Source organism: Ipomoea nil, unplaced genomic scaffold (genome assembly GCF_001879475.1).
Source record: "Ipomoea nil cultivar Tokyo-kokei standard unplaced genomic scaffold, Asagao_1.1 scaffold0805, whole genome shotgun sequence".
Classification (NCBI taxonomy): domain Eukaryota; kingdom Viridiplantae; phylum Streptophyta; class Magnoliopsida; order Solanales; family Convolvulaceae; genus Ipomoea; species Ipomoea nil.
Window position 1 is genome coordinate 3,112,404 of NW_017617233.1, and position 144,179 is coordinate 3,256,582.

A 144,179-nucleotide genomic window follows, 5' to 3' on the forward strand; every position below is an offset into this window, starting at 1 on the left:
GAAATTACAACTTACAAAATTATAAATTTTTTATGTGTATATGATTGAGACCTTAATTGTCATGTGTGAACTATTCTTCTTGCAAACTCTCATTGATTTTTTGAAATATTAATTATTTTCTCAATAATATTGATTAGACAATAAAATTTGTATTTTTAAATTCTTAAAAAAATGTCTCATACTTAGTAGATCTACTTATATATAATAAAATGTACACTTTAATTAAAGCAATATATATATATATATATATATATATATATATATATATATATATATATATATATATATATATATATATATATATATATATATATATATATATGGAATATAAAAAATAAATTTTTTTCTACAATAAATATGATTTGATTAATGCAAAGTGTAATCTTAGAATTCTAGGATAACATTTATATTCTTTTAGAATGAAGATTCAAAAAATAATATTTTCTACTTTTTTTATTTGTTGAAGAAACAAATCAAATTTAATAAACCTTAATTATTATAAATTAATTCTTACCACAAGGAAGCTAGAAAAGGGTTGCAAAAAGAATAGAAAAAATTTAAAAAGATGTCACAAGTTCGTTTTTGTGTATACTAATTTAATTGTTATAATAATAATAATAATAATAATAATAATAATAATAATAATAATATTATTATTATTATTATTATTATTATTATTATTAAAAAATTATTGATGCACATATATTATTATATTAATTATCGACATATAAATGTACCTATGATATTATCTTTTTATGAAATCTACTTCAAAAATATTGTGTAAATATAATTTGTTGAAAAGAATATATACAATATTTTTTTAAAATACAAAATTTTAATTTTATTATTAATATATTGACAGTGAAAATCACTTCAATTCATCATTTATATATTTTAAATATAAAATTATATAAAACATTGTAGAGAATGAATGAATATTGGAGATGCTCTAAGGAATACAGAAATTTAACATGAAAATCATACATTTTTGGGTCAAATCAAATCAGATTTTTACTATAAAAAGTGATTTACATGTACCGAACATGATGACAGCCATGATCATGAAAAGAAAGGGAAAGAAATTGTATTTACTAACTATAGAAACAAGTCTGTTTTCTAGAAAAATAGCAAATCTACTTTTAAAACTTGTTAATAAAAACTTGTTAAAGTAGTTCTCTATTTTTATTTTTAGTCTTTTTCCATTTTCTAAGTTGGAAAAATAGCTGAGAAGAAATATTCTCTATTTCCTTTTTTTTTTTCTTTGAGAAGAAAAAAAAAAAAGGAAATAGAGAATATTTCTTCTCAGCTATTTTTCCAACTTAGAAAATGGAAAAAGACTAAAAATAAAAATAGAGAACTACTTTAACAAGTTTTAAAAATAGAGAACTACTTTAACAAGTTTAGCAGCAGAAATTTATTTCTTGGTTTTGGCCAACAATATTTTATGCTTACTTGTTTTTCTTTTTTCTTTCTTTCTTTCTTCTTTTATCCCTACTTTCCTCCATCTTTTCTTTATTTCATTTCGTTTTTATTTCCAAGTGTAGGTTCAATTCTATTAGGGGGTGTTTTTGGTTGCCTGGTTAGATGGAAAACAATTTACATGAAAAATGTTTTCATAAAAGGAGAGGAAATTGTTGATTTCTGTTCTTTGGTTCATGGAATTCAATTTCCTTTAGAAAAGAAATTCTTAAAAGTGGAGGAAAACAAATTCTTTGTACAAGGGTGGTATTTTGTTTTGATATAACATGATTGGACTATTATACCCTTATGAAATTTTCTTAATTACATAGGTATAATTTAATATCATTATTATTGTTAGGGGCACCCCTTAATCTTTATATTTATATATAATTCCTTACCATTCCAAACCCAACCAAATAAAGGAATTCATATTATCAATAATTTATTTTCCACCAACAAAACGATGGAACTCATATTCCTAAATCCTAATACTTTATTTTTCATGGAATTTCAATTCTATTTCCCCTCAAATATTTTTCGTGAAACAAACAGACCGTTAGAGATGGACCAACATGGACCCTAATAATAATATATGAACAAATTAAATATAATAACAAATAAATAAATTGAAACAAACAATTTTTTTCGTGAAAACCACTGGCTATTTTTTTATTTTTTATTTTTTTGTAATTCTATTTTTTTTTTCTCTTGAGAACTTACAAGTACACAAGATTTATAATCCAAAATAACATAAAAATACACTAATAATTTGTAAACATGCATAATGGAAATAGAGAGAAAGGAAATACAACTTTATCATTAAAATGAAAATAACATCTTAAGGGTTGGGGTTCAGCCTTTTGGAAGAATGAAAATAACATCTTAAAATTCAAAGATTTACAAGCTTCCAAAATATTAAAGGGATCCTTTTTTTTTTTTTTTTTTTTTTTAATGCTACTAACTCTATTACACCAAAGAGTCAATAACGCTTCTACTAAGGCTTGAATTCAAAATCTCCAATATGAAAGTCCAATCCAAGTGCCATTAAACCACAAGGTCTTAGCAAATATTAAAGGAATCTAAATCTAAGCACAATCTAAACTAATAATATGTAAATGGCGAGGGTTCATTTAAGGATTGAAACCACTAAAAAAAAATGTTGTATAGAGTACGTGTGGATTGGCATAGAAATGGCCTAGTACGCGGAAGTTCCAATCTAACACAAAACCTAGTCTCTACTTTATGCTTTTTTTTGCCACTAAATTTCACATCAGCCACAATTGCAAGAGTTGCATGTGTAGTTGTCCCCGCATTTACACACATACTCAAATGTGGCCTCACTCATCACAGATCCCTCGAACTCGCTGCAAAACACAAACAATTCATTAACCACTGAAATCATTAATCCCTACTAAAAAAAATATATTTGTAAATTTATCTTCAATTTCCACTTTATCATTGGATCATCCAGAAAAGAGAATGAAATCATGGTAAAGAAGGCAAAAGAGCACACACAGATCAAAGAAGAGGAAAATGACGGAAAATGAAGCAGAGGAAAATGTAGAATTATGATTGGGATCACCCAAAAAAAAAATGAATGAGAACACACAGATCGAAGAAGAGGAAAATGAAGAATTAAGATTGGGATCACCCAAAAAAGCGAACAAAACCAATATAAAGAAGGTAAAAGAACACACAGATTGAAAAAAAAAAAAAAGGAAATGAACAGAAAATGAAGAAGAGGAAAATGAAGAATTATGATTTCTTTAGTCACCAATCCATTGTATTTATATGTGAAAAATGTGAAAATTATAAATTTGTATAATTTTTCAAAATGAAAGTGTGATCATTTATTTAAGGTCTTTAAATACTAATCCTAAATAAGCTTTTGTCCAATGATGCTGATATTACTAAATTGTCCATGAATTTGGACGGAAAAATCTTATAAACACTTAAGTTATTATATAGATATAGATATAGATGGACTTGACGCTTTGATACTCCAAACAATATTTGACCCTACATTCATCTAAAATTATAATAACTGAAATAATAACCATACATCAATAAAATATTCATAACAATATAAACATTATATTATTCCCTTTGTTTGTTAAAATGGTTCAATTGGTGGTCCAAAAAAACAATAGCTTTGTTACCTAGAGTCCTACAGTACCCTTTAAATACAATATAAAAATAATAAAATATTTATTACTTATTTAATGAAAAAAAATTGAAAATACATCACTTAATTAATATTAAATAAAGGCCCTGTTTGGTAAAAAATTGGCTTATAGGTCAATTTTAGCTTATTTGACCACTATTAATTGTTTGATTTATTGATTTAGTTAAAACATTAATATAAATGTTTGGTTAATTAACTTTTTGCAACTCCAAAAGGTTAAAATTCAAAATGCTACTCCAAGCAACTTTTTCAATTAGCTTTTTGAAAAAAGAAATTATACTAAACAACTATCAGCTAACAGCTAATTTACCAAACATTTTTCTACAATCAACTAATGTTATCAACTATTTATACCCTCTAATTAACACAATCAGCTAACAACTAACAGCTATCAGTTAACAGCCATTTTACGGCCAAACACTGATAAGTTTCTACGGTCTCTAAAAGCTGACATTTTCTTTAGCCAGCCATTATTGTTTTGTAGCATGCACAATTTTCTAATCATACTTACTCCGTATTTTTTATATGGAGTAATATTTTGAACTACAATGTTAATTGCTCTCATAGCTCAGTTGGTTAGAGCACCTGTTTAGTAAGCAGGAGGTCTTGAGTTCAACTCTCAACGAGCATATCCATTACTGTTGCTGACTAATCCGTGTTATCCTTCAAATACAATAAATTTTTAAATCATTAAATAGTGTTATATATCTATTTAATATCAAAAGACAATACATCAAATAATAATTGATGGATAAAGTTGTCTTTATATCAAATTTCATTTAAAAACAACACATCAATAATAATTAATGAATACAAATTGTTGTATTTGAATAAAAATGTTTTCTTAAAGACAACGATTTTCTTATAAAATATTACTTTTTTATGTTAAAAGATAACACTTTTAACTAAAACTATTGTCAATTTAGGACATCTCCAATGCAAGGAGATAAAGGAGGATAAATAATAAATTATAATTATAATTATAAAGTTAAAATTATTAATTATAGAACAGTGAATACCAAGTCCACAACATATATGCAAATTTCACTCTTCACTAAGTGTTGTTCGACAGGCACTCCGTACTGTTGTAGTTGTTTTCCATCCAAGCATTGAGCGGAGCATGAGCATTCTTGTAGAAGCCCCTTCAACATAAGCAATGTCTCTAGAATGTACGAGCAACTCGATCACTTGAACACGTTTAAATCTATATTTTCATAATTATTTAAACTAATAAAGAATCATGAGTATTTAAAAAAAATTAAACTAATAAAAATTTGGCACATAAAAAATTATAACATCCCATAGTAATGCGATTATTTACTTTCTCAAAATGAAGTAATGAACAATATTAGTCATCTTTTGCAACTAAACACCAAAGTTAAAAAAAAACACACGCAAATTTAAATGATCATTGTGCCTAAAAAAATAAAAATTGGAATTAATTCATTACTCTACTCCTAAGATTGAAATGAAGTGTTAAATCATAATAAATAAACAAATCAAATCTCGACAATACAAAACTATTTTGATTATAATTATTTTAAAATATAATACTATCCAAGTGGATAATATTAATATAAAAAAATAATAAACCTAAATAAAATAAACATTTGGCAATCAAATCGGCAAAAACCTGGAGTTAACCTGTAGAAAATGTTAATTGCTCTTTTTTTCAGGGTTCAATGGCTTATTTGCTCTTTTTTTCCGGATTCAATGGCTTATTTGAGGGTTATTTGAGTTCGATGGCTTAATTGTTGTTTCCCAAATAGTTCAGTGGCTTATTTGTACTTTATCCCTTATAAGTTTCATATGATAACAAAATTGAGTAATAAGAAGTTAATTATAATTACTCATCAATCGTTATAAATCCAGTCAATGAATTATTAATAGTCAAATTGAAAATCGATGATAAAAATTGATAAATTTTAATAGTCAATTAACTATTTATGGTCCAATTAAAAGTCGAGAAGAAAAACTGATAAATGTCAACAACGAAAGACCATTCATGAAATCAACTCATTGATATATAGTAAGCTTACACATAATTATTCTTAAAATTGTCATATAAGTTCATAAAATAGTAAGGGTACAAATGAAATTCTTTTAATGTTTTTTTGAAAACAAAATTATTTTAATGTTAAAATGATTTAACTAGCAAACCAAGCTTTATAGTTAAGTTGAGTCTGCATCAACCATGTCAACAAGATGGACACTTTTGTATCATTAGAATCCCCAACCTAACAAATAAGGATCTAAGAGTCAACCCAACACTTTTTAGACAATGAAAGTTGAGTTCTTTGATTATATTTTTATAAAGGATAAATAAATTAAAATAAAAAATAAGTAGTGGGCAAAAATATCACAACATAAAACAAAAACGAAGGCAAACAAATTGACAAATGTATCTTATTATTTATTTAGAAATTTTAACACTTTTGACCCTTAAACTGTTTTACTTTTAGAAATTTGGTCTATATTAATTGATTTGAACATATTTAATTGTCCATTATGTTATAATTTCAGTCCATAATGTTATATAATTATCAAAATTCCTTTAACAAATTTTTTTCTATGATGTTATTTTTGTCCTTTAAAATCAATATATACTAATGGATTGTTCCTCGTCCCTCTTAAAGAATTGCAGGCTGCTTATGAACCAAATGGATAGTATTGCCTTCCAACACACGCTTCGGGAGGGAAATCGATGCGCTGACCATCTGGCTAATCTAGGTCAGACAACTGACTGGGGCACCTCCTAGCTCGAGGTTCTGCCCATGAGTCTGATTCCTCTCCTCTCGGCTGATGCTTTCGGAGCTAGCGCCGCTCGGGTCTGGTAGTTGGCTCCTTCCCCCGTTGTAAACGGGTCTTAATTCACCAAAAACAAAAAAAAAAAAAAAAAAAAAAAAAAGACTACAAGTATAATATTATGAACAATTACGGGGATTAATTTGTTTAAATTAACTTACATGAACTAAATTTTCAAAAGTGAAACAATTCAGGAGCTAAAAGCGTCGTTTTCGACATTTATTTATTTAGACCAAATTTATAATGAACAGTGGAGGATTTGACTTTATTAACCGTTGGATTGATTATGCAATGTTAGATGTTGCCACTTTTGGAAAGAGCAGACACTGTGGCGTGATCTCACACGTCCATCATACTCTTTCTTATAGTTCACAACATCATCGGCACATATATTAAACCCTGTTTGGACATCACCCACCAGCAGCCGACTTTTCCTTTCGATTTTGGCGTGCTGAGGTCCAAATCGGTTGGAATTTTCGGGCACGCAACCAAACAGTACCTTATTTAAACACACTTAACCCCAGTCTCCTCCGGTGAGTGAGCCACACCTGTAAAAACGCACGTGCCGTTTTGACTCCCTCACGACTCGAAGCCGAAGCTTCGAAAAAGCCAGCGCTTAAACAAGCCCTAATCCATCTCTCTCGCTCCTCGCTTTCTCTCTCTAAAACCTCGATCACCTGTTGTTCCGAAGCTCGTTGTTCCGAAATTGAGCCCTAATTTGTTGGAATTCGAAGCTGGTTCGATTGAGGTTCGTGCTTATTTCTGGGTTTGCGGGTTATTTCCCCCGTTTTTGGGTGCTCATTGAGCGTATTGGGGTTTTTTTAATTGTTAGATCAAGATTCCGCGTGAACTGTCGATTTTGAAGTCCTGATTGTCACTTGGGGTTGATTAAAATTTGTTCTTTAGCATTGTCAAGGGTTTTTTCTTTGATTCTATTTTCTTTATAAAATTGGGTGTTAATTTTGCATCGTGTGTGGTTGCTTTACTGATTTGCTTCTGGATTGACGAATCGATAAGTTAATTGTATTATTGGAGTGGCTAGGAGTTTAATTGAGCTTATTTTCTATGTGGGTTTTGCTCATTTTCTTGCAGAATTGGGTCATCTTTTTGTGCCAGTGCAGAAGCCGTTGAGTGTTTATAAGTGGGATTTCCGCTGGTAATGGAGACAAATAGGGGCTAGGGCTTTGGTTCCTTAGAATTCTTTTGAGTAATTCAGTTGGAAATCTGTAAAGATTTTGGGAATCAGAATGCCAGGAACTCGGCATTGCCCCCGGATCAATACTTCTGAGCTGAAGCTTCGCATTGAAAGGAAGATTGGCCGACAAAAAACAGAGCAGTATCTTCATCTATTGGGCAGATATTTGAACTTAAAGCTTAGCAAATCTGAGTTTGATAAGCTTTGCATTAATTTGTTGGGGAGAGAGAATATCTGTCTTCATAATGGGCTTATCCGAGCAATTATTAAAAATGCAAATGTTGCTGAGACTGCTCCGCCTAAAGATGAAAAGGTGAGACCTTCTTTAAATGTCAAAGTGCCGAATGGATATGAAAGATGCAGTCTTCAGTCACTATGCAGGGATGTGTTTCCTCAGTCTCCTAGAAAGGGCAGAACACCTACACTTCGTGATCGCAAGTTCAAAGACCGGCCAAGTCCTCTGGGGCCGAATGGGAAAACCCACACTGCTATTTATGAAGACTCTGCACCCAAAGTTCTAGAACAGCAAAGTGCTACTGAGCTGCTATCCTTGGGTAGCAGGCCACCTGTTGAAGTCAATTCTGTGGAAGAGGGAGAAGAGGTTGAGCAGGCAGGCAGACCTGCAATTTACAGTAGGATCCCTGTCACAGCTCCACTAGGTGTCTCTCTAAATACAAGGGCAACAAGGAAAGTGTTACATCATGGAGCATCGTCTTTCCTTCCCCCAGAAACTTGTCACAGCACTGGTGAGTTGCCTGATTCCAGCACCCTCAGGAAAAGGTTGGAACAGAAGTTGGAGGCGGAGGGATTGAAGATCTCAACTGATTGTGCTAATCTCTTAAACAATGGATTGGATTCTTATCTGAAGAGATTACTAAAGCCATGCTTGTCATTAGCTGCCCCAAAGTCAAGACAGAAGATTGTTCAGCAACAAGCTCTACCCACTTTAAATGGGATGAGGGCTGTGAGATATATTCAAAAGCCAAGTGAATATTCTCATGTTTCATTGTTAGATTTCCGTGTTGCTATGGAGTCAAATCCTAGGATGCTCGGAGAAGATTGGCCCTTGCAGCTTGAGAAGGTTTGCTTGCGTGCATCAGAAGAACCTATGATTAATTAATCAAGATTTGTGTGGTTGTGACTTATGTCCATCAAAGGGTGTTGATATGGATCACAAGTTCATCATCTGATCTAGTAGTGATGCTGACACAGAAGGTTATTATACGCAAGCAGTAACTCATTACTCATCTACGTGGTTCCAAGCTAGAGAAAATTTTGGATCAAGGTTGTTAGGTTGTATATACATCTCAGAGCTGATTATTTCTGGATTGGGGGTCGTGGCCTCATAAAGTATGGAGATATTAATACCTGTAAGATTGTAGCAATTACAAATAGTTCAGTGCGCATCACCATCTAATATCAGTAGCTTGTTCATCTTTCTTCTGTTAATAAAGGTCATTTTTTGAGTATCCAGACTCTATTTATTTATGTTCTCCCCTTCTCTACTCCCTTTAATTCCAATGAAAGAACACAGATAGGTGCAAGTTCATTTTTGTTCACTGCAAGCCTCATTCATTTAGTTGGTCAATTTTACTTGATAAGATCTCAGTAAGTATGCTAACCTTTTTTAATCCTTGGCGTTCCGTTCTATTTATAAATAGTCAAGTGTACAGTTGTATGTCCTTTGGATGGCTCAAAATGATATTCAAGCAAAGGTGTGTCCATGTCTTTAGTTGTTTTCAGCTATATCAGATTCTATCCTTTAATTGTTTTTGGAGTAAAAAGCATGGTTATAGTCTAATGTAATTATACAATCAATAGCAAGTCTACTTCTTTCATGTATTCCATGTGCACATTTTGTTGGAATTTTCTAACTTCATCCATGGTTGAGCTATATATTAAGTCGATTACTCAAATAAGAATGGGCTGCATAAGATTTCTGTACTATTTAGGATATAGGGATGGAAGATGTATAGAATTGTGACTTTCTTTCTTGTGCCGATGAGATAGTAGTCAACTAATGAGGAAATGGCGGGTTCCTACCCCTCCCCTAGCCTACCGAAGAAGAAGTTAAATTTGTTCATACTTAAAGGAAGTCCATTTAGCATTCTACAAAGAACGTGGAAGGTATGGGAGATAATGATCAATTAAGGTATGCAGACTGATTTTTCTACTCATATTAGCACTTCAAGTAATGGTTGTTTATTGCTCATTGTGATTCTTCTCTCAATTTATTTCTAGGAACGTAAATGAGTTAGGTTGCAATCAAAGTCTTGAATTGCTCCATTCCAAGTTGCTTTAACAGTCGGTCGTTTTTACCATGCAAAAGTACAGAAAATGACAGATTTGCTTCAAGTTGGTGAGCTTTTACTTTTTCATCTTTCTTTAATCTGTGTACTTCTTATTTGACGGCTCCTTGTGCAAAGTGTGAAAAAACAATAGCGAAAATAAAACAGGCATCCTGAAGTGCATATCTTTTATGTGCTGTTCATTGCTAAGATAATTTATCAGGAATTAATAATTTTATCATGCTTTCATGTCATTCATTTATTTTTTTCTTTTATTTGAATATGTTTCAAAACAAAATCATCTTTCAAGGATTGTGTGTTCTTTTTAAAACTTTCATTGTTTGTATGATTTTCTTATATACTGCCTACTTCCACAAATATCTGTCACTTTTACCATTCAATTCCATTAAACCTTAAGTTTGGATGCACGTAAGTTTATGTTTTCAAAATAAATATTAGACATTAAGAAACTAAAGTTCTAGTAGTTGTAAAAGTTACAACTCAATTTTCTAAAGAATGTGTTTTCAAATATTAGTTACTACTCTGTATTAGATTGTGTTGACCCTTGGGAAGTGAACATGACAGTTTTTGAGTAATTAATAAGAGATAGCAGGCTACATAGATTACTTAAAGACTATTTGGTGGCAAATAGCGTTTTCACTTTTGGGTGCTCCTGAACTTTAGTAAACACCAAAATGGATCCAAGGTTAGGCATTAGACGAGATTGCAATATAAGATGGAAGGTGAATGTTGAAGATGATTAGTGGAAGTGAGCAGTCTTTTTGAGCACCATTCTGTACATTTAAGAAGAAAATATTAGTTGGGGCCAACCCCAGCCAAGTTGGTCAGGTTGTTGATTTGGTAACCACAAGGTTACAAGTTCGACTCCTAGCGGGAACAGCTTATTGGCCTTTTTGGTTTGAGCCGGTTAGCTATGGGCAACCTAGGCTGGTTGGTTTATCTCATTATGATCTTTTAATTGTTACAAGTTCGACTCCTAGCGGGAGCGGCCTATTGGCCTTTTTGGTTTGAGCCGGTCAGATATGGGCAACCTAGGTTGGTTGGTTTACCTCGTTGTAATCTTTTAGTTGTGTTTGAGGTACCAAAAACAGAAGCCGAAGGTTTGCATAAGGAAGAGGAGACAAGTGGCCCTGATAAGAGCCACACTTATGTCACAAAAGGAGGCATGAATTAAATGTATGCTTTTTTGCTTTGACATTTTTGCCCTTCTGGCCGAAGGGGAACCTGGCACACTGGCAGCTGTTTCTCTACTTCTAGTGACTATTCATTTACTTGCATGCATTTTAAGAACTGTGCCTAATTGGCTATTGATTTTGCATATTTCTAGTTAAAGTATGAGAAGGTGCAATATGCAGGTTCATGATCATCTCAGTTTTTTCCATACCCGGCCCGAATTTGGATACACTCACCTGACTGGCATCTTGGATATCTGAAACTGAATTATTCCCAGAAGCCAAGAGTCCCAAGACTCGTGGCAAAGCTATTTGCTAATACACTGCACAACGAAACTGTTGGGCGGTGGCTTGGAGAGCCGAGCCCAGCATCCTACATTCCTGCCATCGAAACGTGACACAAGTATAAGAAAATAGAGTTGCGCCTTCGCTCTGCAGCTCGGAGAGCCTAGTCCCCTTGGCTACTAGTTTTAGCTTTTGGTGTAGTGGTTTGATCCTGACAGAAACCTATCAAGATAATGCAGGTACCGAGTGGAATTTGATGTGATTCATTATTGGATTCTTTATAGCTTGGCTACGCATTTATCTATGTCACATAATTATCACTGTCCAGTTCTCCAACTGCACCAGTGAGAGAGAAAGCCTTCAGATTGAAATATTGAAGTGCTGATGGTTTCATTAATATGTGAAGTTGCCCTTTGTGCAGAATGTGGATACCATCATCTCACCCTCAGGCCTTTAGATTCTGAGATACCGGGACAGGTCCCGAGACACAATTCAGTTGGTCGACCAATCCAAAATACGGGTTCAAATCGTACCAATGGGAGCGGTATAGATTTGTCCCACTGAGGCAACATGCAAACCAGTCAACAGTGCCACATATCAACACGGCCCGGCCTGTTCATCCAGAATTAGGTATGTGCTAATCTCCCTTCTCTTGTGTACTTGGAGGGATAAGTACTACTTTGTGATTGTCTGCCTTGCTTAAAGAAAGGTTGTGGCCAGGTTAAATCATCCCTCACATCTCCCCATGGCCCATGAACATTCTTTGTTTTGTTAGGCTAAAATCATTCACAGTAGTCTCAACTGTGGCGTCATCTTTTTGGAATTCTAGACAAAAACAAATACACAAAAGGAATGTGATTAAAAGATTTTTGTTGAGTATACTCAGATTTCCACCGTTGGACACTATGACTAATCCCCTCGCTGAATTGTAAGAACCCAAAACACCTCTTTTGGGTGAGTGGGACAGCTGGTATGAAAATTTAAAGCTGCTCTATATCCAAAGTTAAAGATCGAACCTTTAACCTTTGATTAAGGATGGATAAGTTCCTTCCACTCAACCATACTACAGGTTGTAATTAAAAGATGTTATTACTCTAAATGCATTATGGTGTCAATGACATTGTGGGGCAGGCAGCACATGTTGATTAGAAGTTACCAATTTTATTATTTTCCACCATGAAATACAAACAACTTTATATTTCAATTAAGCCCCAAAAGGTGACCCGACTGGCTGAGTAGGTGGAGCATGGTTCACATATTCAGAATTTTTTGAGTTTGATTCTTGTCGTCAACACCATCTTGGTCGAGTCCATTTGCCCAAAGTCTTCGTAATATTGTTTGTGAGTTATTATATAAGAGTGAGATTTTCCTCGTCACTCAAAAGAATTTATAACTTATAAATTAAAAGATTCTTTCCATTATCGCTTTCCATTAAACCACCCAATAATGCTACATTGTTTGTACGTCAATGTCAAAACGTAGGATAATTTGCTAGGTCATCACCACGTGCTTAGCTTGCCAAACTTGAATATTCTTCACTTTTTTATCATTCATTTTTCAATTAAATTTGATACTCATTATTAAAAATATTTCAAAACTAAAATTAACTTAACCAATAAACCATGTCCAATTGTCCATGAGATTTGCATGGGATCGGAAGAGCTCCCTCAGTCAAAAGCAACTCAAGCAAGTGGCAAAAAGACAGCAAGCTAAGCTATACTAATACAACTTGTAATTCAAGAAAATTATTGGATCTAATTATTCAAATCATGAAATTTATCATGTACGAGAATGATGATTCTGAGTGATCAAAACAAATATCAACTTCCAATCTCATCAAAGGGATGAACGACTGAGATTCGGCCCAAATCTTATTTCCGACCTCAGTTTATTTCACCAAACTTACACAAATACAGACTCACCTACATTTATCCATCTATTTCAGCAAGTAATAGAAATCAGAAATTTTTTATTCTTTTTTAAAAAAAATTTCTTTTGGAACGGATAATAACTAATAACTTAGTTAAACCTTCCACAATCAAAACGGATATTCCCATTCCGACCCGTCTTGACACCAACCCGACCCAGTTTAGTAATAGCAGCTTTGAAAGCATTTTGAAAAGCTTTAGGGTTGTTTGCCCACAAGTCTACAGTGGACTTGGAACGTGAATCTGTGTACAAAACTTGATCAGAAGTGAATAAACCCATTCCCTTTTGCAGATTCTTGAAATAAACATTGTCGAATGTTCTGGGCGTGACCGGGTCCATATTGATGGCTATCAATGGGTTAACATTTCTAGGGCACATTGCTTGTAACTGAGACGCATATTGCTTGTTCAGAGTTGGGTCCACCGGGCTTTTCGGGCTAAAATTATAAATCCGATTGGAGAATCTGTTGCAGTGAGAAAATCCTAGCGTATGGGCAGCTGCACAAATCATAATATATATCATCAATATCAATATCAATATAATATAAATATACAGATTTTCTATGGTGTCGACTGTCGATTAAACCACATATATACAATACGAGCATATTAAAAAAGTTCATCATCAAACCATAGAATAAGTGAAATACAACTTGCACCACATTATAAGTTTCTTGTAAAAGCATAAAAGGCCAAATACTAGTGGACATACATTTGCCATTGCCAATGCATTTATATCTGGTTTGAAAGATTCCAATCTCAATACACATAGCACAAATGCAGAAAGTTGTCCACTTATAATTTTTTTTACCCTTTTTTTTTTTTTTTTAACCTTTACTAGTTCTCAAAATTTTATTGTTACACTATAAGATGTTATAAACGTTGCACGTATATAAGCTCAACTGGTTAGACTAATACCTGAAAGAGCGATCATGTCAGTTTGAGAAAGACCATGAGAAGCAAACATGGTGTTCAGTTGAACCAAATTGAAGGTTGGCTTTGGTAGTTTCCCTTCAACGTTGGCCGCCTTTGATGTTAAACCGTCAAGTCTTCCCAACTCAATCGGGTACCATGGACCCCCAGCCTGCATTAATACAATAATAATATCATCATTTATATGTACATTTATTTTATTATCATCATATATTATACAAGTTACTCGTTAATTTAAAACAGATAGGGTCCGTGTCTCTTTTATTTTTATTTTACTAGTTGACTTATAAATAGGATGGGCCAACTAAAATTAAATATGGTACAAAGTATGATAGGAGCTGTCGGACTAACCAGAGAGATAACGTCACGGGTGGCAATGGCAAGAATATCGGCACAGGAGACTTTGTTTTTGCATCTGGGGATTGCATCAACCGCCGCCTTTGCCTTGATAACCGTATCAAAACCATCTCCGGCGAGCGACAGATTATCCGGGTGGTCCTTCTCCGCCGTGTTTCCCGCCGTCGACGCCACCACCACCGACGCATCACATCCCTGTTACATTTTCATAACAACACCACCATTAAAACTCGAGATTGAAACAAGCACTACTGAAAATTATGGAATTTCCGACCACCTAAAAGTGATCTTAAATCAAGTCGAAAGCCTTGTTCCGACCACTTTTGGTAACCTCCGTCGCTATTTCCGACCACTTTTTACTTTCGACTTGATTTAATATTACTTTCAGGTGGTCGGAAATTTTATAATTTCCAGTTGTGACGTACTCCGACAGAGACTGACTGAGAAGCTATTTGGGTAACTGACGATTTACCTCTTCTAGCAACTCTGTGACACGGAAGATTAGTTTATCGTAAACTGAGAAAAAAAAAGTACCTCGACGAAGCAATCATGGAAGAAGAGACGGAGAGTGGCGGGGACGGTGACGAAAGTCTGCTGAAATTTCTGGGTGACAACGTTTTTGACGATGTTTTCGACATTGGGGCAGACGTTGGCGTAATAGTTCTGTCGGAGCTGAGCAGAGGCACAGAAGAGGCAAAGAGAGAGTGAAAGAACAGACACGACGAGATTTAATTGACCCATGGTGTATGCTTTGATATATGCAGTTCAAACTCGGTGATGATGAACAATTAAGTAGCAAGTAATGTTGAGCAGAGGGATTATATATATTTAAGGATCAGACGCCCAATCGCTATATTAGCCAGCTGGCTTAGAATCTTTAATTTCTTAACCATAGATAATAATCCTATAGCAACAAAACAAAAAGAAAGAGGAAACCATTAGTTAGAATTGATAATGGCTTCATTACTACTTCAACTCATAACATTATATGTGACTTGCAATGTTTATTTTATTTTGCAGACAGGGCCAAATATGGTTGTTACTGTTAAGGTTTGAACCTTAGTCTCTTCTCTTAAATACTGTCTACTGAACCAGTGAGTTAAGCATATACGGGCTCACTTCTACAGTTATAACTCGCCAAAAGTTGTCTGGTAAAATTGAAAAGAGTCGCATTCAAAATATAATTTACTGACAAATTATATCATTTTCAAAATAAATTTGTATTTAAATCTCATTTGGGTTCTTTATTTGATAGATGTCGTATGTGAATGGACAAAAATTTTAAAAAGATGTGATCGCGGATAGACAAATGTGCTGGCCGCCATATATTTTAATACTTAAATTTAGAACTGCTCTCCTCGTAGCCATGTTGTGTTGTGTTTAGAAATTATTAATAAATCCATAAGCTTTGGTCCAAGAGAGAGAAACACCTTGAGGTGGCTAATTTTATTCACAAATAATATTGTACTTTTAAATATTTATTTTATTCAAATACACCACATAAATCTATTAATTGATTTTTAAAAAATATAAATTTAACTGGGGCCCATCGTAAGATTTTAAACAAATCACTAACAATAGGTTTAGTTTGCTGAAGAATATTTGAAAGAAAATGAAATTAAAATTTTATGAAAAATTGATTTTATTGTTTGGTTGGTGGAAAAGAAATTACTGAGAATATGAATTTCATTGTTCGTTTGGTTGGATTTGAAATTGTAAAAAATAATGAGTATAAAGACAATTATACCCCTATACAATAATAATAATAATAATAATAATAATAATAATAATAATAATAATAATAATAATAATAATAATAATAATGGTAATTAAGAAAAATTGATAAGAGCATAATTATCCTATTTATTTTCCATGACAAACAAAATACCAATAAGGACCATGAAAAATGTTTTTCATGAACCAAACAAAGAAAATTTTAATTTTCTTCAAATTCAAATAAACATTTTCCAGCAAACCAAATATACCCCTTAATTGAATTGGATATATTTGTGCTGTACTAATCAAGGCAATTCAAGCCAAAACAGAGAAAAAGATGTTTGCCAACCTAGACATCAATTTGGAAATTAAAATATACGTAAATTTTCAAACTCACAATTAAAAGTGGGTATTTTTATTATATTTAATAATTTAATAATTACATACAAAAAAAAAAAAGATTGGTCAATATTTATACACAGGATAAAAATTATATATATATATATATATATATATATATATATATATATATATATATATATATATATATATATATATATAAAATAATGGAAGAGGTGTTGCATGTGGTTGAGAAGCTACATTTAAAACTAAGAAGTTGGGTTAAGTTCTTTGTGCATAAAAGTGTACAATTTGATAGGAATAAGGTTCAAATTGGCTACTGAACGTAACCTGAAAATGCAATTAGGCCACTGGACGAAAAAAAAGTGCAATTAGGCCACTGAACACTCCAAAAATGTGCAATTTCACCTGATAGCAGGTTACCCTCAATTTTAGCAGGTTATCTTCTTACGTGGCAGCTGAGTTGGCATTTTTAATAAATTTTAATTAATTTTTAATAAATTTTAATAATAAATTTTTATTAAAAATTTTTTTTAAAAAATAAAAACAACTTTATTTTATTTTTTATTTAATTTTTTCCAATTTTTTATAAAATTTATTATTAAAATTAATTATTAAAAATTATTTAAAAATTATTAAAAATGCCAACTAAGCTGCCACGTAAGCAGGTAACTTGCTAAAATTGATGGTAACCTGCTATTCGGTGAAATTGCATACGTTTGGAGAGTTCAGTGGCCTAATTGCACGTTTTTGGAGTATTCAATGACCTAATTGCACTTTTTTTTTCGTTCAGTGGCCAATTTGAACCTTATTCCCAATTTGATATTATGTCTTAAAGTTATACATGCTTGATTTACCTTCTCATAGATCTTGACCGTGATTCCATAACATCCAAAATTAGCCTGACAAAGTTGGAATACGTAAGTTATAAAAAAATAAAAATAAATAATGATGATGATGAAATATCTTGAAGTAGTATTCACGTTGTACATAGACTTCAAACTCAAAAGTCTAGCTAGCAGTGCATATCCATACGTTATATTTGGCTATTAGCTACTGCAACCCCCTCCGCCCCCCCCCCCCCCCCCCCCCCCCAAAAAAAAAAAAAAAAAAAAAAAAAAAAAAAAAAAAAAACCAACCAGAGAGACAACTAATCTTGAATTCTTTTGCCATAAACTCATAGTTTAACGAAAAACCCATTGGATCTGATACATTGTGGATTAGATTCCTGTATAAACATTGACTTTAGACCATGTGATTTGCAATGTTTGAATTGCATCATTGCATGTGCCAACCACACACTTACAAAGATTAGATAAAGCATATATATTTTTTTTTGAATGCTTAGATAAAGCATATTTATTTTGTCTTAATTGAAAGTATATGCATATTAAATTGAAAGATATATTTTCTCTTTAATTAACGAAAAGATTAACATAATAATTAGATTATATATTTATATTTTATATATTTCAGTTAATAAATTAATATCAATAAATTATATTTTTGTTAAAATCCATCAATTTCTTTTAAATAACATTTTAAGTTTAAGTTTTATAAATAATATAACGACTCTATAACTTATTAGAACGTATAACTTATTTTAAGCTACCAATAAATTATAAATTTTATTTGATAAAATTTTACAAACTTAAAATCACTCTTATTTGAGCTTATTTTCAAACGCTATAAAACATAGTGTTTGAATAATAAGTCATAATTTTTTCATTATTTCATTCATTTTCATCACTATCAGTGTTGCAAAAATCGCGTCTAGACACCACCCGGCCGCGACGAAGAAGGCCGGAATCGGCCTCCTCCGCGGCCGGGCGGCTGCCTAGCCGGCTGTACCCTCGTTTTTTTTTTTTTTTTTTTTTTTTTTTGGATTGTTGAAAAGTATAAAAAATTTGTCAAGGCATAACTTTTAACTCAGTTATCTATTTTAGACAATTTTTTTTTTTTGAAATCGGCGCCAGGGCGCCTAACATATTTTGCAACCTTGATCAGTATACATTTACAAAAATTGAATACACTACCATTATGTAATTAAAATCCACCCGTCCCCCTCCTTTTCTCATTTTAGCATGGTTTTCTCTCTCTCCTCCCTCCCCCCCCCCCCCCCCCCCCACCCCCCACCCTCACCTTTTTTTTTCCCTATTTTTCTTTTGTGTTTCCTTCTTCTCTCCTTTGTAAAATTTGTATTTGGTCTCATTATTCATAAGCTCATCAACCCTTTATTATTATTACTCCATCATATTTTGTGCATTTGATTCAATTAACAAGACTTCAGTGAAGTTATTTATAATTCAATTTTTGATATATTAAATTTAGTATATATTATTGTATTAGTATATAAAATTTATATATTTAGAAACCAAATTAAAAGTATTACTAAACACACACACACAAAATTAAAAATAATAAGAAAATAAGCAAAGAACAAAGAATTAATTTGATCAATATATATATAGTATACATGACAAGTAAAATTAGACAGATATTAACATGTACCTAAGAATTGGCTACTTTAATAACTAATTGTAATATGTGCATATGTTCTTTTTTGTCCATTCTAACATTTATTAACTTCACGAACATCTAATTTTACCAAACACATACTTCTACCTCCAATCAACTAGTTTAAAATCTATCATCAGCTTCTAGACTGCTATCCTCTACTAGCTTTTCAGCTAGATATGCCAAACAAAGTCAACGGACAAATATTGAGAAACCTTTTCAAATAAAATTTTATATTATTCGATTTTAAATTAGTTAAAATTCGATATAAAAGTTAGATATCAAAACTCTTAATCAAATTATTATATAAAAAAATAAAAAAAAAAATAATGAAATTACCTAATATGAAGGTGAGGGAATAAGAAATAGAAGACAGATGGGTATAGCGAGGAACAGTGGTCAATTATACCACCTAATTAGATCTGGACAATATATATATTATTATTAACAGTTAAGACTTAAGAGGTAATCATGTACGGATGGGAGTGTTTGATACAAGCAAGACAGCTTAAGCTCACTATTATATTCTATCTGTTTAGGTAGCTCTATTCTGTTGTTTTCCTCTCTGTGTTACACTTGTTTATTATTAAATTTTTGTCATGATTACTATAGACTATAGTGACAGTTTTAATTCGTTACTTTTATTTTATTTTGACAAATTTCATACTCGATTATTTCGAAATGGACATAATATATTCCACTAAGATTTCGTTAACAAATGATAAATACTATCCATTTTGAGATAACTTTAATTAACGGAAAATTAAAGCCTGTAGCCACTACTTTATATTGCATTTTAGATGAAACTTGCATTGTAATTTTAGTTGGTAAAGAACCATAAAGAAATAACCTGACTAAAAGGGGACCTTAAACCTTAAACCCTAAACCTATGACCAATTCAAATTAAGAATGTCAATAAATAGCTCCCATGGAGTGTTGAACTTGAAACTTTGTGGTTACACATCCAACTTGGATGGGTGGTCCATTTATAGGTCATTGAATTAATATGTATTGAGAAAGGATAATATGAAAACAATGTTTTTTACATTAAAAAAAATGTAAAATAATGATAGTCATCGATTCGACATGATCAACATCTCTAAAATAAGAAAAGAAGGGAAAAGACGTGACCTGGTGACGTTATTTGGTAATTATTACAAACTTTGGATAAAAACTGGACAGAATTTTTAGTGTCCATCCACTAATATGGTAAGATGCATCATGCTTGAGTGCACTTATATATGTTATGAGTGCACTATTACATATTAGCGAATGTACTCTAAAACTTTGCTCAACATGCATTTGAAATTTGCAATAATTACAAAAATATTATAGTATTTTCCTTAATTTTGCGTCACTAATTATCCCAAATCAACAACTAACATTATTCTTCATTTTTTACTATATATTCCAATTTTAAGTACGTATGTATAGTATAAATTTTGAAATTTAATTGGGATCAAATAAAATGTTCCAATTAAAATTATATGTTAGTTAATATTATCACTATACTCAATGGAAAGTTTTTTTTTTTTCTTTTTTTAAATTAAACCATTTCGTGGATGTGTGTTTTTTTTTAGTACTACTAGTATTTTCACCCGTGCGATACACGGAATGGAATTGTTATACTATATTAAGAATATTTAAATCGATATATAATTATTTAAGAGTTAATTTCACCAGGAGGTCGTTTATCTTTCCTGACAATTCCAAATTTAATCATAGACTATAGTTATTAATTATTACAATTTATTCTATGTTACAACTCTTACGTTAATATTCTTACTATTATTATTAACACTTAATTACTTTTAGATATTACTAGTATTTTCACCCGTGCGATGCACGGAATGGAATTGTTGTAATATATTAAGAATATTTAAATCGATATATAATTATTTAAGAATTAATTTCACCAGAGGTCGTTTATCTTTCCTGACAATTCCATATTTAATCCTAGACTATAGTTATTAATTATTACAATTTATTCTATGTTACAACTCTTACGTTAATATTCTTACTATTATTATTAACACTTAATTACTTTTAGATATTATTATTACCACTTATATTATTATTATTGGTTTCTTTTCAAGTACTGTTAGAATATAATGGTCGTGAGGCACAATAATAATATAACCATAATTAAATATTCTTGTATTGTATTTCGGAGTTAATGCCATTTTTGGTCCTAGACTTATTGAGGCATTGACACTTTTCATCCTCCATAATAAAAATTGCCACTTAGTAGACACTGTTATTGGTCGTTGGACAGTTTTGATCCTCCGTCAATGAAGCCGTTTGTTGACCGTGAATTAGAAGGACTTTTCTGTCTTTTTATGTCTTATTCTTCTAATCTTGTTTAGACCAGTGCTGTTGTGACTCCTGTGAGGCGAGATGGCGAGACTTGGCGGCTAAGTAGTAACCGTCGGTAGTGAGTAGCAGCGATGTTCTTCTCCGGCGAGTTGTGGGTACGGCGGCGAGCATACGAGGCAGTAACTCCTTCCGGCGACGGACCAGTAAGGCAGATCTGGCGGTGCAGCAACAGATCCGGCGAGATTGGGGCCTTCACCGGTGGTTTTTGGTTCCGGCGAAGCAGAGAGGGCAGCAGGTCGGCGAACCCTCCTATGGTAAATAGCAGTTGTAGTTGTAGATGGCGTGATGTAGAATTTGCACCTGTAAGTCCTCCCTTCCATATTGACCACAAATATCCTTCCCATCTCTCTCTCTCTCTCTGACCACAACTACTTGGTGCACAACCTCAAAAACTCTGTTATTCTACTTGAAATTCATTGAAGTTTCAAGCTGAAAATGTGGAATCCGTCGCTCCCCAAAAATCGCATTGTCTGAGGTGTTGGAATGACCGGTGTTGACTTCCTGGCTGCTGTAGCTTCATTCCCCAACCCGGATGATAAAATTCTGAGCACCAGCTTTGAGGTTCAAGGAGGTGGTAACACTGGCAATGCTTTGATAAAACCCGGATGATAAAATTCGTCTTGGTCTTAAACTCTTAATCCAAGGATCATATCTAAGGTTGTTGATGACTCGCATGGCGAAAGAATACTTGATGAGCTTGAAAGGGATGGTGTTGATAAAACCCGGATGATAAAATTTCCACAGGCATGGACTAACGCCCTTTTCTATTCCAACTGCACTTGTTTCCATTATCTTGAGATTGATGCCAAATGTAAAATTCGTGATTGTTAGTTGGGTGAAGATGGTTTCTTAATGTTAGAAAGGACTGAAGCGGATAACCTCAGTTTGAAGAAATTGATGTAGCAGTGACTAATGGATGGAGAAATACAAGGTTTAGAACATAAAAAGACAGAAAAACCCTTATAATTCACGGTCAACAAACGACGTCATTGACGGAGGATCAAAATTGTCCAATGATCAATAATAGTGACTACTAAGTGGCAATTTTTATTATGGAGGATGAAAAGTATCAATGCCCCAATAAGTCTAGGACCAAAAATGGCATTAACTCTTGTATTCCGTGAGTCACAATAATAATAAAACAATAATTAAATATTGTTCAATTCTATATTCTTCTAGGATTTCTATTACCATCATTAATTATTCCCAAATTTACCATAATTAAATAATTTGACCAATTATAAAGAAAGATTATAAAATAATGCACGGGACAATTGTTTAATTAAAAATTTTAAATTTTTTTTAATAAAACATAAGGTTCTCATAGTTTTTTCTTAGAAACTCTTTAATAAAGTATTTTTTTTAGAAATTGGTTGGCCAAACCGCCTACGGCAGTTTGCGATGGATAGATCTCGAAAAAATACGCGATTTTAAAAAAACATTTGTCCAAAACGGACAACAGAGTCAAAAGTTATGCCTTGCCGAACTTTTGACACTTTACAACTTAAAAAAATAAAAATAAAAATTAAAGGCCGGTTCAGCCGGCGAGGCGGCCGCGGAGGAGGCCGATTATGGCCTTCCTCGCCGCTAGGGGTGTGCAAACTTCGGTTAACCGTTTTTTAACCAAACTTTTTCGGTTCGGTTAATGGTTAAAGGAATTTTAAAATATCAGTTAACGGTTAATTCGGTTTGAAAGGTCGGTTAACAGAATTAACCGAACGGTTAACCGAAGTTTTTAATATATATAAATAATAATATAAATATAAATACTAATATGAAATTATGGATGTTTGGAGTTTATAATTAATGTTTTTGTATATTTTGTTATGAATTTATTATGATATGTATTTTATTTTAGGGAAAATTGTAAAAAAATGCCCCTCTATAATATGTCAATTATCAATGTCACCCCTGAATTGTCAGTGGTGTAAATGTTGCCCCTCAATTATCAAAATGGTGCACATATAACCCTTCCCGTAACGGACATGTGGTTCCCTGTTAATGTACGACACCGTTAAATCGGAGTAAATATGCAATTTAGTTGTTTTTTCTCTCACTCGATTCGAAGTACCAGCAATGGACAGCAGTATGGAACCACAAGTCCGTTACGAGAGGGGCTATATGTGCACCATTTTGATAATAGATGGGCAACATTTACACCACTCATAATTCAGGGGTGGTATTGATAATTGGCATATTATATAGGGGCATTTTTTACAATTTTCTCTTTATTTTAATTAGATTTATTATTTTAGGTGTTATTTTAGAATTTTAAATTTTAGCTTTAAAAAGTTCGGTTAACCGACCGATTAACCGAAAAAAATTTCGGTTCGGTGAATTCGGTAGAGCAAACTTCGGTTCGGTTAACGGTTAAAGGAAAAAAAACTTTGGTTAACCGAACTCGCCACGGCCAGCGACACGATTTTTGCAACACTGATATATAAAATAGATATAGATTAGAATAGGAATAGTATTACACAAGTTTATAATATTACAATAAAATTTTAACCCAGAATTATTGTAGAAATCAATATATTTTATTAGAAAGAGAGACTTTTTAGGAATTGGGCGGGAAGTTAAAATTTCAGGATTTTGTTTTTATATATAGTATAGATTGTATTACACTATTTTATAATATTAGAATAGAATTTTAACGCAGAATTATTGTACGAATGGGAAAGTAGAAATCAATATATTTTATTAGGATGAGAGATTTTTTAGGAATTGGGCGGAAAGTTAAAATTTCAGTATTTTGTTTTTATATATAGTATAGATTGTATTACACTATTTTATAATATTAGAATAGAATTTTAACGCAGAATTATTGTACGAATGGGAAATTAGAAATTAATATATTTTATTAGGATGAGAGATTTTTTAGGAATTGGGCGTAAAGTTAAAATTTCAGAATTTTGTTTTTTATATATAGTATAGATTGTATTACACTATTTTTTAATATTAGAATAGAATTTTAACGCAGAATTATTGTACGAATGGGAAAATAGAAATCAATATATTTTATTAGGATGAGAGATTTTTTAGGAATTGGGCGGCAAGTTAAAATTTCAGGATTTTGATTTTATATATATTATAGATTTTATTACACTATTTTATAACGCAGAATTATTGTACGAATGGAAAAGTAGAAATCAATATATTTTATTAGGAAGAGAGATTTTTTAGTAATTGTTGCGAGAAGTTAAAATTTTAGGATTTTGTTTTTATATATAGTATAGATTGTATTACACTATTTTTTAATATTAGAATAGAATTTTAACGCAGAATTATTGTACGAATGGAAAAGTAGAAATCAATATATTTTATTAGGATGAGAGATTTTGTAGGAATTGGGCGGGAAGTTAAAATTTTAGGATTTTGATTTTATATATAGTATAGGGTGTATTACACTATTTTATAATATTAAAATAGAATTTTAACGCAGAATTATTGTACGAATGGGAAAGTAGAAATCAATATATTTTATTAGAAAGAGAGATTTTTTAGTAACTGGGCGAGAAGTTAAAATTTTAGGATTTTGTTTTTATATATAGTATAGATTGTATTACACTATTTTATAATATTAGAATAGAATTTTAATGCAGAATTATTGTACGAATGAGAAAGTAGAAATCAATATATTTTATTAGGATGAGAGATTTTTTAGGAATTGGGCGGGAAGTTAAAATTTCAGGATTTTGATTTTATATATAGTATAGATTGTATTACACTTTTTTATAACGCAGAATTATTGTACGAATGGGAAAGTAGAAATCAATATATTTTATTAGGAAGAGAGATTTTTAGTAATTGGGCGAGAAGTTAAAATTTTAGGATTTTGTTTTTATATATAGTATAGATTGTATTACACTATTTTTTAATATTAGAATAGAATTTTAACGCAGAATTATTGTACGAATGGGAAAGTAGAAATCAATATATTTTATTAGGATGAGAGATTTTTTAAGAATTGGGCGGGAAGTTAAAATTTTAGGATTTTGATTTTATATATAGTATAGATTGTATTACACTTTTTTATAACGCAGAATTATTGTAGGAATGGCAAAGTAGAAATCAATATATTTTATTAGGAAGAGAGATTTTTTAGTAATTGGGCGAGAAGTTAAAATTTTAGGATTTTGTTTTTATATATAGTATAGATTGTATTACACTATTTTATAATATTAGAATAGAATTTTAATGCAGAATTATTGTACGAATGGGAAAGTAGAAATCAATATATTTTATTAGGATGAGAGATTTTTTAGGAATTGGGCGAGAAGTTAAAATTTCAGGATTTGATTTTATATATAGTATAGATTGTATTACACTTTTTTATAACGCAGAATTATTGTACGAATGGGAAAGTAGAAATCAATATATTTTATTAGAAAAAGAGATTTTTTTAGTAATTGGGCATAAAATTTTAGGATTTTGTTTTTATATATAGTATAGATTGTATTACACTATTTTTTAATATTAGAATAGAATTTTAACGCAAAATTATTGTACGAATGGGAAAGTAGAAATCAATATATTTTATTAGGATGAGAGATTTTTTAGGAATTGGGCTAGAAGTTAAAATTTTAGGATTTTGATTTTATATATAGTATAGATTGTATTACACTATTTTATAATATTAGAATAGAATTTTAACGCAAAATTATTGTACGAATGGGAATGTAGAAATCAATATATTTTATTAGGAAGAGAGATTTTTTAGTAATTGGGCGAGAAGTTAAAATTTTAGGATTTTGTTTTTATATATAGTATAGATAGATTGAATTACACTATTTTATAGTATTCGAATAGAATTTTAACGCAGAATCATTGTACCAATGGGAAAGTAGAAATCAATATATTTTATTAGGATGAGAGATTTTTTAGGAATTGGATGGGAAGTTACAATTTTAGGATTTTCTTTTTATATATAGTATAGATTTTATTACACTATTTTATAATATTAGAATAGAATTTTAACGCAGAATTATTGTGCGAATGGGAATGTAGAAATCAATATATTTTATTAGGAAGAGAGATTTTTTAGGAATTGGGCCGGAAGTTAAAATTTCAGGATTTTGTTTTTATATATAGTATAGATTGTATTACACTATTTTATAGTATTCGAATAGAATTTTAACGCAGAATCATTGTACGAATGTGAAAGTAGAAATCAATATATTTTATTAGGATGAGAGATTTTTTAGGAATTGGGCGGGAAGTTACAATTTCAGGATTTTGTTTTTATATATCTACTATACTAATAAGAGCCCAAGAGAGTTAGGCCTATAATGGGTAGAAAAAATGGCGGTCACAGATTTTAATCAAATGAATGGCTCAGATTGATTAAAAGATTGATCAGATTTAAATTTTACACTAAAATTTCCTAAAATACCCACACACCGTTACTAATTCCGTTAAAATTTTAAGAATTGCCGTTAGTTTACCGTTAACTTACTCATTGATTTCAATAAAAAAAAAAAGGTCATAGGTTCGAACTTCATCCCAATCAAAGTTGGCATAATTAGTACTATATTTTACTCTTATTAAATTATATAAATAATAATTTAGTACTTACAACAAAAAATAATACATATGCATTTCTTTAATTTAGAATTATGTGTTCACAATGTCTTTATTCAAAAAAAAAAAGAATTTATTCATTATCTATAAATTAAATAAGATAAATAATTTTATTAGTTATATTGTCTTTATTTTTCTTCAATATAAAAATTCTTTATATTCAAATTTATTAATTGATTATATTCGCTACATTGTCCTTACAATGTCTTTATTCAGTGAAAAACAAATTATTAATTATCAATAAATTAATTAAAAGAAATATTTTCATTAGTTATATTGTCTTTATTTTTCTCAAATGTAAAAATTTTTACATTCAAATTCATCAATTGATTATATTCACTACATTATCTATTATCTTTTTTGTGCACTATTTTTCTAATTAAATATCAAAGTTATAACATAAAATAATGCTATATATTTATTTACCAAGTAATTTATTAATACCATGAAAAAATTAAAAAAATATAATTAATAAAGCCAATCATATTAACTACTTGAGAGATTTTGTGACAAAGAGAGTATTCAAATCACACAACAAGTGAGAACTACCTCGCAATGTCCTTGTTTGACAATCAACAGTTAGCGGATTATACAAGCGGATTTGACCAGCGAATTTATTTAATTATTAACATTGGGTAGAAAAAATGACCGTCAAATTATTAAATCAAATGAATGGTTCATATTGTTCAGGTTTTAATTTTTTTTCTTTTAAGATTTTCTAATTTATCCTTAATTATATGATTATCCATTTAACTTTTCTGTTAATTCACCGTTAGTCTAATTCTAATATTAAAGTCTAATATTAAATTATAACTACACCATTAATCTAATTCTAATATTAAAGTCTTAATAGAACTTAACCACAAATCCTAATGTCGGAATCTCCTCAAACAATATTAGTATATATTTCATATTTTATGCCCTAATTTTTATTTGTTCTCCTTTATGTCTCGTATTTGGTTTCAATCATACCTATACAATTATTTTATTGACAATTATAATCAATATTGACTATATTATCTTGCATTTGTAAACTTAGAATTACCTATTTAACCTGCACGGGCTTAGCTCAGTGGTTTAGTGGGTAGTATTTGGGAGAAGAGACCAAGGTTTGAACCTCGGCGGCGGCAATGCGTGAATTATGTCCAAAGTTGGCAGATTCCTTGTGCGTACCAGTATTTGGCCCTGTCTGCTGAACCATTGAGTCACCGTGATTTACAACTTCCCACCATGCTCTGTCGGGTCGGAGTTTGGGGTCCCTTGGGGTTGGGGACTCAACCTTTGGGAGAAGAATTACCTATTTAAATATGCAAATTCAACCTTCAATTATTTATGCATGAACAATTTCAATATAATCTTGCCTTAATATACTTTAAAGTACTTATTTAAAAAAAAAAAAAAACATTGGGCATTATCCCAATCGCGCAATGCGCGTAAAAAACTAGTAGTATAGATTGATAAGTACGGACTGTTACAATATAATATCAAATATTTGTTCATACATATTTTCTCAATCTAAAGTACAAAGAGTCAACACTCTCATTAAGATTCGAACATGTGACCTCCCATTTGAAAGAGCTGAGCCACATTTATGCCGCTAATTATTTAATTAACTTTTCCATATATCGTCGTCATCATCATTCATCACTTGAGTGTTAGGTGAAATGTTTTTGTCACAAGTGAATGTATTTTGGTTTGTGACGAAAGCAAATTGGTCCTCTATCTCCATGGAAATGCTTCACAACAAAATGGAATAAAGCCCCTAAATTGGTATTACAAACAACAATTCATCTCTCAACGGGCACTGCTCATTGCTTTATTTCATATCTTAATTTAATTAGCTTCCTTAATAGCATCTAAATTATTCTCAAGCAAACTATTCCTTACAAAGAAAAACGACTATATATCTTCGCTATACCACGTTAATATTTTTTCTATTTGATTAATTCATAACATATAAGTGACATTTAGTTATTTTCAAATAAAATAATAAAATAATAAAAAAAAATAAGTGACATTTAGTTCGTGGAATAAATTAGAAAATATAATACCGTATCATTTTATGGAATAGGTCTATTCCTTCTTCAATATAATCTTAGTTATCCCACATAGGCAACTTAGTTGGTCACAGGGGTGAAGTTTGAAAACAATGACCTGGAATCGAGTCTCACCAGTGACAGTATTGGAGCAATCTCTCAAAGTGAGGGGGTTCTTTGTGTGCAATAAGCAAATGTCTAGCCTTTGTGTTTTGGGGTTAGGGTTTCAACTTTTTGGGAACAATATAATCTTAGTTATATTCCCTATGCTCTGATTCCATTCTTTTTTAAATCATACTTCTATTTCTTCCTTTCATTTTGTGAACCACCATATGCCACTTAAATCTTTAGTTTTAAATTTATTGATTATCATAATTTAACTAATCAATCTCATTATAAATTACTCCCTCACTTATTTATTATTCATTGGTCAAACTAATTAATTCTCTATTTCTTTGCTTATTTTCGTTAGTATTTTATTATTTTTTAAAAAAATAATTTAATAATTTGTTTAATATTGTTTTTAATTAATATATAAATTTTATATAGTATGGAGTAATATTAAACAATTTAAATTGTAAATAACTCTAGTCAAACCTTGTTACCAAATCAAAGCACATAAAATGAAATTGAGGGAGTACGTACTCAATTTTAATAGTCTTTTTTTTATATTAAATTATTGTTAAATAATTAACAACATATTTGGTTCATGAAACAAAGTTTGAGAGAATAAAGAATCATATTCCATTGGTAATGAATTGAAATAGGCAAATAATAAAATAGAAATTTCATGTTTGGTTCATAAAATGAATAAATTTTAGAATTGAAATTGTATAATGTTTTGTTGAATTAATGAATCAAAATGCAATACACATTATATTCAAAAGATATAGGCTCTGTTTGGTAAATGGGTGTTAGCTGATTGTGTTAATTAGATGGTATAACTAGTTACTAACATTAACTGATTGTAGAAAATTATTTGGTAAATTAACTATTAGCTGTTTGGTATAATTTATTTTCTCAAAAAGCTAATTGAAAAAGTTGATTTGAGCAACTTTTTAAATTTTAGCATTTTGGAGTTATAAAAAGCTAATTAAACAAACACTTATATTGATTTTTTAACCAAGTCAAATAACTAATAGTGGTCAAATAAGTCAAAATTAGTCTACAGACTGACTATTTTACCAAACAGGGCCAAAATTACTATCCATATTGATATGTGTGTGTGTGTCAAACAATGAAATTGATCTATTCCTGAAAATGTCATTCCATTACTCACATAGAACCAAACAGTAAAAAGAGATATGTAATATAATATCATGCAATCAAAGAAATATTATTCCTTTCTTCCCCTCAAAGGCAACAATATAGACAAGCTAATTAAGTATACTGTTATGCACGCTGATGGCAATATCTACATATAGAACAAATTTTGGACAAAATTAATTACTATTTTGGGTTGAAAAATGACACTTTTATCGTGATATATATATATATATATATATATATATATATATATATATATATATATATATTAGCATCCATTTCTAATTATAGATTAAAATCATATACCAATTATTTTTCTATTCTATTTATTTGTATTTACATTGATTTTTTTGTATGATTGCCAGAGCTCACTTAAAATAGATAAAGGAGAAATGCGAATTTAATTCTCAAAATAGTATAGTTACGAAAATGAAACTCGAAAAGACTTTAATTTGTAGAATTGTAGGAGCATTTGTCTCATTGAGAAAATATATTAATTTGGACTAGTACAAATATATTTCAACTTTTTAAGATGTTTAAAATGTATTACTTGTAAGCTCTTGCGCACAGGGAGGGTAGGGTTTTTATTTTTTATTATTTTTTATTATTTTTTTTTTTGATGAAAAAAAAAAACCCCAACTATTAAATAAATGATGTCGTTATCACAATTAATGAGTGGATCAGAGTTACGTTTAACCATTTATGTTAGCCATTATCATAGCTTCATAATTATAAGAAAAGATTATACTATATATCTACTCTAAAAACATTATAATAAGTCTCCAACAAGTTATATCATTGACCTATGTCCATTTTTTATATGCTAATAAAAGTATGCATTTTACTTTAAATATTATACACTTTAATTTTATTGGACAAAATTGTCTCTATTATATTATTGTTAAACAAAACTACCCTTACATTGTTGTAACTCGATTACTATTTAATTATTATAACATTGATGACTCCATCATTATTACCATGAAACACAAAGAACCAATAACGCCTCCACTGAGGCTTAAACTCACAACATTCCAAATAGAAGTCCAATCCAAGTACCATTAGACCACATAGTCTTGATATCTTTTTCCTATTATTTAATTATCATTTCATAATTAAATTCATTATATAATTAATTTAATCATTGATTATAATTTAATTAAATTTTTATGAATGGTAAATCATATGTTGTGTGTATATAATACATATATTATTTGCGTATATATAACTTAAACTATAATTTTTAATTATTTATATTTATTAATATTTTAATATTGAGTATAAATTTTCGCCAGGCATACAAAATGCTAGTCTTTTTATAAACTCTCTACCATTTTCTACACGTTATCAATTTCGTCCCACTGGCCACTACCATATTATCTCTTTCAAATGGCACTGAATGCAAAGCTAGATAAGGTAGTCCCACTTGTACTAGTTATTTATGTATTTGATAAATAATAACCATTTTCTAAGTTGACTATGTTGAATCTAAACTTAAGGACATCTCAATAGAAAATTTTGGAAGGCTTTTGTAGGGTTTAAAGCTTAGATAGGGGAAAGAAAAATAAGAAAAAAAAAATGTTGTGGGTTATTGAAGGAGATCCTTGAATTTTGCAAGAAAAATGGGGGCTACCGAAAAAGAAAAGAAGCACCCTGGTGCGCATAGCCGGGCGCATTAATCTGACACTTTTCTTTTCTTTTCAAATTTTGTTTTTCAGATTTTGTTTTTTTTTTTTTCTCCATTTTTCTCTTTCCGTCTTCTATTTCCTAGTTACACCTCCAAAAACTCCTCAAAATATATGCTTATTGGAGATGCTCTTAAGAGGCCTTAATATTTTGTCTTTGAAATCACGGGATGTGCCTATAGGTCTCCAAATGCACCTCTTTTTTTAATCCTTGGTATGATGCGACCCTTAGATCCTATTACTGCTAGTAAAGCAAAATTTATAGACTTATTTCAGATTGATTGACCAGTTAAACTATGCTCCGAAACATTAACTATACATTATATTCACTAGTATATGTGTTCCGACCTTCATGTGTCTTGTGATAGACTCTAAGCAACACATGGATTGTTATACCAAATTGAATGATGTACTTTGTGCTTTTGTTTTAACTAAAATTATAAATTGATAGTTAAATTTCGCATTCATTTATATTTGATAGTTTTATGTTCAACAGCTAAATTAATTAGGAATTAAATAATAAATCTGACTTATTAATTTTATTGTAATGCTTCTTAGCTTTCACTAAATACTTCCCTAAGACCAATTCAGCTACATGCAATATTTTTTTTTGAAAGCAGCTACATGTAATATGATTGAAATGATATCTCGAATTTTCTTTCAAGTAATATAAAGCTTTAAATTCAATCATTATAAATGAAAGAATAGACATTGGGAAAACTACTCTATTTAAAGAGTTATGTTACGTTGAATTGTTTGGTTCATTGATTTAGAAGTTTGCGGTCGCTATTTGAAGGTGTCTTATCATCTTAGTTAACAAAGGATTATAAGAAGACAAATTAACTTAGGTTGTCAATAATTGATCGGTTTAAACAAATAAGACCAATAGAGACAACTCTCATGCAAAATCAAATTAAACTTGAAACATTATAAGAGTAGTGTGTGTGTATATATATATATATATATATATATATATATAGAGGAAGGTTCAAGTGCGGCAGTGCGCTTAGGTGCGGCGGTGCGGTTAAATGTAGGCCATTAGATTAGATAAATTCAACGAATCACATTCATCTAGGTTTTTCCGATATTTTCGCGCACGTTCTCACACTACGCGAACTGCAAGGTTAAAGTCGTCATTGGGCACCTGAATAGATCAAATCATAGTGTTGTGTGTTTTATGTTCGTTATTGGTGCATTATTAACCTTACTGTGGTGTATTTGAGGATTCGTGTTGGTGCCAAGTTTAGGTGCGCCCGCGCCTTCCCATGCGGTCAGTGCGGGTGCACTAATAGTTATACAAATATACACCATCCATGTTAGAAAATGCACACCAAAAAAACATGTCACAAATTAGATATGCATCACCAGAACACACCATTAGGTATGAATAAAAGAACCACACAGTGTTCAGAAATACACCATTGGGGTGGTGAGTTATATGGTGTATTTTTTGAGTGTGTTGTGTGTTTTTTGGTGTATTTGTGCATTTCATTGTGGTGCTTTTTCCTAACACTATTGGTGTCTTTTGTTAACACTATTGGTGTATTCTGAGAAGCGGCCGATATAAATGACCACTACAATTACCATAACACCCCCACTTATCAGGACGCGCTTAAATCTTTAAATCTTCAGAAATTAGCCGCTGCCGTTAGATTAAGCAAAATGGACGATGCTGATATAGCCGCACCGCCGCACCTAAAGCCACTGCCGCATTTGAGCGCTAATCTATATATATATATATATATATATATATATATATATATATATATATATATGAAGATTCGTGGAGAAAATTTGGAAAAATTTTACAAAATGACCAATCTATTTTTTCATAATTTGAAAATTCAAAATAAAATCTTAATATTAACAAAAATTATAAATAATGAATTGAAACTGCCACTTTCAACATAATTAAAGGAAAAAATTTGTATATAATAATAATAATAATAATAATAATAATAATAATAATAATAATAATAATAATAATAATAATTCATGGACTTAGTCTATAATTTAAGTATAATATAATTAATGGACTAAAACTGCTATCTTGCCAAAGGAAATTAAAAAAAATAAATAAATAAAAAATCCATGTTCGTGCCTAATTTAATTAATTAAGTTGTTGGTCATTGGTAGCTGGGTGACTGATGAACGGCTCTCCGAAGAGCTAGATTTTTATTTGTTGGCCAGCTAATAAGGTTTGATTTGAAGTTTCATAAATGCCAAATATATATATTTCAACATTTCTTTCCAAAAGGCTAAACCCCAACCCTAAAATGTATTAAATGTCTAATGTGAGGTTTGAACATATTTCAACATTTCTATATATACAAGTCATATGTGTGGGCATTATGCTTAGGTATTTTTAGTTTGAACAAAAATTTAATGACATTTACCGTTCTTATAGTGTCCCGTTTTGGAGACGAGTGGATAAAATAGATTGCGAGATGTGTTTTAATTTGTTAATCTAAATACTTGAATTATACATTAATATTCACAATAAAATTAAATCATGTACCTTGAGACGGCTAGCAAAGCAAACCCTTTGAGGTATTTTAATAAATGAAAGTGATGCTTGCATAGACGCATAGTTGCATATACTATCCTAAAGACGAAAAATCTTGTGATTTATGGGTAGCTGAGAGTTGCATTTATAATTGCATTTCTTTTCATAGTTAGTGTGTTTAAATAAAATTATACTTTTTTTTTTTGAGTTAATTTCAATTTTTGTCCTAGATTTATATGTGACAATCCACTTTTAGTTCTTTTTTATCAGAACATCCACATTTGGTCCTAGTATTATTGTGTTTATGACTATTTTTGGTCATCTATCCGAGTTTTTTAAACTTTTGATCTCACGACTATAGTGATGCTATCAGAATTGATCCACGACTTTCAAACTTTTTAAATTTTAGTCCACGACTATTGTTTTTTTGGGCAAAAATGATCATTCCGGCCACTTTTCCGTCAAAATTCCATCGGAGAAAATTTTCTTCATTTTTAAGAGAACTAAATTTGATATTTCGCTTAATGAGCTTGCAAGACCTACCGCTCATTTGATTCGCACTAGAGAATTTGGGATTTTATTCTGTTTGTTGTTTCGCACGGGTGAAAGTAATCAAATATTTATTATATTTGAGCGAAACTAGGAATATGTTGTAAATGAACATTAAATTAAATCTTGTTTTTAACATATATATTAGCGAGGACGAAAGAAAAAGCAACTAAATAAACCTAGCCCAAATGCCCAATTAAAGAACACTAATGCAACATGCAAAAAACCCTATCTAAATTCTAAAATGCCTCTAGGAGGAAAAAGAAGTTTGAGACCATAATTATTTATATGCTCATATTCCTCTTTATCGGTGAGTTGATTGTGCATTTGTGAGGCTCGCAATTTATATTTATAGAAACGGTAAAGTCCTATGAGCTTAGGATTAATCCGGTGAAGTTGGGATCACCTAAATTTTTATTTAAAAAAAAAAAAAAGAGTTTCCTCTTTTTGAATATGCTTGACCATAATCACAAGTTAAAGTATCTCAAATGATCAGCACAAGAAAAGAATAAAAATCTCTAGTTTAATAAAAATTCTTCGTCAACTCAACTCAACTCAACTATATTTTGTTTTTTGTTTTTGATTTTTTGGGTCCTCAAAATATGTAGTGGAATGCATATATCAATCAACCCCATAATATTGCCTTTAAAGTATATAGTTACACATGATGTTGTATTCTCTCAATTATATTGCATAAAATCCATGCTTGAGTGCTCGAATCATCACATTATAAGTTAGGGACAAAGGGATATTTCATATTTGTTGTGATGTTTAATTAGTTGAGAGCTCTTTTCTTCCTATCTTAGTGCTTCTTTGACACACTAGTAGACCCGGTCTGCATGCCTTTCATGCATGTCACTCTCATTAAGAAGCTTCGATTCAAGATATCTAGCTACCTCCCTTGCTTAATTTTAGTTTTGATCCCTTGATTATATTGTCTCGACCTGAGTGCAAAATATGTCATTATACCAGACATGCAACGATATAATACATTAGTCATGTATAACTTGACGGACTCATGTAGACCTAACTCACATTGTTATCTCTATTTAAAAAAAAAAAAAAAAAAAAAAAAAAAAAAAAAAAAAAACCTGTTTAATTAACTTTACGGTTTGGCAGAGCTTATTTAGGAACTTATAGCTTATTTTAAACTACTAATAAGCTATAAGCTCTGTTTGGTAACGTTCCCAAAGTAAACTCCTAGCTTCCTAATTTTTTTCCATCTTTATCCTTATTATTTTAAAGAAATGACATAATTTATTCTTCCCAATTAAAATCCTTTTCTCTTTCTCCTTAATCCGCAACTTTCACCTCAAATATTATTATTATTATTATTATTATTATTATTATTATTATTATTGCAACAATATTGCTACTTCATTATGAGATGCGAGATCATGATTATGCTAATAGTTTTATTTCAAAATGTTAATTTTTTTTAAAGACAAAATATTAAATTTTAATATGTAAACCAACTAATTTAAATTTTATGAAAATGTCATTTTTAGTCTTTTTACATTTATCAGCTTATCAAAAAGTTAATTTTACCAAACACTTTCAATCATAACAGCTAGCTTAACAGCTCTTCAATTTTCAGCTCCGAGCTTATAGCTTTTCAGCTTTAAGCTCCTTTTCAGCTTTCAGCTCCTAGCTTATAGCTTTTCAGCTAGGTTTGCCAAATAGAACCTACATCTAACTTCCACATTTCTCATTGTGCTTGGTCCACACATTTCATAACTACTCACTGAAAACAACCTCTAGACTGAATAATAATAATAATAATAATAATAATAATAATAATAATAATAATAATAATAATAATAATAATAATAATAAATAAAAATACACACACACAAACACACCAATTGATCCATGGACCATGTCCATGCCCGAGGTTGCATTTGGGCCCATATCCTTTTCTTGTTTGAGTACTATTGACTCTGTTATAATATAATTTATGTCCATATATAATTTTTCAACCTATTGAAACACAAAGAGTCAATGTCCCACTAGACTTTGGTCCTGTGACTTCTCATTTGGGAGAGCTACAGTTATGCCGCTTGACCCCGACGTCTTTGGCTCATATCTTTTGATTAAGGAGAAAGCCCATAGGTGCACTTTAGGTGAAACTCATCTTATGACTCTAATTGGCAAAGGTTGACAAAGAGTTAGTCGACTGCCCGACTCAAACCGCCAATAGACAATTTCTACGATGAGTCAAACTTAAAAATTTTATAGTTGCTAAACTAACTACCAGATCAACTCAAGCTAAGTCCCATTTCAACCATATCCCCAACAATACATTTAGCATACCAAAATATTTGTGAATTGATACATGGAATATTTGTTTTATATAAATAAATACAGACCACAACGGAATGTTGAGCAATCGTTATGCGTTGGACTCGTGTCCAACGTGGGCACTGTTATCTCTTTTTTTTTTTTTTTTTTTTTTTTTTTTAAAAAAAAATTCAGACCGCTTCGTTATAGGAGTATATGATCATAATTTTATTACTATATGTTAATAACTGTACATTTATAACTCCATAACTGTACGTTCATAACTCTATAACTGTACATTCATAACTCCATAACTGTACATTCATAACTCCATAACTGTACATTCATAACTCCATAATTGTAAATTCATAATTTTCGAAGCTCTATGTTCACAATTTTAGAGCTCTATGTTCATAATTTTATCACTATATGTTCATAATTGTAAGTTCATAATGTCAGAGCTCTTTGTTCATAATTCGATCAATAAATGTACATTCATAATTCCATAACTGTAGATTCATAATCTCATAACTGTAGATTCATAACTCCATAACTGTAGATTCATAACTCTATAACTGTACATTCATAACTCCATAACTGTACATTCATAATCTTCGAAGCTCTATATTCACAATTTTAAAGCTCCATGGTCATAATTTTATCACTATATGTTCATAATTGTAAGTTCATAATGTTAGAGCTTTGTGTTCATAATTTCATAATTGCATAACTGTACATTCATAACGGCATAACTGTACATTCATAATCCAAAAAAAATAACACCGTTAACGGCAAAACACGAGCGATTTTTTTTTTTTTTTTTTAAGTAAATGACGCGTTTTTTTTGAAAAACAACGTCGTTTTGGGAATTGTGGACACGGGTCCAGGACAAAATTTGCCAATGTTGAGGGATTGGACTGGATTTTGATTAATATGTAGGGGATTATTGAGCCTTGTAAATTGGATTGGGCCTATACCAGTTGTTCCAGCCCAAATATAAGGGAAATATCTTTTACAAATTTCTTCTATCTCTCTTTTTTTTTTTTTGATAATTTCTTCTATCTCTTATCTCTTTTCTCTCTTCAGCCGCACCTCAATTTCCAGCTACTATCAGTCCATCAAAGCCCTGCAAAAACCTCCATAACTCAAATCCAATCCAGAAAACTATTATTATGTCACTTCATCCCACTGTTACCTGAAACTCAATCCACAATTCTATCACACTTCACTGGCTATGGAGCTCTGTTCAAGCTTCAAACCGCACTTGAATGTCCATCACCCATCAGACCTCAGCTTTTCATCCTCATTATCACCCTTCCCTCTCCAAACCCACCTCAAGATTTCCAGAATTCCGGCACCCATTTCTCCAAAGTTCCGAATTTTAGCCGTAGCGGTGGAGCCCAAAGAACTCCCGGAGAACAGCCCACAGAGGCTCCTGAAAGAGCTCGCGCAGCGCAGAAAGGCAACTTCCCCCAAGAAGAAGGCGCCGCCGAGACGGTTTATACTCAAGCCTCCGCTAGATGACGCGAGGCTAGCGGAAAGGTTTCTTAATAGCCCGCAGTTGTCGTTAAAGTCGTTCCCTTTATTGAGCTCTTGCCTGCCCCCTTCGAAGCTCAATAATTATGATAAAGCTTGGATTGGGGACTATTTGGTGGAGGCGAAGCAGGCTCTTGGGTACCCGCTGGAGCCGTCGGATAACTTCGGGGACGATAACCCGGCTAAGCAGTTTGATACGCTGTTGTATTTAGCCTTTCAGCACCCATTTATTGAGAAGAATAATGCGAGGCATGTGAGGTCGGGGCACTCGAGGCTAGGGTTCTTGGGAGAATATGTGGTTGAATTGGCCTTATGCGAGTTCTTCTTGCAGAGGTATCCCAGGGAATCGCCTGGGCCGATGAGGGAGAGAGTGTATGCTTTGATTGGGAAGAGGTTTCTCCCCAAGTGGATCAAAGCTGCCAGTTTGCAAAATTTGATTTTTCCTTCTGATGATATGGATAAATTGAAACGATCAGAGCGAGAACCTCCCTGCAAGTGAGTTAGCCTAGCCTTGTTTTTCTTTCTCATTTGGGTTTTTTGAATGAACATGTCCTTTTATGCATAAAAATAGTCTTTTACCTCTTTTAATTTGGGATGTATACCCTGTTGTATATATAGCATTTTGAGTGACACGAGGAAACCTACCGCCACTACTCGAGAGTTTGCACGGGTAAACTCGCCCTTCTGACTAGCTCAAACCAAAGAGTTCAATAGGCCGCTCGAGACTCAAACTTGTAACATTGTGGTGAGCAGTGTTGTAAAAATCGGCCGCCTGCACTAGGCACTAGGTGCCCCTAGGCCGAGGCGATTCAGCTCTAGGCAGCTTTTAGTTTGCTAGCCGGTAGGCCGACTAGGCGCCCTAAGCGCCGAGTTGGACGCCTAACTCTGCCTAGTTGGCGCCCAACTAGGGTGAGTCGACGGCCGATCTCGGTAGCTTCTCTTCTATATTCCTCTAGTCATGTAGTTAACTAACCATCTAACATATGTAGTTGAGTAGTTTGTGGGATTATAATAATCTAACAACTAACAGTCCTGAGTGGGAAAAGTAGAGATACTCGAATTACTCGACCGCCTAGGAGACGCCTAGGTGCTAGGCGCCCGGCTAGCGCCTAGCGCCTTCTGCAACATTGGTTACTAGTCTGACCAACTTGGCCCTATAGTTGAACTTGTAACCTTGTGGTTACCAAGTCAATAGTATAACCAGCTTGGTTGGAGTTGCCCCGTATATGTAACATTCTGAAAAAGGGCATGGTAGGGGAAGGGTGGCAGTTGAAGGGACTGTTGGCAGTTTTTCACTCTGTATTTGGTAGATCTTTGATGAAGGATCACTAGTTCATTCATTTCTTAGCCAGTCATCCCAAATAATATTGCGTCTCCTGAAAAAAAAATGTCTCGAAAGACAACCTTTTGTTGTGTTTAGTACATTGTTTGTCCTAGTTCAAGTTAACTCGGAATTGTTAGAAAAGCAGGGATTTCCTATGTGCCTAAGCTAATAGGCAAACCTTTATGCATCCTCTAACATGACATCTTTGTATAACACATGTCCTTAATTGTGGATTGCCTTTTGGTATCACATGGTAGCCAGTTTTGAATAGAGTTAACTTTGCTTCGATGGCATCATGACAGATCTGTATTCTGGGCTTTGTTCGGAGCAATCTATTTGTGCTTTGGCATGCCTGAAGTTTATCGAGTTCTCTTCGAAGTATTTGGAATGGATCCCGAGGCTGAAGACTGCCAACCCAGACTCAGGAGACAACTAGAGGATGTAGACTATGTATCTGTAGAATTTGAAGGCAACAAGCTAAGCTGGCAAGATGTTGCTACATACAAGGCAAGCTCGCTTTTTCTTTCTTTTTGCTTTGCCCTTTTTATATTTATTGATTGGACATTTAAAATTTGAAAAAGAGAGCTCGATTTTATTATTGAATAGAAGATTTGATTTGTGTTCTGGAAATGAATATTTTCATTCATGTTTAACAGCCTCCAGAAGATGCTCTTTTTTCGCATCCTAGGCTATTCCGGGCATGTGTTCCACCGGGCATGCATCGGTTCCGTGGAAATATATGGGATTACGATACTAGACCTCAAGTCATGAAAACACTCGGTTATCCATTGACAATGACAGATAGAATTCGTGAGATCACCGATGCCAGAAACATAGAACTTGGACTCGGTTTGCAGGTATTTCGTTTTGGTCCTTATAAGCTTTCGCCTTTTTATGAGCCCCTCGACTTACCTATATCGAATACAAAACGCAGCTTGCTTTCATGCACCCCTCAAAGTACAAGTTTGAACATCCACGGTTTTGTTATGAGCGATTAGAATATCTCGGTCAGAAAATCCAGGTACTAATTCTGTTTTAGTTATCTTGAGCATATAACCATTAATGTGCAATCCAACTATCAGCTTAGGCTTTTAGTTGAGATGGAGCACATGCTTCAATTAGTTTCATTCCAGTGTAAAAAATAAAAATAAATCAAATATTTTTCAAGATATATGTACTATCTTTGTAGCATAATGTTTGTGTCCATGTACAATGGGTCTACCTGTTTCACTCTTATTCCTAGTATGAGACAAACTCATATTCTTAATCCCTATATAAGACAAACTCAACAGTTTGACTACGTTCTTCTCATATTGTAGGATCTTATAATGGCGGAGAGGTTGCTTATGAAGCATCTGGATGCACCCGGAAGATGGTTGATGGAGAGACATCGTCGTATCTTGATGAACAAGTTCTGTGGGAAGTACTTGCGGGAAAAGTTTCTCCACCGGTTTATCATATACAGCGAGGAAGTCCAGGATGCATACGAGCACAACCGGAGGTTGAGAAATCCAGCCACGACTTCGGTTCAACAAGCCATTCACGGTGTGTCATATGCCGTATATGGGAAACCAGATGTCCGACGCCTCATGTTTGAGGTTTTCGACTTTGAGCAAACCCAACCGAAGGCAGTTTAAGGCCTCGGTTTGAGACATAGCAGCACGGTGTTCTACCCTAGTCTGAAGATTCATCGTCAGATTGACAAGAAAAGTAGAAGAGGTTCGAAATTGTTTGTAGTGAGAGATTGAGATTGCAGATGAGAGGAATGTACAGTTTTCCCCCAATTCCCATGTTAAGATGTACATCAAATGTACTTGAGTTGTATAAGATGAGATTCTGATTCTCATGGATTCAAACTATAAAATCTTAGAGAGAGAGAGAAAAGCCAGGTTTTAGGGCAAAGTGGGGGTTCTAGTGACAGAGAGAAGCCATGGCCAGAATTGAGGAGAAGTTCCAAAGAATGATGATAACTGGTGTGACATATTTTATTTTAGGGTTTATTCTACTTTTGATCTTGTATTATTTCTATTTATGACATGTGATTACTTTGTGCTTGTGAGAAAAAAATGTTTTAGTTTTAGTTATTTTACTTTAAAAACTTTTTGTTTCAAATGTTAAAAATATCTCCACCTTGTGATCATTTTATCAAACTTCACTATGCATTATGTGAAGAAAAAGAAAAGACTAAAAGTGAAATGTTTGAGAAAGATTAATATTCAAACTAAAAAAACAAAAACAAACAAAACTGAACACTATAAGTAATAAATATCATTACAGTCGGTGAATAAAAAGTGAAATACTCTATTTTATCTTATAAAAATGGTATTTCTTATTAAATTTAATATACTTAATGTTTGTAACTATATTATAGTTTAGCTTTTGGGGGGCTAGGCCCAAGGGGTCCAAGAGCAATCATTATGTTGTGCAACCGTGCACACGGTTGCAAAACGATGCCGTTTCATTTGAAAAATAAAAAAACGCAACCGATGCCGTTTCATTTGAAAAATAAAAAAATTCCGTTCGAATCAGTTAACGGCGTTAGGCGGTTTCCTTTTGTATTCAAACAGTAAGATATATTCATAATTTCATAACTATATATCCATAACTTCATGGTGCACACGGTTGCACAGCATAATTTGCAGTCCAAGAGAGATTTTCATTGGGTTAAGGAAGGAGCAGAGTAGTGGAGAATGCAATTGTTATGCTGTGGAATCGTGTCAATCTTATAAGTTGGACACGGTTCTATGTTCATAATTACTGAACAATATGTTTATAATTATAAATCTATATATTCATAATTTTTGAATTATATATTCATAATTATGAACAGTTTTGGAACCGTGTCCACACCATAATTTTCCTGGAGAATGTGTTCAAAGGTGTAAAGAAGTTATGAATTAATCGTTTATTTACAAATCAAAATAGCATTCCTAATCTAGTGTTCAATAATTAATCGTTTTCATTGTCAATTGCTCCCCTAATTGAGTGCATTTTCCATGAAGGGGTTAACAATCCCCATTGTTATACAATGCTTATATTGTTGACCAAAGTTTAGTGGATCATAATACAAGTTTATTTTAATATGTCGTAACATGTTCATTTTGACTTATAATGCATTAAAATGAACATGTATCAAAATATAATAAACTTATTAAAAATAAAGTTACAACAGGCTAAAAATAAATTTGCAATATGTTAAAAATAAATATGTTTCATGGTCCATCTTGATATAATTTGTGATTGTTATATTTGCTATCGTCCGTTTAAGAAAGTAAATTAGAGATTTCAAAAAAAAAAAAAAAATTAGAAAGTCATAAGTTCGATTCTAGACAACAAACTCTCGGTCGAGTTCGTCACATAGATATTTTTTAGTATAATTTATTCTTTCTTTTTGTGGTTGTAAATTATTACACAACAATTAAATTTCATTTACTTAATGTACGCTCTCTCGAGTAATTGTTACAAATTTTTTTTCTCATACAAATAAATAAACAAATTAGAAATATATATTTATGGAGAAGTGTACAAATTACTTGGTGACGTGTGTTATATTTGGACCGCCCAAACTTTATATCTTAAATAATCTTTGGGGTGGCAATTGTCTGTCCTAACAAATTATTATTTCCAAAAATTAAAAATATTATTTCCAGAAAAAGAGAGCAGCAAGTATCCAGTGAGTAGGGTCAATTTTGTAAGATTCTTTAATGCACCACTATAAAATAATCAGATACCCAACTTGGCCCACAGAATGAAAGTTACACTCTATCTAAAGTCACTTTAATGCCCTTATAAAATATCTACCCATTGCGGTCCAGCAATTTATATCGTGGACCATGATTCACAATGCATTGTGGACCCTAATACAATACATATAATTTGACTTCATAATGTACAGAATTTATGTTCATATCGAATTCACCATACCTATCGTAGATCATGATTCCTGATATAATAATTGTTACAATTTTATTTAGCACAAACAAGATTAATTTCAATGGCCAAACACTTTGTGTTTAGTTGACACCTCTGTGACTTTCCTTAAGGAAAAATCACAGTATCAAACCCCGCATGCATAATAATTTCCATTATAGATATAATCTTATAATTTTTAAGAAAACTACACATTTAGGCCCTTAATTATTTTATATATTTAAATTTATTCCTTCAATTATAAATGAACTCTTTAATTATAATGTGAACACATATGGTCCCTTGATCATCTCCTTAGTCCTCAATTGTAGATATAATCCTTCTACTCGTAGCACAAATAATTATCAGTTACAATCAAATGGTAAAAAGAAAAAATTGTTGCTCTATTATTGGTCAAACTGTAATGAAGGAGAACAAATAAAAAAGTGTTATGTGAGATTATCAAAATATTTCTCGTAATATTGGTTCACAAAGAAGATTTATTTGATCAAGAAGTATAAGATCATATCTACAACTGAAAAAATAATTAAAGGGTCAAATATGTATGTTTTATTTTTTTAATATTAAATAAAATACGTGACTCCCAAATATAGAGGATGATGTGTTAAAAGGAAGAAATAAAGACGTTTAACCAAATAAAAAAAATATTTTTCCTATGTTTCAATTTAGCCATCATATTTAATACTCACTGATCAAATTACTTTTTTTTTTTTTTCCCTTTTTGGTTTAATTGATTTATCATTTTTTTTAATAATTTGTAAATTTAACTTCTTAGATTTAATTGTATTGTTGATATAATTTCAAAACATATTAATTTTATTTATTAACACTGAACTAAATACTACAAAATTAAACAACTTGAGGCAAGTCTCATTAATAGAACTAAACACATAAAATAGGAAAAAAATAAAGTAAAGAAGAAGAAGAATTATATTAAACTTTTGAAACTAACAATACAACTTTTTTAAAAATTATGTAAAATATAGTATTTATTGAAATATATTTAGAATAATAATATGGGAGAATACACATAATTTTACGCTACAGAAAAAAAAAAAACTTTATTGCCATATATTAGTGTTGCGGTTATAATACATGGTTTAGCTCAAATATCCAGATGTTATCAGTCACCTTATTATTGTCCTTGAGCATTATCAATAGATTGACTCGTAGAGAATTAGGACAATTTATGTGGTCCTAAACACATGTCCAAAAGAGAGCCAAGATAAATAAAGACTCTGGAGGACTTCAGTGTACAATCATAACCTATAAGTCTATATCGGGTATAACTAAACTACCTCTTTTCTTTTCAATAAATAAAGACTAAAATAAAAAGAATAAAATACAAAATATCTCCCGATATTTTACATTCCCAAAACATGCCATAGGTTTAATAGTAACAAAAATCTAACAAACTCTTTGCTCATTATACTCTTGTGAATTTGAATATTTTCAGCTTCGAGCCTAATTTTGGATAAAGTAAATATTTATAATAATTCAAATTTAAAATAATAATAATAATAATTGTATTTAAAGTAAAAATTGCAACTGGGACACAGGTCAGCTTGCCACCGACCCAATCCAACCCAAATATGATTGTGCTTTTTATTCCTCAAGAATCAAGATCCATTTCTACTGTCACTCTCTTCCCAAAACGAACACAAATTCGATCCGCTCACCTTCTGCTTCGTTGATATCGCTCTTGTGACCACCGGGCGGTGTTAACTAAGCTGCTGGTGGTGATCGATGCTCAACTTCCAAACTGCCGCCGTTCTCAGCCGCAAGTAGTCCAATCGCCTTCTTTTGCTTCTCCGGGACGGGGATTGGATTCGCTCCAAAGCCATGTCCAGATCTCGAGTTTATGCAGACATCAATGTGGTTCGCCCTAGGGAGTATTGGGATTACGAATCGCTCACTGTTCAGTGGGGGTGAGTTCCGTCGCTTAAACCCTAATTTCATTTCCGTGTTATTGTTTGGAATGTAGTTTGGCGATTTCTGATCTGAATTAAGTGAGATGAAGCAGTAACGGGGGACTTTTCTATCTGGTTATGAGTTTTAGGGGTTGTATTTGCTGATAAAATGGCCAGGAGAAGACACTTTTGAAGTAATGCAAAAAAATCGCATTATATTGCTTTGAATTTTTAGCCTTCTTTATGTTCATTTCCTTTTTGATTGTATATTTCTTCCAATTTGATTTTCTCATCTATGCATATCATCTGTGGTATATTAGTGTCTGAGTCTTCCCAGGTAAAGAACAATTGATTCTTTCCAGTTAGGCTAAAGCTTCATCTGGCATCTGCAACTATTCGAAGTTAAGACCTGTTTGTAATTTACATCCTTCTAGTGGCTTCCTTGTCTTAACTGGAACTATGTGATAACTTTGACTACTATAGAAGTTCGACATACTTTGGCTTGCCTTCATGTATTATATACACAATCAAGAGAAATTTGGATAGTCTTTATCATTTTGTACTCAGTTCCATACTCATTCCTTCAGGGATCATATAGTTAGCTTGTTTTCTGTGGGAGACAAAGAATATGGTTCTCATAAGGATTGTTTTACTTAACGCCACCTTTTATAACAAAAATGTTAAATCTGTCTTATACACACACGGAGTTTGCATGTTGTGTGTATTATGCTTCTTAACATTCCTTGCATTATTGTTTCAGTGACCAGGATGACTATGAAGTTGTTCGGAAAGTCGGAAGAGGAAAATACAGTGAAGTGTTTGAGGGTATAAATGTCAATAGCAATGAGAGGTGCATAATTAAGATTTTGAAGCCTGTTAAGAAGAAGAAGGTAGGATATCTTCACATTGGAACAATGTTTTACTGTGAATCTGTGATTGGTTAGAGAAGGATTTAAGGAATAATGTGGTTATTTATATTGCTATTGAAGTTCTGATTTATATGCAGCTTGTTTTTCCACGTTAGTATCTGTTGAGATTCACTAATACTGGCAGGTTCATAGAGTATTAAATTGTATCTAAATTCTAAAGAAGAAAAAAAATCACTCCTAAATACCTGCAGAAATAAAAATGTTTTCACAATTGGTCTTTTATGTTTGATACTCTCAATACTTATCTCTTCACTGATGAAACGATTTGATCTTTTCCACTTTATCCTACTCCTTTCCATTTTCACATAAAAATGTGACTGTAACTTATTGACACATTTCCTGTTTTTGTACTCCTATGCCAGATTAAGAGAGAGATCAAAATATTGCAGAACCTCTGTGGAGGACCAAATATTGTCAAACTCCTTGACATTGTCAGAGATCAGCACTCAAAAACTCCAAGCTTGATATTTGAGTATGTAAACAGTACAGATTTCAAGGTTTTATACCCCACATTAACAGATTATGACATACGGTACTACATATATGAGCTTCTCAAGGTAAAAGGAAACTCCAATTGCTAGATGATCACTAATGTTAGATTAGTTAGTGTCCATTCCTTTATTTAGAAGATACCTATTGAAGGAAAAAACCATTTGAAATTTCTTTGATGAAATTGCAGGCCCTAGACTATTGTCATTCACAAGGAATAATGCATAGAGATGTCAAACCTCATAATGTTATGATAGACCATGAGTTGCGGAAACTTCGATTGATAGATTGGGGTCTTGCTGAATTTTATCACCCAGGGAAGGAATATAATGTTCGTGTGGCTTCAAGGTAAGAACTAATCTTTTAAGTCTTTACTTCCTGATCTTGTAACTCTATGAATTCATACTCTGACAATCCCTTAAAAGTGAGCCTTACTACATTAGAATATTACAGTATTATAGAAGGGTGCTGAAATTTGTTGATCCAACTCCATAGTTCAATAACAATAGGATGTATTTAGTATTACCAGTTTGATCTGCTAGATATAGGGCATAACTTACTTCTAGTTAGACAGGGACTGCTTGTACTAGTTAAGATTAAATGTAATAGCATGGACTTACAAAAGTGTCCAAGTAGTTAAAAAATATTTAAAGGTTAACTTGTCATTAGTGATGTGATGTGCCTTTCACATGCTCTAAAAATGTTTAAGCTATTTAGCATATTGAAACAATTTTGAATATTTTAAACTCTTGTTGTTATGCAGATACTTTAAGGGTCCTGAACTTCTTGTTGACTTGCAAGACTATGACTATTCTTTGGATATGTGGAGCCTTGGCTGCATGTTTGCAGGAATGGTAAGAATCAATTAATGATTTTAGGGAAAATGACACTTTTAATCCCTTAGTTATGACTTATGACCATTGTGTAGATTTAGTCCCTCAATTATTTGCGGTGCTTCAGACTTATTACCAAAGTGGCGGATTTTCTCCCTTGGAGTCCAAATCAGCTACTTTATACGTGGCATATTGGTGGCGGATTTAGTCATTTAGGGAGGGATCAAATCTACCACTTTGATAATAACTTAAATCTACACTTCAAATAATTAAAGTAGTTACAATTGAGGGATTAAGTGTGTCATTTTCCCATGATTTTATGTTATCTGTTTGAGTATGTGTGCATGCGCTCGCTTTATTTTGATTCAAGGATATAAATATAAAATGTGCTTTACCATCATTGCCAATCTGCAATACACAATTTTAAATTTGATTTTTTAACTTTATGTCTTACTTCATGGCTATTCTTTACTGTTATTTTATGTAGATTTTCCGCAAGGAACCTTTCTTTTATGGACATGATAATCAAGATCAGCTTGTCAAGATTGCCAAGGTATCATGAAATAGTTTTCAATATATCAAATTGAAATACAATTGAAATACCATAGACTATCGGTAGAAAATTAAAATTGGAGTTGATGTGAAAGTGAAGTCATGAAAGGTCATGCTAATTTTGACTGCTTATTAAAAGGTTTTCTATTTGATTTGATCTCTGATTCTTAATACTATTGGTTTTTAGGTACTTGGGACAGATGAGTTGAATGCATATTTGCACAAGTATCGATTAGAGCTTGATCCTCAGCTTGAGGCTATGGTTGGGAGGTATGCTTTATTCTTCTTGTAATGTATTTTTCAAAATGACGAGATATGTTATATGCTGATATTTGGCTTCTTTTATTTGCATTTCAAAAAGAATTTATCTTAAATGTTTTAACTTCTCACCTTTCCTTTCCTGCAGGCACAGCAGAAAGCCGTGGTCCAAGTTTATTAATTCTGATAATCAGCATTTAGTGTCACCTGAGGTATTGTCATCTCTAAAATCTAAATTACTATAGATCCTTCTCGGGATCCAGATTCACTGATGTTGAGGTGCACTTTGCAGGCCATAGATTTTCTCGACAAGCTTCTTCGCTATGATCATCAGGATAGGCTTACAGCAAGAGAAGCAATGGTATGCCTGTTTGCTATACTTAAAATTATCTTCTGATTCTTCCTCTCTTCATTGTTTCCTTGATTCTATTCCATTGATATCCATATCCTTCTGTTAAGTCTTTTTGCCATAAAGTAACATCCATTCCCCAATCTTAGGCCCACCCATATTTCTTGCAAGTGAGGGCCGCAGAGAATAGCAGGATGAGGGTTCAGTGATGTGGTCTTTCGTCATGGTCGTCGGCATCATCATAATATAAATTTGCAATTGAATGAACTAGATTTGGGTGGTTTTGAAGTGATGTGAAGTGACATGTACTATTGGAGAGGTATATTTTAGACATTCTGTATCCATGTTTGAACTCAATAAATTTGTCTCGTGTTGTGTTTCACCTGCAATTGCTGTGTAGTATTTCATTTCCAGCCGATTCATTTTCCTAATGAAATTAACCAAGTTTAGCTGCACAATACCAAAGACTTTAAAATCTAATATCCACCATTGTTAATCTTAGATGCACGAATGTTTTAAAGTCTCATTTAGGCCAATAGCAACAACAATTGATTGAATGCTGCCAAGGCGAATTATGTTATTGTAAGGGATAGTTTATCCAAGTTGATGAGCAATGAGCAACAACACACAAGGTTCAAAGTATATTATCGACTCAAAACAATTTCCAAAGTCTCACACAAACAAGTACACAATACACACAAACAGCAACTTGCTTGGGCTGACAGGGGGGAGAGAGCGCTGGCAATCTACCAGCTTTCTTTAAAGGAGTTTTTATGACCTACAAATTGTTCATTTCTTGAGATGAGGAAAACATGTACCCACGTCAGACTTGGGATGCTTTGCTTCGGCGTGCTCTCTGCACTTCACCTCTGATGTTGTGCACATAAATGTTTGCATGCATACCTTGCACTGCAACCATCCAATCAAAAACATATGAAGCGCAAGAAATACGTTCATCAAGACAACATAAGCAAGCCAAAAATTTCATAGCATAAATTTCAAGGGTTGATTCTAAATAGTTAAATCAAGATCATCTTAACAGAAAACAGCAAGAAATTAATGGTGTTTGCACAACAATATAGAAATGCAATACAATCCCATTTTCTTAATGTATAACTAATATCCCAATGGCTCCCTTGGGTGGTGCTAACTGCTTAGGGTGATGTTCACTTCAATTAACTATTTAACACTGCTGAAACTTGAGTGTCTCACAGCTTAAGAAAAATTCCTCCCCACATTGGTATTGGCTCCAACAATAAATGAAGTTTATGAAATGCCATCTCAAGAATTCACACAGCTAATCTTTTGTTTAGGGTTCATTTGTTTCTGTATAATAATTGTTTTCTCCTGCACGCACAGACCAGTTATCTAAGAACTCATCTTTTCTCTATTTCTGAGATATCCACACATTTATTCAACCATTTTTACGCTAATGAGTTATGAACTCCCATGCCATAATCAAGATCTAAACAGCATATACAATTTTCTGTAAGAATTACACTCGTTAGACAACAGCAAGACTCCAAAGCCAAAGAAGAGCAACAAGTAAGGAATAGATCTAAAATAAAGTTGGGAATAGGTAACAGTTCACATTTCAAAGGTAGTAAAATTCTTATATTTAAAAGGTGAAGAAACCAGAAATTGAAAAACCATAAGGTGAGACTGTGAGAGTATAGTTTTTATGAAATTTTCAGTTGCTTCAACAGAAAATTTTAGGCCATCCAAAAATTCCAATTCAGAGAAAGAATAAAAAGAAAACTTGCATCAGGAATTCCATTCGAAAAAAACCTCTCAATCAAGCTGGATATTCAGGACACAACACTAATTTCATATATATAAAGGAGTACCTGGATATTCATGGCCTTTTTGTTGGAATCCAGCTGGCTTCCTGTGCAGATCAGATCACTTAGCAAGTTGATTCAACAAAAAGCTAACCAAATAACATGAAATTGAAGCTCAATCACGCACAAAAAAAAAAGGACATTAAATTGCATGAAACGGTTGAATTACACAAAATCAAAGACAAAATCACAAGAATCGTCACCAATTACAGTATTATGAAACAGATTTCATGCCTCAGACACAAATACGAATGAATAAAATGGGAAAAAATAGAGAGAGAAGAAGAAGAACCTTTAGCGCCTTTATTCTTTTCCAGGTTCCTCTCGCGAGCCATCTTGGACTTCTGGCCGTTGCCTCCACCCATGATTTCGCTGATCGGAAAAGGCGAACCCTAACGGAGATTCTTCTTTTGTGCTTCAGCTGGAGATGAGGACGGAGGCAGGTTAAGTAAGGGACGGAATAGGGATTATATACATACAACAAAAGTAAGGCCTATGGCCAAAGGGAGCCTTAATTGCGTGTCCCCACTCCCCGCTTCACCGCTCACATGACTCGCGAGTCGTGGCCGGTTTTAGTCGGGAGACAATCTAACCGAGTTGGTCAGACAATTAGTATCTCTATCTTATTTTATATGCTTTATTTTTTATTTTAGTTTGTCTTAAAATATTATCTTCTTCTCAAAATTAAACATTATTATTATATTATTTTATTTTATTTTAATTTATCGTTATGAGTTTTGCTTTCTTTATTGTTTTTATTTTCGAAAAGTGAGAGAAGTGGAGGACATAATTGAAAAACACATAATACTTACTTTAATTTATTAAAAAACGTGAAAAAGTAAATGTGACAATTAATTCAGGACAAAATGGATACATAATTAAATTAATAATTACATGATTTTAAGTTTAATTTATGAAAGAGTTTTGAATGGTAGACTTTTTCCTAAATTAATATAATTGTTTTACTTATAAGTTTAAACTCTAAACTCAAGACCTTTTAATTGTTTTTCCTTAAATGCTTGTATTTTTTTTTTAGTAAGTGATAGGAGTTGATAAATAAGTAATGTATATTTTAGATAATTTATTTAAATTGAGTTAATAATAGTTTGGATACTATTTTTTTATTTTATTTATGTGCCACTGCGAAGGTAAATCGTAGGTTGTGCAATCAACTCACCGGTTAAATCTTAGTTTTTATATACGCACAAGAGATCTAATCTATACCATCCAACATTATTAAGCCTTTTTCCTGTTTCTCATTGGAATTCGAACCCCCACATGGCGCCACACTACCGCCTCCAGTCACGACCTTTAAGTCAGATGACGAATCAACTACGCTAAGTCCCAGAGGTAAATTGGATACTTTTATTAGTTTTAGACTACGATGATGTTATGTTTCTTGACAGATAAACAATAATTGTACGATGGTATATATATATATATATATATATATATATATATATATATATATATATATATAATCCGGATTAGGTGAGGACGTGAGGACTAATCTTGTGCGTTTGTTTTTTTATTTAGATGGTCCAGATTTGAGTTCTTGAGATGACATGGATTGATCTTTTTTGTTAAAGTGGGATAATAGTGTCTTTTTTCTATTTTTTTTTAAGTGTGAACGCATGTATAATCCTGGGCCAAATTGGTTTCCTATTTTCTTGGATCATCACCGTTGCAATTTGGAGCCGCGATTTCTTCATCATTGATTGAGTGTTCGCCCATGCAAACTAATCAGTATTTTTTATTTTTTTTTCGCTTGTTCTTTTGAGTATAATATTGTCTATATTTGGATTGTCGTGTATATGTATAAATGCCTGGGTAGTACGATTGTGCATTCGTATGTGCTGATTGTGCAACCTAGTGTTGTAAGTTGTGCACTATAGGCTAGGGAGTTGTGCATTATAACACATAGTTCAATGCATCGTAGAACATTGGATGTTCACTGTATGATTTTTTGGCGGGGTTTGAATGCACAACAATGAAGTTATTGATGCACAACACTCAGTATAGGAATGCACAACACTCAGTATAGGAATGCACAACATTTTGTATAGGAATGCACATATTTTAATAAGACTGATTTACCCTGAATTTATATATTTTAATATTTTAAAGGGATTTGTTTTCTTAATCCGTGTGATTTGTTTCTTTTAATCTCAATCATACATCATTCTGATTGAATGGTATAGATTAGTCCTCACGTCCTCACCTAAGATTAGGTCCTCACCTGATCCAGACCCTATATATATATATATATATATATATATATATATATATATATATATATATATATATATATATATATATATATATAAAGAAAAATGACAGTTTAGTCCATTAATTATATACATATTGTAGACTTACTCTATTAATTAGTATCACATACAATTTTTTTCTTTAATTATGTATAAAGTGGTGATTTTAATAAACTCCTAACAAATTTTGTTAATATTAAAAATGAATTTTAAAATTTTAAATTATTGAAGTATTTCTTAGTCATTTTTTATTTATATCATTTTGTATTAATTAATCATGGCAAACCTATATTTTGCCATTGGAGTGTTGCTAAAACTTCAAATTTGTTTTGGTCTTCAATTTTAATAAGGATTCGTTCGGAAATCTAAAAAATGTTTTCGAAAAATGATTTATAGAGAATATGACCCATTTTCAAAATTAATTTTTTTTAATATTTAATTGAATATTAGAAAATTATATTTTTCTATTTGGCTAAAAGGGAAGAAATTACATTTTGTCTGTTTGGTTCATTTTATTGAAAATGACCATGACCATAATAATAATAATAATAATAATAATAATAATAATAAAACAGGATATCTTATCCTTTTGACCAAACCTTGGAGTTTCTTGTTGAAATAAGTTAGCAATGCATGAAGAACACATACTAATAACCAAGCAACCATATTAATCGAGGATGACGGTTTATTTCTTTTATTATATGTATGATGTATGATTGCTATGGTTGTTCCATTACGGTAAATACTCCAAAACTTCAATTTGAATATGACTATTCAACCAACTGATTTGAGTCTTTAACTTAAAATGTCTTATATTTGACTCAAACATATGTGTGAATGTTGGTTAGAATTGGAATATGTCCACAGCCTTGTTGCAAGGAAAATCATGTAACTTATACATTAATTTATATCTTATTATGCATGCAACATCTATTAAAAAAAAGTGAAATCTATCATGTGAAGTTTCTTGAACCTAAAGTATATAATAAATATGATTTTAGAAATTCGTCACCTGATCAATACAAGTAACCTAAAGTATATGATGAACATGAACATGAAAATTTGTCATCTGATCAATATAAGTGTTTGACTCTCTGTGGATGTGATGGAAAATACAACGTCAATTTCTCATGCTCAAATTTTTGTTCGTATGAATAATATGGATATGAAGTTTCTAATTCCACCCCTTCTCAGTTAAAGTCTATTCAGGACACCTCATGACTTGACCAAAAAAAAAAATTACACCCCTCCTGACAAGTTAAGCCGTAACTTGTGAACTACTCTCTAACTCAATATTTCGATATTCCTACTATTTTTAATGCATAATATAATAACATTGTTCGTGATACCTTACTTAATAATAATCCATCAAGTTGAATTGTTGGTTGATATTAAACTTACAATTTCACTTTTTTAGTTAAGGATAAGATTTAAGAAAGGAAAAAGAATAGGAGAGGAAGAGAAGAGAAACAAGAAAAGAAAGGGATTGAACAAATTCTTGGTAAAAGACAGAGGGTGCCGAGAAAACAAGGCCGGTTGAGGTTTCGATACATCGATCGTTAGTGAAACCATCGTTTTCAGACAACTCACTCGCTTTTCCCTGTTTTTGCGAAAGCTAGCCAGCACACCCCTCTAGGCCTCTATTCTCATCTCTCAGAATATACTTTGCTCTGCTCCTCCAAATTCCAAAATCCCCTTCCCCTTTTGTTTAGTCTCAGAATTCCCTTCTTCTCACTCCTCTCCCATATTACTCTCTATGCAATATGGACCTGGATATCATGCTCTTCCAAGAATTGGCCTTTACTGTTGGCCTCTCTGTGGTCATCTATTTCATCCTCTGCAAATTCCATTCCAACGCTTCTCTTGCAAGGGACAACAAAAACATGGGTTTCTGCTGCGTAGATGCGACTGAAATGGCAGGGAGGCTGGAAGTTGAAGGTTTTGTAGATGAAGGGATTGTCGGTGGGGACGATGAAAGAGTGGAAAAAGTAGCTGATCAAGGGGAAGTAGATAAGGATGATGAAATTGTAGACGAAGTAGTCGACGAAAGTCCTGTGAGAAGAAAGCTTCAAGAAATTGAAGTAGAGGGTCCTCTTGAAGAAGATTTTCGCGAAATTCATATAGAACATGGCGAGATTGAAGGATCAAAAACGATGGAGGAGGGTGATGAAGAAGTTTCAGAGGAAAAGGGCAGTAGGGATAAGATGGAAAATGAAATATTAAGAGAGGAGGGAGTATTTGATGATGAGTGGGAAGGGATTGAGAGAACAGACCTGGAGAAGGCTTTTGGCACTGCAGTGGTGTTTGTGGATTCAAAGGCCAATGCTGATCAACTCGACAATGGTGTGAAGATGCAGCTTTATGGCCTTCACAAGGTTGCTACCGACGGGCCTTGTTGCACAACTCAGCCCATGGCATTGAAGCTCTCAGCTCGCGCCAAATGGTACTTACCCTGCACAACCTTTCTATGCTATTAATGTTAGAGATTGAAATAGTTTGTTAGTATGGCTTCTGAGTTCTGATCAAATTTGTTGTGATCTTCACATAAAGTATTCATCACACATTAGACAGGATAGGATGATAAATCAACAGCATGACTCTAAGCTTATGTGACACTATAACAAAATTGAGTTTTCTTAGCCCCGTAGCCCATAATAGAGTATGTCAAGTTCATTATATACGAACTGGATTTATGCAATCTTTAAATTCTGTTTTGGTGAACTTAAAATAGGAATGCTTGGCAAAGGCTAGGTGACATTAGCCGGGAGGAGGCAATGGAGCAGTATATAGCCCTTCTGTCAAGGAGCATCACTAATTGGAAGGTAGAAGATGAGTGTTCTTTATACATATATAACATAATCCCCTTTCATTTGTTTTGTATATACTATGTTTGACACAACTACTCTTTTCCAATACTTACATAGCTTAGTCAAACATCGTGAAATTTTAATACTTGCATTCTTGTGTGTTTGGTCACCTTAGGCTACCAATACTTTGCTCTCCAAAATTTAAATTTTCTTCACAACTACTTTGAGACTCCCAAATGAACCAGACAAAAACAGATGTCATTTTGTGGTTAACACGTACGGAGTCATATATTTGTTTTATAGCAGATATGTTCACCTTCTGTATTCCTACTACCCACTGCAAACATCTCTATTGCAGCTTTCACAAGTATTTTATGTAGATGTTCTTCCCCTTGCTAACCCCATTAAAAATTATTTTGCCTCTACCATATATAGCTGAAATTTTCTCATGATGTGACATCTCAACTTGTTTCTCTATGATACATCTTTAATATCTGACAGCTTAACTTGCAGCATTTCAACTAGTTTTGTATATATTAAGAAATTATTATTATTATTATTATTATTATTATTTCGATCCTATGACCACCCATTTGGAATGGTAAAAGAGATGCCATCACATTACATAGTAGTTGGCATATTAAGAAATTATTTGCTTCTTCTATTATACACAATTTGTACACTCTGTAAGGTTTCACATTAGGCTCACCAGGTTTCGTTGCTGCCATGCGTTTATGCATCCTATTACATGCAGTGCTAATGCATTACTCTTCTGTTTTCAATCTTTGTTTGTTGGGAGTTCATACCCAAAAGACAAGGAATGGTCGAACGAGAAGTAGTTGTTTGGTTTTTGACTATACAGCAGAGATCTTAACCATTAAGAACAGAACGAGGTTGAGGATAACAGATTTATTTCCTTGCACAGGATGAAAAATGACATGCTAGAGATTCATGGCAAAGGCTGTTCCCCCAACTGCATTCTTAGGATTGTAAGTGTCAAACATGTGTGTATCTTATCTAAAGTATATATGTTGTGGTACTTCTTTGTAAATAAGCCAAGTTATTATGCATTCATTTATCATTTATCAGGTAGAGATTTAGAGATAGCATTGTTGGCTTCTACACTGTTTCATTTTATGTTCTTTTCCTAAAAAGGCTTATTGGCCTTAAAAATTCTTACATTTACGTGAAAAATATATCCAAACTTTTAAAATTTGGTGAGAAAACTACAAGTATTTGTGTTTTATGACAATTATATTATGCATAGAACTAGAACTTTTAAATTCTTGACAAATAAATATCAAACATTTGTATTTTGTAACAATTATAAGTTCCAATCCAAGAACAAATCAAATTTAACTTAAATTTCATGAGTTTGCGCACAAATTATTTTAAAAATTACAATATAACATTATTTTTTTAAAAAAATAACTTATGAAAATATATACTTGAAGAAATGATCAAATAGACCTCTAATATGAAAAAGTAATTAGGCCTCTAAGCTTTAAAACGTTGCAATTAAACACATCATCTCATTAATTGATTCAATTAAATAATTAGTTGAGATACTTTTAAATAGTAAAAATGTTTATATGGCACTATTTATTCAAAAAAATTATTTTTAAAATTAAAAAAAATAGACAAAGAATCACCCAACTAGACCGCCTAGACGGCCAGCTTCTATCAACATGAGAAGTTGACAATTTTTTTTTTAATTATTTTTTGGAAAAAAAAAAAAACTACATTAGCGTGTATACCGGCTATCACAAGCAATTTACCAATCAATGGACCTAATTGCAATTTAACAAGTTGCTATCAACTTAATTGAATCAAATTGAGGAGTTGATGTTTTAATTGTAACTTATTTGAGGATATAAATAATTTTTAAAATTAAAAATAATCAAAATAACTGCTCCCTAAACACAATGGCCAAGTAATTGACAAGGTGGGTGGTGTATGGGTTTAGATAAGGAACAACATTTGCTAATGTGTGAAAGATATGTGGAATACAAGAGAAAATAGGATAGATGAATGGGTTAGAAAATATTTGATTTAAGATTTAGAAATTTTTAAACTTGGGATTTAATTTTGTGCTAGAAAATTGTTAGGAAAGAATGGTGGGACTAAGTGATCCTTCTTAAATGCTAATTACCCTAGACAGAATTTCTAGACAAAATGGCCAAGTAATCAACCAAGGGTACAAGTTTAGGTAAGATTTGGACTACCGTATGGAATATAAGAGAATATAAAATAGTTGAGTGAAATAAAATTAATTAAAATAGAATATAATAGAAAAATAAAGAAACTCTACAATAGTTGAGAAAAGAAAACAAAACTAACCACAACTTGTTTTAAATGTCAAACTTTAGTAAAAGGTAACAAATTAAGAAAGACATTTAAAAAATTGTAAGAAAATTCTTTTCCTTTTGCACGATTTATTTTCTGACTTTTATGACTTGGAGAAGAGCGTGGAAATCTGAGGAAATGAACGCATAGCAGCGTGCAAAGAAAACGTAAGCCACGTTGCACCTCAAGCAGCATACAAGCAAGCCAAGTAAACCACAAAAAATAAATAAAAACAAAAAAGGATTGGCCACAAAGCTTCAAGATAATCTTATGGGCCATACCTGAAATTGTCCACAAAGCTTTAAGTTCAAATGGTGGGCAATAACCAGATTTATTTTGCATCACATAAATAATGCACCACCTGTAGAATCAACAAACTACACCATGGGGCAAAAGAACAATCTTTGATGCCTTTCCTCCAAAGTATATGCTTAAGCTTCTTAATCAAAAAGTAAATGCTTAGGTTAAATGTTACCTGCTCTCTAGTTCCTGGCCGGCAACAAGTGAACCATGCTGGAGGAAGTTGCAGTTCATGGATAGTTCATGTTAACAAAGCACAGATCCTATCAAAGAGGTTCACAGCAAAAGCCCTGAAAGATGAGATGAACGGAGGAACCGGTGGGCTACCAGGTCGGAGTTGGGACCCTGGGTTGGAATTTGAAGTGCCATTTGAACAGAGGCCGGTATGATGTCTATTCAATATCTGCAAATATAAACTCTTAGAAAGCATTATAATCCTCTAGGATGTTGTGGTCATATAACCAAGTTCAAGCCGCGGAGGCCAGTAAATGGTCAAGTTCAACAATTGGTAGTTAGAGAATTATTGGAGAGAGGACGGTGAAAGGCCAAGTCTAGTACCCTGTCTCTAGAAAATATAGTGGCAGTATAACGAAATAAACTAACGTTGTGAACTATAGCTTTTGGTAAGCGCTTAGTGGTACACGAGTAGGAAGAATTGATGGGTGGAGGCAAAAAAAGGGTCAAATCCAACGATTGATAACGTAATGGTAAGCGCTTACACTATCACATCTAACTAATAATGAACAAATCTTGGTTAACAGGTGAATGAATACTCATCTCTCAAAGAATCAGCAATGTATTCCTGGGCTGAGTTGGATCCAGGTTCATTCTTCCTACGTCTTGGGGGCCTTTGGTTCATTACTTTCACAGTTTTAGGAGTGCCCATTGCAGCTGCTAGCTTTGATCCTTCCAAGGTACTCTCATGCTTTTACTATAAAAAAAGGAGGGAAGCAGTCATTTCAGTTGAAGAAATAAGCTTTTGCTGCTTCTCAGTTTTCATATATGGTAGAATTTGAAAAGCTTTTGGTGTCTTCCAGGATCCCTTACGATTTGCCCTAGCTTCTGGTACAGGAACAACTCTTTTAGTAGCACTGATTGTTCTGAGGATTTATCTGGTAAGATCTTTTTACATCATTCAAACCATACTTGGATGCTATATCAGTGAATTTCTGAATTGATATTTATTCTCTGATAATGATTTTATTTCTTCATGAAAGGGATGGAGCTATGTTGGGGATAGGCTTCTATCGGCTGTTGTACCTTATGAAGAGACTGGATGGTATGATGGTCAAATGTGGGTAAAGCCACCTGAGGTCTGCCTTCCTTCTCACTATCTTCACCCTGCTTGGCTGCTCCACACCCACCCCTGCACACTAGAATAGATTAAATAATTACACCAGGACAGTATGGGAGTTTTACCCTTACGGGTAGCTCAGTTGATTCCTGGATGGTAGATTATGGGCAAAATGTATAATCGAGCACTGGTCTCCCACCTAATGAGCAGTTGAGTAGCCATGATTTACTCTCCACAATCCTATACTTGTGGAGTGTAGCATCTAACAATCTTCTTATAGGCCATCTAGTTGTGCCTTAAGAATGTAACATCTTAAAACTTTTGCTTTCATTTCTAACCAAACTGAACTAATAGTTCCTGTCTTCCTGGTATCAATTGTGAATTTGCAGGTTTCACTGAATTGTAAATAATAAAAAGTTACTCAGTATTAAGAATGATATAGTGCAGTAAAATTGCTGAAGATCTTATTATAAAAGCATGATTAGAGGCTAATTAGATTAAAAAGCAAAGATCATCTTCCTCTGATCTTATAGTAGTTGCTCTGCATAGGACCTTATTTGCCAGAAACTTGCAGACAAAAGAACAAATTAAATGAAAAACATATATTAAATGTAATGCTTTCAGTTGACTATTCCTTGCAGATTTTGGCTCGCGATAGGCTTCTGGGGTCGTACAAGGTAAATTTACAGCCTAAACTTTATTTTGCATAATCAATCATGAACTCAAATTTAGAGGCCATAAACCTAATGGAATTTATGCATTTAGGTGAAACCAGTCATTGCGTTGCTGAAACAGACCCTAGTGGGAACAGGGGCGTTTCTGGTAGCAGCAGTCTCGTTATTCATATTCGCTACCCCAGTAGAAGATTTCATCCACAACACATTTACGACAGAAGAGTATTCATCCAATGGATCCAGTTCAAGGAACAACACGAAATTCAACATAAGGTATGCAGGAAGCCTTTTTTATGATTATTCAAAAATACGTTCACAGTATGCAATTACTTGAACTTAATACGCGAGTGCCGTGATTAAAAATTGAAGGAAAAATGACCTGTTGAGATTGCCGATGGAGGTGAAGGACGATGATGATCTGGCGGCGGCGGCTGCAGAGGCCGCCGATGGAAGGCCCGTCTACTGCAGAGATAGGTATTATCGTGCACTGGCCGGAGGACAGTACTGCAAATGGGAGGACCTTCTAAAATGATCAAGGCGTGGAATAGTATAAAGTAGAAACGAAGGTTATCGTTGTTTGTTTTGAATTATTACTGATGCGCAAACATTCAGAAGAATGCTTTGAAATTTTGAATTCTATTATGCTTCAACCTCTATAAAAATCTAAATTCTAAGAGTGATGATAATTTTGAATTTTACTCAGAACATGTAACAAGCAAGAGGGAAAAAATCCAAAGGAATTTCTTTTTTAAAAAAGTTAATATGGTCGCTAACGGGTGATCATCTTGAAGCGCCTAATAGGCTCATACAGTGGCTAGTGCATGCATCACACACCAATACTTTTTTTAGATTTATGAAAATTTTAAAAAAAACATCATATTTAAGAAAATGATCTTATTTTTTAGATTTTCTCATCCACATCAATCTCCTCTCACCCCGTCACACAACCCAAAAAAAAAAAAAAAGTAATATGTATGCTTTAATTGGCTGAAAATGAAGAGGTTTACACCTAGTTAGATAAATCAAACTAAACTCTTATTCGAGAAGCCGTTATTAGATTGAACAAATATATAGGACTTTACTTTATATTTTGCCTTGAGCCTTTATAAATGTTATTTTTTGGTCTTAATTCTTTTTCAAACAAATTATTAATTAAATTTAAAGAATTGTATTACATGAACTTCCAATTTTTTTTATCTCTACTTTTACTCGTTAATGTATCAAACAATGGTAAGCCACACTCATTACGTGAGCCCCAAACAAATGTATATTAGATAATTAGGGACAAAACTGTAACTGAACACGTATACCTATTGAATTAAACGTTGGATCATTAGTTTCTTTTTTATTTGTAATAAAATAATATTAAAAACAGAGTACAAGTCCAAGCCCACTACAGACTATTACAATATATCGATACAAATTACAAAATATGCAATTTGTTCAAAAAAAAAAAAATACCAAGTAAATTGTTCAATATGACCAGGACTATGTGGTCTAATGGTACCCGGGTTGGACTTCCATTTGAAAGGTTGTGAGTTGGAGTCTCAGTGGAGGTGTTATTGGTTCTTTGTGTTTCAGTAGGTTGAGAAAATATACGAACAGATATTATAATGTCATAGAGACAGTAGCATTCAAAAAAAAATTGTTCAATATGAAGGTGATATTTTTGTAATTATGTAAATCACTAAGGACTCTCTATTTATAGGTATAAGGAAGCCAAAGGATCCATATGCAAGAGATGACTTGTCTAGTTATTTGTTACTCCCAATTGGGATGCCAAGTGGCCCTCCGCAACCTCCGACTATGCCTAGTAACAAGGCACCACAACCCTCTACCACTCTCAACTACTCCGATCGCCCTTTACGGCTCTTGCTCATGACACCTCACCCCATCATGCCAGCTTGCTTCCCACTTCTCACCCTTTGCATCTTATGCCCCTGGATTTTGTGCATTTATGTCTTTTTGGACCTTGAATTTCTTATCTCTCTCCTTTTTGTTCCCAAACTCGTTGCCTCCTTACCTTTTGATCCCAAACTCCTTGCCTCTTCGCTTTTCAAACCCTAAAGATCCTTGTTTCTTTATACTTTACCCACCAAACCAAACTCGCTTTTTCCTCCTAGTCCACTAAAACTCCTTCAAACGCTTATTGGGCATGACCGCCATCAACTTTGATTTAGTGATACTAGTTTGTTTAAATGTCATAGCAGATCTTGATCAAAAAAAAAAAAAAATGTCATAGCAGATCAAATAAAACAATAGTAATAACAACTAGAACAATTTGCATGAACAATACTACCCATTTATATAGGTCAAATATCGCCCAGAGAATTCTTTACAATTTGTAATCCCTATTAAGCGACATAGTAGGAATCATCACAAAACACTTTTACGCAATTGTTAGTCTCACAAATAACATATCTAACTACACAATAAATTATCTCACTACTCAACTCTCTTATAACATTCATTATGTGTATGTGGGGTGTATGCTATCTCTTTCATGTTTCATCTTTCCAACCACTACATTTGCATCATTCTCAAACTCAATCTAGCTTCATATACGGACTACATGGATACATGTCTAGTTGTTGAATTATTTATTTTGTTCCTATAATTATTGAGGTGTTGTCAATTTCAGTCCACAATCTTCAAAACTAACAATTGAGTACCCTAAGTCCTAACTATTCAATTTTATTAATTTTAGTTAGCACGACCAAATTGTCGGCCAATTGTCGCCAATTTTTATCTACACCCTACTTGCCTCTGTATCAATTCAAACAATGGTTCACAAATTAGCTTGCATTTTAACACTGAATTAAAAGATTCCGGCAACAATTGACCGACAATTTGGCCGGACTGACTAAATTAAATTGATAAAAATTGAGTAGTTAGGGTACGAAATTGTTAGTTTTAAAAGTTGTGGACTCAAATCAAGGGCAGATCCAGGAATTTTCTTCAGTTGGGACGAAAGAAAAATAAAATGAAACACTTAGAGATCGAGCCATAAATATTGTTGACTATAGAATTTTAAAAAAAAAAAATGCATTAAAACGCGATAAAAATATTCAAAACAAAAACATAGTTCAAATAGAAATTAAATTATAACTCATCTCACTATTAATATTTAATAGAAAACCCTAATGCTACATATAAAGAATCCAATTAGAATTATAATTTAATTTCATAAATCACAATTATAATCTCACTATTAATATTCAAAAATGCCAAAAAATAAAATTTTGAAAATCAATGCCCTCAAGATTTGAACCAAAGACACTTTACACGTACACTAACTTAACCTTAACCATCTAAACCAACTAATCCTTTGATTCTATTTTTGTACATCTAGTATTTATACACGTTTAGTCTGTATATATAAGCGGCCTATACATACAATATATATATATATATATATATATATATATATATATATATATATAAAGGGGATGAGGTGGGGGAGGGGGCAGCTGCCCCCACTGTCCCCCAATGTGGATCCGCCTCTGACTCAAATTGACAATACCCAATAGTCATAGGACCAATTAACTCTAAATTGAACATAATTCAAACAGATAGACATGTATCCATGTCAACCTTATTATTGCAAAAGCCACACATCCATTTACTAGCATCATATTTTGTATTAACTCTTTGGGAAGAATATTTTGTATTAACTCTCTGGCTGTTGTTTCATTTGATTAGCCCATCGCACTCCTATCGATATTAACTTTAAAAAAAAAATGTTAAGAAATATTTGGTTTGTGGAGCACCGCATGGTTGAGCCTCTTTATAGGTTTAATTTTTAATTAAAAAAAAAAAAGGAGTTATAATGTCATAAATTTGATTTCTAATATCCTCAATTGTTTTTTATTTTTTTATGTTTGTTTTTTTTTTTTTTAGTTATTACCTATTAATCTGTTATTGGGTACATATTATTAAGTCATTGTTGCATTTTTTTGGGGGGGGGGGGGGGTGGGTGGGTTAAAACTTAAATCTTTGTTGTATTAATATTTTAATATATGGCAAATAATTATTGTGTGGACCACTGTCCAAAACGATGTCGCTTTGATGTTAAAAAAATTCTTGTTCCGTGAGCATATTAGAATAATGAACATTCTAGTGTAAGATAATGTATTTTATGAGTTAAAATAATGTACTTTATATGTTAAAATAATATACGTACTTTATGTGTTAGAATAATGAAATTTCTAGAGTAAAAATCGTAAGATACTGTATTTTATGAGTTAGAATAATGTAATTTATGGGTTAGAATAATGTATTTTATGAATTAGGATAATGTATAATGTACTTTATGTGTTAGAATAATGAAATTTCTAAGATAAGATATTGTATTTTATTACGCATGAGTTAGAATAATGTACTTTATATACTTTATGTGTTGAATAATGAAATTTCTAATGTAAGATTGTATTTTAATAGCTTTACGTTTTAAGTAAAATTTTAATTGGTTAAACCAAGCAACCAATGTGGCTTTGGTGCACAAATGTATACTTTTGAATATATGTAGGATACCTTGCTTCACATCGTTGATATTCTCTTTGATCCTAATTTCACTAAACATTTTTTTTTTTTTGTTTAAATAACAAATGTGCACAACTAACTAGCCAAATAAATTAATTATGAGCAATTAATTAGCATATAATCTTTAAACAAAATCTTTATATTTTTAAATAAATGTTACAGAGTGCTTTGCCACCTTTACAACACATTTGGTTCATGGAATGAATTTTGAGATATGGATGCTGTTCCATAAGGAATGGAATAGGCAAGGAATAGAATATGAATTGTATTATATTGTTTGGTTTGCGGAAGGAATAGACTTTAGGATTATATTACAGTATTTGGTTGATTTAAGGAATAGAAATGAAATATGTTTTAAAACACATAAATACCCTTATAAAAATATGTGATGGTAGCGATGGTGACGGCGGCGGTGGTGGTGGTGGCGGCAGGGTGCTAGTGCTGGTGGTGGGGTGCTGGTGCTGGTGTTGGTGGCGGCGGCGGTGGTGGGCAGTGGCGGCGACGGTAGGGTGGTGGTGGCGGTGCTGGGGTGGTGGTGCTGATGGTGGTAGCGGCGGTGGCGACGACGGCGATGGTGGTGGCGGCGGTGGTGAAATAGGAAATAAATTTAATTGGGGGGTAAAATAAGAAATAGAAACTTTAAGCTATTCCTGAGAACTCACGAATAGCCTAATTACATCCATTAAAAATTAATTTGAGTAAATACCACCTATGGTCCCTGGAGTTTGGTGGCATCGCCATCAATGGTCCCTGACTTCCGTAATTACCATCCATCATCCTCCGAGTTGTGAAAAGTTACATTCTATCGTCCTTTTGTTACTTCCTCCCGTCTTAGCCGTCAAAATGGAGGGTAATATTGTCATTTGACTTATACGAAAAGATTTAATACCAGCCAAGGTCCCTCGAGTTTGGTGGTTTGGCCATCTTTAGTCCCAAACTTGGCCAAACAATATTAAAGAAAGTTGGTTGTTTCTCAACTTCCAACTCGAACTCCCTCTTCTCCTATACAATATTAAAGAAAATTTACAAATATATAGCATTCTCCTCTTCAATTTCTCTCAACACCATTGCCTACATATTAGCAGAATTCATATATATTCACACAAAAAAAATTTATGATATGATAATGAGAGAAGAAATTTAAACCTGGGAATAGTGGTATTGAGCAGCCAGATACTCTCTAATATACATCCTGTGGAAATCCGTGGGCGGAAGAAGCAGAAAATGCTTCTCCCCAGTGATCACGGTGTATAGATTTTCATAATGATCTTTATGGAACGATATCTCCGACAAATCATTCCCAATCCAGAGGTTCATGACATCAGGAAGGCATCACAGGACCTCGGATGCCCAGGAAAAATGGGGCTCACAGTCCGAACCGAAGCCTCATACTCCGAACGGAAGCAATCATTCTGTTGCTGCAGGTAAGCGATGGTGGAACTGTTGTCGGATTGGAGAACCTTTGACAGAGCGTCAGGGAAAGAGAGCTGCTCGACATCTGTTGAGGCGAAGCAGAGGGAAGAAGGGGAGGTAGGAAGGGAGGTAACGGAGTCAGCTCGGACGGTTGGGGTAGGGTGGAGGGAAACGGTGGAGGAGGAGAGGGCGTCGAGGAGGTACTAGGTAGAGTGCCAAAGAGTGGTGGCTGACCAGTGGTTGATGGCGGATGAGATGATGAGATGAGGCATGGTTTGGGGGAAACATAGTCGCGGGGGAAATGAAGAGGCGTAGGTGGACAGAGGAGGCGGTCGATTTGAGAGGTCGTGCCTAAACTCGAGGGACCTTGGTTTGACAACAGAATCTTGCTAAGATATCCAATTCCATCCTTGAGCACCCAAACTTGGGACTAAAGATGGCCAAACCACCAAACTCGAGGGACCTTGGCTGGTATTAACTTTTTTCGTATAAGTCAAATGACAATATTATCCTCCATTTTGACGGCTGAGACGGGAGGAAATAACGGAAGGACGCTAGAAGGTAACTTTTTACAACTCGGAGGATGACGGATGATAATTACGGAAGTTAGGGACCATTGATGGCGATGCCACCAAACTCGAGGGACCATAGGTGGTATTTACTCAAATTAATTTTGATGTCCAAAAATCGATAAATGACATGCTATCACATGTCATTAGAAATTCGGCGAAAATTTCAGACAAAAAAGTGATTGGCGACCGGCGAACGGCGAACGGTCGCTGGTCACTTTTTTGCTTGAAAATTTTATCGGAGGGTGGCTAGATAACCTGTGATAGCAGATCATTTACTGGTTTTTGGGCTTCATTGTATCAAAATGAATTGTTGATGGGTGTAATTGCACATTAAAAAAGTTGAGGGGGTAATTGAATTTTTAACTAAAGTTTGATGGTCTATTTGACCATTTTTCCAATATTAAAATTTGGGATTCTTAAACTGAACCGAATCAATTATGAATTGAAACCAAATTTTTTCAAACGAACCAAAATCGAATCTCAAAATGTCCACTCTAGTTACAAGATTGAATTTTTGATGATAAGGTATTGACTTTTTAGACACATAAAATAGAATAGTGGAATAATAGAATCAAGATATACTTGAGCAATACTCTATACTTGACGCCCTATGAGTATCAAACATGTACCGTCTTGCGAAGGCTGCAGTGCTGCACCGCAAGCTTTAATAGGCAGTGAGGAAAGCATAGAGCCCACGGTCACCCCATCTCGCAACCACGTGTACTATATGATTGCCTTGCCATCTAAGTGATAGAAGCCTTGTTTCCTTTTGGTTTCCAATTTAATCCTTCCCTTTAAGTAAACAAAAAAAAAAAGGAAAAAAAAAAAAAAACGAAACTGTTAATCCGAACCCAATCCAGGATCCGAAACACTTTTAACATCTTCCGATCCGCCGGCCTTTCTACTCTCGCTATCCTTCTCCGATGGCGTCGACGATGGCTGAGAGAACCGAACTGGCGAAGCTGTGCAGGTCCAAGGATTGGTCAAAGGCAATTCGAGTTCTCGATTCACTTCTCTCCAAGAGTTGCCTCATTCAAGACATCTGGTCCGTTTCGCTTCTCATTCTCTCCTTTTTCTCTTTTCCTGCTCCAATTCGACAGTTATATGTGTTTACGGGGGGTTTTGCTACTAGTGTAGACGAGCTGAACTTTGTGTCTTTTTAACTTTTTTCTTTGAATTAAAATGCGGTGAGTTCATTTGTATTTCCAGCAATCGAGCGTTTTGCTATAGTCAACTGGAGCTTCACAAGCACGTTATCAAGGATTGTGATAAGGCGCTTAAGCTGGATTCTTCTGTCCTCCAACCTTACATACTCAAAGGTTTTATTTTGTTTTATTTTATTTTCTGTAAATCTTCCCATGTGTTTTATTGGGTAATTTAACTGATTGCAACAATTCATTAAACCTAGACTAGTTGTTTTATATGAACATTTTGAATTTTCTTTCTTATTCAACTAGTTATTCTTGCATCTAGCTGTTGTTAAATGTTAAGTGAAGTCAACGGAGACAAGTGCTGAAGCGTTATTCATATCACATTTTTGTTATTAAATTCTCTAATGTTGAAAACTTTTGTCCTTGTGCTACTTGCTATCTGGGTTGGGGACAGGACAAACTGACTGTCCATGGAATAAAGTCCATTCTAATGCTTTTCTTTGAATAATTATATAGTCCATTAAGATCATGATATGAGATATGGGGATAGTTCCATTATTTCACACATAAATATGATGAATTCCAGACTCGACTTGTTGTGGTCCCCTGACTGCTCACTGTTCAACTCCGTTCACAATGCCTTTGTAGAAAGACACTATAGAAATGATTCATTTACTAAAGCAAGGTCTTATCATCATATCTGGTAGTCCATTCTTCCTTTGATCCTTTTGTATGTGCATTTTTGTGAACAAGTAGCTGGGAACAAGACTTCACATGCAAAAAGAGCTGTGTTGCAGCTTTGAGTTTCATATGCATATCTCATTTTGCATCATATGTGTTAGCTGATTCTGTTGCCGAGTGGAATGACTGTAATGTTTGGGAGGTTTATGTACTACCTACTTGAATCCAATTTGAGAAAAGTGAAATGTTATATATTTGATTTATCAGGCATGTACACTGCCAATTGCCCGATGAAGGAAATAAATAACATGGTAAACTAAATAGAAACAGAAGTGGAAAAATAAAAATGAAATGTCATTGAATTTTTTTCAGCTTCTAATTTTTCTACTCCTCGAGAAATGGAAACACTACGGAGTTATAGACAATTCTTGCTGAAGTTTATTTTCGGTCAATTCTTGCTGAAGTTTATTTTTGGTTGATTGTGCATTGAAGCATTGTGAATTTAATATTTGCATCTAGGTCATGCTTTATCTGCAATGGGTAAGAAAGTGGAAGCTATGCAGGTTTGGCAGCAAGGGTATGACCATGCTGTTCAACAGTGTGCAGATCTGAAACAACTAATGGAGGTAGAGGAACTATTGACTATTGCAAGAAAAAATAGTACCATTTCTGGTGATAATGGTTTTATGCAGTTGTCTGGATCTGGTTCTGGGACTCCCCTTTCTAGAAATCTTGTTGAAACTTCTGAGAACCATGAGTCAAATGGTCGACTTGAACCGTTCAGAAAACCAAAGGACACAGAGAAAGCAGTGAAAGAAAATAGCAAGGACAATTGTCAATCAAATGGGAGTCATAATAAGGTGAGAGAAAATAGCAAGGACAATATCCAATCAAATGGAAGTCATCACAAACAAACAAATGGAACCTGTGATATTCCTGACAAATTGGGTTCTCGTTCTACAGTATGTGGTGACGTAAATGATATGTCCGTAGAATGCAGTGAATCATCCGTAGTCACTAATGAATCAAGTGAATCTTCCCTAGTCACTAATGAACCAAGTGAATCATCCATAGTCACTAATGAATCAAGCGAATCATCCATAGTCACTAATGAATCAAGCGAATCATCCATAGTCACTAATGAATCAAGCGAATCATCCATAGTCACTAATGAATCAAGTGAATCATCAGAGACTAATGAACTATCAGAGATTTTGAGTCAGTTGAGTAATAAATGCGAAGTTCGTGTTGAATTGAGTGATGATGATAAGAGAAGTAAAAGATTCTGTGTCAGCAAGACTTCGAAGACAAAATCGGTAACTTTGGATTTCCGATTATCAAGGGGGATAGCTAAGGTACATTCTTCTGCCTCTTATGGTATTATAATGACATGGAATGTTGGTTTGCCATGTTTATTTTACTCATTGGTTGGTTACTTCATCGACATGCTGGAAATACTGATTTCATTGTGCTCATCACATGAAAAATACTATCTCTCTGTATTTACCTTTCAAATTTTGTGGGCTTCATTTCCATTTTGCTCATTCAAATGATTCAATCCAACAACGTGTGATAATATGTTTCGCACTATAGTTGTACTTCATTTAAGTGAAAAATACGGAGTAGTTATTAACTAGTCAATATCCAATTTAGTCCTCAACTATAGTGCTTTTACTTGATTTAGTCCTAAATGACTTTTTCTACTTAATTGGAACTTTAATGTTTTTTTTTTTTACCTAATTGGGTCCTTTGTTAGCTATTCCGTCTCTCAGCTGTTAAGTTGGGGGTTAGCCTAGTAATTTCCTCTCTCCATTATCTCAGTTCTCAGCAATTATTCCACGCACTCCTCCCCTCCTCAGGAAAAGGCAGATAGATAGAAGATTGGTGAAAATTTAATTTTAAATGAATGTTTGGTTGATAATCTTGGCCGATGAAGTTCTTGTTGCCTGACATATGTTGTATGACTGTTCTTTGAAAAAAAAATGGCATTGTTTTCAATCTGATGCCGTTGTCAGCACAATAGAGTGCAGCGGCAAAATATACAATACATACTATTATTATTCTGAAAATTACCCTGAAATCTCCTTGCTTTTCCCTTTCTTATATTCATTTAGACCGACCATTCTTGCCTTATTGGCTTGCGTCCAAATATTTCTCTGTTTCTTGGAAGAAAACGGAATCTTTGTTTGCTTCTTTCGCTGGTGTAATATATATATATATATATATATATATATATATATATATATATATATATATATATATATATATATATATATATATATGGCTAACCCCCAACTTAACAGCTGAGAGACGGAATGGCTAACAGAGGACCCAATTAGACAAAAACATTGAAGTTATCGATCCAATTAAGCAGAAAAAGTCGTTTAGGACTAAGTCGAGTAAAACCACTATAGTGGAGGACTAAATTGGGTATTAACTCATTTATTAAGTTTCCCTCTCACACATCTGAATATGTTTTGAAGTGTATATAAGAACCATAATTTTTTCCCCACTTTGCACATTAGAGTAGCTGTAACATGGCAGTAATAGGAGACATGGGAGGTAAAAAGGTATATTTCAACTTACTTGGGTTGAAGTAATTAAAAAGGATATGCTAGTCCAATGGAACAAAATATATTTAACGTTAAGTGTAACTGAATAAATATTGGAATCCATAGACCATATAAAAGACCCCAACTAGATAAAGATTAAGGCTTGAGTTAAGTGCCCAAGAGTGAGTGGTTTAAGTAACTTAACATTTTCTAATGATACCAAACACTCTATTGTGAAGTTGAAACTTTATTGTTTCTGTGAATTTCAGGTTAATGAAGGAAGATATGCTGATGCTATATCCATCTTTGATCAGGTTGATATTGATCTTACTTCTGTACGAATGCTAATTTGTTTTTTTAGACATCTTTGCACACTAACTATTCCCTTCTAGCTTTACTTTGAAAGAAAATTCATGTTTAGCTTGTTGAGCTATTTTCTAATCTCTATACTTGTTCACTTATGTATTTGGCACAGATTCTCGAAGAGGATCCAACATACCCTGAGGCATTAATAGGAAGGGGCACAGCATATGCATTCCAGAGAGAACTTGACTCTGCTATTTCTGATTTTACAAAGGTATGCATATCTTTGACTTCTATGCATGACAGGATTCAAATCCCTGATTGAGTATTTTGCTGTTCTGATAGGCCATAGACTCAAATCCATCAGCAGGTGAGGCATGGAAACGCAGAGGGCAGGCCCGTGCTGCCTTGGGTGAATCTGCCGAGGTGAGATTTTTATCAGATTCCTAGAATGCTCTACTCATAAAGGAAGTGCAGTAGCCATTGAGAATAATGATTTTATGATTGAAGACTTCATATTTGAATACAGAAGTCTTATATAATGTGCATGAGATATCTGACTATGTTTTAATACCAGGCAATTGCAGATTTGACTAAAGCTTTAGAATTTGAGCCAAACTCAGCTGACATATTACATGAAAGGGGTAATTTTCCTTGAATTTCATCAGACTTGCATATCAAATGTTATTTCCTTGGTACCTTAGGTTTCATTTTACTTGTATATTCATATGAGGGACCTTAATTTTTTTTTTTTTTTTTTTTTGGTCCTCTTCAAAACTACATTGCATAATTGAGGATTATGTCTGTGTTTGTTTCATTTTGTACTCCATCTCATTGGCATCAATATATGTTGGCCCACTTTCATAGTAATGATACAATCTTTAATACATCTGATTCATGTCCTGGCACAACCACACGAGTACACAAAGTCTTGAATGTATTGCAGTCAATGATAGATGTCCAAAGTGCGATTAAATGATTGAACTATGTGCAGGAATTGTGAACTTTAAGTTCAAGGATTTCAAAGCTGCAGCTGAAGACCTCTCCTCCTGTGTAAAGCTTGATAAGAGTAACAAATCTGCGCACACTTATTTGGTGAGTCCGTTATGTCTACTAAATACTAATACTTGTAGAATGAATTATGTTTACATGCATCTCTTTGAAATTGTTGTATGATAAATTAGTGCTGTTTGAAAAATGTCAACGTTTATAGGGCTTGGCATTAGCCTCAATTGGCGAATATAAAAAGGCTGAGGCGGCACACATGAAGGCAATTCACATAGACCCTAATTTTGTTGAGGCCTGGGCTCATCTAACACAGGTATACATGAATATGTTATGAAGTTTCAATCCGAAAGTAATGATATAAATGGGCATCAGTTTTCTGGTGAACAAATGACCACTTCTACATATTTATTTGTTTGAATTTCCTTTCTTCTATCACACTTTTCATACTTCTTGAATTAGCATTATATTTGTGTACTACAAGAAATTCAGTGTGATTGGCCAATTACCTGGATTTTTAATAATGTCTAAAATTCCTGTTTATTTATTATAAATATAGTGCATGCATCAGTTGTACTTTCTCCAGTTGTTTCAGTGGTGATGAACTCCTGTTTTTTTTTTTTTTTTTTTTTTTTGGCAGTATTATCAAGATTTGGCAAATTCTGCAAAGGCTTTGGAATGCCTGCATCAACTTCTACAAATTGATGCAGGGTATATCAGCATTTTTGTGCATCTAATTTTGAAATCTATTTTTTTTTTTAATTTTTTTTTTTATTTTTATGATCCAAAGCCAAAGATCAAGCTTGAGCATTGTTTTTCACTTTTCCTTTTTCCATTTTGGAATAGGTTTGCTAAAGCTTATCATATGCGTGGGCTGCTTCTCCATGGGATGGGAGAGCACAGGTAGGGATCTGGAAACTTATATATATATATATATATATATATATATATATATATATATATATATATATATATATATATCAAAAGCAGTAGATATTGAAGGTGGTGGGTGAGTCATGGAATTGTGGGTTATATTGAAGCTAGAGGATGGCATTTATGATCTCTGATCACGTCATTGATATTTTCATAATTTTGCACCTTCATCCCTTTATCAATTGGTAAAGGGATGTCTGAACTAGACTTCGTGTATACGGGTTCGTTAACGGGTCGACACGATAACGACACGTTAAGGTTAACGGGTTCAAATTTTTAACACGAACACGATTTGTTAACGGGTTAAATGGATTGACACGATAGATACGTTTTGTTAACAGGTTTCGGGTCGTGTCGACACGATATGACACGAAACCCGTTTAAACCCGCTAAACCTATTAATATATTAAAAAAACTAAAATTTAAAGTTAAGTTATATATAAAAAGAAATAAAACCTACAATTCAATCCATCAAACTAAAAAAATATTCAATTTATAACATTTATAAAATGATAAAATAACATCCAAAAATCATAATTAAAGAAGTCCATGCTAGTTTTTAGAATAAAATTGAACACAATAAAAATTCAAATTTCAGATTGTTGAACATCAATAATTGGTGTTGGATTTTAGCCTAATGTAGTAAACTCATCCTTAGTCATATACTTAAGTCCATGATATCTTTTGTAATCTCATGACAATGGTTCTTAGCGGGTTATAAATAGGTTTGTGTAAACGGGTTAACACGATAATATTAACGGGTTAAACGGGTTCTTAATAGGTTTAACAGGTTGACCCGTTAAGACACGAAACATAACGGGTCCTTAACAGGTCAACCCGTTAACGACCCGGGACACGTTAAGGCTAAACACTACCCCGTTATTTTCGTGTCCAGTTTCGTGTCATGTCCATAATTGCCAAGTCTAGTGTGAACCTTATGTGAGGTTCTTAAGTCCTTTGTGTTTGAACGTTTTGGGCTGAAACAATAATAGAACTGGTAGTGACACCCTTTGACATGTTTTTGTTTTGACCTTTATTTTTAATAATGCTTCTGAAAGAATTTTCCAACTGTGGTTTTTTGTTTTTGAAATGAGAAAAAAGAGTTTGAATCACAGGCCCTAATGCCCTATGTATTTCTTTATCTTCAACAATGGGTTCCTATGGTTTACTTGCATCCACTGACTGTTGCAGGAATGCTATCAAGGATCTATCTGTGGGGCTAACTCTTGATAGTGGAAATGTTGAGTGCTTGTATTTGCGAGGTTCTTGCTATCATGCCATTGGGGAATATAAAGATGCAGTATGGGGAAATCAGTTTTCTTCTTTTGGCTTAAAGATCTGAAACATTTAATATTCGTTTGTTCTCTGGATTCACTTCCATGATTTTCATTCATGCTGTAGGTAAAGGATTATGATGCTGCTTTGGATCTGGAATTAGATTCAATGGAAAAATTTGTACTTCAGTGCTTGGCCTTCTATCAGGTAGTTGATTCTTTATAAAATTTTATTGTTGTTATTGTTGTAGAAATACTCAAACATGCATTCTTGCTGCTTCTTTTATTTACTCTTTCTCTTGCCATCTTCCCTTGTTGCTGGAGAAACTCTTCTTTCTTGTCTTCCCAAAGATTCTTTAAATTTTGGTTAAAGCTTGTATTGACTTCAGGTACAGTTGGACTGAATACCAGCTAGTACATGAAGAGTAAAATATAAATATAACATGCAGTTTTGTTTGATTGTTTCAATCAGCCAAAATTTGCAACCTCAACCATTTATTTAGGAGAAAAAATGGCATTCTATTCTGTGTTTGTTGTACTTATCTAGCTGTTTGGACAAGTGTTTTGAGATAAGCATAACATTATTTTAAAGTATGCTGCTGATTGGTAGGTGGGAGAGTTTGGCTTTGCTTCCTAATTTGGCTCACTATTCCAATTTTATTGCTTGGTTCTGAACCCAAATATAACTGTGTAATGGATTCTTCAGTTGCAGTGCTCTTTGGTACATATTCTAATGAGTCTTTTAACATTTTAGACTTCAATTCTCCTCTTGTTTGGTTGTATTCCAGAGTGGTAATCCTTGTGCCTTGATTAAGGAATAGTAGCTGCCACTTTATGTTTTAGTCTTTACTACCCATTTACTTTACAATCTTTTCTTGCAGAAAGAAATTGTATTATATACAGCTTCAAAGCTCAACAGTGAATTTTGTTGGTTTGATATTGATGGAGATATTGATCCCCTATTTAAGGTAACATATAAAGTAGTATGTGCCTATACAAGCTAGTTGTATATTGAATATGTTGCTGGCTTTTAATCTTTTGTTGTTTCGAAATGAAATTGTGTTATTCTTTTTTAAACATGTTGTATATGGATGGAACTAGACACTTGTTATCTTCTTAAGTATTTATATGTTTGTTTGTATATATTGCTTGAGGAGACTGGTATGCTCTTTTTTCAGGTAGCTTTTTTATGAACCTGGTTAGTAAGAGAATTGGTATCTTACAACAGTTAAATCCTAGTTCCTGTTTGTAATTAGCTGTAGATTTGGGTTTTGGTACTTAAATTGTCTGTATTGTTGGTCTGCATGGAATGGTTGCCAGGTTAATACATGGATATATAGGTCTTTTCTGGCTGAGTTGAGAAACTATATATTTCCTGATTTTGGTTGATTTTATTTCTTATGGTCTTCCAATCTTTGTCTTACCATTTTTATTTTGACTTATTTATCTAGGAATATTGGTGCAAAAGGCTCCACCCTAAAGATGTGTGCGAAAAAGTTTATAGGCAACCTCCCCTGAAGGATTCCTTGAAGAAGGGAAAGCTAAAAACGCTACATTTTGCCTCAACAAAGCAAACACTTGCACTTCTACAGGCAGCAGATTCTATTGGGAGGAAGATCCAATATAATTGTCCTGGCTTCTTGCCCAATAAACGTCAGGTGATTGATTTAAAGATTTATTCTCAAGCTTCAATGTCCTGTCTAGTTTTGAGTGCATAAATATTCTTTCTCGTGCATTTTATAAAAGATCTTCAGTATTTGTTTCTACATTTGTATGCAGTAGATTCATTCCACAACCTATAATTTGATGTTACACACTTAAACAAAATTGATTTTTCTTACACCATCCCATTTTCAATCAATCTAAATGTTCCTTTTCTTTTGTGGGAGGAGGAGATACGGAAAGCATGATGCTGACTGTTTCATGTGCCTAAACTACTAAAATCTTTCTCTTATCACAATACCATATTGAATTTTTCGGGGATTGTAACAACCCTCTGTTTAATATGCTGTGGCTCTGACAGAAAGTTGAGATCTGCATTGTTCTTCATTGTATTGATGACCAAGCATTTAATATTGTTGTTTTCTATTTACGTGGTAGAGTTGCGTCAACAGACAGATGTCTTAGTGTTTGCCATTGCCTAGCTATTTGATGTCATGTCTTACTGCTTTTGCATGCATTGATTCCTTCAATCTCTAAAATCATCCTATGAAATTTGAATTTATCAGCATCGGATGGCTGGCTTAGCAGCTATTGAAATTGCACAAAAAATTTCAAGAGTTTGGCGTACTATACAAGTAGAATGGAAACATTTAAATAAAGGCACAACTAAAAGTGGCAAGAGAGCCCGGAGGAAGGAAAGGATAAATCCTCCTAGTCGAAACAGAGGTGGTGCTGGTTGTAGTACTAGCAGTTTCTCAGAAACATCAACAGATGACAGACCAGCTGGACGCCCTACAATGTCATGGCAGGATTTGTATTCTTTAGCTGTTAAATGGAGACAAATATCTGAACCATGTGATCCAGTTGTCTGGATAAACAAATTAAGGTACTGAACTTGCTGTCTATTTTCCTTAACTAGCATTGGAAGAACTACCTGATTGCAACTGTTACTAATAAAAACAGATGAACTTCAAAATCAGAAATTAATACACAGGATACTGAACATTGATGAAGTCTTAGCCTATGCCAATGAGAGATGATGTTTTTAAATGTTTTAAATGGGACTCTGATTCTCTGAATTAGCTATTGATTATTTGCTTGTAGAAAGATATGACGTTTTAGATTTCTTGTTAAATAGGATCTTTTGGTGTTTGCTAATATTATGTATTCTGTGATTTGTATCTCTCAAGGGTAACTTAGTTGATGGTTGCTTGGATACCTTTGTGGGTCAAAGTCATTGTGTTTAACCTAGAGTGTTAATAAGAATATAGGTATTTTCTTTTATTTTCAAAAAAAAAAAAAAAAGAATATGGGTATTTTCATAACCCTCCACCTAGAAGGTATTGGCTTTATGGTTTTAATGTTGAATATTGATTACATTAGCTTAGTCATTATAGTTTATGGGATTGCCTTAGTCTCTCACTTTCTTTCTCAATCTTATAACCTGTTCACATCCCAATTGTTAATGGACAAACCTGTGAAGGAGATTCCTGAATGACATTGCATAATGCTATTGTTATTTGGAAATTAGTGTAGCTTCATGCACATAAATGCCTATTATATCTTGAATTTGTTGCTGTTCTGGGTTTTCATGAAATTTTCAACATCGTTGTCTGTAGTGAGGAATTCATTTCTGGATTTGGGTCTCACACTCCCCTCATTCTTGGGCAAGCCAAAGTGGCTCGCTACTATCCAAATTTTAAGAGGTAAGATGGTAATGCATTTTATTGCTGCCATACCTTTTGTAGAAGTTCTTAACACTTCTATTATGATTTATGCAGAACACTGAATGCTGCCAAAGCAGTCATAAAGGAGAACAAGTCTGTATTTGACAAGAAAGACAACCTTCTTGATCTTTCTGGGAATGGGAAATTGCAGGAGGTGAGTTGCAGAAAGACCATTTTCATCATGTTGCTATGAAAATGAAACAAGATGAAAACTTTTGATGCTTTGGAAATGAGCAAGAAGTTTTCAGTTCACACATTGTACTAAATTCAAATAGTCTTTGCTAACTGCCTTTTATTATAGTCTGGAGCTGATTTCTGGCAGCTCTCAATTTCTCTTTTCTAGTTCATACTGTTTCTTGTTTTTGACCCGTCCTTGTTATTGAATCCCGTAGTTCAATCCTGTTATTATATTTCTCCAGAATACCATTTTCTTCCAAATATTGATGAAATATATATTAAAAAAACACTTAATGTTTGAATAAAAATTTGCAGATCATGAGTGCCGAATCTTGCCATGATCTTTATAGAGTTATTGGTGAGGACTTCTGGTTGGCCACCTGGTGCCACAGCATGGCATTTGAGGGGTATTATTTTCAGTGATTTCATATTTACTTTGCCATTCTCATGTTATCACCTTCTCTTGTCATTAATTTGTGCTTTTCCTTGTTTCAGGAAGCGCCTTGAAGGGACAAGAATCACAGTAGTAAAAATGTATAGAACTCTCTCTCTCTCTCTCTCTCTCTCTCTTGTTGATTCAGATTTCTTTTGTGTTTGTTTATGTATTTCCTTTTCAGGGGTGAAGTTGGATATGACTTTTCAATAAGAACACCAAGTACACCTGCAAGGTGGGATGCCTTTGACACGGAAATGACTTCAGCGTGGGAGGTACACATCTCTCTAGATGAATTCTATGGATTAATGTGTACACATCTCTCTAGATGAATTCTATGGATTAATGTGTATATCGTGCATTGTGCTTGTAACAATTTACTGATAGTTTGTAAGTAGATAAAAGTAATTTAACTAGATGCTCCACATTCTCACATGCATCATTCAAGCTTTTCTTTATCTAGTTGACATTTTAGAGAGATCAGTGCTAGCCTCCTAGTCGGTGAGGACATGGAGAGTTTGCACCAGTTTCTCTATGCATGCATACATGACCTCTGCTATATCACCACAATAACACATCCGACATAAATATGCAGGCATTATGTGATGTTTACTGCGGTGAGACATATGGTTCAACTAAACTTGAAGCACTAGAAACTGTCAGAGATGCAATCTTGAGAATGACATTCTACTGGTAGAAAATTTGGCTTGTACTTGTTTCAAGGCCATGGCCACTTGGGAATTCATTCTCATTTTACACATTTTTCTTTCTTATTATGTTTTAGGTATAATTTCATGCCACTCTCCAGAGGATCCGCTGTTGTCGGGTTTGTGGTTCTGCTTGGCCTTCTACTCGCGGCTAATATGGAATTCACGGGGAGCATTCCAGAAGGTCTGCAGTTGGATTGGGAAGCGATCCTGGAGTCTGATCCTAGCTCCTTTATATCTTCTGTAAAGAAGTGGTTGTACCCAGCCCTGAAGGTGAATACATCCTGGAAAGGCTACGCAGATGTGTCGTCAGCATTCGAGACGACGGGATCGGTTATCGCCGCTCTAAGTTACTCTTCAGACTGAGCTTCTATTAACAAGATTAAGCTAGACTTTTTTTTTTTTTTTTTTTTAATTTTATTTTTTATGAGTAGATGTGACAGTCAAAGCACACAGACACACACATACTAGAGATAGAGTCTGAGCAAAGGCAACATTTGACAAAAAAACACCAATGCAAATTGTATGTTGGGTTTAAGTTAACAATCTGTGTTATTACTCTGTATACATGTAACCATAATGTGTACCATTATCTATTTGATTCAGCAGGAGTCTTGCATTCAACTTACTTAAACTAGTCTATATATATTTGTAATTAGGTGTGAATTGGTGTTAACCTGCGAATCTGCGAACTACTGAAGGATTGTATTGCAACTATTACATGATTGCACCGCAACGGTTCCCAAACAGGCAGACATGTTTGGAGAGACCTTGCGGTGCAATCATATAGTAGTTGTGGTGGAATCCTTCAAGCCTCAGTAGTTCGCAGGTTTGCACGTTAAGGTCTATTCGTACCTGATTATGAACCTATATATATATTAAAAATTTTAATTTATTGCCTACTTTTTCTTACTTTCCACTGCTTATTACAAAACGTGAAATCAAATCTTGTGATTATTTTGACGTGATTTTCAAGTTTTGACACAAAGTCTTTTTCCATCTCAAAACCCTAGAAGACAAGTACGTGTAAAATCAAACAGGGTTTTGGATCTGTCCAAAATCTTCACTAGTGTGTTAGGTATGCAAGACATTCAGCCTAATCACTATATTTCAAAGGTGGTTCAATAATTAAAGGGATGCAACTTTTTATTGGACAAGCACCAGCTATATTATTTACCTTTCCCAATATTGTTTATCATTTTTTTAGCAACTTGTGATAAGTATACATATTAAGTTATGAAATGAGAAGAACCACTTGTCCTTTCTAGAATTTTAATTCTTGAGCAATAGTTTGACTTCTTTGTACCTTCTCTTTAAAAAAAAATAATAAAGAAAAGAAAATCATTTGGACAAAAACATCCTAATCAAACCAAACCAAAACAAAACACAAGTTGCATCTTTAAAATATAAATTTTTTAACATAGATTTCCTCCCCCACAAATCCACAACGCCATCTTTCCAAACTACTTTTTGAGATTATTACCCGTTCAACATTGTTACTTAATATTGTCTTTGAATTTTGATTGTGTGTAACATGAAGTAAATTAATATCTTATACGCTTATCAAACATTTTGCATATTCCAAAAAGCATACTAAATTTATAGGAGAACGGATATAAATATTTGCTCCATCTATGTTTGTATTTATAAGTATAACTAGTCTTTTCTATGTGCAATGGAAAAAAATAAATACCTAATATTAGTATTCAATGTTAAAATTATAATTATTACGGAGTATATTGAAATATTTTTTTAAAAATAATAGTATATAATTTTTTAAAATCATATAATCCATAGTTGTAGAATTCATAATATATTAAAAAGTATAGTTGAAAATTCGGGTAATATTTATAGGATGATTAATAATTATGACATTTGGGTAATAATTGTTAAACTCTATCACCTGCTTCGGCGATCCGCCACCCTCACCTATATGTGTCCTCCACCGATTGGACCCATCTAGTCGAACGCCACGACTGGTCGGACCCGATGCGAGCAAACTGGAAGTTGGCAGACGACTTGGTTTTTGGGCAAAGGGCTGTCGTGGGCACCTCAACCAAAGTTGATTCGCGACTGGCCAGTGCTGGTCCGCTCTAGTCTACAAAGGCTAACCATCATCTGCCAACCCTCATCGGACTGGGTGTATAAGTTGTGGGCATTGGTCGGGCGAACCGCCTTTCCCCCCTTGGGTATTTTCTTGTTTTGCTCCATTTCTATGTTTTCCAAACACACCCTTACCTTTAATGCCCGTATACAACCGCTCTCAACGGTAAGTCGGGGTTGGCGGTGGTAGGCAACGACTATCCACATCCATAACCAGGCGCCGGGATACCATCCAGGCCAATTGAAAAATCCCATCCATCAACTTGTCCAGCAATCTATGCCCCATGGCTCCATCAATACACACACAAAATATAAGCATGTGTTGTAAAAACGGTTTTTTGTTGGGTGTTTAAAAAAAAGGAGAAGAAAAATAAGATATTCTTGAATACTTGAGAATATATATATAATATAATACTAGGAGTCTCTTGGTAATGAATATTCTCCTTATAGAGCTAAAATAGCTCATTTTTAGGAATATTATTCCTAAGAATAAGGTGTTAAAACAAGGGAAAATAACATTTTTCGTCCCTTAGTTATAGGGTAATTGTAGAATTCGTCTCTAAGTGTTGGTAATACTCACTTTTCGTCTCAAAGTTATCATTGACGTTGCACTTTTCGTCTCTTTACTAATAAAATATTAGGGATGAAATTTACAATTTTAGTATAACTCAGAGACGAAAAGTGAATACGAAAGAACGAAAAGTGCAACGCCAGTGATAACTTAGGGACGAAAAGTAAACATGAGCAACACTCCGGGACGAATTATACAATTACCCTATAATTTAGGGACAAAAAATGTAATTTTTTTCTTAAAACAAATAGTAAAATATATCTATTCTTAAAAATATTATATCATTTTCAATTTATTTTATGAACCAAACATGATGTTAGAGTTTTGCCTCAACTTAATATCTTAAACTTGAAGTTCAACCATCTTTTGTACTCAAACTCGACTTGACATAGATGGAAATTGGAAAAGTTAAGGTAGTATTGATCAAGAATTGTTGGTAAATAAATAAATGAAATAATAAAAATTGTAATTAGGTGAATATATTATTATTATTTGTTGACTCAAAGTGTTTTGTCAAAGTTATGTGCAAAAGGAATACCAGATCTATAAAGGAATACCAAGCCTAAGAGGAGTAGTTATTGAAGAGTACTAGTTCTAAAGGGAATTGTTATTGAAGTGTTTAGTTCTAGTCTGATTAAGAATAGCTTTATTATTCACGAATCTGTTAGGAATAGCTACTATAAATAGGGGTTGTCCTTTCTTGTAAAACTCAAGCATTCAACATTAATCTGGTGAGGTACGAGAGTCTTTGAGAATAGGATACTAAATTCCCCTAGAAAGTAGTACATGTGTTTAGGTTTCAATAGTTTGGTAGGAAAGATCATTCTATTGTGTAATCTCAGGTTCCAAACAGTGTACTTTAAATATTGAGCTTTTAGTGGATTTAGGCAAGTTCTCAAATTGAGAAGTGCCTCGCAGATTAGGGTTGTTTGCCCGAACTGCGTTACAGATCGTTTGTGTTACAACGTCAGTTTCAACATCATTGTGTGCTGCGCTAATATATATTTCAATTGGTATCAGAGCCAAACTGCTTAAGTTATTAGCAGGATCCTAATGGAGTTTCCCAGAGAAGGACTGTCAAACACTAGGTCACCTGCCCTCATTGGCACGAATTTTTCCTACTGGAAAGCCAGAATGCAAATATACATCTTGGCACAAGGAGAAGGTGTCTGGAATGCTATAGAAAACGAATGGAAAACTCCAGTTGATGATAAAGGAAACATAAAACCTAAAATTGACTGGAGTGAAGAAGAAAAAACAGAATATAACTTCAACTCGAAGGCAATGAATGCAATCTATGGAGCTGTGAGCGAAGATACCTTCAAACTGATTGCCTCTACTCGCATAGCCAAAATTGCGTGGAGTATATTGTGCGATCATCATGAGGGAAACACAACTGTAAGACAATCTAAGCTTCAGATGATACAAACTGAATTTGAAAACCTGAAAATGGAAGAGGAAGAAAGCATCACCCAATTCAGTGCCAGAGTTTTAAGTATATCCGGAGATGCATTCAACTTAGGCGAACCTATACCCGAACATAGGATCGTCAAAAAGGTACTACGCTCACTACCCGGAAGATTCCAAATGAAAGTCACCGCTATTCAAGAACATAAAGATCTAAACACCTACAAACTGAGTGATCTAATGGGAAATCTTCAAACATATGAGCTTGAGATACTGCAAAAAGGGAAAGATAATGACAAAGGAATTGCGTTCCAATCAAAGCAGAAAGGAAGTCCAGAAATTGATACTGAAACCATGGAACAATCAATTGCTCTCCTAACAAAGAATTTCAACAGAGTTCTCAAACAATTCAACAAATTTAGAAACAAAAGTGCTTCAATCAATCAAGGGGACTTCCCAACTGGACAAAATCAATCTATTTCAAAAAGAAGAGACAGTTCAAATACAGAAGGAATACAGTGCTATGAATGCAAAGGTTTTGGACACATCCAATCAGAATGTGCCACATACTTGAAAAGGAAAAATAAAACATATATATCAACCCTAAGCGACGACTCAGATAGTGAAGAAGATGATAGCAACACAAATTTCGTAGCCTTCACCGCTAGCCATGAAAGCAACAATAGCGATGACATGCAAGAGTTACTAGAGGCATACACTCAACTAAATGCCAAGTGGGAGCAAATCATCAAGAAAAATTTAGAACTCATGGAAGATAATCACTATTTGAAGAATGAAAAAGAACGAATAGATAAACAATACAAAGAAGCTCAAAACGAACTATTAGACTTCAAAAACAAAGAAGCTAAACTTCTACAAGAAATCAAGGAGCTTACCGAAAGACCCAGGACTCCAAGCACAGACACTAGTGAGAATCATCAAACCGAGACACAGGAAGTGTCACAACAGCACTTCCGACACCGAAGAAGAATAAGGTGCTACTATTGCCGCAAACTAGGACACATCAAAACTCACTGCTACAAGAGACAGAATGATCTTTACTACAGACAAAACAACAGAGTGTGGCCAACACAGAACAGAAATAATAGTAAGAAAATCTGGGTAAGAAAAGACCAAAATGTTGCATATACCTCCAAAACAAACAAAGAGCAAGATATATGGTACTTTGACAGCGGATGTTCAAGACATATGACTGGAAATTCAGAAAATCTTGAGAACATCCAGTACAAAAATGATCTCTAGAGACAGTTGCAATGTGTTTAATCAGAATCATGATTGTGTCATGATGGGAAAAAGGTCTACAAACAAATGCTACACATGGGATAGTGATCTATCCGGTTTACAGACAACCATCAGTCAAACACAATTATGGCACCAACGTATGGGACACATAAATTTTCATGACCAAGGAGCATCCCCAGGCTATTCATCAAATAGTGATCATTGATGATGTAACTCCAGCAATAACTACTGATGATGACAAAAGTCCAAGAGTTGTTGAAACAACTGTTCCAACACCTCTGACTAATGATATGCAGAATTGCAGAACAGAAACAGAGCCAAATGAAGAAAAGGATAAAAGTCATCCTACTGTCTTAAAAAATCAGAAAAATCATCCTTTGGAAAATATCATGGGAGATCTCAATCAAAGAATAAAGACTAGAGGAAAGAAACAAGATTTCCACAAAATAAAAGGAGTATACTGCCACACCTCCAAGTTTGATCCCAAAAAACATTGATGAAGCCTTAAACTGTAACAGATATACATGATTGGGGTATAAAGTTGAGCTATGACATATGTGAACAAAATATGAAGTTTGGATTGCACTTACAATGACTCCGAAATTCTGTCGAACAGTTGAGGCGCACCCAAATGCGAGAGGGGTTTGTATAAATGAATACAAGTACGAAACTGATTTCCAATCAAAACCCGTTACTGTCCGGTTATTATAATAATCTCCATGGAAGCCAATGACATGAGTCTTCGGGTAACTTCATTTTCTTGCTACCTCAACAACCCAGAAGAGAGCCTGGTGCGAAGGATCACCAGAAAATCAAAGAAGACGGGGAAATCAGCATCTTCGATGTATCTACCATGGATGAGCACGTCAGAACGGCTCCTCCGCCGTTTGATGACGGCGGTTACGGCGGATACGCGCCACCGTACCAATCAGCCGGGGGATTTCCGGGAGAGTACGATGAAGTGACAGTTGAGCACTTTCCTCAATCCGTCCACAGTCCCGATCCCTATGGATTCGGGTCGGATCCGCACCCAGCTTTCGGATCCTCTACCGTTCCGGTTTCAAACGGCAATGGAAATCCATATGATCTCGGAGAAGATTCCACCGGAATATTCATCTCTGATGGCCCGGTGCTTCCTCTTCCAAATGAAATGCATGATGCGGGCTTTGCCCTCCGTGAATGGCGAAATTTGATTTACAGATCCAAAACCACTTGAACTTATCTATGATCAAATCCTCTACTTTTGTGACTGTGTGGATCTACTTTACCACACATTGGTAAAATGTATAGAGACAGTGAAGAATTCTCTTCACTCACACATTCAAATACAAGTTTCAAGTTTTTTTTTTTCCAAGAACTCCAGGAATCAAGTTTAGGGAGAGAAGAATCAACTAAGGGGGAGAAGAATAGAAAATCAAGCCACTATGAGATCAAGGTTTTTGCCAAAAATTTGACAAAGGGAGAGATTGTTGACTCAAAGTGTTTTGTCAAAGTTATGTGCAAAAGGAATACCAGATCTATAAAGGAATACCAAGCCTAAGAGGAGTAGTTATTGAAGAGTACTAGTTCTAAAGGGAATTGTTATTGAAGTGTTTAGTTCTAGTCTGATTAGGAATAGCTTTATTATTCACGAATCTGTTAGGAATAGCTACTATAAATAGGGGTTGTCCTTTCTTGTAAAACTCAAGCATTCAACATTAATCTGGTGAGGTACGAGAGTCTTTGAGAATAGGATACTAAATTCCCCTAGAAAGTAGTACATGTGTTTAGGTTTCAATAGTTTGGTAGGAAAGATCATTCTATTGTGTAATCTCAGGTTCCAAACAGTGTACTTTAAATATTGAGCTTTTAGTGGATTTAGGCAAGTTCTCAAATTGAGAAGTGCCTCGCAGATTAGGGTTGTTTGCCCGAACTGCGTTACAGATCGTTTGTGTTACAACGTCAGTTTCAACATCATTGTGTGCTGCGCTAATATATATTTCATTATTATTATTATTATTATTATTATTATTATTATTATTATTATTATTATTATATATGTTAAAAATATAAAAACTTGATTGTGCTTATAAATTGTTTGAGCGAATATAATTATGAAGTAACTAAGAGGTCATTTGGTACTATTTTACCAATTAAATTTTTGAGGAAGTAATGAAAAGAAATGTATTTGATGTTAAACTATAGACACAATAATTATATTCCTCAAAAAGTTATTTCAAGTATTTAGTTCATAATATAAACATTTTAAGAATATTTTTATATTAAAATTTTTCAATTTACGCTTTACATAAGAAACATGTCACAGAAGCATAAAACGCGAAGTCAAAAATCATTAACGTATGGGACTAACAAATTTCCCTAACAACTCAATGATTAAAGCTTCTGGTTTAAAAAAAAAAATATTAATCCATTCATTTAGTTTTGATATGAACCAAACTAAAAAACATAAGAACGACATGTGTATAATACCGGGTCAAAGACAAAAATATGATACTTGAATGAATGACAAAAATAAGAAGGTTTTTAAAAAGTGGCAATTTTGAAAAAAACTCATTTCAGATATGTGTTTCTTGTCAGAAACGCAACTTCTAAATGAGTTTCTTGAAATTTTTCAAAAAATATTTTTTTAAAAAAATACATTGCGCACCTGATGCATGATATAACGATTGCTAAATGCTAGGTTGGGTCGGGATGTGAGGACCTTGAGTTGATGATTCATCCTTTTGGGAGGAGAAGAACAATTCTCAAACATGAATAGCTTCATTAAAATTTTCTTCCCCATTTTAGTCTTCACCATCCGAAGATTCCAAACACAACATAAGTTCTCAAGAAGTAATCATGGCTTAACACACTTAAAAAAACAAAAAAAAAAAACAAAAACAAAAAACATCATCGTACTAACTGAACTCTTCTCTTCTAGCCACGAGCATCAGAAGTGAAAAATGACAAGAATCATTAAGAATGACGATCAAAGTTGGTGAAGATTAATGGTGCAATCTTTAGTCGAAAATGTATGTCGGAGTAAATCTTACATCACTAAATAACACTACTATACCAGTATAATTCACGGCCAACGTATAATAAATCTAGAAATCTACAGAGCTCCGGCGATCCAATCCGTTGTTTTTCTTGATGCTAATCCTCCTCCATAGCCCTTTCTTTTGATGCACGCCATTTCCAATCAGTTTTTCCAGCTTACCATCCATGAATTTCTTCTTCTTCTTCTCCTCCTCTTTCGTCTTACCATTTTCAAAGAAAACGATGGGCCTCTGCGTTTCATCATTCGCCGCCGCCGCGGCGGCGGCGGCGGCGAAAATCCACGTGGCATTCATCTGCTTGTTCAACATTCGGATGGCGTAGTAGGGGATCTTCATGCCTCTCCTCCCCTTGTCGTTAATGAACAGCATGCAGTCCATCAAGCTCTCTCTGCCCATCCCTTTCATATCAAACGCCTGCGATCTTCTCCACAAGCTTTTCAGGTGGGGATTATTGGTTTGCCCTGATAAGCACAGAGCTCGCGTTGTGTCTCTAATGGCGGATTCTGCTTCTCCTTGGATCAAGAAACACTGGGCTCTGTTACTGTGAAGAACGATTCTCTCTTTTCTCAGTTTCAATGGACACAAATCCAGAGCTTTCTTGTAAATTACTACCGCTTCTGCAACTCTCCCTGCCCAGAATTTCTGGTTCCCTTCTTTCTTCAGCATGGAAACCATTACTCTCCTCTGCTTTAGTTCCCGTTCGGACATTAATTCGTCTGGTTTTCTTCTTCCCACCTTCAACTCCCATGCCTCTTCCAGAAAAGGCGAAATTCCCTCGCCCTCTGGCCCGAGGTGGGGTAAATTACAGTGACTCAGTGACCCAGATTTTTCAACCTTAAACTTGGCGTAGTCTTGCAAGAGAAGCTCTGCGATCTGATCGCCTAGCTTTGATCTTCCTCTGATGGCTCTGAGTTCTACTAAATCGACGAGAAATGGCGCAGAAATTTGCAGTGTTTTGGGTCTTGTATTGGGATCCTGGAGAAGTGATAGCAGGATTTTGATGGCTTTTATTTGGGAATCATCTGAGGATCTTGAGAGATTGCAGAGGGTTTTGAGGAGATGAGGGGAGTTAGCTATGCTTTCTCTTCCGTTTTGGGTGAGACAAAGGGTTCTGATTAGGCAAATTCCAGAAAATGAATTCTGGTTTTCAAGTCCTCCCCAGATGGAGCTGAGTTCTGTCAGGAATTCTTGGTTGCAGATCAGATTGATTGATCTTTTCTTTCTGGCAAAACAGTTGAGGAGGTAAAGAGACCAGCTTTGAAGCTGGGTAGCCCAGGCTTCTGCTTTCTTGTTCTGCAATTCCAATCCCCCAACCCCTTTTCCCATTAATTCACACTGGTATTCCATTCTCCCCTCACTCCCCATCTTCACAAACTCATTGTACACTGTTTCTATGCAGTTAGAGGCAATCTTCATGGCTAAATTTACGATCTCCGATTCGTGGGCTGCTGCCACGGCCTTAAACGTGGCTCGGTGGCTGGCAATGTGGCCAAGTGCTCTCACTGCAACTCTCTGCTCAACCCAGCTCATCTTCCCTCTCAGAAGCTCCATCAATGGGGTCAGAACCCCTGCCCTCACAGCCATTTCTGCAAATTCAGAGGAGTTCATAGTGTAGGAGCCAATGATGTGAGCTGCATAGTATGGGATGGACATATTATTGCAGTTTCTGTCATTGATGATGAGCTTAGCCATGCAAGGGAAGAGCCCTAGGGCCGGGAACTCGGGGTCATCGGGCTTAGCCACAGCAATTCTCCAGACACCAGTTAGGATGATCATCAGCTCTTTGTCATCTCTGAGAGGCAATTCTCTAAAGCATTTGGCTATTCTGGATCTTCTTGCAGATGGATCTGGTTCAGCCATGGTGCAGAAGAAACACCCAGGATTATTGTTATTGTTGTTGTAGTTTTTGCATGTCTTCTGGGCTGTTTGGATCATATCTTTAAGCAGTGGTGATATGATTGGGGGTGTTGAAGCTTTGGAACAAAGTTAAAAAAGATGTGTTTTTTTGTTTGTAGTTTTGTGTAATTATTGGGGTTTAGGGGTCAATTCTTTCTCTCATTTAAACCTAAGTGATTGATAGTGTTGGTGGTAGACTGGTAGTGTTGTTGCCATCTATCTCACTTAGACGTTTCACCATACATTCTCCAACTTGTTACTAAATAAAGTTCATTTAAAGAAAAGATTGAAAAGTTAAGTAATTTTATTTAATTATTTTAGTAGATTGAGTGTAATGAATAGTTATTTGAGTTAGAACTAAGGTTGAGAGTGTTATGATGAGGTTCATGAGAAGCATGTTAACCCTAAGGGAACTTTTGCATTGGTCCCCCCAACAAGCCAATGGATTTTAAATCACCAAAATTTATGATGGACAGTGGTCTGGTAGTTAGACTTGGCTGCACTGCGGCAGATGTAGCCTGGATTCAACTCAATAAAGCAAAAGCAAAGAAATACAAAATAATGGAAGCAAGTACAAACTGGGGTTGGTCTCAAGAAAGCATGGCATCATTAGTCTATATATGGATCATTAAACCATCTTATATTAACCTTAGAATTGAAGCTTCACTTTAATTAACCCTAGATAGATGTTCGGTGCTTAGAGCATCTCCAATAGTTGTAGTTTTTGATGAGTTTTTGCAGGTCTGACTAGGAAAGAGGAAATGAGATGGGAGGGAAAAAAAGAAAAGAAAAAGTAAAGATTGACGCGCCCAGTCACTGCGCCGGGCGCGAAATTTACGCCTCACGCGAGGCAACGTTTCTTTTCTTCTTTCTTGGTGGGGCCCACAGATCTGACAAAAACCTAGGTTTTTCAACAAAAACCTCTCATCTATGATCTACCTAAGTTTGGCCTCCTCAAAAACCTACCCTTGATGGGGATGCCCTTAATGTAAAGTGTTTACTAGACATTTTTTATTTTTTTGTTTTTGTTTTTACATAAACGAAAACTTGAAAAAAAGAAAAAAAGAAAAATAGAGAATTCCTTTACTTGTACATTTCTCCTATTCAGAAAATAGAGAATGAAGCTGGAGAAAGAAAAACTAGGTAATTAATTAAAGTAAATGCATTCTTAACCTTCATCAATAACAATAACATATATTGGTCATAGGATTTGAGTTGCAATTTGATAATAAATTTCGTACATTTCATATATTTCGTGTTTTTTTATCCCCGTCAAAAAGGCAAAGCCTTTTGCCCTCAAAACTCCTCACATCCTGATCCGATAGAATTTTAGAGAGTTTTGTTCGTTTTTCTTGAAACTGTGAAGAATGTAATATACTATGTCACACAATCAAAACTCTATTCCAATCAATAAGTAAATCAATACAACAAATTTCTAAACCGTTCTACAAAGAGAGAGGCAATTATCTTATAGTAAATAATTATATGCAACATAATTACTTTTAATTCATTAAAGTTATGATGAACATATAATATAAAAACATATATAAATGTGCAATCTAACTATCAATTTAAATTTTAGTTGAGACGGAGCACATCCTTCAATTTAGTATTAGAGATGGAACACATCATTTCATTGTTCAAACTTGTAACATTTTCTTTGATACGAAGGAAAACCTGTAGCTACTACCCGAAGCCCGAATGTGCGTTCTAGGTGAAGTCTACAATACCTTGCTACCATCATGGTCGGATTTTAGGCCGTACAAGATGGGCAACAACATATGGCCTCAATTTTTAGAGGGCCTAATATTTATTTTTGACCTAGCTACTTAAGAAATAATAATAATAAAAAATTCTACAATTAATCCTAAAACTCATCAGTTTTTTTTTTTTTTTTCAAATCACTTCTCTCTCCTAATAATTAGGACCTAATTAATTGAGCGTGACAAAATCATTTTGTTTCCCCAACGGCGGGCACAGATGATGTCTCAAGTCCTGAATCTGCACAGATAACTTGAAACCTGTACTATTCACCACCAATATCGCATGAGAAATCGATCCAACAACACCCTTCATCTCACCTTCCACAAACTCATTACTGTCATCATATTCAATCTCCACAAACGCCAATAATCACCACCAATGCATCAAACACAATAATAAGTATAGATTATTAGATTATTGGCACCAAGAATCCACCTCATGACCGACGTAATTTCTACTGCAACTGTTATATCGATCGTCGTCGCTTCGGTGGAGATCACCTGGCAAATCATGGTCGGGACTCAGGGCTATTGGTAGGTATGCTACTTTTAGTTGCTCTAACTTTAATTTAAATTGGAAGTGAATTGAAGTAGGAACTGTGATTTTTGCATTCAACTGTGTTACACTGTTCATACTTATTTGAAATAAAAATCATATATTTTACAATATTGATTTTAAAGATTGTGCTTATACTTTTCGTAGGACCTCATTTATTTATAAGAACGGAGCTATAAAAATCCAAAAATCGGCCTTGACTACCATACTTCGGCAAATGATCACAAGGAGGTAAATCAACCTGTAACATTTTCTTATACTTAATAAACACAAATTTAAATACACTATCTTGATCTTAATTTTCATTAGATATATATATCAAGAAATAATAATGATGATAACAACAATAATGGAGCAATAAACAGCATAGGTTAGGATTGATAGTCCACTACATGTTTTGAATTTGAATATAATGTTGTTTTTTATTAGATGATAATAATATATAACAACAATAATGGAGTAATAAACAACATAGGTCAGCATTAATAGTCGATAGTTACTTGACATGTAGTCGTGTGTGTGTTTGCATGCATCCAATTCAAGGACAAAGACGTGGACCCAGGTCTATCTTGCAAGGTGGATTCGAATCCAAAATACATAAATTTACATATCGAATGTTCACAATTTACTTTTTACAAAATTGTAAATATTCAGTATGTAAATTGTGATTTTAGACTCGGGTCCATTCGTGTTTGGGCTTTCTGATCTAAGATGAGTTTTCAGATTAAAAAATGGTGAGCCCACTGGGCCTCAGTAACAGTTCATATTCACATCCATATTCCTCTCCCATCCACCAATAGTTATTGTGTTGTGTGGACCGCAATTCAAAAATAATGTCGCATAATTTTTTTAGTATATTTTTTTTAGTATTACTGAATTTATTATAATGCAATATTTGTTCATAATTATTTTCTCAACCTACTGAAGCACAAAGAGTCACTACCTCCTCCACTGAAAATCAAACACATGATCTCCTATTTGGGAGAATCACTTCATGCCACTAGACCACAAGGTATTGTCATAATATACATTATTCTAACACATCAAGTACATTATTATAATTCATAATGTACATTATTTTAACTCATAAAATTCAACGACGTCGTTTTGACCCGTAGTTCACAGGATAATTTGCCCCCATCCACACCCATAGTCTTTAACTCTTCAATTGGTTTTTTTTTTTTTTTTTTTAAAAAGGAAAATTCCATTTTTTTATATCTCTAATTTGTAGAGAGTGTAATTTTGATTTTTAATTATTATATCTTCAATTGGTCCTTATTTAGTTTCAAAAGTAATAAACATGCAATCTAATTTATTAGGTTGAACTTTTACATGAGATGGAATATATTGAGTCAAATTTGCAATTTATAGCTCTTTATTTAAAATTAAAAGCCATGTAAAAAAGAAACTCGCATCAGACACATGAAGAATTAAATTGAGCTAATTGAAATTCAAGACTACTAACACTACTTTTTTGCGTACAAGGAGTCAAACCCAAATCTACCACCACTCTTCGTGGCAGGAATCCAACCATGCCACTAAAAACAAATCTTGAATGAAACTTCTCATTCACCATACCAATGCCTTAGGGGCATAATCAATAAATTTTATTGTTTTTGGTGAAATTTTTTTGTCAATGCTTACATGCTACTGTCTGCCCCAAAAGAGAGCCATGCTGGAATGAGTAAATTTGGGATTGTTTGGATCAATTCTTGTTTCTGGAAAATGGTATGCCCCGTGAAACCAGGTATACTATGAATGCAACATATGCAGCTGCAAATGCAAAAACAGCAGATGCAAACACCACTCCATTAACTTCTGAAGAAAAGAAGTCCACCATAAGATATCCATTGATTGCAATCAGGAAGGTGGCCACAATCCATGATATTACCTGCACATAAAACCCCAACCAACATCAATCCAAAATCATTTCATGCCAATTTTAAAGAGCATCTGATCTTCAAGTGTTATAATATAATATTGGGCCAATGTCCCTTAACCATTCTATAATCCAAGTGGATCAAACTACACTAAAACCTAAATCCAATCAATTAGCTCTAACCCATGACTAGTGCTGTAAAAATCTCGCTTAGGCAGCGATTAATTGGCGCCTAGGTGTTAGGTGCTGGTTGGCCGTATAGCGTATCACCATAATCGGTGGTCTAAACTGCAGGCCGGCCCGCCTAAGCCTCCTAGGCGCCCGACTAGACCTCCTAGGCACCGACTGGGTCACCTAGTCACCTATTAGCTCTAACCCTTTGACTTTATAAACTCATATGTTTCTCTTATTTTTTAATGTGCAACTCTTAACATCAAGATTAAGCAAGAAAACACCTTGAGATGGCAACCCTAATCAAGTTGGTCAAAGTTACTAGTTCGACTTCCAGTAAGAGCGACCTATTGGTCATGTTGAGTCGATCAGGACAACATAGTCTAATTTACTTCCTTGTGGTCCTTTATAGGCTAGAGACACAAGGCAGGATTTACTCCTGCACACTTTCAAGTAGTGGTTGCAGTTTTCCTCGTTACTAAAAAAAGGAAAAAGAAAAAGAACACACCTTGAGAATTGGGCCAATAGTGAAAACACCCATGAGGTGCTGCTTTGAGACAAGACAGAGAAGGGGAATGAGGGCAAAAGGGATTTGGATAGCCTGGAGAATATTGAGCCATTCATTCAGAACATCCAACAAGTCCTCAGATGTGTCAAAAGCAAGGGCAACAATAAGAGTTGGGATAATAGCACAGCTTCTAGTTATCAATGCCCTCTGCCATTTCTTCAACTGCAAATGCAGAAATCCCCCCATGATAAACTGCCCAGCATAGGTACCTGTAATTGTACTGCTTTGCCCTGCAGCCAACAACCCAATAGCCCATATATAAATAATGGGAAACAACCCCCCACCATACTTCTCCTGGAGATACTGCCCAGCATTCCCCAGACCAATGCTCTCAGCCTGCCCACTCCCAAAGAATGCCTTAGCAAACACAGTTGTCACAAACAGATTGATGATGAACGAAACCGCGAGGGCAGCTGCAGACTCGATCGAGTAGTAGTTTAGCGCCTCCCGAACTCTACCAATCTTTAGCTTATCAACCTCGCGGGATTGTACCAGAGCAGAATGTAGAAACACATTGTGAGGCATGATAATGCACCCCACAACTCCCACTGCCTGCTTTATTGTTCTTGACCCAAGTTTTGGGATCAAAACACCTACATTAACAATAACATTTATTATGGGTTTAGACCAATTGATGAGCTAATAGCTCAAATCAATTTGTAATGTTCTCACCAAGAACAAGCTCAACACCACTGGGCTTTGTCTCTCCAAACATCCATGCAAATGACAGTCCCATTATAGCAATAAAGAAAGCAAAAAGTGCTTCCAGCTTCCTCACACCATAGTTCTCAAGAAATAGAAAGATGAAGCTGTAAAAAGCAGTAGAGGTTATAAGTTGAATCCTTAATCTAAATGTAGAGTAGAAAACAATGTAAACTATTCCATTCTCAAAATCTATATGCAACATTAACTAGTAAGAGGATCTATTAAGGAATGAATAATAAAAATCATTCCTTTCCCTCTACTGGTAAAATACTGTCACAAAAGAGTATGACAAAAAACTTTTTTTTGGACAGTATAACAAACACCCTTTGCTTAAACAAACTAAGGGCACACGTCCCACAGAGCTAGCTCAAGTTGTAAACCACCTGACCTAAAGTCACCATTCCAGCGATAGGGTGGGGAGTGGGGGTTCGATTCCCACCAACAAACACTCTTTGCTTAAACAATCTAAGTGCACACGCCACATGGTACTAGCTTAAGTGGTAAAGTCGCTATTTCAGTGGTAGGGTGGGGAGTGGGGGTTTGACTCCCACCAACAAACACTCTTTGCTTAAACAAACTAAGGGCACACGCCCCACAGAACTAGCTCAAGTGGTAAACCACCTGACCTTAAGTCACCATCCCAGTGGTAGGGTTGGGAGTTGGGGTTCAACTCCCACCAACAAACACTCTTTGCTTAAACAAACTAAGGGCACACGCCCCACGGAACTAGCTCAAGTGGTAAACCACCTGACCTAAAGTCCTATTCCAGCGGTAGGGTGGGACTGGGGTTCGACTCCCACCAACAAACACTCTTTGCTTAAACAAATTAAGGGCACACGCCCCACGAAGCTAGCTCAAGCGGTAGGGTGGGGAGTGGGGGTTCGACTCCCACCAACAACGTCCGGGAGCTAGGGCTCCCGAGGCTAGAGTTTGGACCCTTATCCAAGTTGGCGAAAGTATGGAGATGGATCCCTATAACTCGTGATTTACCTCCTTCTACAACTTTTCGAGCCACTCGCAATTTACCTCCTCCAATACCTCTTAGGCAGGGGTATGGGAGTTTAGGATTAATCTAGCTTAAGGTGAGAATCAAACACAACTAAGGGCACAGGGAAAAAAAATTACCAGTCAAGAGCAGTAATGAGTACACCAGCCCAGAGAGGCAAGAAGCCTTGACTGAGAATCTTGATGGCAATGGCGCTTCCAATCACCTCCTGAATATCAGCTCCAATGAGAGCCAGCTCCGCCATGACCCACAGCAGAATCCTGGCCCACCTGGGATATTCATCCCTGCACAGCTCCGCAAGGTGCTTTCCGGTGGCCACCCCCAGGCGGGCAGATAGGAGCTGGACCAGCAAGCCAATAGCCGTAGCCCACAACAGCAGCCACAGCAAGGAGTACCCCGCAATCGCACCCGCCTGAAGATCGCTCTCCAGGTTGCCCGGGTCCAGAAAAGCAATGCTCATCAAGAACCCCGGCCCCGTGAAGAGCCACAGCTTCTTCCATGAAAATGGCGGCGTTTTCGTATAGTCCTCCTCGGTTTCCCCCTCGTCCACTCCCACGATGTGGACTTTCTCGGAGGACTCGTACGCTCTTTCTTCCTCATCTCTATCCAGTAATCGCGCCTCCAGTAACCCATTCTTTTGCTGCTCAGCCATTTTCGTTTCAGAGATAAAATGGTTTCAGCCTGAAGTGTTTGATATTTTCAGCCAATACATACATACATATATATACATGGTGAGCCAGGTAGCCAAGGAAGAAAGAAAGGATGCCTTTTAGGGGAGGCGTTTGGTACCATTAAATGAATTCTTGAAATCATGTTATTCAATACTGTGATTGTGGAAAAACGTACCAAACGGTCCTTTACAGTAACGGTTCGTGTGCTCTGAATTTCTGTAATAGTGTAATCCATGGTGGTTCTGGCAATCTGGCGCTGCAGTCCACGGTGGACTTTTTGGAAAGCGAAAGAGGTGCCATGTCAGCATTAATATAGCACAAGTAACATATGATGTAATTCTATTTAGTTAACAATTTACAATAAAATTATTTAATTTACACCTACATAATAAGTATTAAAATTAAAATGTATTACACCTGAATTAACTATGGAGTATATATATATATATATATATATATATATATATATAGGAATTGAAGTACAAGTTTTGCTGATATCAAGTTAGCCTAGCATTTTGAATTGAGTTTTATTTTAAATTAGATATTAATTAACAAAGTGCAGCACTGTCAAACACCTTATGCTCATACAACATATAGTGACCTCTTTCATGTGGGAGATCATGAGATCAAATCTATGTGGAGGTGTTAAACAAAGTGGACTCTACCTTCATTAGGTTGAGAAAGTCAGTAACATTCAAAAAACAAACAAAGTGCGGCACTTACCATGATTTCTATCATAAGTAACTTACAATTATGGTTCTGGTTAGAATCCCTTTACTTAGTCTACGTGTTGGTTTAAGTCTTCTGGTTACGATCCCTTTACTTAGTCTACGTGTTGGTTTAAGTCTTTGAGCTCGGATGACGTGACATTGAGTCAAAGGTTTCCGAGCTAAAGGTTAGTGGGTGGAAAATGCAAAAAGTAACATTCGAAAAACAAACAAAGTGCGACACTTACCATGATTTCTATCATAAGTAACCAGCATTATGGTTTCGGTTACGATCCCTTTAGTCTACGTGTTGGTTTAAGCCTTTGAGCTCGGATGACGTGACATTGAGTCAAAGGTTTACGAGCTACAGGTGGAGAAAAGAGGGGACAAATACCGGTATCTCGGCATGCGCGACACATGGATCGCATGCACAGGGCAAGGTAGAGGCCCGGGCAAGCTGGCTCGTCCACGTGCCCTAAAATTCCTTGATTCCTTTGGGTATGTTGCCACCAAGTTTAGCTAAGAGAAATAGACGTTGGGCTCTAAGTATTATAGATTTATAGGTCGGGTGCTCAGTCCCGACCTCATGCTGTCGGAACAGGGCGATTAATACTGTTCCCAGCTCGACCAGTCAAATTACACTCGGTATGAATTTAGGTCGGGCAAAGGAGCAATCTAAATTAGTGGTGGTCGGATTGAGCTATACTCAAGTACTAGAATCGATACCGATCAAATATAAACTACAATCCAATAAAAGATAGTTCCTATCACTTATATTTAACTCATCTCATAAATTTGGTCTCACATAAGTGTGACTCTTTTCGCAAACACAGTACTGAATAGGCATCCCTAGACATGCATGCATGGGGCCAGGGGAGTGTGGTCTGAGCAAACAGGCTTGTGGATGGCCTCAGCGGAGACCGCACGGCCGCGCGGCACAAACAGGCAAGCGTGTGTTGTGGTTGTGTACCTATGGCCACCGCTTAAGACAAACTGCACTGACAAAAGATCAAAGATTCTCCACTCTCTCTGCACAATAATGCCCCCTTTTTTTGGATTTATTTTATATTATAAATAAATGCTAATCAGTACTGCATGTGTTGTTTGAATTTTGAATATTACGCTAATCACTAACAGATTACGCCCATAATTTAACTGCACTTGCCGAGAAATTCCAATATCATCTCCCCATTTAGTGGTGATAAGTCCTAAGTTTAGAGTTCAAACTTATGTTACCAATAGTTGAAAATATGACATAAAAATGGCATATATGTGAGTGGTCATTTTAAGGTAATGTTTTGAGTGGAGTCCATTATCCATGTGTTTGGGTCAGGTTATAATGGATTTGAATTCTTTTAGTTGATGAGATAATTAAATTTAGAATATTTATACACTCAAAATGGTTAACGTGTGGATGAAAAATTGACCTATGAAATTGAGAAAATAGAAGAGTTTTTATTCCATCTGAAAAATAAATTCCGTGTTTTAACTAATATAAATACACATAGAGTACTAGCTAGTCTTTCTCAATGGCGATTGTATAACCATGTCGACATTATGACACACCTACCTTTCATCAAACTACGACCAAACTCCGAAGTTGTAGCTTGTTTTCCATAGTTACGACATAAAGATTTGTTAACGTTAACAGGTCATTGGCTGCATCAAAGCAATAGATAATGATGGATTGTAAGTACATTTTGAGAATTTGCAAATTAATTTCTATATTTACGAGTAGTGCACAACTATTTATAGAAAATTTTTTTTAAAAAAAAATCAAATTAAACCAGTCTTTTAATTTTTATTACTCGGCAGTAGGGTTCTCTCTCATCACTTTTTCAAGGACTACAAGTCACAAGAAATAAGATAGTATATTTTTTATTTAGAAAAATAAAAATAAAAAACTTTGTTATTTCCTCTCCTTAATAAGGTGGGATAAGAAGTCAAATAAAAATCGTTTAAATTTCAACAAACTGCATGTGCCGATCATTACCGTATAATAACTTAGTAACTTAAATAGGAATTAAATACACGTTATGTTATTCATATTACGTTAATTGGCATGCACATTATAACTTTGAAACTAGTATAGGGGGGTGTTGGTGACTAGTCATTATTGATTGTACTAATTACATTGTTTATATAAATATACTTTATTATTATTTAAAAAAAAAAAAAAAAAAAAAAAACAAACAAACAAACAAACAAATAGTGTGTTCCATGTCAATTGAAATTATAAATTTTCTCTACAACTTTGGCCCAACATGAATATTCTCTAATACTAATAATTCTTTACAAGGTAGTATATGTTCTATAATTTCTCAAACATTTTCAGTTCAAAGAATCTAAGCTCCCAGGCCTGCAGGCCCATCATCGGGATGCTATTGCACTAAATGGTAGTTATTCACAAGTTTTATTTGTACTATTCTTCAAAGTGTAACTACTCGTTCCGACTTTCCACATAGTAAATTGCCCTAAATTCAATTTGAATCTCATCTCCTCCATCCTATCATTTATGAGAGATGTTCCAAATTTTAGATTATGCCATATAGGACAATTTACTAGTCTTGTAGTTGACTTGGCCCTGTAAAAATTGTTTATTACTCTTTTCAGTTTGAATCGGTCAACTATAGACAATATAGCTTGGTTGCTAGAGTCGCAAAGTGACATTTATTTAAGCACATATTTAAGTAGTTAGTGCGAGCTTTCTAATAAATCAAAGGTTGTAACTAGAAAAATTCGTATAAACCAATTGTTATGCTTGCATTATAGGCGCCGCCTAGACCGCCTAGGCGCTAGGCGCTGCCCGGCCACCTGACTAGCGCCTATTGCAACCATGCTTATACTTTAATCTATGTTGTTTTGATGTGAATGAAAAATCTGACTTGTTAAACCATTTCTTCTCGCTATCCAACTTCGCCAGCGTCGTCTCGCCGGAAATCCAAGAATCTAAGACAAGATGATGACGATGATGGGAATGGGCGAGGTGTGGGGTAGGGTCGGTTTTTAGATTTTTGTGACACTGTTCGGGTAAATAAATAAGGCCTTACCAAAATTAAAATCTTTAAAATTAATACCGTAATTTTATTATCTAAATATATAACAAACAAAAAAATTATCCGTGCATCGCACGCACATTGCACTCGCGTTGCACGCACATTGCACGCGCACTGTAAGGGCATTGTCTGAGATTGAGACACACCTCAAAAACTTCCCTTTTAAACATGAGTGTTAGTGAGAAATATAATTCAATTTCTAATTACTATAGGTGGTATATTCATGATGCCCGTCTTCCAAGCCGAGCTTAATTTCGAGTGCATGGTACCATAACACAAAAATGACATACACAGTCAATTTCAGTGATGCCCTACGTGGGGGAATGATATATTTCCCCATTTCATTGATATTGGGGACTCTTTTTGGGGCATGTCTGGGCTTGGTGGTGCACTGGGCAAGGTGGCTCACAAGGTGGCCCAAGTTCACTTTTATTCTTGGATCCTACTATTATCAGGTGGTGCTCTCATGTTTGCCCTGGAGGCTCCATACCCCATCAAAAGTGCACTGCAGTTTTTTCTGATAGGGATGGGCGTTGGTATGGCTCGGGCGGTAAGACGTTGCACATATTTTATAATAATAACTTGACACTTTTGTGTCACTTTTAATGTTAATTGAATTTAAACTAATTATACTAATCATTTGCAGGATATCCCTATAATACTCATTCGGATGTCTCCCGACCATAATGGAGATGTTTTAGATAGGACATTTGATCTTTCTTTTGTATTTGGGGGATTTTGTGTGTTTCTTGACAATTTTTTAATCTATAAGTTTTTTCCACTCCATTGGCGGTCAGCCTTTTTCGTTTTAGTAGCCATTTGTGGCTTATTTTTTTGGCCATCAATTTTCCTTGATAGAGTTAATACTAGACACACTACTAAGCCGTATCGACCTTTCATGGTGTTGATGCACTCACATCAGTCTGTCTTCCTATATAGGATTGGTCCCTTTTCCTTTGAATCTATAGGGGCAGGCTCCCTGCCATTCTCCTTGCCATTTCTTTCTTTTCTAGTAGGGGGCATAGTTGTACAAGTTACTACTATTATTTGTACTTTTTATCTCATCCCGCGTTTTGGGGGAAGGATGATGGTCGCTCTATCTTGCATGACTTTGTCAGTTTGTCAGGTATTTCATTATTTTAAATATTATTCTATATTGCTTATTATATTTAATTAATTTCAGAACGTGTGAAACTATAATTAATATATATATATATATATATATATATATATATATATATATATATATATATATATATATATATATATATATATATATATATATATTTATATATTTAATTTCTTGTATTGCAGCTCGGGTTGACTATAGTTTTGAGACTTGCCGGTAATGCTGAGACCGGCATATTGAAGCATACATACAAAATAATAATTTTTGTTCTTATAATACTCAGCTATATCTCTCTTGTTATAGTAGGAGGTCCTCATGGTTGGAGTGCTCGCGCATATCCTTTGGAGGTGGCGAGAGTAGGACATAGTATGGAGTACATTTGTAGTCAATTTGTTCTTATGATGTTGATTCCCATAATTCCTAGCCTAGTATGTAAATTGAATGAATGGATAGTTTTATGTTTTAGTATTCTGGCATTAGTATATGCCGTATTCTCTTGGCTTGTTGTAAGATAGATTAGTATAAACGAATTTGTAAGAATATTTTTATTATGAATGAATGAATATTAATTGAAAAGTTGTGATTTCTGAGTTGAGGCGTATGAATGACGATGTTATGTTTTAGCAGGGCCGGTTTTTAGATTTTTGTGGTTCTGTTCGGTAAATAAATAAGGCCCTACCAAAATTAAAATCTTTAAAACTAATACCGTAATTTTATTATCTAAATATACAACAACAAAAAATTATCTGTGCATCGCACGCACTGCACGGATAATTGGACAATTATTTGCTCGAATTCAAGCAAGGATAACATAAAAAAACATAATCGCACAGGTAAAAATAGACATATTATGGAATAATAATAATAGTGTGTACAAGTTTTGAACCTTAGACCTCAAAGTTAAAATACAATAAATACATATTCTTACCATTTCTTTATAAAGCCTTTTAAGTTTAATTAAAAATTTTTAATTTTTATTTCTAAACTAACTAGGTAAAAATAAAATATTGAGCTTCTAAAATTTGGGGCCTTGTGCGGTAGCCCAGCTTGCAAAGCCCAAAATTCGGGCCCGGTGTCCCTGGACCCGTGTCCACAATGAATTGTGAACACGGGCCCAAAACGACGTCGTTTTTCAAAAAAAAAAAAAAAAAAACGCGTCATTTAGTTAAAAAAAAAAAAAAAAAAAAAAAATCGCGCGTGTTTTGCCGTTAACGGCGTTATTTTTTTCTTTTGGATTATGAATGTACAGTTATGCCGTTATGAATGTATAGTTATGCCGTTATGAATGTACAGTTATGCATTTATGAAATTATGAACACAGAACTCTACCATTATGAACATATATAGTGATAAAATTATGACCATGGAGCTTTAAAATTGTGAATATAGAGCTTCGAAGATTATGAATGTACAGTTATGGAGTTATGAATCTACAGTTATGAGATTATGAATCTACAGTTATGAAATTATGAATGTACAGTTATTGATCGAATTATGAACAAAGAGCTCTAACATTATGAACTTACAATTATGAACATATAGTGATAAAATTATGAACATAGAGCTCTAACTTCGAAAATTATGAATGTACAATTATGGAGTTATGAATATACAGTTATGGAGTTATGAATGTACAGTTATGGAGTTATGAATGTACAGTTATAGAGTTATGAACGTACAGTTATGGAGTTATGAATGTACAGTTATTAACATATAGTAATAAAATTATGAACGTATACTTCTATAATGAAGCGGTCTGAAATTAAAAAAAAAAAAAAAAAAAAAAAAAAGGAGATAACAGTGCCTAACGGCACTGTTACCCGTGTCCAGCAAGCATGCTGGACACGGGTCCAACGCACAACGATTGGGAGGAGTATGGGGTCGGTGGTGGTGACAATCATGGTGCTCTGGGCAACCTTCGACAAGTACTGTTCCTACGAATTCCGAGGTTATTTCAAGAAATACGCTACGAAATTGAGGAATTTGGTCTACCCTTACATCCACATCACCTTACATGAGTTCTCCGGCGAGGGCTTCGAAGGCAGCAAAGCGTACAGAGCCATCGAGCGCTACCTCTCCGCAAACTCCTCCGCCTAGGCGAAGCGGCTCAAGGCGGAGGACATCAAGGACTCGTAGACTCTGGTTCTCAGCATGGACTATCACGATGATGGTTAGAAGAAAGCGCCGGAAACAACCGCTGGAGGAAGCAGGTGCAAAACATAAACGCATGTGGCAATTGCGTTTAACGTATAATAAGTAAAACACATCTGTCAAATGCGTTTTGTAGTATGTTGTTGTACAGAATACGTATACCTAAGACGCATTTAGGAAATGCGTTTTAGGTATACCATACCTAAACCGCAATTTCAACTTGCGTTTTAAGAAATCCAAAAAAAAAAAAAAAAATGGTGACATGGCGGTTTGGGACACAACTAAAACGCAAGTCTCAAACATACTTTACATATTTTTGTCAAAAAAAAAAAAAAAAAAAAAAAAAAAAAAAAAAAAAACAGCCGCACACCGGCTCCCAGTCAAGTGTGAACAACTCAACTGATCAATATTTTAATATAATTTTGTCATCCCCAGCTTAATTTTATTTAAGTTTCTAGTATTTAAATCCTATTTAATGTACTTTAGCTTACCATCCAAACTCACATTATATTCTAAGCTAGCTATATAAGGAAGGTTTCCGTTGTTGTGTACACTTCGCGTTCGCATCAATCTTGTCACAATCCATCGGAGACACGTCACCAACTAACTAAGGATTTCTTGCTTGGAAGCTTTACATGCATGCAATATGACACCCCTTAATTGTCTTGCAATATGACACCCCTTAATTGTCTTACATTAACAATCACGATATATATATTCTACATATATATCTACTAAACTGGAACAATATATTTATATATAATTCATGTGTATATAGCGTTGATCAAAGAGATGAGGGAAAAAGTAATATATAGAAAGAATATAAAATCTGCAGATCGATCGAATACATACTGGAAAACTGTGAATTGAATTGAAATTACTTGTGGCCAATGCCTTTTCCATAGGGACCAGAAGCCAATGTAAACATTCCTGGGTGGTTTCCTCTATGCTTGTGGGTTTTTCCATTCCGAGACGACGATTGGAATTTATTGGAACTGGAAGCTTCCTTGGCGGCAGAGATTTCAGAGTCTCCATTAATGGCGGCAGCAGAAGAAACAAGAACTCTGCACTCCAGCTGATGCAATAGCATCATCATCAGAACAGTCGCCACTAAACACCACGGCTTCATCCTTAGCTTCTAGTATTGTTTTATAGTTTCTTGGGTAGCTGAGAGTGAGAAATTATATGAAAATATATATCACCAGATGGGATATCCGTGAACTAAATGCCAAGGCATTGAGACTTTATATAAGGATCAGTACACTCGGATGAGGGCAATGAACAGATACGTTTGGTATGATGGGGCCATTATACTAGCCTATTAGTCATTTTTAACTTATTTGATCGTGTTTGACTGGGTTAAACAATCTGAATGTTTGACTTATTACGTTTTTTGTAACAACTTATTACTTCAAAATGTTAAAATTTTAAAAAAGTACTCAAAGTAGTGAGAAAGTTATTTTGTATGTAATCAACTAACAGCTAACAGGTAATTTACCAAACACTTTTCTACAATCAATTAATGTTATCAAATATCTCCCATATGTGAGTGACTCTCAGAGACCGCTACTGAGATTTGAATCTTAGTCTTTTCTCCTAAATATTGTATACTGAATCATTGAGTTAACGTCGTATTTTTACTAAAAATACTCATTCTAATTATTGACGTTACCCGCAAGTAATTCATAATAAACAAGGAACACGCAACTCTAATAGGACAAAAATTGATGCCAACTTGTGCACCCAAATTCAACAATTGATGGGGTCTGATCTCCTCCACCTTGGCCGAGGCCTCATATGCCTAGCTAGCTAGCTAGGAAATGCTATGTATCCGCCGGAAATTTTGTTACTATTGATGGGTAGATATCACAACTTTCTAACTTATTAGTTTGGTAAAAAGTTCATTTCTGTTCAGCTATTGAGTTATCGTGATTTATATTTTCTCAAATATTCTATCAGGTTAGAATGTAGAAGGCTCTTGAGATTGGAGATTCACCATTTTAGAAAAAGAAGTTGTTTGGTAAAAGAGTAATATTATAATTATCTCATTAATGTGTCACTAAAGTTATTAAGTTAGTAAGATAGTCATGAAAGGATGCTAACCCGGTCTAGTAAGATAGTCACGTGTCGTGGTAGAGGAATGTCCACGACATCATCCTCAAGAATCGGTAATAGGCTCGGGGAGGTACCCCTAAGTTAATCCAGTTGTCTCTCTGGCTAAAAATTGAATTTGTTAAGTAGTCTGCAGCTTTATTTGTTTTCTTCACGAAGGACGTTACAGAAGTTGACTTCCCATTCTTTTTTTTAGCCACTTGTTGCATTTCACAAGAGTTTGCCTCGTATCACCAACAAGGTTGCTAATATCATTGATCCAATCAGTTGCTTCTTTACAATCACTTCTAATCTCAAGTTTTCTAATGTCTTTGCTCCAAACCCATTATAGTCCTTTAAAATTAGCATGGAGTTGGACCTGTGCAGAATTGGTTGTGGCAACCAGGGCCGGATTTTAGGCTGTGCAAGCTGGGCTACCGCACAGGGCCCCCAATTTTAGAGGGGCCCCAAATTTTATAGGTCCAATATTTAATTTTTACCTAGCTAGTTTAGAAATAAAAATTAAGAGTTTTCAATTAAACTTAAAAGGTTCTATGAAGAGATGGTAAAAATGTATATTTATTGTATTTTAACTTGGAGGTCAAAGGTTCGAAACTTGCATGTATTGATTTTAAAAATTGTGATTTTGGTAGGGCCACATTTATTTACCAGAACAGGGCCACCAAAATTTAAAATACGGCCCTGGTGGCAACTCATGTGGACCAAGTTGGCCTGTTTTAACCGTCATATCATCTTTTAATTATTGGATACTTATCCTTATTGTTGGGTAATTGTACTGTGGTGATTGGTTGTGGCAATGTGGCATATCGAGTGTGAGGGATTCATGGGAACGAGAAATCCGGGTAGTGGACATATTACTCCAAAATGTTGAATCCGGAATCTCGAACTCCTTCATATTCTGACCTGACAGAGTATTTGAGAAGATGTAAATTACGGTAATTCAGTGGCTCGGTAAATATGGTCAACTTGTCAGTATGTACAAGGGATCTGCCCACTTTAGGTAGGTGTAATTCTCATACTGTCACTGTCAAGTTTTAAACATTGGTTTCGTGTTTCAAATATTGTCTACCAGATCAGTGAGTCATGTCCAAATCTGAGAAATAAATTGTGGACTTGCGGAAACCTGTGTTTGACTCCACGAATAAAATTCTATTTGGTCCCCTAACTATACTTATACCTACGTTAATTGTCTGATTCTGCTTAACTGTACCTTTGCATGTGACTTTATACATATCAAATTTGAAATTTGCAATAAGACTAAGACTAAGACTGGGTGACTAATCCATCCACGTGCTTCACCAGTGCACCAAACTATTTTAAAATAATACGGAGTTGATTTTTTGTTTTTTTTTTTGATAAAATTTTTATATCTACTCATTTATTGAGCCCCATTCGAGTTAGTTAGGCACCTGACTTAAGTGTCTATAATTTATTGGTCTTCTCGATTTGAGTCGGTTATCTAGTTTAATTTATTTTCTTCTGATCATTTTGATAGCCAGGATTGCATGCAAGGCGAGTTTCACCACACCTAAAATCACTTAATTATGTTGTACCCCCCAGAATGCGTCGCCTAGAGCACACATTCACTTAATCACGTTGCCTCAATTAACACAGACTACTTTTAAATATTTTCCTATGTGTTGAATCATATACTTTGTGACTATTAGCATAGCAAAACTATTGATTTCTGGTGGGTCATATCATGGTCTAACATAGTGAGTAGTCGGTGGTCAACACTCAACCAATCGTGAGTTGGAAGGGAAGCGTGTTTCAAAATTTTGGGTTTCGGCATCCTTAATTTCCATGGAAAAATTGGAAGACAACGAGAATTTTGGGTTTGTGTTTGGCATTGCAATCGAAACTCGTTGAATGAATCCACGAGGATTTTGGGGCGTACGTGTTTGGCAATACTATCGAAACACGTTGAATAAATCTTTGGTCTATCCTACTCACTCTTCCCTATCAAAATCACTAAGGCCCTGTTTGGTAAATAGTTGGCCTATAGGCCGATTTTGGCTTATTTGATCACTATTAATTGTTTGATTTGATTAAAAAATCAATATAAGTGTTTGGTTCATTACTCTTTTTGTAACTTCAAAATGCTAAAATTCAAAAAGCTACTCCAAGCAACTTTTTCAATTAGCTTTATGAGAAAAGAAATTATTCCAAACAGCTATCAGCTAACAGTCAATTTACCAAACACCTTTCTACAATCAGCTAATGTTATCAACTAATTATACCCTCTAATTAACCAAATCAGCTAACAGCTAACAGCCATTTACCAAACAGGGCCTAAATCATCAGCATTCATTTTGCGCAACAAACTGAGGTACATAACAAATTAGCAGTTCCTAATTAAGGTTTTATTTATTCACAACCTTAATAAGAGTGTGTTTATCCGTCAATAACCTTGTGTCAATTGCTACAAAGTGACTCTTCCAAATTAAAAGTAATGAATTTGGTTCTCATTAGGACAATATTGACTTTTGTGCTTTAATAGATTAAGAAAGTAGTTATGAACAAATACTACATTGAAATTCTGGGAGGGGTGAAATTATAATGCCATGTGACATTGTGACTTAATAATAACAATAGTAATAATAATAAGAAAGTCCATTTGTCTTGAATGCTTGCAAAATTTGTCACGCTTTTAAAGGAAATTATTACTTAGATTCTTAATATAAACATTTTTTTTTTGAATTACTTGATGAATTAGCTTATCATTTCTTGTCATATCAGTGAGTAAAGATTGGGAGTCTGTAAAACTTCAATCATTATACTATGATCCACATGGTAAAGTGAAACACTGACATACAAGTTCATTTTTAGTATATTAAAGGTTCATTTTTAGTGTACTATATATAAGTTTATTTTTAGTATAATGCATGTTTATCTTTAGTATATTAACTAAAAAATAAACATCCAGTACATTATAAATGAACATTCAATATAATAAATATGAGTTCACTTTACAGTTTACAATGTGGATCATGATCCACAATATATTTGTCATATAACTCATTTTTAAATGTTCTTATATTTTTCTTTAATCTATAAGTAACAAACAATTTATTCCTTATTCGTATTACATTCTCCAACATAAGTATTATGAAGTATATATTTATATTGACCCGACTCATCTTACGGATCTTAATCTGGGAGACGGTCTCTTAAAGAGGCTCATCACCCAGCGATGATATGGCACAATGCTAATATTTTATCTTTCAATTAATTATTAACTTCCAGTTAATAAAAACACCACAAATTGTGTTTTACATGACTACACTTCTCAATCTAGTGTTCTAAATCATCATAAAAATCACAAACCAAATTCTAGAATGATTGGATTGTTAGGCTACTAAAATAAGAAGAAAAAACCTTTTAAAACAGGGTTTGATATCAAATAAAATAGTTTTAGATTAAATAGTTTTACCAGGACTATGTGGTTTAATGGTACCCAGGTTAGATTTCCATTTGGAAGGTGTTATGAGTTTGACCCTTAGTGGAGGCGTTATTGGTTCTTTTGTGTGTTTCAGTAGGTTGAGAAAGTATATGAACAGATACTACAATGTAATAGAGCCAGTAACATTCAAAAAAAAAGATTAAGTAGTATATCTTACTAGTAATTAGATTAAAATAAATAAATAAATAGTTTAAACATTTATATTTTAAAGAAATTCCATAATATATATAATCGCACATAAAAATGTTGCATTATGAAAATAGAAATTTTATATGTTTAATTTCTACTTGAGGGATTAAAGAAGTGTCAGAGGTCGAGAAGAACCATTGTCCCATCATTCAGGAGGATGGAAAGTTTGGAAGCCAAAGTGCATAAGGCATAAAGGATGAGGCCTGATACGGTAAAACTTGATAAAAGGGAGTGCTTATAGGGAATGTTTGGCAAATGAGAAGAAAAATAGAGTCAATTTTTGTGGACAAGATGGTGAAGGACGTTTTGCAATTGGCTCGACTAGTAGAGGCACTTGTTGATGTCCCCGCACACGGCTAAGAATGTCATTGCTTACCACCGCCAACTGTGGCCAATTGCCGAGGGCGACTGCCATGGCCATTGAAGTAAGGGCACATTTGGCAACAAGGAAAATAGGCACTAAGGGTGTGTTTGGCCACACAAAATTTTTAAAAAAGCTAAGAAAATACCCAATGGTGATTTTTTTGGCCTAGCACTCCGGTGGACTTCTCATGTCTCTACTAGACCACGACTCACCACGGCAAGCTAGTTGGAGGGGAAGTTTTTTGAACCAATGGTCGTTGTCATTTGGATAGTTGGTTGGAGTACAATTGAAGACTTCAGGCTTCCTTGCCAGATTGGTAAGAAAAATGGTTGTTGGTAGGGGTACGCGAGTGGCTTTGGAGTGCTAGGCTCCCTGGTCCATTGGTTATGCCCACAATCTTTGCTCCATTTTCCTTTCAGACATTATCACCTCTCATCTGCAACTAAAACTTTCACTTGACTTCACATTGTTTGTCATTGATTATTGGTTAGTCTGCCTTGATGATGGACAACTTCCAACTAACTTTCCTGGTGAAAAACTTTTGAATATATTATGATTTTTAACTTGATTTTCTTATATTATCCCTAGTTTTATAGTGTGTCCGATCCATTAAAAGTAATCACATCACATTACTTAAATAGCAATAAAATTTTCCAATATTACATTAAAATTCCAATATAAAGTGAAATGGAGATGACGATTTTATTTGGAGTGAAGTTGTGCTCAGTGCTTCCGTGGTCAACAGGAAGTCAACGGTTGAAAGGTACGCATTCCGACTTATGGGCGGCGGAAGCAAGCCCAATTCTACGTGACCCAATCGGAAACCTTTGGGCTGCTATTCCATTTTTGTCTGCTTTTCCCACTGCCTATGCCTAAGCCTGCGCCTACCCTATGCCTCATCTCTCCATTTTTCTCAAGTAAGAAAATTACATTAAAAAGTCGAGTTGTACTACATAGACTCACAAATTATACTGCTTAAATTTTACTCCATAATATGACGAGTATTGATAGGCCACCTTTTCATATGAGTTCCAATAAAGTATCTATAACAAAGTTTGTATGTGTGAATAAAAATTGAAAGTAAAAAATAAAAATACATATAGTATTTTCTTAAAAAGAAATTGCCACTTGTACACATAATATATATATATATATATATATATATATATATATATATATTATGTATAAAAGGAATAATGTGAATTAGTTTATAGATGGATGAAATTGGATTTAGTTTCATTAATATTACAAATTTTTTAAAAATTTGTAATATTACAAACTTTAGTCATTGATCATTCTATATAGATGGATGATATTAATATGTATATTTTATAGAGAAAATGACAATTTTTTCATGAGTTATATGCTTATAAGTTATAACATTTTTTCCCACTGAATTATTCATATACTCAGATTTCTCTTTTACATATTAAGCCACAATGTTCTTAATAAAATAATTCTATTATTAATTTTGTACTGAAAATTCATGTTTAATTTTATGATATTAATCATAAAAATGTGACCAAAATGGAACAAAAAATTGGTGGGAGTGGGAGGTGGCCTTTGTGGCACAAATTTATTGACACAGAAGTATTAGTTATAGGTCATCAGTCATGTTGCCACGTACGGCCATCACTGAAGATTTGAATTCAAAGCTGTGGACCGTCTACCCGTAGACATAAGAAAAGGTTCAACATTTTCATTTCCACAACGCGGTCTGCTAAATTTATTTTTTATGAATGCAAGGGTTTAGCTCAATGATTCAGTAGGTAATATTTGAGAAAAAAGATTAAGATTCAAATTTCAGCAGTTAATGGAAATTATATTTAAAGTGAACAGATTTTTGTGCTAACGATATTTGACCTTATCTTCTTAGCCATTGAATTACCATGATTTACATATTTTCAAATAATATTATGTGAAGTTTAAATAATATTATCATTTGATCGAGATATAACTATCAAAATTAAAACCAAAAGGGGTGTTCCTTTATCCACTATGCACCACCCAGAATAAAGGAGAATATTTTGAGTTTATACTTAATACTTTGCATATATAGTATTTTGTACAAACTTAATTTTTTTTCAAAACATATTAACTTGTACCCGGTATAAGTGGCATTGATATTAATTAATCACTACCAATGTACCATAGACTTGTTGTAAATTTGATTGTTGATTAAATGGGACAAAACTATTAAAATTAATGACTAAATTTAAACTCAATAATCAAATAATGACGTCCCGTTTCACTCGACACAAACAACAACAAAAAATAAAATTAAACCCAAGAATAAGAAAATCTTGCTACCCAAGTTAGACTCGCAATATAGCAATTAAGGTTCTAAATTCTGAGTAGTTACCTAAAGAAACTCCCTCGATATTTCTTCATTTCTCACGTTGCTTTGAACGTCGATGCCGTTCTTCATTACCCCCCTTCTCCGCAGTACGCAGTCACACAAAACCAATAAAATAACATTTTTTTTTAAAGAAACAATAGAAAATGGAATGTCAGCACTACTATAAATAGGTCACCTCTAATCCCTCTATGCTCCAAATTAAAGTCCAAACAAATTAAATCAGCTTTTGGACTCTCATCTCCTCTCCTCTCTCCCAATTAACTACCATCTCTAATCTTCTTTCTTAATTCCCAGACAGAAATGGCCAACGGGACGAAATCTTTCGCCGTCGCCGTTTTCCTTTTAGCTTTGGTTAGTGTCTCTCTCGTTGCAGAAGCTCGTCCCCTTAATGATATCTTGAAGGTCCACAGCTTGGCTGCGGCGGCGGCCACCGGCGCCGGAAATGGGTGGGGTTTCGACTGGTTCACTATTGGGTCCGTGAAGGATGGGCCGAGTCCCGGCGTCGGCCACGCGTTTACCGACGGAGGGATTAAGAGCTCCGGGCCTAGCCCCGGGATTGGGCACAAGTACGTCACCGGTACCCGTCATTGAACTGCCGACCGGCCGGCCGGCCATCGGAATCCAAATTCTTTAATAAGTTGACGTTACTTCATTCATTCATTTATATATGTTAGTTAATAGTATTCACACAGGAAAATACATATATAGATGGTCCCAAGATGATATATAAGTCGTCCTGGTGACAATATCTTTCTTCTTTTATTACTTCTATTCACAGTTTGTATTAATCATATATTTTTTGAAAGGAGTATTAATCATATATAGTTGCTCTAATATTAAAGCCAATTACTTTATGCTACTGTGTTGTAGTCAAGCTTGGTATTTATATCTTCTTCTTCTTTTTTTTTAATGTTTTTAGACTTAGAACATCACCAATAGTTACAGATTTTGTAAGGTTTTTTCATGCCACATAGAAAGGAGAGAGGATAGAAAAAAAAAAAAAAAAAAAAAAAAGAGGGGGGAAAAGAAAAAGAAGAAGAAAATAGTGTTGTCATGAAAAAAATAAAGGAACAAGGGTCAAATAGGCCATCGAACTGCACATGATAATACAATTAGGCCACTGAACCCAAAAAATCAACAATTGAGTCCCTAAACTTATCAATTCCTAACAATTCTTCCAATTTGAAAGTTTCCAACAAGTCAACAGGTTATCCTCCAAATTAATTATTTTTTTTAAAATAAAATTTAAAAATTAATTATTAAATTTAAAAAAAAAAAAAAAAAAAAACAGATCGGCTGAATTCTGGTTTTTTTTTAATTATTTAAATAATTAATTTTTAAATTTTATTTTTTAAAAAATAATTAATTTGGGAGGATGGTCTGTTAACTTGTTGGGAACCTATAAATTGGAAGAATTGTTTGAAATTGGTTAGTTTAGGGACCTAATGGTTGGTTTTTTAGGTTCAGTAGCCTAATTGCATTATCGTGTGCAGTTCGATGGCCTATTTGACTCTTATTCTAAAAATAAATAAAATAAAATAAAAATAGAAAGGAGACAGGATAGAAAAAAAAGGGAAAAAAGGAAAAAGAAAAAGAAAATAGTGTTGTCATGAAAAAATAAATAAAATAAAATTAAAATAGAAAGGAGAGAGGATAGGGGAAAAAAAGGGAAAATGAAAAAAAAGAAGAAAATAGTGTTGTCATGAAAAAATAAAATAAAATAAAATAAAAACAGTATTAACGGCACATACTAAATTTAAATTATTTAAAGTAAGGGGGTCTTTATTAGCCAATGTTGAACTATCGCCTTTCAAAAAAGTAAATATCACGTTTAAAACTATAAATGCTACATTTATTGGATATGTTGAAAATAATATTGCTTTTATGTTTATGTGATTAGAAAATCATGCGAGTCTAGAGATATTAAATTTTTCGAGCACATATTTCCTTTAAAATCAACTTTTGTTTATCTTATAATACCTATAGTTTATCTTGCGTCTTTGTTTATGCCTCACTCTGAAACGTTTTTAGTGATCAACCTAGAAGAAGGAAGGGGCGTAATAGAGTATAAATTAACTTTGATTATAATTTTATAACATTTATAACATAATAATTAGATGATGTGAAAGAGGTAAATGAACAAATTTTTTAGGGAAAATGACACTTTTTCCCCTTGAGTTATATACCTATAGTATTTTTTCCCCTTAAATTATTGAAGTGGCTGTTTTTCCCCCTAATATTAAATGGACATATTTACTCTTAAACTAAATATTTAATTTATTTTTTTCTCCAACAAATTATGACCATAATTTGGTTCAAACCAAATAAACACTATAGCAACCAAACCGAAATATTACAATTACAATTTAGAATCGAAATTCGATATTTAGAGTTTATTAAAATCGTGAACCGGAACGGACGGTTTATGTTCCGAACTGAAAAAATAAAATACAATTATTGTTGAATTTAGACTATTTTAAAATAAAGACAGTTCAAAATCGCGAATCGGATCCGGAACCGCCGGTTCACGGTTCAAGATTCAATTTTTTTGATACATAATTTTAATAAATTGACATTTAAATATTGAGTTCTAGATCTGAATTATAACCGGAAACTATTAATTCGATTGCTTTAGTATCTGGTTCAATTCAAACCGAACCGTGGTCATTCCTACGTATACGCAATAATTTGTTGGAATAAAATAAATAAAATGTTTACTTTAAGGGTATAAATGTCAATTTAATATATCAGGGGGGAAAAAGCACCACTTTTAGAATAATTGAGGGGACTAATGTGCTTACCTAAATAATTGAGGGGGAAAAAGTGCTATAAGTATATAACTCAGGGGTAAAAAGTGTCATTTTTCCAATTTTTTAAAAAATCCAAAGATGCAATAAGTTTTGTTGATTCTAAATTTTGGAAAGAAAAAAAAAAGCAATTGATACTAATTTATAGGGGTGAGCAAAACATCAGTTAACCGCCCGATAACCGAAAACCGAACCGACAAAAAAAATCAGTTTTCGGTCGGTTTCGGTTATTGAACTAAAAATATTTTCGGTTTTTCGGCTTTTCGATTTTTTTACGGTTATTGGGTGTCGGTTTCGGTCGGTTAACCGATAACCGATATATATATATAATTATATATAAATAATATTTTTAATACTTAATGTTTTGACCTATTTTGACTTGCTTCTATAATCGTGCTAATTACCTACAGATCTGTTTCAAAGAATAAGCCTAAATTCCTAATTCTCTTTCAGATCTTTTATTTTGTTGGTACGCAATCGGCAATCTACTTTCAGATCTGCTTCAGAGCTTATGGTAATAGCCCAAATCGCCGTCAATCTGCTGCTTCTCGTCTTCTCTATGGTGCCACGCTTCATCTTCCACAGCTACAACTCACAGACGACGCAATCGCGACTGTGACCGCGACGAAGGTTCTCCACAGTCATCTGCTCTTCAGGCCCTCCGGCGACACTCCGGTCAGGCAGTCTGCGACTCTGCAGTCAGTACTCCCTCACGCCTCAGTCTACTTCTATTCTCTTATTATAATATTTGCGTTGGGGATCATCAAATCCCTGTCCACCTAACATTGCTTGAAGTTGTGGATCATCAATTCATCATTTTCTTGTTCGATTTTTCGGTATAACCGATCGAAACCGACGGTCGATTTTCGGTCGGCTATAACATTTAGTTCGGTCGGTTTCGGTCGGTTAGGACACTCTAAAATTCCCATCAGTTTTTCGGTCGGTTATGTAACCGACCGACCGTTTGCTCACCCCTACTAATTTAGAGTTAATTATGTCTAATCACACATGTGAGTGGGTAATTTTACCTAAAGGTAGTAAATTAATTGGTTACAAATGCATCTTAAAAAGGAAATTTAAAACTTATGGGTCAATTGAAAGGTTTCAAGCTAGGTTAGTTTGTAAGGTAGTTGATAGTTAACGGAGTATGTCAAATCTGAAAAGAATATTGCATATTCATTAACAAAAGAGCTATAAAAAGAGTGCAAATTATGCTACATGGTGCATACGGTTGTAAAACGACACCATTTAATATGATGGAGTAACAGTGCCATTAGTGGCACCGTTTAACTCCACCAATTTTTTTTTTTTTTTTTTTTTTTTTTTTTTTTTTTTACAAAAACACCAATCGACGTGTAGTTATGCAAATCTGAATATATAGTTATGAAGTTATAGATATATAGTTTTGAAATTATGGATGTGTAGTTATACAATTATGAATATGGTTCTCTGTGAACGAGCACTTTAAGAATTCTGAATATGAAGTTATGTAATTATGAATGTCTAGTTGTGAAATTATGAATATATGGATACGAAATTATGAATGTGTAGCTATTATTTCTGAATGTACTATTGTCAAATTATGAATATATAGTTATGTAATTTTGAACATATTGTTATGTAATTCTGGATATATAGTTATGAAATTGTGGATATATAGTTATGAAATTATGAATATATCATATTGTTTGAATACGAAAGGAAACCGCCTAACGCCGTTAACGACGATCCGAACGATTTTTTTTAAAAAATAAAACGACACCATGTATGGTGCACACGATTGCACAGCATAACGATTGCATCTAGAGATATTGGGTTAAGGCCCAATTTTTTACCTTTTTTTTTTGGTGTGTTAAAATTCCTCCATCATTCCCTCTCGTCTTCTAAATTTGAGCAAAAGATATAAATGCTCTACAATGTATTTTTCATATGCATGAAATTGCAGTGAGCTACGTCGTCAACCTTGGGAAGCAACACTAGAGAGTTTGTTCAATTGCACCGTGACTAGTGAAATTGCTTTTATGGCAGTTTTTTTAGCCAACGAACATAAATTTTAAATTATTTATGTCTCACTTCTGGTCAACATTCTTACTATAATGACTGTCTTTTACCAATAATTTTGATTATCAACAAATGTTCTTTTACAGGGCGTTTGGTTGGAGGGGGGAATTATGTGGGAAAGAAATTGTAATTCCATGAGAGTTTAATTACTGGGAATAAAGTGAGAATTTAAATTTCAGTGTTTGGTTGACAGGAATAGAATTATTGGAAATTTCAATTCTAACAGGGCGTTTGGTTGGAGGGGGGGAATTATGTGGGAAAGGAATTGTAATTCCATGGGAGTTGAATTACTGGGAATAAAGTGGGAATTTAAATTTCAGTGTTTGGTTGACAGGAATAGAATTACTGGAAATTTTAATTCCAATGTTTGGTATACATGGGAATTGAAAGGGAATAAGTAGTATAAAGTCAAAAATGTCCATTATTGTTGTTAGACATTTATTTTAGGTTAAAAAAGGAAGGGGTAATTCTGACTCATCACTATCTTTTTTTCTTAGGAATTAAAATACCAGGGGGGGGGGGGGGGGGGGGGGGGGACATGGGATTTTAATTCCATGAAAATGGGGGAATTGCAATTCCATAGAATTGCAATTTCCTCCAACCAAACTACAGAATTTAATGGCCTTTGGAATTAGGTGGAAATTAAGTGGGAAGTGAATTTAAAATCCCTCCAACCAAACGCCCTGTAATGTTTTGTATACATGAGAATTGAAAGGGAATAAGTAGTATAAAGTCAAAAATGTCCATTATTGTTGTTAGACATTAATTTTAGGTTAAAAAAAGAAGGGGTAATTTTGACTCATCACTATCTTTTTTTCACAGGAATTAAAATCCCAGGGGGACATGGGATTTTAATTCCAAGAAAAAGAGGGAATTGCAATTCCCCCTCCAACCAAACTGCAGAATTTAATGGCCTTTGGAATTAGATGGGAATTAAGTAGGAAGGGAATTTAAAATCCCTCCAACCAAACGCCCTGTTAAAGTTAAATTTAACAATGACTTTGTATTCCATTACCATGTAATTCACAATTTACTTCATCTAATGATTTTTATCAGGAATTTTGGAGTCTTAAAATTAGTCTAATCTAAATGGGATACTTATTGTATAAAAAAAAATACTCCCTTTATTTCATTTTATCTGTAATACTTACTATTGGTCAAAACAACTATTTCTTCTTTGTTTATTTCTATTAGTATTGTCTAATAATTTTTAAATTTGATTTTTTTATGTTTAATAATACTTTTAATGTAGTTTCTAAATGTATAAAAGTTCTGTTTGGTAATGTTTCCAAAATAAGCTCCTAGCTTAAAATAAGAGCTTATTTTGAAACGCTACTTTAGGTAGCGTTTCAAAATAAGCTAATAGCTTCCTAACTTTTTTTTCCATCTTTACCCTTATTATTTTAACCTTATGAATTAAAACCCTTTCTCTTCTCCTATCTCAACTTTCACGTCAATCCCTTCATCTTTAGCTTATTATTGTTATTATTATTATTATTATTATTATTATTATTATTAAGGAAAAATGGCACTTTTTCCTCCTGTGTTATATGCTTATAGCACTTTTTCCCCCTAAGTTATTCATGCATCCACATTTGCCCCCTCAATTATTATAAAAGTGGCAGTTTTTCCCCCTGATAATATTAAATGGACATTTCTACCCTTAAAATAAATATTTTATTTATTTATCTTCTTCAACAAATTATTGCTTATACCTAGGGATGATCACGGTTCGGTTCGAACTGAACCGAACACTATAGCAATCAAATAAAATAACTTCGGTTATAATTCAGAACTACTAGTAATAGCTTAAAATTAGAATTATAATATTTGCAAATAGTGTATGTTTTTTTTTTCACATTTATATTGACTTTCACATATAAGTATATATAATCGCGATTTGGTTTTTATTTTGAATCGTCGGTTCACGATTTCGGATCCAATTTGAACTGTTGGTTCAAACTTTATTTTAAAATTTTATTTTTTATTTTTAAAGTATTCGAAAAATTCAAAAATTAATGTATTTTATTTTTTCAAATCGTGATTATAATTTGTTGGAAAAGAAAAATAAATGAAATATTTATTTTAAGGGTAAATATGTCAATTTAATATATCAGGGGGAAAAACTGCCACTTAAATAATTTAGGGGGGAAAAGTGCTATAAGTATATAACACATGGGGAAAAAGTGCCATTTTCCCTATTATTAAATTAGCAATATGGCTTCAACCAATGACAATATTGCTACTTCATTATGAGATGCTAGATCATGATCATGCTAATAGTTTTATTTTAAAAAATGTTTACTTTTTTTTTTTGGAAGACGAAATGTTAAATTTTAATATGTAAACAAACTAATTTAAATTTTATGAAGATGTCATTTTTAGTATTTTTACATTTATCGACTTATCAAAAAATTAATTTTACCAAACACTTTCAATCAGCTAGCTTAACAGCTCTTCAATTTTTAGCTCCGAGCTTATAACTTTTCAGCTTTAAGCTCCTTTTCAGCTATAAGCTAGGATCAGCTCCTAGCTTATAGCTTTTCAGCTAGATTTGCCAAACAGAGCCAAATACTATAGAGTACATATTAATTCTAAACTTAATCTTATAAAAAATTAAATTGTAAATAACTCAAGTTAAATCTTCTTAATTGAACTTGACATATAAAATGGAACGGAGGTGTATAAATTTAATCATTCTAATTGTGATGTGGAGTCTAAGTAGTGAGCACACGATGTGGAGCGGATGGTACAACTATGTCCACACCAACCAACCACACCAATGGCAGCGGGTTGTTGCACACACTTATTAAGTCTTCTTCCTCAAATAATAAAACGTTCTAATTTCTGCTCATAATTTCTGTCTGCAATGGAGGCTCAAGCCATCTTCTCCGGCTTTAATTTATCCGTTTACAAAATCCGAACCCGGATGCGATCCAGATTACACCCGACTCTTCACCTCTCTCCCGTACACTATCCCACTTTTTCGATTTTAACCCCTCCAGTGCCCCATTTCCGCCGTTACATCACCTCCTGCTCCGCCCACAACCACCGCCACGACCACCACGACCACCATAAACACCAGCATAATGGGCATCGTCATGATCACCACCACCACCACCACCATCACCATCACCATGGTGCCGGTGAGTGTAATGCGCAGCTAACAAAACCCCAGGAGGTTCTTCTGAACTTTGCGGACATGATCAGGTGGAGTCAACTGGCCAATTTTTTGCGGGAGAATTTGGAGCTCTGTTGTTGCTCCGCGGCTTTGTTTGTTGCTGCTGCGGCTTGCCCTTACGTGCTCCCTAAACCGGCGGTGAACCCTCTCCAGCGTGCCTTCGCAGCCATTGCCTTCCCTCTCGTTGGGGTATTTATAATTTTCCCTTCATATAGTCTAAATTCATTAGGTGTTGTTCGAATTTTTGTTTAAAACGAGTGATTATGTTTTCCATAAGTAGTTTCAAATGTAGAATCTCGGATGCAATTGATTCTATTCCGATCATTATTAACGATGTCCTGTCACATATGTGGCGAATACATTAGTGAAAAGTTTGAATGTTATGCTTTCATGGGAACTCATTATTGGATTTTCTTGTGCAATTCATTTGCTATTGATTATTGTGTAAGTTCGGTTATTTTCTGAATTTGTATGTCATGCTCCATGCCAGATTTCAGCTTCACTTGATGCCCTTACCGATATTGCTGGTGGAAAGATTAATATCCATGTGCTAATGGCTCTTGCAGCCTTTGCTTCAGTTTTCATGGGGAATCCATTGGAAGGTGGCTTGCTTTTGGCAATGTTTAATTTGTCTCATATAGGTATGCATACTCTTACTTGCTTACTTGCCTGTGGCTCTCCACTAGAGATGTTTGAATTCGTTGTCTAATAAATTTTTAACCACACAGCTGAAGAGTACTTCACAAGTCGCTCCAAAGTTGACGTAAACGAATTGAAAGAAAATCATCCGGAATTTGCTCTTTTGCTTGATGTAAATAATGGAAGCCTACCTAGTTTCTCCAACTTGACATATCACGAGGTCCCTGTTAGTGACTTGAAAGTTGGTTCGTTTATATTGGTCAAAGCTGGTGAGGTCTGTGCATTACACTTAGCTTTTATTGAATTGTATTTGAGTGTGTGTTTTAGTATATCTATGGTGTACATAGTTACTAGATTATTCTACTTATGATGATTCACTGTGTGGTGTTTTGTGAGTTTAAAATGATTATAATCCTAGGTTTTACTGTTGCTTTCATCAGTCTGTGCCTGTGGATTGTGAAGTTTTTAAAGGTAGCTCAACAATCACAGTTGAGCATTTGACTGGAGAGGTTAAACCTTTAGAGAAGAATGTTGGGGATAGCATGCCTGGGGGTGCAAGGAACCTGGATGGTATGTTGATAGTGAAGGTATGCTCCTTTACCTTGTGCACAACATTCATTTGAGATTTCTGTTTTTCTGTAAAACAAAGAATAAGGAATTTAGTGACCCATAGGATTTGAAGATAGGATTTGTTGTCTTGTTGCTTCCTTTAAAAATGCTTCCTTTAAAAATTCCCTACTTGCTTCTTTCTCTCCAAGTGTGATGTATTTTCCCCATCAAGCGTTCTACTTGCTTTGTCCTGTTTACAATTTAGGATCAACCAATTTATTTGATCCCCTTTCTTCATTTGATATTCTCTTACAATTTTTAAATTTGTCATTTCGTGTTTGGTGGAATTTTTATTATAGTTTCTAAATATGTATATTTTATTTACATATTTCAGATATTTAATTATTTGAGTACAAAACAAGTCAGAGTCAACTCTTGTTTTATGAACTATACAAATAAAATGGGATGGAGTGGGATGCAGTTCCTGTGTCTACGATGTTGTATGTAATTAATTACATGCTTTACCTTAGAGACTTCTAATCTTGTAAAGAAATTGCTTTTTATTTTATTCTGTACTTTGGAAGGAGGAATAGAGATAGCATCCATTGTTGGCAATCAATGTATTGATCTTTCTTATTCAAACTGCAATTTAGGCCAAGAAGACATGGAAAGAGTCAACACTGAGCCGGATTGTGCAGTTGACTGAAGAAGCTCAGCTAAGTAAACCAAAGCTTCAAAGATGGCTGGATAAATTTGGGGAGCAGTATAGCAAGGTTGTGGTACTTCTGTCCATTTCAGTTGCTGTGATTGGACCTTTTCTTTTCAGGTGGCCCTTCTTTAGTACCTCAGGTAATTCAAAGGCTTTCCTGTTAGAGCCATATTGTTTTTTGTTTTTTTGTTTTTTCCTGATTGTGTTATAATTTAGTCCAACTGCTCTCTGTTGTATGGTCCGTATCATGTCCTGGGGACAACTCTGACTTGTGTTAAAAAGAAGTAATAATATGTATGCTTGGTGTGTGTTTGAATGTACCATTTCATTGTTGGTGATCTCCCTTCATCCATGGTTTGAAGTGTGGGGGTAGGCTTTTGCTTATATGTGAGGTCAAGTACTTCATTGCTTGCCTACTCCAGATGAAAAATAATACATATGCAACTTTAATGTATGTATTCTTTTTCAGCCCTATTATTCTTTGAAGCCTGTTTTTTTTTTTTTTTTTTTTTTTTTTTTTTCATGTAGCTTGCAGAGGATCAATTTATAGAGCACTGGGACTCATGGTAGCTGCATCACCGTGTGCATTAGCTGTGGCTCCATTGGCGTATGCGACAGCTATCAGTGCTTGTGCTAGAAAGGTATTTCTTTTAATTTATTATTAATTTTTAATTTTTAATTTTACAGACTCATCTTATAGCTCTCAAGTGGCTGTATTTTGATGTATTATGTAAGCTATCAAGTCTAGTTTAGTTTCTCTGCCTAAGGAGGCATATGCCTACAGCACCAACAGAGAACCTGTGTAATACTGTTGAAGGTACACCTCACGTTGCAATATTGTGCAGCTGATCGAGGGCTATTACTTTGAATTTGAATTAAAGTTTGGTTAAGACCAATCTGTTATGTTTCTTGTATGAGTTCTGGCTTGATGAATGAAAATTATGAATTGCTTGTCTCTTGAATTCTCTGCTTAAACCTACACATACTGCATTACAGAGGAAAAACATTTAACAATAAGTCAGAAATTTGACTAATTAGAGTATTGGCTGAGCTTGGAGCAGAACAACTCATGCCCTGGTACCATTTGTGGAATCGTATTATTCATAGCTTTAGTGCATTTTGTTCGTAGGGAATATTACTTAAAGGTGGGCAAGTTCTTGATGCTCTAGCTTCTTGCCACAGTATTGCATTTGATAAAACCGGTACTTTGACAACTGGGGATTTTATGTGCAAAGCAATTGAACCAATCCATGGCCACATGAGCAGTCAGGAGAGACAATTTGCTTGTTGTTGTAAACCCACTTGTGAGACAGAAGCCCTTGCAGTTGCCGCTGCTATGGAGAAGGGTACTACTCACCCAATTGGAAGGTTGTTTATTAAATGGCATTATGTTTGGTGCCCTTTACTGCTAAATTGCTGTTTTCAAATGGACAGAAAACCCTTTAGTTCCTAAGACCTCCTAGTCCAGGATATTATTCTATATAGCTCTATTCTTTCTTCTTCTTCTTCTTCTTCTTCTTCTTCTTCTTTAAAAAAAAAAAAAAAAAAAAAAAATCTTTTGGGACTTTTGATACTCTAAAAAAAAAATAGAACATCCACATTATCTAGTCTAGAGTAAAATAAGAATCTTCCATGTTAAGATTTAAGAATCAATTTTCATAAAGTTGAACATTGTTTACGCATCTTGCCTTTGACTGTAGATATTGTTGGATTGTTATTTTTTTGCCCTTACTATCGATATCTAGTGAGCCTTGCATGTGAGGAAGAATACCAATTTTTTTGCCATTTTCTCAAATGAAAGGGACTCATTCCATATGATAATATGATTGCTGAATTTATGCTTTTAGTACTGGATATTAAATCTCTTGTTGTAAGATTGGACTCCATGACGTGCATACAGAATCATATATAGGAAGTCGAATGCTACAAATGCTTGAACCTTTTCATTACCCATTCTGTTCATTATTTATGCAGAGCTGTTATAGATCATAGTGCAGGGAAAGATCTCCCTTCACTTGCTGTTGAAAGTTTCGAAAATCTGCCCGGGAGAGGTGTCTTTGCAACGTTATCTAGCATGGAGGTATTGCATTATAGTAGCACATTATTTAAATTTTCATTTGTCACAACTAAATTACTATTATTGTGAGAAAAAGAAAGTTACTTAAATGAGTTGGAAATTGTTGAGTAAAATTCTCAGAAATGGACCCAGGCACTCTGCTATTCCTAGAAGGCTCCAAAATTCATCTTTTCCTTGTAACCATGTATAGTGGAATTGATAATTCAGAAGCATGAAATTTGGTCTTCTTTCTGTGGCTTCTATCTTGCTGTTGTGGTTCCATCAACTGCATTCCTATATGCCTACTCCAATAATTTCTTTGTCCCTTACATATGTCCTTGTCTACATAAATTATATACTCATATATCTTTGGGCATGAATGCATTTGGTTTTACAATGCATGTCTGGATATAGTTGTCCATTCACTGCAGATCTTCACTATTCTTTTCTCATCAAAATTGCAACGAATACTAATTTTAGATACTGTTGTATGTGCTTTGAATACATGGTAAAGTTAATTGTGTTGGTATTAGTTCTGCAAGATCCATTTTTTTTCCACTGGAAGGCATTTGAATTAACTTTTTTTTTTTTTTTTTGGTTAATAGGCAGGAACTGGAGGCAGCATACCATTTAAAGCCTCACTTGGTTCTGTTGAATATATTGCTTCACTTTATCAGTCTGAAGATGAATCAACAAAGATTAAGGAGGCTGTAAGGACTTCTATATATGGAGGAGATTTTGTTCGTGCTGCACTTTCTGTTAACAATAACAAGGTGATGACTTTTCCTTTATAGATAAGAATGCTATGTATTGCTGTTGTAACTAGTTTTTGTACATGGAAATAAATTGATCAACCATGCCCCCATCATTATCGATAAGTTTGGTTAAAATGTCTTAACCATGTCATTTCTCTTCTGATTATTTTATTCATATAAAGAGGTCAAACCGTGAATTGGACAACTAGTTTTTGTACTTGGAAGTCAATTGGTCAATTAGTGTCCAACTGTCCATCATTGTTGGTAAGTTTGATGAATCTGCAGTGAACCCCTTATATGTCTAAGTTCTTTCCTGATTATTGTATTCATATAAATTGTTTTGCATGCTCTTACTATTGACCTTCACCCTGAACCTTTGGCTTGCACAGAGATTTCTGAAGCTAAATTCAAATTTTCTATATAGGTGACTCTTTTTCACTTTGAAGATAAGCCTCGACCCGGGGTTTCTGATGTCATACACACATTACGTGAACAAGGAAAACTTCATGTAATGATGTTAACTGGTGACCATGAAGCAAGTGCATGGAGAGTTGCAAAGGCTGTGGGCATCAAAGAAGTTCACTGCAGCCTCAAACCGGAAGATAAGCTATATCACGTGACAAGCATTTCCAGAGATAAAGGTGATTTTCCATCTCATCTAAGCTTGAAACTAATTTGCTATATATTAAATCCCTAATTTCAAATGCACTTAAGAATATTTGACACCCAATAATTTATACCTTCTCAATGCACGGAGTATTTGAAGCAGAATATTTGTACCTTTCCTACAGGTGGGCTTATAATGGTAGGTGATGGCATCAATGATGCCCCTGCCCTTGCTGCTGCCACTGTAGGCATCGTACTAGCTGAACGTGCCAGTGCATCTGCTATAGCTGTTGCAGATGTGTTGTTGTTGCAAGACAATATTTCAGGCGTTCCATTCTGTGTGGCCAAATCACGGCAAACAACGTCCCTGGTATCCTTTCTTCCTTTTGGTTAGTGAGACTCTTGTTGCATTTCTGTTTTCAATTTGTACTGATGCACCTCTACTTTCAGATTAAGCAAAATGTGGCCCTTGCATTGTCTAGCATTGCCTTCGCCTCTCTTACATCAGTATTGGGATTTCTCCCCCTGTGGTTAACGGTGCGACTCTTTTCAATTATTTTCTCTGTTATAAGTTACCTATTCTTGTTACTGGGATTCAACTGCATATAATTCCTATCATTTCTTCATAAGTTGACTTCAGCAAGTGCCATCTGGTTCTTCCTTTCGAGCAAACATCATGTCATTATCTTCCCGTGTGGTTATCATGGCAGGTGCTTTTACACGAAGGTGGAACACTTGTTGTATGTTTGAATTCCATCCGCGCCCTTAACGACCCTATGTGGTCCTGGAAAGACGATATCTCGCAATTGATTAACAGATTGAGACATGTAATTATGGTATTCAGAAGGCATGAGATCATCCAAGGTACCATTCAAACTACTCCGTGATTTCCATCTCGTTGATCAACAACTCACAGATGCTCAGGATAAGTGTATGAAATATGAAGAGTTAAAGCTCTTGGGTATATGCTGAATTAACTGGTTAGTAGCCAACTTTGGAGTAGAATTCTCATTCCTATTCCTATTCCTATGAAAGGTAGCCGGTAGGTATTCCACCATCAGAAACAGGAAGGAAACAATGAATGAGTACTGTAAATGAACGGTGATAAGTGCATTTGTTATCATTTATTATTGAGAAAACAATTATTTTAATCTCTTAGTTATTTTATAGTAGTTAAATTAGTCTCTCAGTTGTAGCTTTAGCGGTGAATAAATGTAAGATATATACTGGTTTTTCATTTTTATAGGAACCGATCCCTCATTCTCGAATGGTTTAGCTACTAACGTTTGAACTTGATTTTTTTTTTTAATGGTTGAATGAGTTTGGTGTGAGACAGACGTGAGGTGTATAATGCATTTATGTTAAAATATAATACTTTCAATAAATTTATAAAAAATATTATATTTTAATTAAAGAATATTACATGTGTTACATATCTTAGATAATTTTTTTCTTTTTTTATAATTTAATTCGTGCTCTTTAATACATAAACTGAACATGATAGCTTTGAAGAATTATTAGATTGATTCTAAAATTCTAGCCAATAATTTTTCAAATTTAGCGACATATGTGTGGTTGTGTCCATTTTATATATGATCATAACATTTTATACAAGTTTTTTTTTTTTTTTTAGCGATATATTATTACTTAATATGTTAGGTGAGAATCTTCTAATTTGAGCATCAACGAGTATTCTCATATACCCTTGGGATGATTAAACTAAATTGATGTTGATAGATTCCAAACAATATTCCCATTTGCCACAATATTTGTTGATAAAGAATTTTCTTGGTTTTTTTTTTTCACTTTTTTTTTTTTTTTTTCTTTTCACAATCTAATTGATGCAGTAAAGATATACCCTTTTTATTTTATTTTTTTTATTAAGAATTATCCTAATAAAAGACAATTGAGATTTGAGAAAATTGATAAATTACTACATATCATTAGTGATTCTACATTCTCATCTTTACTTCACCTTATTACGTGACATATATAATTAATATTTTTTTTAAAGAGTCAACTAGACGGTTGAATTTTATACAAAAAAAATTATTAGACCTTAAACTTTTTTAAAAAATTACAATTAAACAGATTAACTTATCATTTTTGTACATTTTAACTCAATAGTCGATCATCCACCGGTAATTAGAGTTTCGACAATCGACAACCGGCAAGCGGAGAACGACATCAAAACCCTAAATTACCTGTTACTACTGGTAGATGATAACTTATTAAGTTTAGATGCACAAAAATGACAAGCTGATGTGTTTAATTACAATTTTTTAAAATTCAGCGACCTAATTGTTTATTTTATTTTATATATATAAACTTCAAGGATTTTTTTATTTAATTAATAAACATATTTACTTTTTAATGTGGGGAGAGATTGATCAATTCACAATAACTAATAAATTAAAAAACAAAATTACAATAAATGAACATTGGAAGGTAAAATAAAAATTACAATAAATGAACATTGGAAGGTAAAATAGCATCATTTCATATCATTATATTGTATCCCTTTATTATAGCTGTAACTTGAGTGGCTCATTTTTTATTAGCCAAGAACATGACAAAGGCGTGGGAACTGGGAAGTCCAGAATCAGACGCGCCCTGTTTTATAAAAATTCAAATATAACGGCTAGATATCCCGCTCCACCCTTACTACTTCAAACTCCCTCTCTATCGTCGTCTATCGCTAACTCGGCGGAGACAACACAGAGGCAAGCACACAAGGCCACATCTCATTCGACTGGCGTAGAGAAGATATTCACAGCAAAGAAATGGCGTCGAACATCGGAATGATGGACTCTGCTTACTTCATCGGGAGATCTGAGATCCTCTCCTGGATCAATTCCACTCTCCATCTCAATCTCTCCAAAGTCGAAGAGGTATAACCCTAGATCTTCCTAATCGGCGAATTCAGATTCCAGGTTTCTCTAAATTTCAGATTATAATCTCTCGAATTTCTATATCGTTGCAGGCTTGTACCGGTGCAGTTCACTGCCAACTTATGGATGCCGCTCATCCAGGGATGGTGCCGATGCACAAGGTCAATTTCGATGCCAAGAACGAGTACGAGATGATCCAGAACTACAAGGTCCTTCAAGATATCTTCAACAAACTCAAAATCACCAAGGTTTCTTTGATCCTTCTTTATCAATAACCTTTACCAGTATATATTTTTAGTTTTACTGTCTAGCCTTTAATTATATCCTGGTAGGAAAATGGAAATGACAGGTAGTTGAATTAGGATAGGAAATTGATTTGCTCTTTTTCCTCCTCTTTTGAAATTTCTTTCATACACAGTTTCTAGCGTTTATTGGATATATATTTGATTTGATATTATGTTATCAGCACATTGAAGTGACCAAACTGGTGAAAGGAAGGCCTCTGGATAACCTGGAGTTCATGCAGTGGATGAAGCGCTATTGTGACTCTGTCAGTGGAGGCGCTACACACGGGTAATTTCTCACATTTGATATTTCTTTTGTGATTTGATTCAATGATTAGTCTAGGAATCAGTTAGACTGCTTGTGTGTATATCATATCCTGGGTGAATTGGATTTTCTTGTCTCTATCTGCTTCAATCATTTGGTTTGATTTTGGAAAATCCTGACATGGATATGGGTTAACATATGCGATATATAAACAATTTTTTTTTTAATTATCTCGGATTGGTGTATCAGGTGGCTTGATTAGTCTTTTAGTTAAAGATTGTAGCCTGTATGTTATAGACTTGCAAAGGCAGCTTGTTGATGCTAGTAAGCTAGTTTGAACAAAATAGCTTATTCTTCAATCCCTCTTTATGTTTTTTAACAACCATTTTGTATGCCATTGCTAGTTTTGCTAGTTGTTCACCACTGGTGCAAGGTTTAAGTGTACACAATTGTGTTTTGCCTTCAGAAGTTTGGTTGCATCAATGCACTTATTCATCAAGTTTCTGTTGTTTGTTTCCCAAACTTCAATGTGACAGTTACAATGCTCTGGAGAGAAGAGAGGCCTGCAAGGGTGGAAGAGAAGCGAACAAGAAATCTGCTGCACCGCAACCTTCTGCCAAGACTGCAGCAGCTTCCACCAAGCATGCCCCTCACAATGGTCGCAGGAATGATGTAACCAATACAAGCTGTGCCACAAATCCTTCTGGAAAGACCTCTAGACCTTCTTCAAGCGGAGGCCGCCCTGTCTACTCTGAAACAGAAAAGGCTGCACATGTAAAACAGGTAGACTTCAACAAGTTTGTGATTAATCTTTTATACAAGTAATAATATTCCATAATAATATTGAAATGTTTTTTATAATATGCAGATCACAGAGTTGAAATTATCTATAGATAGTCTTGAGAAGGAGAGAGACTTCTACTTTGCAAAGCTGAGGGATATTGAAATTGTTTGCCAGTGCCCTGAGATTGAAAATCTACCAGTAATCTATTCCTCCCTTAATTCACACTATCTGTTTACAGAAAGCATAGAAATTTACAAGGATTGAATATGAATTTTCCATTGGTGTCTTGTGCTGCAGGTCGTTGAAGCGATTAAAAGAATATTATATGCTACAGACAGCGATGAATCAATCGTTGTAGAAGCTCAAGCCATGATCTCTCAGCAACAGCAAGTGGAGCCAGCAGATGACAACATACCTGAAGAAGAACCAGACAACAAGCAGAAAGTTGAGAATCAGAAGCGAAAAATTATCATCAATTCCGATGTTGATGTTGCTGCCAGCATCACCTTGTCTCCCAGGCAAAAGTTCGCTGATGCTTCCGATGTCCATTGCAGCGGATCACCCCTCGTGACTTACTGATCATCTTCTACTTGTTTCAATTCATGAATGATATATAGATTCTGCAACTTCCTTTTGTTATTTTTTATTGTGCTGGGGAATACTTTACCAATGTTGCACCCTGGGGGTGAACAGTATAGACTACAAAATTTTATGAATAGTGTACAATTTCCTATTATGAAGTGGCACTAGACTCTTTATTACGGAGTATTTTTCGATAATGTTAAGCGTATTGATTATATATATTTTGTAATAGAGTCAGTAGCATTCAAAAAAAAAAATATATATATATATATATATATATATATATATATATATATATATATTTCAAATAATAGTGGGCAAAATTTGGTAGAAACAATTTATAGGAGAGCCAGAGACGTTCGAGAAGATCGGAAATGAGCAGTTCCAGTTGTTCCAGTTCCCAAAAACATCGGAAAAACCACATGTAAGAATTATAAAATCTGATATATATTGTCATGACCTTTCACCAAAAACTACCTACATACCACCATGAATACATCTGTATCCAACAAGGTAAACTAACCCAGGAGAGATTAGCAGATACATATAATATTCATTCATTTGTTCATTTTAATGAATTGTCAGGAAATGAACGCAGAAGCTCAAATGGAGAGGAAGGTGGAGACGGTAGATTACCAGTCAAGTGCAGGGCAAGCGCAAGAACACAGGCCGGCGGTGGAGGTTATTCATCAGCCGGTGAGCAAGAAAACCAGCGGCGCTCTCCTCACAAACGCCGCCGCCAACGTCGTATCCACCCTCGACTCCGCCAAGGAGGTTATTTCTAAATTCTAATTCAAACACATAGAGATATGATATGATGTAAATAATGGTATTATAAGTTTTGATCTTCCATGCTTATTTAGTTGTTTTCATAGAATGCTCAACCCTAATGTGACTAATGAATATTAAGAGTTTTTTACTTGAATATTTGAAATAACATGTAATTTTCGTGATTCGATTTTGTGGTTTTTGAGAAACATTAATCTTTCGATAAAAACCTTTGTAACAAGTCACATATGAATTTGTCGTCAGAGAGTGCATGTTGAGTAAATCCTGATCTCAACAAAGGATAATAAGGAGGTAAATCAGCCTAAAATCTAAAACGCAGATCCTAAAGCCTAAAGCCTAGGGAGAGTTTGGATTGGTGGACGCAATATATGTATGGCCATATGGGTGCAGTGCCATTACTTTCGACTTTAGGCCATATGGGTGCAATGCCATTACTTTCAACTTTAGGCTTTTCATAATCGATCAGCTCAAACCATGAGAGATTAATTTGAAATCATAGTCTCAATTGGTGTCCATTTTTTAGAGTATTCAAGGGTGTGCCTGACAATCTTCTTGGGTGACGTTTATTTTGTGTGATTATTACCAATATGGCATGAACCCTCTCCAGCAAAAACCAGGCAGACACCATTAATGTTGTCATTGTTGTGTGAAGACATTTATTCCCTTATTATTTGGCAATTTCACACCCCTGAGATCAATGGATCAATGCCACAACCTGCCATGCCCTCTTGCATCATCGATGATGGCAAAACTTTTATGCTGTCAATAGGTATATGTACTCATTATATCGGAAAACTTTTATGATGTTGATCAATACAAGTACTTAGTGTCATTATGTATGGCATACATGAGGATATTAAATATTATTAACAATAGCATTTAATCTTATCATGTATTATATATAAGATATATATGATAGTATCGGGTATGATCAATGCTAATGTTAACAACATTTTAATGTTTTTAATTTCTACATATGATGAGTTGATTGGTTGGTGGAATATTGAATTCCTCATTTATGGACTACAGTCTACAGCCTGAAATAGAAGAATGGAAAGATAAACAAGTGTAGACATTAATATCATCATTGCAACACCATTTGACCAAAGAGGATGATGACTTCTCCGACTTAATTGCATCTTCAGAGATTTTTTTTTTTTTTTTTTTAAGTTTAATTAGTTTTAGGAGGAAATGGTGTTTTTGGTCTTTAAATTATGGCCTAATAACACAACTAATATAAGTCTAGCTTTAACCCTTCAATGTACGTTATCATAATCTGAGGTGCTTTCACGCAATGTTTGACAAAATCCTTAAAATGTCACATAAATTATTTTATAAAACATAAAGTAAGAGATGACAAAAAATCTGCTTTATAGACAATCGAGATAGGAAATGGGTGACAATATAAGGAATGAAAGCTATTGATGGGGATATTGGGGATGTGCTAATTAAAGACTTAGTAGGCCGACATTATTGGGTCGGGGATGAATCGAACGGGGAGCAGGCCGATGGTGTGGGGTGCCGCCGGAAGGGTGGCCGGCGACGGCACACCCAGCCCCCATCGCGCGGGGGCGACAGTATGCGACTGCCAGTGCCCTCGCGCGAGGGGCAGCACGCGGTACCATGAGGCCGCACGGGGTAGCCGCATGCAGGGTGGCACGACGCCTCGACGCAGTTCTCAGGCATACGTGCTCCGACGGACGCGGGAAGTGGCGGGCATAGCGGTGTTACGTGGGACACGTAGACGGGACAGAGGGAGTACGCTGTAAATAGGGGGTTTGGATTCTTAACAAGGGGCAAGAAGGACAAGACAGATACTACGATCTAGTGGTCTCTGGTCTATACTCTCAACCCAGCCACCTGGGTTTGAGTAGCATAGTTATTTTTTGTACGTACTATTTTGGGTGGACCCGGTCCTAATAAAAAAACCATCAGCTACTATTATCTTTTATAATTCAAGAATGATGTGCTATTAAAATTTATATATATATATATATATATATATATATATATATATATATATATATATATAAAGAGAATTAAAAGCAACCAAAACAAGTGCAAGAAGAGTTGGGAACCTTTGAAGAAGTTGTTGAAGGACAAAGCAGTCTTACAAGAGACTGGCAAACTAGTTCCAACACACTCCGAAGGTGTCCTATTGGAAACCCAAGGAATCTGCATAATGGAATGGGATGGGGAAATGATGTGTGCAAGTAAATGATAGATGTTTTATTTTTACTATTTTAAAAAATTTCAAAAAAAAAATCACAAATATTTTTAGACAATGTGAATTGCTTTTCATTATCTTTGATGGTTGAGGGTATTTATAAAAAACGAATATAAATAGTTAAGTCTGATAGTAGTGGGATGATTGTGTGAACATGGTCACCTCTCCATTTCCTCTTAGGATTTCTTTCATATGTATATGAATAGAATCTCTAAGTCTTAATGGTGTAATTATGTATTTAGGATGCTCCATTATATATCAATGTGCACGAAAAAACAATTAAGCAACTTGAAGAGTTGGTCTTAATTTTTTTTTACTCGAATGATAACAATAAGTAGAGGATATAATTACCTTTTAATATTTTTTAACAATATTTTGGTGGTGTTTAATTAGACTTTATACACAATCATGGGAATAGAATAGCCTAACTTTGACTTGACACTCGCCCTAAGAATAATGACCTAATTTACACGAGCAATTTAGAAGAATGCAAATTTGGAAGTATAAAAGTGTATAATCTAAATGTTAAAAAGTGCACATTAAGATTGATGACAGTGCACATTAGGAATGAAAAGCTAAAATATGTTTTTTCCCAATTTGAAGAAAAAATTCTCCCAATTTTTTTATATAGGAGGTAAATCGCGAGTCGCTCTGTCAGTCTCCAGGTTCTCACACCTTATTTGTACAGTCTATGCACAACAGCACAAGGGGCTTTCATCACCCCTAATCAATTAAGGTCTCCGATCCCCACATTGTCATTAGAGCAAGATTTTAGGATGATTGATGGAACCAACAAAACTAACCCCGCGGAAATAAAGCATACCTTTATTTCCCCTGTATAATGCACTATCAAGGTTTTTAGTTTCTATTTTGCCCCTAAAACTAATGGTGTTTTTAGATTTTGTTTTCCTCTATCAAATCTCTAAACTTCTACAATATTATAATTATACCACTTTTCTTCCCCGGTGCATCTAAAACCAATCATTTAACTATTGCCGTAATGGCGAATGATGAAGATTTTGAATTTATACCAAGTACAAGGTCAACGCTGTTCCCACACTTTTTAACTTTGAGTTGAGTTTACACAAGAGGCACGGCGTCGATATGTACCGTAACTTTTCCCTAGAGGCATCTTGCATTTTTTGTATGTGATAAGGGCCTATCACAGTAAATATGATGAGACCTTTGCCTTAATGAGTGCAAGCACCATGGCAGCAGCTCCTTAATTACACTGTACTCTATTTCCTCTGACCCTTTTTGGCTCATTAACCACTGTATCTCACTGACCTCCAATTCATTGCTTTGTTCTTTCTTGGACTGTACTATGAAACCCCATATCTGTTCTGTGTAGTTTTCCCCAAATTTTCACACCATTAAACTGCCACCCATACATGCATTCCATGTTCTCTCCAATCCAATACACACCAAACAAGTACTGGGAATGGAGCCATTTCTCATAATGGTATACAAAACAAATTTCATTTTCTCCCCATCCAGCTGGCTTACCATCCCTGCCTGCATTTTTCTAACCTCTCCTGTTTGCTCACATGCATGCTGTGTTGTCTGTCTGACCTTAATTTCTTCTTAATCTGTGTTTCATGGCATGTTAATGTGGTTGGAAATGGTGACAATGCAAATTCTTGATTATACAGCAGCTCCACACCCAATCCCTCTCTGTGTGTTGTGTATAAAAGCATCCTCAGAACTCAGAAGGGGAGAAGGTTCAGATGGGGACAAAAAGTTTGAGGTTTAAGAATTCTGCTGTCAAAACCTCAAATCACCAGGGATTCATGTAATGGTATCCATGATTTACCACAATGGTATCCAAGATTGGGGGTACCTCCAGTTAAGTTGGTCAGTTTGTTGATTTGGTAACCACAAAGTTACAAGTTTGACTCATAACAGGAGCGGGCTATTGAAATTGGCTTTCTGGCTTTGAATGATCAGCTATGGTCAACAAGGTTGATTTACCTCATTGTGGTCATTTTCCGACTAGGGTTACAAAGCGGGGTTTACCCAACACACACTCTCGGATAATGACTGCGAATTTTCCTCGTTACCATTTACCATTTAAGGGTGAGGATTGTGTAAAAATGTTGATGGGCATGAACTATTTAAGCAGGAAATTTGGTGTCAGAGCTCTATGGAGGCAATCCCAATCAAGTTGTTGACTTAGTAAACAAGTTTGACTTTCAATCGGAGTGGCCTATTGACCTTCTTTGTATGAGCCAGTCATCTATGACTTTTGGTTTACCTCATTATGATCATTTACCTATTAGAGTCATAAGACATAGTTTAAACAATGCACACATTCAAATAGTGACTATGAGTTTCATTCGTCACTAATAATTTTTTTTCTAAAAAATTACAATTTGGGGGTGAGGGGAGTGTAAAAATGTTGATGGGAAGTTCTCAAAAAAAAAAAAAATGTTGATGGGAATGAACTGTTTAAACAGGAAATTTGGTGTCAGAGGACAGTGATGCTGCCCAGTACGATCTTTTTGAATATTAAAAATCCTACCAGTTCGCTGCAAGAACAGGTAATTTATAAATGTGTTCCAAATTAAATTTTCACACAGAGAATTTGGTAGGACACAGATATATGCACAAGTAGCAATGTTGAAGGGTCAAACAAGAACCACTTACACAGTTACACTACACCATACCCAATGATTCCTATGAATGAATTCTGTGTCTCACATTTTCTATTTTTCCCATTAATTGTGTCTTACATTTATTTATTTTTTCATTTTATGTTGCACAGCACCTATAAATGCATGTTTGTTTGATGCCTTGTCAATTGATATTGAATAATCACATTAAATTTTGACTAATTTAAGGTCGAATTAGTGAGAAATCCTAAATAAAGGGGTGTTTGGTAAATAGTTATTAGCTGGTAGTTATTAACTGATTGAGTTACTGAGTTTGATTAGTTGATAATATTGGCTGATTGTAAAAAAATATTTGGTAAATTAACTGTTAGGTAATAGTTAATTATATGCAAAATGACTTTCTCAAAAAATTAATAAAAAAATTGTTTTGAGCAACTTTTTAAATTTTAGCCTTTTGGAGCAATAAGCTGTTACAAAAAAACTAATTAACCAAACACTTATATTAATTATTTAATAAATCAAATAACTAATAGTGGTCAAACAAGTCAAAATTGACTAGGCGGACTATTTTACCAAATAGGGCCAAAGACATCTCTTATTATGTTTGAACCACGAAAGGAAAAATGGTCAAATAAGTCTGTAAATTTTATGAAAAGGGATCTTTGTGTATAGAATATGATTGGAATTTGTTGGTTGAGGGGGTAGGGAATGAATATCCTAATTTTATACATACGAAAAAGAGGGAAATGATTATTAAAAGGCAGAGAGTGATTGGTCAAAGTGGGAGATTTAGAAAGCCCGGACAGCACATTATTCCAGAATAATTGGGTGGGGCCCAAATGGGCTTGCTGTTCCGTTGAAAACACACTACTACTACTTCTTCTCTGGGAGGGGTTAGGAAATAGGAATCATTTTTTCTTGACTTGCATATCAAACCCATAACGACTTTAAAGTAGAAAACGCCAAACACCCCCCACCCCCTGGGATCAAACCAAACATCCTCAAAAATTCAAGACTGCCCACCACCCCCCATATGACCTTGTCAAAATCATATAATTTAAACCTATGTTTCAAAGGTTGGTTTATACTCTTGTCGCTTCATACAAACAGTTCAGAGACTACACACAAAACCCATCCCTGTTTTTTTAGCGACAAGAGAAACTCACAGTCATTACTCAAATATGGACTTGTTACCCTAACCGACAAATGATCACAAGAAGGTAAACCAGCCTAAGTTACGCATAACTGACTGGCTCAAACCAAGAAGGCCAATAAACCGCTCACACAGGAATCGATTCAGAATTTATAATCTTATAGTTACCAAAGCCAAGAGACTGGCCAATAATAATATACCCCTTTTTTTGTTATGTGGTCTTTGAGTTTAGAAGCCATGCATGTTACACACAGCTCTATAGTGGGTGCTAAAGTTTTCAAATTCTAGTTCATTTGGGTGGTGTGCAGAGGGAGATGAAAGGCAAGATCCCTATCATATCAAAATCCAGGTACCAGATATGAAGCAGCCTTAATAGTCAAACACTACACAACATGTTTTGCCAAATGCAGAGAATAAAGCTTTGGGTAAGATTAAGAGTTTTCGATTTCAAAGCAAGGTCAAAACTTTGAAACAAATGCCCCTATGCAACAATACAAAATTGTGCTGGCCAACAACCTATTCCTGCTCCAAGACCACATCTATCCACAATGTGATAAGTTAGATCAGTTAACAAGTCCATTTCCAGCCTGTCAATGATTTCTTAAGTCAAAGATTTGTTTTATGTTAAGAAAACAAGGATTCTTAAGTCAAAGATTTGTTTTTTGTTAAGAAAACAAGGAAACTTAGGACACCCACCTCTATCTATGGTTCACTTGAGAGTTCAGACCTTAGTGATAAGTCATGGCTATAGATAACAAGGTTGCCTTTCTTGAATATTCATTGCCAATGTTCATATCGCAAAGCAATAAATGCTAGGATGCAACTCAAGGGGGGTAAAAGTGGAGTCGATATTTAGCATCCATAAAAACCAGCACACGGGTCTATTCAAAACGTCTAGTGAAACATATGGAATGTCATACAACAACAGCATCCCATTTTAAGAGCACATAGCTAAAAAGGAGATTAAGTAGTACCATCACCGAAACATTAGATGAATCCAAGAATGGAACCTCGATGAGATCAAACTGCTACCCACAACCACGAACACTGCCCAGTGGGGCCAGTCTCATTTGCTGGTCTCGAGATCTGCTTCTCTTGTAGAGCAGCTCCGGTGAGGAACCAACCGATGGTGCCAATGCCCAGGAATCGTTAGAACTTTCGCAGCTAAAATATGCATCGATAACACCATTTGGACTGCCCGGTGCAGATTCATATTTGCGCTTAAGGCTCTGAAAACGCTGTTTGCCATGATGGCCAGTTACCTCTAGAATCAGATTATAACACTCGTCTACCTCTTCCTGTTATAATTCATAATCAAGAATCAATATCCAAAACACGGAATAAGAACAATTGTATATATGCATATCAGTTTAAAAGCAAAGATAATCAATTACTCAATATACCTTGCTGACATTGAGTAAAGCCACGAGTTCATTCTCGTATTCAGCAGCATTGCAAGATTCAATCTCTTTGATAGCAATTAACATCGTAGCAGTGGCAATAACAGACGGTAGATAATGCAGTAGCCGAGAATCTGCATTTTTGTGCACCAATAAACAAGCCAAAGCAATCAAAATCAAAACATCAATCCCACACTACTTAAGCAAATTAAAGCATCAAAATTTAAGTCCATCAAAGTCAAAACATCAATCCCACACTTTTAAGCAAATTAAAGCATCAAACTTTAAGTCCATCAAAGTCAAAACACCAATCCCACATTATTTAAGCAAATTAAAGCATCAAACTTTAAGTCGAAGCGGGTAGATTTCGCACCAGCAATGACAGAGAGAATGATGTGCTCACAGGACCTCAAGAATTCATAATGCAGGTTGCCCTTCAATCCAAATCTCCTAATAATATGGTCAAGGAACGAGATTGGGGTCACTGGGTTCATCCTCCACTGAAGAGTAGAGAGCACAAGCAGCTCCATTCTCTGAATGGTTTTCGCCTCGAACATATACTTAGAATCTGCCACCTTAAAAAATCAAGACAGATATTAGCATTGAGGCGTTTATGCAAACACCATTGTTACAAAGGTAAAATCTTTTCTTGCTAAAAAACAAAGGGAATAACTCAACATACTTGGAAGTCTAACAGGAGAGGGACTTCAATCTCCTCTACTTTTGCAGCTATGGAAAGACAAGCCACAGCAGCAAGCTGGCTCATCCATGGCTTATCCTTCTGAAAGGATACACCAGATATAAGCCTATCAAAGTAGTTGACGGCCAAAACAGCAGTCAAAGCATTGAACCCATAGTGTCCAATGACCTTAAACATCCAGTCCAGAGCCTCCTTTCTAGCCACCATTAAAGACCCATCCAAATCAAGAATCCCAGAACCAAAATGGGTCTGTTTTTCCTTGGATAACAGAGTCAATAGTTCATCATCCTCCCAGAAAAGGTCAGATTCGAAGAAAGACAAGGGCTTTTTGACATTAATCTTGGGATAAACCTCGTTCTCGAAACAAGACCATCCTCCCAAATCATCCTCAAACCTCTCCTCCTCACAGAAGAGCCCATCAAGGGAAAAGATCTGATTTTGGGGCTGCAAATCTCGACTCTCTTGCAAATGGGTAAGGGAAAACAACATCTTCTTCTTCTCCTCCTTCTTCTTTTGGGAAGAAGACAGCAAAGCCTCTACTCATAATACTCAAGGAAAGCTCAAACACAATCTCTGACCCGGTATCATATCTGCTGAGCCCAGTGTTTGTTTCTCTCTCTGAAGTACGGTAAAGAGAGATAGAGAGAGATATAGGGAGATAGGGGAGAAGATTGGAGAGGTGAGGAGGGTAGTACCAGAGAAGTAAGCAGAGGGAGAGGATTTTATCTGAGCTTGCTTTCACGCCTGTCCCTTTTTTCCCCTCTCAATTTTCGATGACTTTCTTGGGCTATCTATATTTTTTTTCAAAGGCGTTTTCGGGGCTCTGTTTGGCGCGCATCGATACATAACCGCACATTTTCACCCTACCAATACCAAATTATATCTACTCTACCTTCCTTCATATTTTACAATCTTCTTCCCAAACTTCATATTTTACAAGAGTATACCCAAAATGTCCCTCAACTATAGCTAAATTTACAAATTGATCCTCAACTTTTAATTTTAACCAATTAAGTCCTTAACTTTGTAATTTTAACACGATTTGGTCCTTCGAACACTTCTGAATTAACGCTCGCGCCCGCGCCGTCATCGACCATCTCCAGAAGAACCTGCAGCTATCATCGGAGCACATGGAGGCCTCCAGGATGACGCTGCACCGGTTCGGAAACACGTTGTCTTCTTCACTCTGGTACGAACTCAACTACAGTGAATCCAAAGGGAGGATGAAGAAAGGCGACAGGATTTGGCAAATTGCTTTCGGCAGTAGATCCAAATGTAACAGTGTGGTCTGAAAATACAACCGAAACCTTAAAAAATCGACGATGGACCATGAAATTACATATATATCCTCAAAAATCATAATCAACAAACGGTCAAATAGACGGAGGACCAAATCGTGTTAAAATTGCAAAGTTAAGGACTTAATTGGTTAAAATTGAAAGTCAATGACCAATTTGTGAATTTAGCTATAGTCGATGGACCATTTTAGGTATTTACTCTATTTTACAATCTTATTTTCACTAATGCTTAACAATATTTTATCTTTTGGACTTTTTTTAAAGATAAAAACTCACAATCACTATCCGACGGTGTGCATGAGTAAACATCATTTGTGACTTAGTTGACAAATGACCATAAGAGGGTAAACTAGCCTACATTATTCAAAGCTGACCGACTCAAATTAAAATAGTCAATAGGCCACTTCCATTGGAATTGGACTTGAAATCTTGTGGTTACTAAGCAATAATTGAACCCATTATCTTCTGATACGATAATCATGTTTCACCTTAAGAAATCAATGAGTAAGTTAAGAATAATAAATAGTTAACGGAATATTCCGTTATTAAAGTTTACAATTGATGGAATGGAGGGGTATTTAGAAAAGGTAAATGATATAGTAGAGGGTAAAATAGTAATATAATGATAAAAATACTAAAATTAAAATAATTTGAACCATTCATTTCAACAAATAATTACACCAACATTTTTTAGTTCCCGTTAAGGGCCTAACTTGATTGGTTCTTATTAGGTTTGTATGTATTATAGATTGTAGATATATTTTGAGTTTTTTTCCCAAAATGGTTCATTGATTATTGCTCATTCTCAATTTTGCATTCCGACTTTCAATTGCACCAAATGTAGTCCATCGACTTTCAAAAACTCACCCAATTAAGTCATTCCTTAGGTATTTCATTTATTCAGCGTTAAAATTGAAAGCATTTTGGTCCATTCACCTATTTTGTGCCTAATACACTTAGCAATAGTCAACGGACCATTTTGAAAAAAAAAAAAAAAAACTATTTTATTTATTTATTTCATTTTTATTTTTATACTCTATCAAATTATAATTCTGTAATTTTTTTTTCTCACAAAAAATAGGGAACATTTTGTGAAAAAAAAAGACTATTTTATTTTGTTTTTGTTTTTGTTTTTGTGTTTAGACTCTATTAAATTATACTTTTTATAAATTATTTATTCAAAAATATAAATAGTTAAAATTCACATTTCAATTCCAAAATTTTCAACTTTCTATCTTTGTCTAAACATACAAACATTTTCCTCTATCTTTATCAAGTTTTACAATACATTTCGTAACTTTCATATACTCATATGCTTTTTTATTTTTATCTTTTTTATGTTCATATATATCTTTAAAATATATATATATATATATATATATATATATATATATATATATATATATATACTAAAAGTTCAATAGACAATCAACTTTCGGGCTAACTTTGGAATGGAACTAATGGCCTTACGGCCTAACTTAAATCAACTTTACAAGAACCGAACTTCTCGGTTCCGAAAAGTGCCAAAAGCACTTCTCGGACAGAAAAGTAAACTTACCTTCCTATCACAGGCAAGAGTTGACTTTTTGGCTCAACCAAGAAGTTTACTTAAAAAACTTACATTCTGGTCTAACATTTTTCTTAATTTTACACACTTTGGGTGTCCAAACTGAAAAAAAAAAAATGTTATTTTCAGCAATAAAAAATACTCTATCTGTCCTACTTACTATTCATTGGTCAACCCAACTTTTTTTTTTTGTTTACTTTCTTTAGTAGCTTTTACTTATTTTTAAATTTGATTTTTTGGGTGTGTTTAATAGTGCTTTCTAAATATAGTGCTTTTTAGTGTAGTTTCTAAATATATAAATTTTGTATACTAATACTAAACTTAATATTATGAAAATTTGAATTAAAAATAACTCCAGTTAAGTCTCATTAACCGACACATAAAATGGGACGGAGAGAGTAACATTTATTGTGATACATAGTGATTGATTATCTATTGGACTTTTAGTATGATTTTTTTAAAGATATATATGAACATAAAAAAAAAGATAAAAAAAAAATAAATAGTATGTGTGAGTATTTTTTACATTTACAAAATATATTGTAAAACTTGATAGGATTGAGAAAAAAAATAAAATATATACGACGTCGGTTTATTTAAAAAATCGATGTCGTATAGTTTTATTAGTTTTTTTTTTAAATAAGATATCACGTCGGTTTATTTAACAACCGACGTGGTATCTTTTTTATTTAATATATATTTATGACATTGATTTTTGGCTAAAATAACATACGACGTCAGTTTTATAAATTGATGTCGTATCATTTATTTATTACGTCGGACAGAATTACGTCGGATAATAATCGACGTCGTATGTCCAAAATAATCGATGTTAGAAGTGTTTTTTGTGGTAGTGATAGAAGTA

At 34.2% G+C, this 144,179-nt stretch overlaps 13 protein-coding genes and 1 pseudogene across 19 annotated transcripts; 8 read left to right on the forward strand and 6 right to left on the reverse strand.

The window, feature by feature from the left end:
• Positions 1-6,967: 6,967 nt before the first annotated feature.
• Positions 6,968-9,117, forward strand: LOC109177490. The gene is made up of 2 exons (XM_019326857.1): positions 6,968-7,199; positions 7,544-9,117. The coding sequence occupies exon 2, from the start codon at positions 7,699-7,701 to the stop codon at positions 8,764-8,766; it is 1,068 nt and encodes a 355-aa protein (XP_019182402.1). The 5' UTR covers positions 6,968-7,199; positions 7,544-7,698; the 3' UTR covers positions 8,767-9,117.
• A 4,096-nt stretch (positions 9,118-13,213) lies between these two features.
• On the reverse strand, positions 13,214-15,446 carry LOC109177969 (peroxidase 51-like). The gene is made up of 4 exons (XM_019327486.1): positions 15,165-15,446; positions 14,625-14,825; positions 14,259-14,424; positions 13,214-13,838 (listed from the first exon to the last, which is right to left on the reverse strand). Exons 1-4 carry the CDS (start codon positions 15,369-15,371, stop codon positions 13,432-13,434), a joined length of 981 nt encoding a protein of 326 aa, XP_019183031.1. The 5' UTR covers positions 15,372-15,446; the 3' UTR covers positions 13,214-13,431.
• Positions 15,447-38,565: 23,119 nt separating this feature from the next.
• LOC109177937 (ribonuclease III domain-containing protein RNC1, chloroplastic) lies at positions 38,566-42,428 on the forward strand. 2 transcript variants are annotated; one of them, XM_019327441.1, is made up of 6 exons: positions 38,566-39,532; positions 40,664-40,868; positions 41,018-41,218; positions 41,296-41,382; positions 41,681-42,008; positions 42,042-42,428. In XM_019327441.1, exons 1-5 carry the CDS (start codon positions 38,736-38,738, stop codon positions 41,996-41,998), a joined length of 1,608 nt encoding a protein of 535 aa, XP_019182986.1. In that variant the 5' UTR covers positions 38,566-38,735; the 3' UTR covers positions 41,999-42,008; positions 42,042-42,428. The 2 variants fall into 2 exon arrangements, with proteins under 2 accessions (XP_019182986.1, XP_019182984.1); XM_019327439.1 differs by having other exon boundaries at positions 41,681-42,428.
• A 3,406-nt stretch (positions 42,429-45,834) lies between these two features.
• LOC109177880 (casein kinase II subunit alpha-2-like) lies at positions 45,835-50,000 on the forward strand. Its single transcript, XM_019327355.1, has 10 exons — positions 45,835-46,219; positions 46,962-47,091; positions 47,493-47,687; positions 47,810-47,967; positions 48,383-48,473; positions 48,940-49,005; positions 49,192-49,274; positions 49,411-49,474; positions 49,555-49,623; positions 49,761-50,000. The coding sequence occupies exons 1-10, from the start codon at positions 46,134-46,136 to the stop codon at positions 49,818-49,820; spliced, it is 1,002 nt and encodes a 333-aa protein (XP_019182900.1). The 5' UTR covers positions 45,835-46,133; the 3' UTR covers positions 49,821-50,000.
• A 214-nt stretch (positions 50,001-50,214) lies between these two features.
• On the reverse strand, positions 50,215-51,912 carry LOC109177881 (uncharacterized protein At2g23090-like). The gene is made up of 3 exons (XM_019327356.1): positions 51,745-51,912; positions 51,459-51,499; positions 50,215-50,520 (listed from the first exon to the last, which is right to left on the reverse strand). Exons 1-3 carry the CDS (start codon positions 51,815-51,817, stop codon positions 50,401-50,403), a joined length of 234 nt encoding a protein of 77 aa, XP_019182901.1. The 5' UTR covers positions 51,818-51,912; the 3' UTR covers positions 50,215-50,400.
• A 3,260-nt stretch (positions 51,913-55,172) lies between these two features.
• LOC109177498 (acyl-CoA-binding domain-containing protein 3-like) lies at positions 55,173-57,739 on the forward strand. Of its 2 annotated transcripts, XM_019326865.1 has the most exons (4): positions 55,173-55,621; positions 55,667-56,162; positions 56,451-56,541; positions 57,452-57,739. In XM_019326865.1, the coding sequence occupies exons 1-4, from the start codon at positions 55,483-55,485 to the stop codon at positions 57,461-57,463; spliced, it is 738 nt and encodes a 245-aa protein (XP_019182410.1). In that variant the 5' UTR covers positions 55,173-55,482; the 3' UTR covers positions 57,464-57,739. The 2 variants fall into 2 exon arrangements, with proteins under 2 accessions (XP_019182410.1, XP_019182409.1); XM_019326864.1 differs by having other exon boundaries at positions 55,174-56,162.
• Positions 57,740-59,210: 1,471 nt separating this feature from the next.
• Positions 59,211-61,817, forward strand: LOC109177499. Its single transcript, XM_019326866.1, has 7 exons — positions 59,211-59,555; positions 59,934-60,086; positions 60,210-60,287; positions 60,390-60,485; positions 61,108-61,143; positions 61,232-61,413; positions 61,510-61,817. Exons 1-7 carry the CDS (start codon positions 59,328-59,330, stop codon positions 61,670-61,672), a joined length of 936 nt encoding a protein of 311 aa, XP_019182411.1. The 5' UTR covers positions 59,211-59,327; the 3' UTR covers positions 61,673-61,817.
• Positions 61,818-66,765: 4,948 nt separating this feature from the next.
• On the reverse strand, positions 66,766-68,354 carry LOC109177577 (annotated as a pseudogene).
• A 72-nt stretch (positions 68,355-68,426) lies between these two features.
• LOC109177839 (suppressor of RPS4-RLD 1) lies at positions 68,427-80,877 on the forward strand. Its single transcript, XM_019327307.1, has 23 exons — positions 68,427-68,712; positions 68,877-68,986; positions 70,019-70,854; positions 72,321-72,365; positions 72,527-72,628; positions 72,700-72,780; positions 72,932-72,998; positions 73,349-73,449; positions 73,568-73,675; positions 74,000-74,070; positions 74,206-74,262; positions 75,484-75,592; positions 75,694-75,774; positions 76,448-76,534; positions 77,018-77,224; positions 77,795-78,114; positions 78,848-78,934; positions 79,010-79,109; positions 79,448-79,539; positions 79,628-79,666; positions 79,750-79,840; positions 80,161-80,258; positions 80,350-80,877. The coding sequence occupies exons 1-23, from the start codon at positions 68,591-68,593 to the stop codon at positions 80,636-80,638; spliced, it is 3,300 nt and encodes a 1,099-aa protein (XP_019182852.1). The 5' UTR covers positions 68,427-68,590; the 3' UTR covers positions 80,639-80,877.
• A 7,717-nt stretch (positions 80,878-88,594) lies between these two features.
• On the reverse strand, positions 88,595-90,787 carry LOC109177840. Its single transcript, XM_019327308.1, has 2 exons — positions 89,469-90,787; positions 88,595-89,435 (listed from the first exon to the last, which is right to left on the reverse strand). Exons 1-2 carry the CDS (start codon positions 90,587-90,589, stop codon positions 88,703-88,705), a joined length of 1,854 nt encoding a protein of 617 aa, XP_019182853.1. The 5' UTR covers positions 90,590-90,787; the 3' UTR covers positions 88,595-88,702.
• A 3,743-nt stretch (positions 90,788-94,530) lies between these two features.
• LOC109177841 (metal transporter Nramp3) lies at positions 94,531-97,877 on the reverse strand. The gene is made up of 4 exons (XM_019327309.1): positions 97,318-97,877; positions 96,160-96,296; positions 95,428-96,080; positions 94,531-94,760 (listed from the first exon to the last, which is right to left on the reverse strand). Exons 1-4 carry the CDS (start codon positions 97,848-97,850, stop codon positions 94,575-94,577), a joined length of 1,509 nt encoding a protein of 502 aa, XP_019182854.1. The 5' UTR covers positions 97,851-97,877; the 3' UTR covers positions 94,531-94,574.
• A 23,108-nt stretch (positions 97,878-120,985) lies between these two features.
• Positions 120,986-128,041, forward strand: LOC109177917 (probable cadmium/zinc-transporting ATPase HMA1, chloroplastic). The gene is made up of 13 exons (XM_019327412.1): positions 120,986-121,637; positions 121,939-122,089; positions 122,177-122,361; positions 122,528-122,674; positions 123,290-123,485; positions 123,874-123,986; positions 124,475-124,713; positions 125,320-125,425; positions 126,007-126,174; positions 126,581-126,797; positions 126,948-127,132; positions 127,213-127,299; positions 127,473-128,041. Exons 1-13 carry the CDS (start codon positions 121,137-121,139, stop codon positions 127,647-127,649), a joined length of 2,472 nt encoding a protein of 823 aa, XP_019182957.1. The 5' UTR covers positions 120,986-121,136; the 3' UTR covers positions 127,650-128,041.
• Positions 128,042-129,390: 1,349 nt separating this feature from the next.
• Positions 129,391-131,724, forward strand: LOC109177524 (microtubule-associated protein RP/EB family member 1C). 5 transcript variants are annotated; one of them, XM_019326897.1, is made up of 7 exons: positions 129,391-129,607; positions 129,644-129,653; positions 129,746-129,901; positions 130,120-130,226; positions 130,739-130,985; positions 131,071-131,184; positions 131,284-131,722. In XM_019326897.1, the coding sequence occupies exons 1-7, from the start codon at positions 129,546-129,548 to the stop codon at positions 131,563-131,565; spliced, it is 978 nt and encodes a 325-aa protein (XP_019182442.1). In that variant the 5' UTR covers positions 129,391-129,545; the 3' UTR covers positions 131,566-131,722. The 5 variants fall into 5 exon arrangements, 3 of the variants coding, with proteins under 3 accessions (XP_019182442.1, XP_019182441.1, XP_019182440.1); XM_019326896.1 differs by having other exon boundaries at positions 129,400-129,458; positions 129,489-129,653; positions 131,284-131,565; XR_002053600.1 differs by having other exon boundaries at positions 129,477-129,653; positions 131,284-131,633; positions 131,685-131,724.
• A 7,456-nt stretch (positions 131,725-139,180) lies between these two features.
• LOC109177500 (cyclin-D3-3-like) lies at positions 139,181-141,221 on the reverse strand. Its single transcript, XM_019326867.1, has 4 exons — positions 140,432-141,221; positions 140,123-140,324; positions 139,753-139,883; positions 139,181-139,647 (listed from the first exon to the last, which is right to left on the reverse strand). Exons 1-4 carry the CDS (start codon positions 140,936-140,938, stop codon positions 139,378-139,380), a joined length of 1,110 nt encoding a protein of 369 aa, XP_019182412.1. The 5' UTR covers positions 140,939-141,221; the 3' UTR covers positions 139,181-139,377.
• Between the last annotated feature and the right edge of the window lie 2,958 nt (positions 141,222-144,179).

Coding starts and splice junctions, on each gene's coding strand:
- LOC109177490 (XM_019326857.1), top strand. CDS start 7,699: ATGCCAGGAACTCGGCATTGCCCCCGGATCAATACTTCTGAGCTGAAG.
- LOC109177969 (XM_019327486.1), bottom strand. CDS start 15,371: ATGGGTCAATTAAATCTCGTCGTGTCTGTTCTTTCACTCTCTCTTTGC. Junction 14,425..14,624: donor CCCGTGACGTTATCTCTCTG/GTTAGTCCGACA, acceptor GTATTAATGCAG/GCTGGGGGTCCATGGTACCC. Junction 13,839..14,258: donor TGACATGATCGCTCTTTCAG/GTATTAGTCTAA, acceptor TGATTTGTGCAG/CTGCCCATACGCTAGGATTT.
- LOC109177937 (XM_019327439.1), top strand. CDS start 38,736: ATGGAGCTCTGTTCAAGCTTCAAACCGCACTTGAATGTCCATCACCCA. Junction 39,533..40,663: donor GAGCGAGAACCTCCCTGCAA/GTGAGTTAGCCT, acceptor GCATCATGACAG/ATCTGTATTCTGGGCTTTGT. Junction 41,383..41,680: donor ATCTCGGTCAGAAAATCCAG/GTACTAATTCTG, acceptor CTCATATTGTAG/GATCTTATAATGGCGGAGAG.
- LOC109177880 (XM_019327355.1), top strand. CDS start 46,134: ATGTCCAGATCTCGAGTTTATGCAGACATCAATGTGGTTCGCCCTAGG. Junction 47,688..47,809: donor ACATATATGAGCTTCTCAAG/GTAAAAGGAAAC, acceptor ATGAAATTGCAG/GCCCTAGACTATTGTCATTC. Junction 47,968..48,382: donor AATGTTCGTGTGGCTTCAAG/GTAAGAACTAAT, acceptor GTTGTTATGCAG/ATACTTTAAGGGTCCTGAAC.
- LOC109177881 (XM_019327356.1), bottom strand. CDS start 51,817: ATGGGTGGAGGCAACGGCCAGAAGTCCAAGATGGCTCGCGAGAGGAAC. Junction 51,500..51,744: donor AAAGAATAAAGGCGCTAAAG/GTTCTTCTTCTT, acceptor TGATCTGCACAG/GAAGCCAGCTGGATTCCAAC. Junction 50,521..51,458: donor AAAAGGCCATGAATATCCAG/GTACTCCTTTAT, acceptor GGATGGTTGCAG/TGCAAGGTATGCATGCAAAC.
- LOC109177498 (XM_019326864.1), top strand. CDS start 55,483: ATGGACCTGGATATCATGCTCTTCCAAGAATTGGCCTTTACTGTTGGC. Junction 56,163..56,450: donor CTCTCAGCTCGCGCCAAATG/GTACTTACCCTG, acceptor AACTTAAAATAG/GAATGCTTGGCAAAGGCTAG.
- LOC109177499 (XM_019326866.1), top strand. CDS start 59,328: ATGCTTAGGTTAAATGTTACCTGCTCTCTAGTTCCTGGCCGGCAACAA. Junction 59,556..59,933: donor TGCCATTTGAACAGAGGCCG/GTATGATGTCTA, acceptor CTTGGTTAACAG/GTGAATGAATACTCATCTCT. Junction 61,414..61,509: donor AACACGAAATTCAACATAAG/GTATGCAGGAAG, acceptor TAAAAATTGAAG/GAAAAATGACCTGTTGAGAT.
- LOC109177839 (XM_019327307.1), top strand. CDS start 68,591: ATGGCGTCGACGATGGCTGAGAGAACCGAACTGGCGAAGCTGTGCAGG. Junction 75,775..76,447: donor AGTGCTTGGCCTTCTATCAG/GTAGTTGATTCT, acceptor CTTTTCTTGCAG/AAAGAAATTGTATTATATAC. Junction 79,841..80,160: donor AAATGACTTCAGCGTGGGAG/GTACACATCTCT, acceptor ATAAATATGCAG/GCATTATGTGATGTTTACTG.
- LOC109177840 (XM_019327308.1), bottom strand. CDS start 90,589: ATGATCCAAACAGCCCAGAAGACATGCAAAAACTACAACAACAATAAC. Junction 89,436..89,468: donor GTTGAAAAATCTGGGTCACT/GAGTCACTGTAA, acceptor CCTCGGGCCAGA/GGGCGAGGGAATTTCGCCTT.
- LOC109177841 (XM_019327309.1), bottom strand. CDS start 97,850: ATGGCTGAGCAGCAAAAGAATGGGTTACTGGAGGCGCGATTACTGGAT. Junction 96,081..96,159: donor TGGTGTTGAGCTTGTTCTTG/GTGAGAACATTA, acceptor TTGTTAATGTAG/GTGTTTTGATCCCAAAACTT. Junction 94,761..95,427: donor CTATTGGCCCAATTCTCAAG/GTGTGTTCTTTT, acceptor TTTTATGTGCAG/GTAATATCATGGATTGTGGC.
- LOC109177917 (XM_019327412.1), top strand. CDS start 121,137: ATGGAGGCTCAAGCCATCTTCTCCGGCTTTAATTTATCCGTTTACAAA. Junction 122,090..122,176: donor GTTTAATTTGTCTCATATAG/GTATGCATACTC, acceptor TTAACCACACAG/CTGAAGAGTACTTCACAAGT. Junction 126,798..126,947: donor AAGCATTTCCAGAGATAAAG/GTGATTTTCCAT, acceptor CCTTTCCTACAG/GTGGGCTTATAATGGTAGGT.
- LOC109177524 (XM_019326896.1), top strand. CDS start 129,546: ATGGCGTCGAACATCGGAATGATGGACTCTGCTTACTTCATCGGGAGA. Junction 129,902..130,119: donor ACAAACTCAAAATCACCAAG/GTTTCTTTGATC, acceptor TTATGTTATCAG/CACATTGAAGTGACCAAACT. Junction 131,185..131,283: donor CTGAGATTGAAAATCTACCA/GTAATCTATTCC, acceptor CTTGTGCTGCAG/GTCGTTGAAGCGATTAAAAG.
- LOC109177500 (XM_019326867.1), bottom strand. CDS start 140,938: ATGTTGTTTTCCCTTACCCATTTGCAAGAGAGTCGAGATTTGCAGCCC. Junction 140,325..140,431: donor CTCTCCTGTTAGACTTCCAA/GTATGTTGAGTT, acceptor TGATTTTTTAAG/GTGGCAGATTCTAAGTATAT. Junction 139,648..139,752: donor CTTTACTCAATGTCAGCAAG/GTATATTGAGTA, acceptor GAATTATAACAG/GAAGAGGTAGACGAGTGTTA.